The 121,896-nt window shown below is 42.9% G+C and overlaps 1 protein-coding gene across 2 annotated transcripts; it reads right to left on the bottom strand.

Annotated features, from left to right (window-relative positions):
- Positions 1-2,028: 2,028 nt before the first annotated feature.
- Positions 2,029-75,133, bottom strand: LOC137374648 (interferon gamma receptor 2-like). Of its 2 annotated transcripts, none has more exons than XM_068041099.1 (9): positions 74,952-75,133; positions 49,839-49,956; positions 38,018-38,175; positions 31,090-31,201; positions 21,812-21,999; positions 20,388-20,551; positions 15,577-15,724; positions 9,804-9,961; positions 2,029-7,619 (listed from the first exon to the last, which is right to left on the bottom strand). In XM_068041099.1, the coding sequence occupies exons 1-9, from the start codon at positions 75,001-75,003 to the stop codon at positions 7,314-7,316; spliced, it is 1,404 nt and encodes a 467-aa protein (XP_067897200.1). In that variant the 5' UTR covers positions 75,004-75,133; the 3' UTR covers positions 2,029-7,313. The 2 variants fall into 2 exon arrangements, with proteins under 2 accessions (XP_067897200.1, XP_067897201.1); XM_068041100.1 differs by lacking the exon at positions 74,952-75,133 and adding an exon at positions 69,793-69,939.
- Positions 75,134-121,896: the final 46,763 nt, after the last annotated feature.

Genomic DNA, 121,896 nt, shown 5'->3' with positions numbered 1-121,896 from the left:
GGAACAGATTTAAGGTTTTGGGCAATAGATACAGTGGTGGGGGAAATGTGAGGAAGAACTTTTTCATGCAGCAAATGGTAATGACCTGGAACTTGCTGCCTCAGAGGGTTGTGGAAGCGGAGATGATCAATGGTTTCAAAGGAAATTAGATAGGCACTCGAGGGAAATAAATTTGCAGGGCTAAGTGGATAGAGCAGAGGAATGGGACTGACTGGATTGCTCTACAGAGAGCTGGCAGGGACTCGATGAGCTGCATGGTCTCCTTCTGTGCCATAATAACTATGACTGAACTGAATAGGATTACTAACCATTATCTTTTTGTGCTATAGTTAATGGCTTTCTACATAGGAGCACTGACTACAAAAACAACAAAGTAATGCTAAAATAAAAGCAAATTACTACAGATGCTGGAAATCAAATAAAAACACAAAATGCTAGGAATACTCAGCAGGTCTGGCAGCATCTGTACAGAAAGAAAGAGTTAACCTTTCAGGTTTGTGACCTTTCATCAGAATTCATTATTATTGAAGTAATGCTAAACTGTTACAATTCGCTGGTTAGGCCTCAGCTAGAGTATTGTGTTCAGTTCTGGCACCACACTTTTGGAAGACCTTGGGGAGGGTAGAGAGGAGGCTCATCAAGGTGTTGTGACTTTAGTTATGTGGAGAGTTTGGAGAAACTGGGATCGTATTCCCTGGAGCAGAGAAGGTTAAGGGGAGACCTAATAGAGGTATTAAAAACTATGAGGGGTTTCGATATAGCAAGTAGTGAGAAATTGTTTCCTCTGGCAAGGGACCAATGACCAGAGGTCATAGATTTCAAATAATTGGCAAAACAAAGTAGAGAGGAACTGAGGAAAAGGTATTTCAGAGGGTTATGATGATCTGGAAAGCAATACCTGAAAGGGTGGTGGTTCCATAGGAACGTTCAGAAACCAATTGGACATGTGTTTGAAGAGAATTAATTTGCAGGATTATGGGGAGAAAGCCGAATGTGGGATTAATTGGACATCTCTTTCAAAGGGCCGACACAGGAATGTTCAGCTGAATGGCCCCCTTCTGTGCTGTAAGACTCGATGATTCCTCTGCCTATGCTTATTAGAGTTGCCTCTAAAGTTATACTTTAATCTCGAATGATTGATTCCATATTTCCTTGCACAAGCATTTCTGTTAGATAATACCCAGACATCAAAAACACAAGGCAAGTTATGCTTTCTTCTCATGGCACCCCAGAGCTATTTTGGTTATATTGGAAAGTCTGTTCCTAGATACAAGGAATTTTGATTATTAACCCTTAAATCTCCAAGATGTCTAACAGTAGCCAAAGCACAAGTTCTTTCAATCTGTGACTTCTCCAGGGTAAATTTAGTGACCCTGCATTCAGATTGGAACACAGGCTGGAGATAAGTCTACAATATTGTCGCTCCAATTCTTTGACCTGCAATCCCTTTGAGTGTAGCTCCCCATTGGGAAGGTGGGACTATTAAATTGAGCCCATGGTCTCTACCTAAGAGGAAACCACAGTGTTTGGAAACTTTCTGAATACGTTTTAATATATTACATATAAAGGAACAGATGGTCAGGGAAAAATTAGGGATATATATGTTCAAAGTTTTCAGGGCACACATGTCTTAAAAATCTGTATACATCTGCAATAAATACTACTGCACAATGGACATCTAATACCAGAAAAGAAAGTCACAGAAATGGTGCAGCTCAAATATTCTGGCTCGCTATTGGGCAGGTGATGCTGGTCCCCAACCATGTAGGTGACCCCATACCCTGCAAGTTGACAAAGGATCTGTGGCTACTATTCTGGGTAGATGGGGTTCTGCTCATCCATACTTGCATTGGTGAAGCAGTCCCCCAGGTTTTTCACAGCCAATGACTATTTCTGGGCAGTAGTAAACCTGCCTGCCGATACCAACTGGAAAATTATTTGCATCACATTTAGCAAATGGCACAGTTGCTGTCTGCCTCCCAATGTGCCTAACTGAAGGCCCAATCAAAATCTAAGCACACTACAACAATGAGTTAAAAGTTCTTTATTTTCAATTGCAAAGCTAATTTCACATTCATAAAAATAAGTGAAAGATACGTCGAGCAAGAGATTACTTTTTTTTTTATAGCTCATACATCAGGATAAAAACAGGAAGACAAAAACGTTTGTGCTACTGATTGATATTTACAAAGTTATTTGCACATTAGATGATCATTGAAATATTGGGGGAGCATTGTCTGTAGAAAAAATGCTTTAACCATTGTCACAGTGAATGCATTATCCACAGTAACAGAATGTGACCTAGTCCCCTGTAAATTGCTGAACAGTTTACCAAGAGTTATTTAGTTTTACTTTTAGTTGTACCTTTTACTAGTTTTTAAAACACCAGATAATAAATAGACTTTGAAAACTGCCATTTTATCAATGTTAAGATATCTGTATACAACCAAGTTACATATGCAGTTCAGCTGACCATAAACTGCTAATCTTCACTCTCCTGGTGTCTGACATTATGTGAATCATTTTATTATAGATTACACATAAACTTGTGCGATTCCATTATCCTTTATTTGTTCCACAAAGGAAAAACATTTTAGGGCCTGCTTTCTGCTGTAAAAACCTACCCCCAGCAGAGTCAGGCTGGGTTTATGCCATGACTAATTTCTACTCAACAGTACAGCCCATTCATTGAAATTTTTTAATTTTCTGTTGTTAAAAATTAAGTGTTTTACACCTAAACTAACTGCTCTCAATAAAAGTGAAAGCTGTAATACATATCAAGGCCCAGGAAACAATTATCAGCTGAATACTTTTTGCCCCAAAACAAAAACATATGAGTGAACCCTTGCCTTATTTGTGACAAGACACAAGCAACTCAAGTAAAAGAAAAATACTGCAGATGCTGGAAATCTGAAATAAAACAAGAAATGCTCAGCAGCTCTGGCAGCATCTGTGGTGAGAGAAGCAGAGTTAACGTTTCAGGTCAGTGACTCTTTAACTCTGCTTCTCTTTCCACAGATGCTGCTAGACCTGCTGAGTATCTCCAGCATTTCTTGTTTTTATTACAAGTCTCTTAAGAATTGGCGTAGTATTATGCAACTGTGAAATTTAATTATCATTTTTAGACAGAGATTTTGAAAATCACTGCATCACTGAAAATGTCCCATTTGCCATGATCTGTATCAGTGGACTAATTAGACTACTAACTGCTGTGCAATTAACTACCAATAATGTCAGTCTTCATGAATATACAGATCCTTAATCCCATATAAAAACATTAAAACATCATTTTATTTCATACAATTTTCTCAATTACTGCCCATTGCTGCTACACTTCCCACTTTAGTTGGGAAGCTGAGACAATCGGGCTCACAGACACAGAATTATACAATGCTGCTTCACAATTCACAGCTATGAGGAGCTACAAATTACTGTATACCTTTTTAAAGTTTCCATGCAGTGTTCCATGAACGGCGAATTGGTAAAAATCCCACTCAGTAATAGTAAACAACCCAAAATGATGCCTGAGGCCGAGGTCCAAGCTCACATCTGTGGTTGAGAGTTTTGTGGCTACTAGACCAAATAGGCCACCTAATACTGAAAATATTTGTGCTAATATACAATTATCTTCCAGTTTAACTGTGTTTCACAATAGCACTGTTGCAAGAATGTTTTTGTCTGAATTAATTTGTCTCTTTGATTTAGAAAACTTGTTTGATTTAGAAAACACAATAAAAGTAACTTCCACAGCCATTAAAGATTGATTTCGTGTAAATCAACCCAAAACTACATTATTCCTTTTTGGAATTTTACTAAATATAAACTATATGGTCAGACTGTAAAATCCACTCACCTGAGTACATCTAGAACATGGCTTCATAATGAACATTCAGTGCCAGTGTCACCAACAATAATAATACTTACAATTCTCTATTTCAGCCAAATGAAACTGGAGCATGTTCGAAAAACACAGAATAAAAGTGCTCCTTATTGAATGGTTCTGACTAACCTGGGTCGAACCGTAGCCAAATTTAGCATTAATTTAAAATGCAAAAAGGGCAGAAGCAAATGAAGCTAGTTAACTGGTGCGTTTTGTAAATATATCACAGACTACATAAAGTATAACAGCAGTAAAATATCTCTCCACAAATACTTTACTTAATTCAAAATATTCTACTAGATAACTTGATTTGTTTTTGTCCAGCTATATAATTATAAGATTGACACAAATAGATTAAAGTCAGACTTTTTTTTATTCATTTATGGGATATGGGCATAGCCAGCATTTACTGCACATAATTCAGGGGCTTACTCAGCCATATCAGAGGGCAGCTAAGAGTTAACCACATTGCTGTAGGTCTGGACTTTCTTCCCTAAAGGGCATGAATGAACCAGGTGGGTTTTTACAACATCCAATGGTTACATAGTCTCCATTATTGAGACTAGTTTTTTTTTAAAATTCCAGATCTATTTATTAACTGAATTCAAATTCCCCAGCTGCCGTGGTGAGATGTGACTTCATTTCAGATTACCAGTCCAGTAACATAACCATTCCATAACATAACATAACCAATATCATTCCCTTAATGATGTTGTGCAACATGTGAGTCACATGACACCTGTTCCCCTTATGGCAAGTTCACAGTATTAACAGTTGCTCTGGGTAGACTAAGTGCAGACCAGGTTCTTACCCCACATAGAACAGGGAAAATCAGAGCAGAGTTATCCAAGTTTTTCTTGCTTACTACTAGCTGTTAGAAATACATCAACTATGGCAGAGGGCTGGGAGGTGCAGGTTAACCTCTCCACCCAGAATATGGGAAGACTGTGGGGTTGGGGGGGACTGTGGAAAGGAGGATAATGTGAAGAAAAATTGGCTGAGTCTGTTCACAATAAATAAAACACACCCTTGTTTTATCATCTTGAAAATCTTGATCTTGCCAACCTGTACTGTTGTTATTGAAAGTAAAACAATTTGGTGGGAATTGCCTTAGGAGATCTCCTGCTTGGACACTTCCTTGGATAGATGTTGAAATGTGGTTTCAGCTCACCTTCTACTAAAGATACTGTGGCCAATTGGGAAAACTCCCAAGGAAATTCTTGACAATTATGTTCCCTTCAATATAAATTCAATGACACCATCACGAACAAACACATGAATGTATAAAATAACACCACCCTCTTGCTGTGGCAACTCATTCTTGCCTGAAGTGATAATTTTCATTATCTTTACAATAAAAAAACTTTACTTTGCCACCTAATGATGGAAGTGCTCAATATCTAGACCACCTATCCACAATTGCCAACAAATTAATTTATTTTGTCATAGATTGGAGCTCAATGTATGATTATTATGCAATAAAAATCAAATGAATCCATTCTCTTCCTCTAGCTTTCAAACCATTCACATGTATCAGCTAAGTTGACTTCAAACTGTACCAGGACAATCTCAAAGTGACCTTTAGTCACAAAAAGAGATTTAATGCTAGCACAACCACCTCAAGATAAAGGGTGATAAATCCTGCTGTGCTCTTTATGGTTAATCCAACCTGTACAGGTAAGTTTGTTCAGCTTCAAGTGGAACACACTATTGCAAGTAACTGCACTAAAATTGGGTTGACTTGAGAATCATATACTTGTTCAAATGCTTATGCTGTCTGTCCCTGGTGACAGACTGCAGTAATTTCTCTGATGTTAAACTGACAGGCCTGCAGGTTCCTGGTTTCTTCCTCCCTCCTGTCTTAAATAATGGAGTGACATTTCCAATTTTCTAATCCAAGGATAGAATTCTCAAATTTGTGGCTTCAACTTGTCCTCATCTTTTTTCAGTATAGTTAACTCTGAATAAATACCATCAATAATCCAAACAGAATTTCAAATGCATGTTCAATTCACTCCCAGTATAATGAGTTCCCACACACCAAACAACATCTCCTTTACTCCCATTGTCAAATCCAAATGCACTGTACAACGTGGTATTCTTATTATAGAGTTCCAATGCACCAGATCATACTCTCCCATATTATACTGAATTCACTGTACAAAACCACACTTCATGGACTTTTACTTTGCAATGTTCCAATGTATCAAACCATGTTCCACGCTCACTCATTCAGAAAATCCACGAAACAGGACTGATTACCACATTAACAGGGAAGGTGTTTTTATCTTAACATATACTGTTTAGCAGTCCCTGTTTGAAAGAGAATATCTTGGAGGGAGATCTTCTGTTAAGTATTCCTCTACAGTACAAAATACATATTAAGTTCAAGTATTTCAATATTCCAATTATTTTGAGATTTACAATTAGTCCGTGGCATGGCTGTGTACTTCCTTCACTAGTCCTATAATTCAACATGTTAGCAGCCTGAAGGCATTTACATTTTCTGATTAATTCCTAAATGCTCTTTGTTGGGCAGTGAAAATAATGTAGATAGATACTCAGTTTAATCTCCTTTAATGAAAGTGAGGGCATCAGGGGAAGTGATGGTATAGTGGTATCTAACCATCTCACCTTGACATTCAACGGCATTACAATCGTTGAATCCCTCACTATCAACATCCTAGGGGTTACCATTGACCAGAAACTGAACTGGAGTAGCCATATAAATACCATGGCTACAAGAGCAGGTCAGAGGCTAGGAATCCTGCGGTGAATAACTCACCTCCTGACTCCCCAATGCCTGTCCATCATCTACAAGGCACAAGTCAGGAGTGTGATGGAATACTCTCCACTTGCCTGGATGAGTGCAGCTCCAACAACACTCAAGAAGCTTGACACCATCCAGGACAAAGCAGCCCATTTGTTTGGCACCCCATTCACCACCTTCAACATTCACTCCCTTGACAATCAAAGTACAGTGGCAGCAGTGTGTACCATCTACAAGATGCACTGCAGCAACTCACCAAGGCTCCTTAGACAACATCTTCCAAAACCATGACCTCTACCACCTAGAAGGACAAGGGCAGCAAATGCATGGGAACACCACCACCTGCAAGTTCCCCTCCAAGCCACACACCAGCCTGACTTGGAACTATATCGCCGTTCCTTCACTGTCTCTAGGTCAAATTCCTGGAACTCCCTTCCCAACAGCGCTGTTGGTGTACCTAGCCCACATGGACTGCAGCAGTTCAAGAAGGCAGCTCACCACCACCTTCTCAAGGGCAATTAGGGATGGGCAATAAATGCTGGCCTAGCCAGCAATGCCCATGAATGAATAAAAAAAACTGTACTTAATATACCCACAAAGTCAATTTCAGGAGGCAGAGGGAATGTAATGTTAATCCACCAAATCCATTTTGCCTTTTAATTCCTATGTCTTAGATGTATCTTCTAGACTCTGTGGATTTTTATGGGAAGAATTTACTGTACTATTGGAATAATGTCCAGAATCTACACTTGATTGACTGCTTTGCAGATCATTCTCTTCATTAAGGATCTTCCCATTAGGCATGGTTGTGTCTTTGTCTGACTTTGACCCATCAGTTTTAGTCGAATCTTTCAATACTGATGTAATTTCTGATTGAGACACAATGGAGAGTTTGTCCCAGTGATCCTCATGCAGGTCTTCTTTATTCAGTGTTGCAAATACTGGCTGTTGGGATGGTTCAGTCAAGTACTGAAAAATGTAAAACAGAACGATTAACATTTGTTCAGACTAACCCATCAGCAATTTTAACTGAAAATACTAAATTAAAATAAAGCCATACAGTCATGTTATTTTGGTTATCAAATTCAACAGAACCCCCCACCCCCAAACAAAAAATGAAGCTTCCCCACTAAAGAATTTATTTGTCACTTCACCCTGACCCACCCAGTCTACACACCCATAATTTTATCCCCCCCATTTGCTTCCCACTGCCCATCATTCCTCAGCTAAAAACCTGAGCAGAAAATCTTTTCCTAAGTCATGGATGATGCTAGGAGCTTCAGAAGAGCAGTGCATTTCAAAGATAATAGCAGATGAGGATGGCTATTTACTGAGATCCTGCTTCCAAGGGACATGTTCCAGACAAACACAAGAACAACAACAACTTATATTTATATCGCACCTTTAACATAATAAAACATCCTAAGGAACTTCACTGGAGCAAAATAAAACAAAATAATAACACTGAGCCAAATAAGGAGATATTAGGTTAGATGATCAAAAGATTGGTCAAAGAAGTACACACAAACATACGAATTAGGAGCAGGAGTAGGCCACTCGGCCCTTTGAGCCTGCTCCGCCAATCAATAAGTTCATGGCTGAACTGATTACTCCACATTTCCACCAACCCCCAATAATCTTCCACCTTCAGGTTTTAAGGAGTGTCTTAAAGGAGGAAAACGAGGTAGAGAGGCAGAGGAGGTTTTGGGAGGAAATTCCAGAGCTTAGGGTCTAGGCAGCTGAAGGAACCAAATGATGGAGTGATTAAAATCAGGGATGCTCAAGAGGCTGGAATTAGAGGAGTGCCGAGATCTCAGAGGAGATTACAGAGAAAGGGAGGGGCCAGGCTATTGAGGGATTTGAAAACAAGGATGAGAATTTTAAAATCAAGGCTTCGTTTAATTGGGTGTCAGTGTCATAGACACATTTACCGCACAGGAGGTGACCATTCAGCCCATTAAGTCCATGCTGACTCTCCGCAGAGCTATGCAGTCAGTCCCACTCACCAGCTCGATCCCCATAACCCTGCAAGTCTATTTCTCTCAAGTAGCCATCCAACTTCCTCTCGAAGTCATTGATCGTCTCCGCTTCCACCATCCGTGAATGATGGGTGAACGACATTTGGTGTGAGTTAGGATATGGGCAGCAGAGTTTTGGATGACCTCAAGTTTATGGAGGATAGAATGTGGGAGGCCAGCCAGGAGTGCATTAGAATAGTCAAGTCTGAAGGTACCCAAGATTTTCCACATAGGAAGCCATGAACAAAAATAATTCTAATCCCATGTTTTTGCATGAATTGCTACATATTCGCTCTCCCATTCACACTTCCATGTGAGCACATTACAGCATGAACACACATGATTGGATGATGCTTATTACATATCGAAACTAGATTTTGTTTTATAACTACCAACTTACTAACTGTTGTAATGGCCTGTTCCACTCAGTCCCTACTTCCATAACCTTTGTATAGCATGAATAAAAACAAAATTATTTTGTGTGAATCCAATTGTAAAAGTGACAAATTATAATAATGCTAATCCCCCCAAAATATGATTTCACTGCCTGGATTACCAATTACACATTAATGTTGCTGAACAACAGGAAAAGGAACTGAAGGATATGGTGAATGCACAGTGATTGTAAGCCTGTTCTGTTTTATTAATAACTAACATACTTACTGTTAATTGCAACTGCCTTTGGAAGTTTGAAACCTCTGGAGCATTTTCAATTCAGGGCCTGGATTTCAGCAAATAGTGCCCCATAAACAAAGTCAATATCAAATACAATTTCTATTTATCAGAATTTCCAGATTCCTTTAAGGAGAGAAGGTGAAGCCTCCTATTTCTTATTTACTTTTCTCCTCTTTAGATTCCCCTGTGCCACACCACCTTTCCCTGTCTATGTTAGCAGGTAGTTACGAGGTGTGCAAGATTGGTTCAAGATGATTCTCCATTTTCTGTTTTCTTGTTGGAAAATGCTTCACATCAGGTCTACAGCTTGTCCTGATGACATGGCCAAGACCATGAGTTTCCAATCAGGAAAATCTTGGGCACTTTTCTGTAACACTACATGTCAAATAGCAATCACTCAACATTATGATCTTCTAGCTGCACTGAAGTATAAACCACTGAGATAAAAGGTTAGTCATACCTCTCTTATATGTACAGGGAGACTGTAGGAAGGATACATTAGGTACTTGATGGCTCTGCGTGCATAGATCACAAAGAAGAAGCATCCCAATGTTACCACCAAAACAGCAACCAATGTTATGAAAAGGACCTGGGCTGCTGCTATAACTCTTCTCTTAGCTGCAGATAAAAAAAAAATGACAACACTGACTGTTGTTACGAGGACTGGCAACATATGATCCAACACAAGACATCAGCACTGCACAATACTTCAATATGTCACCTGAAGCTGGACTTCCAACTGTAATATTCATGCAATTCCCTATAATTTGAGTTGTGACTGTAGAGATAACTATATGAAATCAGGATTCCCTCAGAGTTGCTCCCATATCCAAAACAGATTTCCGCCATCAGCCCGGTTATCACAGGTTCATTTCTAATTGGTGACATCACTAGTTCGTGTTCCAGCACAGGGGTTCAATACAGACCAAACAGTTGTGTGTTGGGTCTGTGCAAGTATCTATATAGGTGCTGGGGTGAAGCCATTGCACTGACTACATTAGGACAGACAGGAGTGGAACTCTAAGGGCAGTCCCACTCAGGTGAGATGGTGAAGGAGAATGGCATGATCAACCATATCCAATGCTGCCAAGACGTCAAACAGGACGAGAAGTAAAAAACCATTACAGTCACAATCACAGTGGCGCAGTGGTTAGCACCGCAGCCTCACAGCTCCAGTGACCCGGGTTCAATTCTGGGTACTGCCTGTGTGGAGTTTGCAAGTTCTCCCTGTGTCTGTGTGGGTTTTCACCGGGTGCTCCGGTTTCCTCCCACAGCCAAAGACTTGCAGGTTGATAGGTAAATTGGCCATTGTAAATTGCCCCTAGTATAGGTAGGTGGTAGGGGAATATAGGGACAGGTGGGGATGTGGTAGGAATGTAGGATTAGTATAAATGGGTGGTTGATGGTCGACACAGACTGGGTGGGCCGAAGAGCCTGTTTCAGTGCTGTACCTCTCTAAAAAATAAAAAATATTGTTGTTGACTTTCACTAAAGTAATCTCAGTAGGTCAGGGAAAACCCAGGCTGAAAGTTTCAAATAGGGAGTAATGGGTGAGGTGAGTTAGGAGTTGAAGACACATTTGCGGACCTTGGACAAGGAGAAGTGAAAGACTGGTTAGTCTTGAAGAGGATTAATTTGTCGGATTATATGGAAAAATCTGGGGTGTGGGACTAAATTGGATAGCTCTTTAGAAGAGCTGGCACAGGCATGATGGGCCGAATAGCGTCCTGCTGTGCTGTAAGATCCTATGATTCTGAACAATTGCACTATTGGTATCTGTACCTAAGCATGCAATACCTTCACCATTCTCCGAATACAGCAAGGAAGGTAATAAAGGGCAGTGGATAAACAAGGAACAAAATTAAGCAGGAGGAGTACATCAGAAAGTTTGCCAGAGCACTTTGGTATACCAATGCAGTTGTGGATTTACAACTGAAGCATCTCCCAGCCCCCCATCACATCCCCCACCCCAGAGATTCAGTTTAATCTTAATCAGACCACATAGGGAAGGCATCAAAGGCACGGCACATCTGCATGGAAAGGAATAAAATTGAGGGGACAAGCCTATGTGCAGTGGAGACATTTTACCAACATTTTCTACATTCAGAAGTGAAACTAGAGACAGTCACTCTCAACATTTTTACAAGGTCTTCAAATCTACAATTACATTTATTTAATGGTAATATTATAGAGGAAGGTGGTAATGGTCCCTCAATATACCAGTATAATGTAGCTATTATCTATTCTTGCATTTTCAGAACCAAATATATATATAATAATCAAATCAATAGACTACAATTCAATGATGCTAAGACAGTACAGTTTCCAGTTAGACTGGAACAATCCAGTAATATACACAATAAAATTACCTGCTACAGTATAAATTATGAATAATAAATAACTGGTGAATGGAAGTGTAATAATTTTTATAAACAGGTTAAAAAACTATAGTTGATCCCTTTAAACATAAATAATAAAAAGTCCGCTTATATAAATCGTAAAATAACTTATTTAATTTCATACTAGACAAAACACAGCAAAAAAATCCTATTTGCAGTTAAAGTACAATAAAAATCCTTAAAGAGACAGTCAACACTGGAAATTGTGCAGATAGCAATCATGAAAGAAAAAAGCCTTGTACTTATACAGCAGCTTTCATGATCCCAAAGGACATCCCAAAACATTTTACAGACAACGAATTACTTTTGAAACTTAGTCATTGTTATAAAATAGGAAATGCAGCAGCCAATTGCACACAAGGTCCCACAAACAGCAAATGAGAGAATGACAAAATACTCTGTTTTTAGTGATGTAAGTTGAGGGATAAATATTGGCCAGAACACTTGGAAAAAATTCCCTCACTCTTCAAAATAGTGCTACAGGATCTTTTACGCCTGCCTGAGAGGGCAGACAGCACCTCAGTTTAGCATCTCATCCAAAAGACAACACCTCTGAAGGTACAGCGCTCCCGCTATACTGTACTGAAATGGTAATCACGAAGTTAATCCCTCGTGCCAGAGATCTGCATTATGAAGGAAGACAGGAGAAACTTGGGGTGGAATTGTCAATCTCCACCGATGTCAGGAGCAGAGGCTGACTGGCCCGAAAATTACAAAATGAAAAGCCTTGTTAAAGGTTAAGCTTAGGAGACTAACTGGGATTTTCCAGTTGGCTCCAGTTTGCCAAAGCGACAGGTGGGGTGGGGGCAGATCAACTGGCTGGAGGTGGTCATCCAGCGGCAGACCGGAGGGCCAGCACTCCAGGCAGGACTACAAACCCTTTGTGGGGGTACAGCCAAAGGCCGCCCTGTAGAGGTGCTCCCCCCCACCTTCCCCACCACAGTGGTGGCCTGACTGATTTTTGTTTATTTTAATTAAAGGTTTTTAAAAAGTGACCTCCTTATTGAAGCACCCTCTCCACTTAGTTACCTGGTTCTGCGGCCGGGTGCTCCTCTGAAGCTGGAAGGCCTCTGATTGGCCCTCCAGCTTCAAGAGCCTGCCCACTGCCCTTATTTGGACAGGGAACCTGTCTCCATGCCGGTTAAGGGGGCGACCCCATTCAAATTCCAGGTTAGTGACTGCATCACCCCCCCTCTGCCCCCATCACTCCCGGGGTGGTTTTGGGACCCAGAAACAGTCCCGGCTCCTGTTTACCAACACCAAGGTGAAAATTCAGCCCATGGTCTTTTCAGTCTTGAAATACATCTGATTTAGAGGGAATGTCATAGAGGCTTATTGAAAAGCTAAACCTGCAACATGTCATTCAGGCCCCCACCTGCCAAAAATGAGGCACATGAATTTTGTCATATGAACATTGATTTTAAACTGTTATGGTGTGACTGGATGTGTTAAAAAATAAAATCACCAGACACTTGGCTGGAAAAATATTTTTGCATACTAACAGACAGAGCTTGGAGGGACAAAGGGGCTATTCCCTGCTCCAACCCACAATGGACTTTGAGCACCAGGTATCGTGTGCAAGAAGAGACATTCCAGGGTCGGCTAAGACAAGAGAATCCACAAACAGACGTGGTCACACTGACTAGTCACATGACTAACCTGCTTGACAACCTGGATTTTTCTGAATTGTACAAAGAGTTTGAACTGAGAGAAAGACTGCTCCCGGAGTGAGAAGACCTCTCCTGTCTGCTCCCATCTCTTTCTCACAAGCCTCTGGACCCAATGAGGCCACATGAACCTCAAGAGAGAAAAGTCTCCTGCATCGAACAAGGTTTAAGAATAACACTGGACCCCAATGAAAAGCAAGACCTACCTACAATCAAGGACTCTACAGTGAACTTGAAGAACAGTAACCAAAACCATCTTCAGATATTGCCTCAAACTTTTCCACTTTAATTCTTCTGCTCTTTTCTGTCTCTGTGTGCATGTGCATGTGTATCGCGTATGCATGCTAGCGTGGGTGCGTCGCATCTCCGTAGGCATTAACTAAATTAGAGTTTAAGTTTAATAAAGTTCAATCTTTTTTATTTAAACTTAAGAAAATCTGTTTGGCAAGTTTCTTTGCCTTATAATTGGAGATTAGTGAACAAGGATTCACTAAGGGGGGAGCTAAAAAAACAGTGTGTTTAAAATGAAACCCTGTTATGGTAAAACTAGGTGAAGGCTGAAAGGGAACCCTAGACCCCTTTATCACCTGGTAGCAATAAACACTACTTCAAGTTGTTAGGTTCCACATGTACGCTGATGGCACGTAGCTCTATCTCATCACCCCCATTCTTGATCTTGCCACTGTCTCTCAATTGCTAGACTGCTTGTCCAATATTCAGTACTGCTGAAATGAGCATAAGTTTCCTCTAACTAAACATTGGGAAAACAGAAGCCATTGCCTTCGGTCCCTGCCAAAAACTCCATTCCCTAACCACTGACTCAATTCCTCTCCCTGGCAACTGTTTGCAGCCTTGGTGTTGTATTGACCCCCAAGGTGAGCTTCTGATCGCATATCGTGCCATCACTAAGTTCGCCGACTTCCACCTCTGAAACATCGTCTGATTCTGCCTCTGGCTCAGCTCATTTGCTGCTGAAACCTTCATTCATGCCTTTGTTACCTCTAGACTTGACTACTCCAATGCATGCCTGGCCAGCCACCCTCCTTCAACCATCAGTAAACTTAAGTTAATCAAATCTCACCTTTTTAAAAAAAATTCTTTCATTAGGGATATGGGCGTTTCTGACAAGGTCAGTATTTGTTGCTCAGGCCCAAATTGCCCTTGAACTAACAGACTTGCTAGGCCATTTCAGAGGGCAGTTAAAAGTCAACCACATTGCAGTGGGTCTGGAGTCACATATAGACCAGACCAGGTAAGAACGGCAGATTTCCTTCTGTAAAAGGACATTAGTAAACCAAATGGGTTTTTACAACAATCAACAGTTTCATGGTACTGAGACTAGTTTTCAATTCCAGATTTTTATTAATTAATTGCATTTAAATTCCACCAGCTGCCATGGTGGGATCTGAACCTGTGTACCCAGGGCAATGGCCTGGACCTCAGGTTTACTAGTTCAGTGACATTACCACTGCCTTCCCCATATTCTAACTGGTACCAAGTCCTCTTCACTCATCACCCCTGTCTTCGCTGACCTACACTGGCTCCCAGTTAAGCCTCAAATTTGAAATTCTCATCCTTTTTCAAATTCTCCATGACCTTTTCCTTTCTATCTCTGTAACCTCCTCCAGTCCTAGATATCTGCGTTTCTCCAATCCTGGCCTCTTGCGCATACCCAAGTTTAATTGGTCTACCTTTGGCGACCATGCCTTCAACTGCCAAGGACCCAAGAACTGGAATTCCCTCTTCAAACCCCCCCACATCACTTTCCTCCTTAAAATCTGTGTCTCTTCTGAAGCTTTACGTCAACTGCCCTAACATTCCCCATGCTGTTCGGTGTCAAAATTTGACAGATAATGCTGTGAAGCAACTTAGGATGTTTTACATAAACGGTGCTATATAAATACAAGCTGTTGTTGTTGTTGTACATTATAACATGATTAGGAGGCAGCAACAACACTGCCGCCAAAGCATAGCTGAGATACGTATAATTTTATGATTTGCCTATTCACTATGTCACCAAATAGGATTTGAAGTTGTGTGGTCAATGGAGCACAGTATCACTAACAGCAGGACTACAATTCTGCCAAGAACATCAACAACAAAAACAACTTGCATTTTTATATTAAAATTATTAAGATATAACAAAGAATGAATGTAAAAATCTTACTATCAGCAGTGACAGAATTACAAAACACTGGGCTGAGCTGTCCTTGCTTTACACTCTCCTTGCTATAAGCCTGAACTTTCAAGCAATAGATGGTCCATGGTTGGAGATCAAGCAAAACAGTTGATGTAGTAACAGATTTATTATACACCTGAAATAAAATAGGGACAAGTCAATTGGTTAGCATTTCTTTAACTTGAGTTTGCGTAATGGAAAATAGTCGCTACGTTGATAGCATGACATTGCTTCATGAAATCAAAAACCATTCAACATTCCTTCATCGGAATCATTCCATTCTAATATGTAAGTGGCAGACTAGTAGCAATAGAATTTGATATGGGTATGGGATAAAATACTAAAACATGAACCTTGTAGTCCATGAGCCTTGTCAAAGTTGCTATGGGTGAAGTTGACAAAGATCTAGAGATATTGGAAGACTTAGCATGTCCAGTCACTGAAGAGCAGTACTCAAAAAAAGTAAATGGAATGTAATTGTGCTGAACTACATAGTCAAATCAGTAGCGTACAAATTAATACAAGAGAGAATATGAGAATGGAATGGCAGTTAACATAAAAGGGAACCTAAAAGTCTTCTTCTGGCACGTAAATAGTAAACAGATAGTAAGAGGCAGGGTGGGTCCTGTTAAAGACAAAGAGGGTACTAAATGCTTAGAGGTCAAGGTCTTTACTAAGGAAGAATAAGCTGACAAAATATCGGTAGAAACGGAGATGAAAGAAGTAATGGGTGGCCATGATTAGAATGGATAAGTCGCCTGGTCCGGATGGCTTGCCTCCCAGGTTGCTGAAGGAAGTGGCAGTAGAGATAGTGGAAGGGATTGCCATAATCTTCCAATCTTACCTAGATACGAGGAAGGTGCCAGAGGATCAGAAAGTGACAAATTTGACACGCATATTCAAGAAAGGGTGTAAGGACATTCCTAGGAACTACAGGCCAGTCAGTTTAACATCTGTAGTGGGTATGGTTTTAGAAACAATAATCAGGGTAAAAAAAAAACAGGCACTTGGAGAGGTTTGAGTTAATTAAACAGAGACAACACGGATTTGTAAAAGGTAGATCATGCTTGACTAATGTAATTGAATTTTCTGATGAAATAGAAGCTTGATGAAGGAATATTTGTTCATATTCTACAAATGGATTTTAAGAAGCATATGACAAAGTATCACATAAAAATGCTGATTACCAAAATTGAGGCACATGGAATAGAGGGTCAGTTTCAGGTGGGATAAAAAATTGGCTGAAGGACAGAAAACAGCAAGTTGCGGTAAATTAGTGTTTTTCAGACTGAAGGATGGTAGACAGTGGTATTCTCCAAGGGTCAGTGTTAGGACTATTGCTTTTTTGATATATGCAAGTGACTTGGATATTGGAATACGGAATAACTTTTCTAAATTTGCCTATGATACTAAACTTGGAGGTGTGGCAGACAGCGAGAATGAGACTAATTGACTACATCAGGACATAGATAGGCTAGCAGAATGGGCAGACAAGTGGCAGATGGAATTTTATACAGAGAAATGGGAGGTAATGCCTTTTGGAAGAAAGGATAGGGAGAGGCAATACAGATTTAATGGCACAGTTCTAAAGAGTGTGCAGGAACAGAGGGACCTGGGAGTACATATGCATAGATCTGTGAAAGTGGCTGTACATACTGAGTAGGCAGCAAAGCATATGGGATCTTGGGTTTCATAAATAGAAGTATTGAGTAAAAAAAACAGGGAGGTTATGCTGAACCTTTATAAAGCTCTGGTTAGCCCACAACTAGAATATCACATCCAGTTCTGGTCACTACACTTCAGGAAGGATGTGAGGGTCCTTGAGAGGGTGCAGAGGAGATTTATCAGAATGGTGCCAGGGTGAGGGACTTTAGCTACAAGGTTAGGTTGGAGAAGCTGGGGTTGTTCTCCGTGCAGCAAAGGAGATTGAGGAGAGATTTGATAGAGATGTACAAGATTATGATAGCTTTAGATAAGATAGACAAGGAAAAGCTGTTCCCATTAGTACAAGGACTAGGGGACAAAGATTTAAGGTTTTGAGCAAGAGATGCAAGGGGGATGTGAGGAAGAACTTTTGTTATGCAGTGAGCGGTAATGACCTGGAACTCACTGCCTATGAGGGTGGTGGAAGCAGAGACAATGAATGATTTCCAAAGGAAATTGGACAGGCACTTGAAGGAAATAAACTTGCAGGGCTACGAGAATAGAGTGGGGAAGTGGGACTGACTGGATTGTGCTACAGAGAGCCCACATGAACTCAATGGGCCTAAAGGCCTCCTCCTGTGCTGTAATGACACTATGACTCTAAATTAGAGGAAATCTTGCTAAAACAGTATTGCTCTGAAGAGACTGCACATCAAATATTGTGTCCAGTATTGGTCACCAACACTAAAGGAGACATTTCAGAGAAAAGCCGTGAGGGCAATCTCTAGTGTGAGAGGATTGCATTATTAGGAAAGACTGAAGAAACCTGGGCTTTTGGGTCTTGAAAAGCTTTTGACTTAGAGGGAGTATCATAGAAGTATATGATAAGCCATCTGAGAAAGGTAAATCTGACAGAAGTTAAACTAGACAGGAAGACAAGGAAACTTTGAAACTGGCAAAGTTTAAACTGATGTCAGGAAATTTTTCACACAAAGCGTGATCAACATATGGAATATCGGGTAGTGAGGCAAAAACCCTGGAATAATTTAAGAAACAATTAGATTCTGTGGCAGGTTAGATTAGATTTGTTCTAGAGGGGTAAACTAACATAGATCAAATTGTCTTCCTGACCTTTATATAACTTGTGATCTTCTGCAATCACGATAACATTAAATAAAATTATTGTTCATTTTTCTGATATGGATGATGCTGGTAAGACCACATTTCTTGCCCATCCCCAGTTGGTGAGAAGGTTGTGGTGATTCATCTCCTTGAACTGCCATAACCCTTTTGAGTATGGTGCTCCCATGAGGGTATCAGAATCCCTGGTTATTCACCCAGTGATAAGGAAGGAAAAACAATACATGTCCAAGTCAGGATAGTGTGTGTCTTTAAGGGAAACTTGGAGATCATGGTGTCTCATGGGTATCACTGCTCTTGTCCTCCTTGGTAGAAGAGGGAGGGTAAAAGGGGAGGGAGATGCTGTCAAAGATGAATGCATTTGTTTACTGCACAGGTGCAAATGCAGCATCATTGACTGAGAAATCACGTTCAGCGAGGTCTCAGGCAGCTGCCTGTAATAGAAATGGAGCTGGCACATGCACCTGATAGGAGGTTAGAGTTTTCTAATATAAATCAGGTCAATCCAATTAGAAATATAGCCAGCATTTATTGTCCATCCCTAAATGCTCTTGAAAAGGTGATGGTAAGCTACCTTCCTGAACTGCTGTGGTCTGTATGGTATAGGTACTCCCACAGTGCTTTTTCCTGTAGCAATTTGATACAACCGAGTGGCTTGCTCAGCCATTTCAGAAGGCAGTTATGAGTCAACCACAGTCCTGTGGATCTGGAGTCACATGTGGGTAAGGATTTTCTCCCGAGTCATTAGTTCTTCCAGTAGTTTCAAGATCATTATTAATAGAGACCAGCACTTTATTCCATATTTATTAAGTGAATGTAAATGCCATGGTAGGATTTGAACTCTTGTTACTGCAGCATTAGTCCAGGCCTCTGGATTACTAGCCCAGTAACGTTACCATGGTTGAGGCAAACAGCAGAGATGCATTTAAGGAGAACATAAAAAAATAAGAAAAACAGAAGATATAGAAGCAGGAATAGGCAATATGGCCTCTTGAGCTGCTCTGCTTTTCAATACGATCATGATTATTCTTCTACATCAACTCCACTTTCATGCCCTGTTCCCATATCCCTTGATTCCCTTAATGTCCAAAAATTTATCGATCTCAGTCCTGAATATACTCAACAAGTGAGCATCCAAAGCTCTTTGACGCAATTTGACACAAAAAGAAGTGAATTGAACCCAAGCCCCTTCACCCCTCAATGGCCGTGATCACCGCCTCCATCCCCCCGCCCCCAAATAGTACCCCGTCCCTCCCGCCGCCTCAATCGCCACTTTCTCTTCCTCACTCACCAGTTCAATTGCCACATTCAGTTTCCTGCCCCCTCCCACGATTGCTGCTTCTCTTTGCCACTCCCACCCACACCTGTCAGCTCACTGCTCACTCCCAGCCTCGCTGCCCCACCCCACCCACCCCCGCTTTTTATCTGGGCAGTGAGCAAGTGGCAAGCAGTCAGGAGCAGCTGGAAGGAAAGGTGAGCAGATGGCGCGGGGGGGGGGAGTGGCGAGGAGAAAGTGGCAATTGAGGCGGCAGGTGGGAGCTGGGTACTGTTGTGGAAGGGGAAATGGAGGTGGTGATCAAGGCCACTGAGGGGTGAGACAATGCTCGGACGTCATTACGTGGTGATGTTGGCGCGTGCATGCATGGATTCTTACTGGCAAGCTGGTAAATGTTCAGACGCACTGATGATCACTCTGCACTACCAGGAGACACTTCGAATTTTTTGATCTAATTTCCCAATGTACCTCAGTCAATTTGCCCCTTATACCTATGTCATTGGCTTTGTCTAAATTTAAGAACCTAATTTCAGAAGCTAGATATGTACATGAAGGAAAAAGTATGAGAAGGATCTGTAGATAGGATGAGATGAAGTAAGGTGGGAGGCGGCTCGTGTGGGGAATAAACACTGGCATAGAAGTGTTGGGTCAAACGACCTGTTTCTATGTAAAATTCTATGTAATTCTATGAATTGATATCTCTCCCCCATCTCAAAGAAACACTCTAAAAATAACTTACCTTTATATTTTCTTCATCATTCTTTTCCCAATAGAATACGTGGTAAGCAAGATCCTCGTAATTGCTATGCAGGGAGACTCCATCTTTACGGACTGGATCTAAAATGTTGATATGTAGTACACCTTCCTCTGACAATACTGTAACTGATGGAGGCCCAATCACTGCTGTAGTTTAAAAAGAGACAAAATTGTTAGAGATCCTGTGTTTAAGGTTCAGAAACATTCAATGTATAATGTCTATTTTGTTACAAACTGTTCAATTTTCTTTTTAAAGATTCTAGCTTAAAGTTTCATCTTTTCCTCTTCCCCTTTGTCCCACAGTTTGCCACTCCTCGCCTGAAGGTACTGACATATTTGAGGGTATGGTTCTAAGGGAATAGTCAGTCCTCCAATGCCCCAGTAAAGTGGCTAATCTAAGCTCATGTGAGGTTAGACAATGCGTTTCAGCAGAGAACATGTTTCTTGAGAACATCTCACTCTGCATACTCTCCAGCTGAAGCTACTGGACGGAGATCTAGAGCCTGAATCCAGGCCTTCAAGGCTAATGGTAGCACCTCTACTGTTGTCCTGGCAGAGGTCAGCTAACTCAGCAAAGAGAATCTTCATACTGGCAGCCATGTGGAGACCAGGTAATGTAGATAGCAGGCAATGTCAGGTTTTCAGTGTCCAGACACCACTCACTTTGAACAGTTAGCCCTCCAACAATGTCAGGGAAAATGGACATGTGCTAAATCAGGCCATTTGGAATTGGACCAGGAGTAAAAATGCTGCTGTGGTTGCAATAATCGAAATGAGCACTTCTACCATTGTTGCGAAATGGATGGGACAAACAGGTTCAGTCAGTCACTTCAGCTTTCGTGGTTCAGTGGGTTGTGTGTTCAACTCCCACTTCAGACATCTGAGCACAAAACTTAAGCTGACAATCCAGTGTAGTACTGAGGGAATGCTACAATCTTGTATGCACCACCTTACAGATGATATGTTGAGTCCCTTTCTGCGCTGTTGGGTAATTGTAAAAGATCCCATGGTGCTTTTCGAAGAGGAGCAGAGAGGTCTCCCTAGTGTCTTGGCCAATATGCATCTCACAATGAAAACTAAATCAGGTTATCTGGTCATTATCACATGACCTTGTGGGATCTTGCTATGTGAAAAGTGGTTGCCGCATTTCCTACATTACTACACTGACTAAAGTTTAAAAATACTTAATTTGCTCTAAAGTGCTTCTGAACATCCTGAGCTAATGAAAGGTGCTACATATATGCATGTCTTCCTTTTTTAAAAAATAAATGATTATCACAGTCTTGTGGGTCCAATCAAATACCTGTTAGAACGAAACAGACAAACATTTGGACATGTTATGCAGCTTAAGGGCATGAAAAGTTGAAGTACTCAAGAAAACATCCCCAAAATGTACAAATTTCTTACTGTCTTTATATGGATAAAAGGGCTTTGTTTCAACCCAGCGTGATGTTGCGCATCCAAGTTCTGTTCTCACTCTTAGATAGTATTTTGCGAAGAAAGCGAGACTGTCCAACAAATCACATTCCGTCTCAGTGATGAGTGTACAGTTCGTCACTTCTGACCAACTTTCATTGGTGAGTCTTTCGAAACTTCTGGAGAAAGTAAAAGATTGCAATAAGAAGACTGGCTAACCAAGTAAATCTGTGCTAAAGAGAAACCTAATCTTCTGAAGAAAGCAGCTACATCAGAAGTTGCATTTTCACTGCTGCCTGGCACAGGAACACATTGGGTTGGATATTGCAGTCAGCGGCGCAGCGAAGGCACTTGCCACTGACATCAAATCAATCTACGCACCTACCTACCGCAATCCCCACACTGAGAATTTCAGTTTGAAGGAACGAGGATTCCCTCCTGGCATCAGGTTCAGTGAGGTCCAGAAGCGCTGTGCTGCACAGGTGAAAACGGCAGTGTGGCTTATGTTACTGGACCACAAAAACTGTACAAACCAGGCTGCTCCAGCGAAGAGGCGTTGGAAAATCAGATTTTTTTTTGACATGATTCATTTTACAAAATTAAAAATGTAAACACATTTGCACAAAAGTAAATATTTTAACATTTTTAGAAAGTACGATAATTTGGATCAGAATCATTTTCATACATATTTTGAGAAAGACAGATAAACCATTTAAAAAAAAAAGTCTAATAAATCACACTAAAAAGTCATAGATTTAATGTTTTAACAAGATTTATCTGATTTGTTTAAAAAGAGATTTACACACAGGCAAATTAAAAAGTATGATGAATCTTAAAAAGTTTTCAAAAATCAGATTATACTAATATTCTTTAAAAATCAATCCATTCTAATATTTAAAAGATCCTTTCTGGTGTGGGTTTTCTCATTAAGTATTTGCAAAATGAGGGGGCCTCTCAACTCCTGGAAATAGCAGGTCTAAAATTGTTAAGTGTAAATAACTTGTAATTAGTGGGCAATTAACCCAAATTTAAGCTGGTTCCATACTGTCGTTAAAAGTAGCGAACCCACAGGAGCAGTATTTCACAGAATTGTTACAGTGCAGAAGGAGGAAAATCGGCCCAGTGTCCGCACTGGCTCTCTGAAAGAGGAATTCCCTCAGTTCCATTCCCCCATCTTCTCACCGTAACCCTGCGCATTCTTCCTTTTCATATAACTAATTCCCTTTTGAATGCTTCCATTGAATCTGCCTCTGCCACGTTCTCAGGCAGCGCATGCCAGACCTTAACCACTCGCTGCATTAAAAAGCTTTTCCACATGTCACTTTTGCTTCTCTTACCAAATACTTTAAATCTGTGCCCTCTCGTTCTTGATCCTTTCATGAGTGGAAACAGATTCTCTCTATCTACTCTGTTCAGATCCCTCATGATTTTGAATACCTCTATCAAATCACCTCTCAGCCTTCTCTTTTCCAAGGAAAGCAGTCCTAACTTTTTTTTAAAGATTTTTAGATATACAGCACTGAAACAGGCCCTTCGGCCTACCGAGTCTGTGCCGACCATTAACCACCCATTTATACTAATCCTACATTAATCCCATATTCCTACCAGATCCTCACCTGTCCCTATATTTCCCTACCACCTACCTACACTAGGGCAATTTATAATGGCCAATTTACCTATCAACCTGCAAGTCTTTTGGCTGTGGGAGGAAACCGGAGCACCCGGAGGAAACCCACGCAGACACAGGGAGAACTTGCAAACTCCACACAGGCAGTACCCAGAATTGAACCCGGGTCGCTGGAGCTGTGAGGCTGCGGTGCTAACCACTGCGCCACTGTGCCGCTCCAAACTTCTCCAATCTATCTTCATAACTGAAATTTCTCATCCCTGGAGCTGTTCTCGTGAATCTTTTCTGTACTCTCTCCAATGCCCTCACGTCTTTCCTAAAGTGCGGCACCCAGAACTGGACGCAATACTACAGCTGAGGCCGAACTAGTGTCTTATACAAGTTCAACATAACTTCCTTGTTCTTGTACTCTATGCCCCTATTAACAAAGCCCAGGATACTGTATGCTTTATTAACCGTACTCTCAACCTGTCCTGCCACCCTCAATGACTTATGCACATTGTCAGCCAGACCCCCTACCTGCCAAGACAGAGGCACACATTATTTCGCCACATGAACAAAAACTTAAAATTGCAAGCACTGACTGGAAGGATATTTGCATAGTACCAGGCAATGTTGAAACAATGGGGACCCAGTAGTTGCTTCCCCGATACACAGAAGTGGTCAAACCAGTTTCAGTCACATGACTATCTGGCTGTTGCAGAGTTTTGAATTGAGAGTTTTAAATTGGAGAAAACAGGATTTGACCTGAGACAAAGCCGTGTGCTCATGGAGTAAAGACCTCTCCTGGAACTGAAGCAAGAAGACTCCTCTCCTGCCTGCTTCCAATTCCTTCCCACAGAACTGAATCTTGTGAGAACAAGTGAAACTTAAAGAGAGAAAAGTTTCCTACGTAAACAAGGTTTTAAGAAGACTACTGGGCCCCAACGAAAAGCAAGACCATATCTTCAATCAAGGACTACAGCGAGCTTGAGAAACAGTAGCAAGATATTGCCTCAAACTGTTCTACTTATCTTTTCTTCTGTTCTTTTCTGTCCCTATTTGCATGTGTATTGGTTGCCCCACCGCAACTTCTGGATTTAATCACTACAGTGCGTGTACACAGAAGTTGCCAGGCCTCCCCAACGTCCAATAGCTTTATTGGTACTGCAAAATCCCGGCCTTTTAATTCAGATCAGGATGATCCCTCCTGGTTTAGTTTGCATGTTATTTGGTATTGTACCCTGGAACGTACTGTGAAAGATGTTATTGTATTAATGCTGACGCATTTAAGCAATAACATTCCTTAACATAAAAGAAAATAAGTTAATACCTATATTCAGTCAATAGAGAGCAGAATTTCAGATGAACAAGGTGGTGAACTGTACAATAATATCTGACAGGCATTTCCAGGTCTGTCTGTTTATAAAAAAATACTTTTTCCCTCTCCCTTTGCTTAACCCCAACAATTTAATGTTAGTCTGGGCCTGGAGTGAAGGCCTTTCAGATAACATATAGACATTAGCAAAACATGCACACCAATCAATAATCTGGCTAGCACAGATGTACAAAATGATCTAAGAGGAATGCACACCAATCATTATCTGTGCTGAGATAAATTATTATAAAGGGAATGACTTGTTCAGTTAGTAGGTCACATGATAGCTACTGTGCATATTTCATGCATTGTGCTTAATATTAGAATTATGACAGCTTTTATGCAGTGAATCTCCCAGTCGATGGGTACAATAAACTGCTTTTAAAAGTTCAACATTACTTGGGTATATAAATATATTCTGCTAATAATGTTATAAACACTTCTTAAATTTATAGCCACCCTGGTTCCAGGACTGTTTTAAAGGTATGGAGTGGTGGGGAAGAGATATAATCACAAGTTATCCTGTTAAGGAACCAGCATATAACTCAAAAAAATACACAGAATGTAAACCATAATTTTACAAAGTATACCTATTTTAAAGCAATGAAAAGTGTATTCAAAGAAGGATAATTGCATTGAATACAAATGTAAACTGAGGATTGCAAGTATAGAGAAGCAATTGCGAATAAAGACAGCAACAAAGGTGTAACATAATAGGTTTGTTTACTATTATGTATAATAATGCATACACACAAGAAATCAAGTAGGATAACAAAGAGCAATGTGTGACTGTAAGGCAGTCAATCAGACTGGGGAAAGCCACTCAAAGTAGGACTTATGATAATTCCTAGAATTTTGTGACTGTGAAAAAGTTCTTCCACTGGCACAAAAAGACATGACAAGGTTGCTGATCACATGAAAAATTGCACACTCCAGGCACTTGTGAATCACATAAGAAATGGTTAAAGCTTTTGCTGCCCGGAAGTGTTGATGGCAATAATTCAAGAAGCAGGCAACAATGAATGTAACTAGATAATGTGATGGAACAGGCAGGTATAATGTCAAAGGCTAATGCAAGCTACTAGTGCAGAGAATGCTATACACTAGCAAATAACGTGCGTAAAACAACCACCCTGCTGCTACCATTTCTGCCAAAAAAAACCTGAAAACAAATCTATAATCTTCATAATTCTGACCAAATGTCATTGTCCTGAAACGTTAACTCTCCCTCTCTCTCCACAGATGCTGCCAGACCCGCTAAGGATTTCCAGCATTTTCTGTTTTTATTTCAGATTTGCAGCATCCATAGTATTTTGCTTTTCTATAATCTGAGTGTAAGGCAAGAAGCAACTTTATTGCAGTACCTGACTCCTGGACTACTGTTTCTTTAGAAACATAGAAACAGAAAAGTTACAGCACTTAAGGAGGCCATTCAGCCCATTGCATCTGTGCCAACTGAAAAAGAGCTATCCATAACCTTGTAGGTTACAGCACTTCAAGTGTATATCCAAGCATTTTTTAAATGCAATAAGGCTTTCTGCCTCTACCAACCTTCAGGCAGTGAATTCCAGACCTTCACCAACCTCTGGGAGAAAAAATTTCTCAACTCCCCTCTAATCCTTCTGTCAATTACTTTAAATCTATGCCACTCGGTTATTGACCTCCCTGTTAAGAGAAATAGGTCCTTCCACCCACTCTATCTCGGCCCATTATAATTTTATACACCTCAATTAAATCTCCCTTCAGCCTCCTCTGTTCCAAAGAAAACAACCCCAGTCTATCCAATCTTTCCTCATAGTTAAAATTCTTCATTCCTGGCAACATCCTCATAAATCTCCTCTCTATCCTCTCCAGTGCAATTACATCCTTCCTGTAATGCTGTACACCTTACTATAGTTGTGACCTATCTAGTGTTTTATACAGTTTAAGCATAATCCCCTTGTTCTTATATTCTATGCTTTGGCTCATAAAGGAAAGTGTCCCAGATGCCTTCTTAATCATCGTAGCTACCTGACCTGCTACCTTCAGGGTTCTGTGCACATGCACTCCAAGATCCCTCTATTCCTCTACCATTTATTGTGTATTCCCTTGCTTTGTTTGCCCTCCCCAAATGCCCTCCCTCAAACTTCTCTGGATGGGACTTGGGTATATAGGGCATAATTTCAAAGTTTGCAAATGACACGAAACTTGGAAACATAGCAATAAGGAGGATAGTAACAAATTTCTGGAGGACATAGACTGGTGAAATGAGCAGACACAGGGCAGGAGAAATTTACCCAGAGAAGTGTGGCGTGATCCATTTTGATAAGAATGTGGAGAGGCAAACAAATGAAATGGTACAATTTTAAAGAGGGTGCAGGAGCATAAAGTCCTGGTGGTGTATGTACACAAATCTTTCAAGGTGGCAGGACAAGTTGAGAAGGGTGCTTAAAAAGTTATCGGATCCCTAGCTTTATTACTAGAGGAATAGAATGCAAAAGTAAGGAAGTTATGCCAAACCTTTATAAAACATTGGTTAGGCCTCAGCTGGAATATTGTGTTCATCTGGGCACCATACTTTAGGAAGGATGTCAAAACCTTAGAGAGGGTGCAAAATAGATTTACTAGAATGGTACCAGGGATGAGGGACTTCAGTTATGTGGAGAGACTGGAGAAGCTGGGATTGTTCTTGAGGCAGAGAAGGTTAAAAGGTGATTTGACAGAAGCATTCAAAATCATGAATGGTTTTGATAGTTTCTCTTTTACTATGTTTCGAGTGGCAGAAGGGTCAGTAACCAGAGGACACAGATTAAGGTGATTGGCAAAAGACCCAGAAGCAACTTGAGGAAAATTTTTCTTTTACAGAGTGTTGTTGTGATTCAGAATCCTCTGCCCAAAAGAGTGGTGGAAGAAGCTTCAATAGTAACACTCATGAGAGAATTAGATAAATATTTGAAGGGAACAATCTTACAGGGCTATGGGGAAAGAGCAGGTGAGTGGGACGAATTGAATAGCTCTAACAAAGAGCCAGCACAGACACAATGGACCAAATGGCCTCCTTCTGTGCTGTATCATTCTATGGTTAAAAAGGGGCTGGAAATTGACTGCTCAAACTGCTGTGCCTGAAACTATGGCGATTTAAGCTCTGGATGTAGTACTGCACTCCAGAACTAGCTATGCCTCTAGCCAAGCTGTTCCAGTACAGTTACAACACTGGCATATAACCGACAAAGCAAAAATTTGCCAGGTGTGTCTGCTCACAAAAAGCAGGACATATTCAACCCAGACAATTACCGCCATATCAATCAACTCTCAATCATCAGCAAAGTGATGGAAGTTGTCTTCGACAGTGCTCTCATGTGGTTAATTGAGCTTTTTCACCAATAATCTGCTAATCAATGTTCAGCTGCATTTCACTAGAACTATTCGGCTCCAGACCAAACATGGACAAAAGAGCTGAAGCAGTGAGGTGAGAGTGACTGCCTTTGATATCAAGGCTGCATTTGACTGAGTGTGGCATCAAGAAGCCCTGGTGAAATTGAAGTCAATGGGAATCAGTGAAAGCACTCTCCACTAACTGGTGTCATACCTAGCACAAGGAAGATGGTTGCAGTTGTTAGGAAGGCAATCATCTCAGCCCCAAGGACATCACTTCAGGGGTTCATCAGGGCTGAGTCCTGAACCCAACCATCTCCAGCTGCTTCATCAATGATCTTTCCTCCATCATAAGATCAGAAGTGGAGACATTCGCTGATGATCCCACAGTGTTCAGTTCCATGACCTCTACCACATAGATGGACAAGGGCAGTAGGTGCATGGGAACACCACCAGCTCCAAGTTTCCCTCTAAGTCGCACACCATCCCGAGTTGGAAATATATCTTTCATTAATGCCAGGTCAAAATCCTAGAACCCCTTACATAACAGCAGCGTGGGAGTACTTTCACCACATGGAATGCAGCGGTTCAAGAAAGCAGTTCATCACCACCTTCTCAAGGACAATTAGGGATGGGCAATAAATGCTGACCTTGCCAGGGATGCTACATCCTGTGATTAAATTTTAACAATTGAACTGGCAAAACTGTGGCAAATAGATTTCAATGTAGGCAAGTATGAGGTCATCACTTTGAACCAAAAAAGGATAAATCCGAGTACTTTCTAAATGGTAAAAAGCTAGAAACAGGTAGAGAATATAATCTAGAAGGCCAATAGAACATTGGGCTTTATATCTACAGGACTAGAATATAAGAGGTAGGCATTATGCTGTAGCTATACAAAGTCCTGGTTAGATTGCACCTGGAGTTCTGAGAGCAGTTTTGGCGACCGCACATTAGGAAGGATACTTTGGCTTTGGAGTGAATGCAGTGTAGATTTACTAGAATGATACCAGCACTCCAAAGCTTAAATTATAAAGGAAAGATTGCAAAAAGAGTATTCCCTGGAACTTAGAAGGTCAAGGGATGATTTGATTGACATTTTCTAGATATGAAGGGGAACTGATTTCGCTGGTTGGGGAGTCTAGGACTAAGGGACATAGCCTAACAATTAGATCTGGATTTTTAAGGATTGAAGTTAGGAAACAGATCTACACGTAAAGGGTGGTAGAAATTTGGAACTCTCTTCCGCAAATGGCGACTGATGCTAGGTCAATTGTTAATTTAAACTGGAGATGGATAATTTTTGTTAACCAAAAGTATTAAGGGATATGGGACAAAGGCAGGTATATAGAGTTGGGTCACAGATCAGCCATGATCTCATTGAATGGCAGAGCAGGCTCAACAGGCTAAATGGCCTCCTCCCTGTTTCTATGAAATATGATTTCTGGGACTTACTGTCTCCCCATAGTGTCCGGTGTAAAAGGCATGGGAGGAGGTGGCTGAAAGCAAGCAGCATTAGTTTTTTTCTTAATTCTTTCATAGGATATAGGCATCGCTGGCTAGGACAGCATTTATTGCCCATCCCTAATTGCCCTTGAGAAGGTGGTGGTGAGCCGCCTTCTTGAACCACTGCAGTCCATGTGGGGTAGGTACACCAACAACTGTTAGGAAGGGGAGTTCCAGGATTTTGACCCAGACACAGTGAAGGAACGGCGATATAGTTCCAAGTCAGGATGGTGTGTGGCTTGGAGGGGAACTTGCAGGTGGTGGTGTTCCCATGCATCTGCTGCCTTTGTCCTTCTAGGTGGTAGAGGCCGTGGCTTTGGAAGGTGCTGTAGGAGGAAACTTGGTGCGTTGCTACAGTACATCTTGTAGAATGGTACACACTGCTGCCACTGTACGTCGGTGGAGGAGGGAGTGAATGTTTGTGGATGGGATGCCAGTCAAGCGGGTTGCTTTGTCCTGGATGGTGTCTAGCTTCTTGAGTGTTGTTAGAGCTCCACTCATCCAGGCAAGTGGAGAGTATTCCATCACACTCCTGACGTGCCTTGTAGATGGTGGACAGGCATTGGGGAGACAGGAGGTGAGTTACTCACCGCAGGATTCCTCGCCTCTGACCTGCTCTTGTAGCTGTGGTATTCATATGGCTACTCCAGTTCAGTTTCTGGTCAATGGTAACCCCCAGGATATTGATAGTGGGGGATTCAGCGATCATAATGCCATTGAATGTCAAGGAGAGATGGTTAGATTCTCTCTTGTTTGAGATAGTCATTGCCTAGTACTTGTGTGGCGTGAATTGTCCAGGTCTTGCTGCATTTCTACACGGACTGATTCAATACTTGAGGAGTTATGAATGGTGCTGAACATTGTGCAATCATCAGAAAACATCCCCACTTCTGACCTTATGATTGAAGGAATGTCATTGATGAAGCAGCTGAAGCTGGTTGGGCCTAGGACACTACCCTGAGGAACTCCTGCAGTGATGTCCTGGAGCTGAGATGATTGACATCCAACAACCACAACCATCTTCCTTTGCACTAGGTATGATTCCAACAAGCAGAGAGTTTTCCCCTGATTCCTATTGACTCCAGTTTTGCTAGGGCTCCTTTATGCCATACTTGGTCAAATGCTGCCTTGATGTCAAGGGTAGTCACTCTCACCTCACCTCTTGAGTTCAGTTCTTTTGTCCATGTTTGAACCAAGGCTGTAATGAGGTCAGGAGCTAAATGGCCCTGGCAGAACCCAAACTGAGCATCACTGAGCACTTATCCAACTCAGTAGTATTTGGTGGCTAGGAAATGGATATAAATGATTGCTATACTGCACTCTCAATATTAATGACCACTACTGCTCATTTTCCATCAGTGTGAAGCATAACTTTAACAGCAATATCCAGATTATAATTCTTTAAGCTGAAGTCCATTCTCTTACCCTTGGAACTGGACTGAATAGGTCACTGGTCCAAGTTGAAGATGATCTGAATCCCATTTGACGACATGATTTACATTGAAAGAATCAACTGTCACATTTTTTGGTTCGGACACTACACAAACAGAAAGGGCAAACATAAGGAGTTATTGGTATGAGAAAGTAAAAATAATTTTAATACTTAAAAATATCTACAGTTGAGTTGCATAAAATGTTATGGTGCAATGCAGAATAAATGTGTGTCTGTAGGTAGCAGGTCCAAACGTCCCAGGGCTTTCCCAAATCTAGATCCAGCCTGTCTATTACTTGCACAGATTGACAAACATCATACATATGGCTGTAGTAAAGGGTGTAGGATTGTACCACAGTTAAGAAATGCAACTTTTCACTTTTAAGGTCAAGAGATTTCTTCCACTGCTGGAAGTAAGCATGGGATTAGATCTGTGGGACAGTAAAATCAATTACGGCTCTATGAAAAACTAATTTAGGTATTGATGGTAGAAAGCATTAGTAACCCCATTTAGAATCATAGAATGCTTACACCACAGAAGTAGGGCATTTGGCTCACTGAACCTATGCCAGGTGTCTGCAAGAACAATTTAGCTGGTCCCACTCCCCTGCCCTTTCCCTTTAACCCTGCAAATTTTTTCCCTTCAGATGCTTATCCAATTCCACTTTGAAAGCAATGATTGAATCTGCCTCCACCACACTCTTCGGCAGTGCATTCCAGATCCTAAACACTTGCTGCAAGAAAAAAAGAGAGGAGCCTTTGGTTCTTTTGCCAATCACCTTAAATCGGTGTCCTCTAGTTCTCGACTCTTTTGTCAATGGGAACAGTTTCTCCCTATCTACTCTGTCCAGATCCTTCATGATTTTGATATTAAATCCCCTCTCAACCTTCTCTTTTCTAAAGTTAACACCCCAGCTTCTCCAATTCACCCATGTAGCTGAAGTCCTTCATCCCTGGAATCATTCTCCTAAGTCTTTTTTGAACCAAGATTCCACTTCATACTTCCTCTGAAGGAGGGAGGGAAGTCAATATAGTACATCTCTGAGCAACCATTTACAGGGCCACATTAGTGGAAGTCTAAAGATGATACAATCAGTTTGGAACATTCTGCACTATACTCTGTAATTCAGCTTCTAGTAACAACAGCATCTTCAGCAGCAACTTCATTTATGTGGTCTATTGGCAATGTAGAAGCATCCCTTCCACTCCTGTCAATGAATGCTGCATTTGATGATAGTAGTATGAAGGGTATGTAGGTAGTTTGATCCTAGAGTAGGTTAAAGGTTCGGCACAACATCATGGGCCGAAGGGCCTGTACTGTGCTGTACTGTTCTATGTTCTAAATGACATGGCTGCTGCCATAGACAGCGATGGACCCACAGTAAATAACAGTCCTTGCATTGAGACAGGTTCATCAAAGTTAGAAACAGATACAGAGTGTAGGTTTTCTACATCCACTGTTGCACCTATCCACCAGAGCTGCTGCCTCAGCTAGAGCAGCACTTAATAGTCGGGCACATCTACAGACAACACAGAGAGGTCATGACATACAAGGTACAAAGCTACCAGCTAAACATATTCACAACTAGCACTGAGAACCTTAATAAAATCATTTTTTAAAAATATAGCTTGATGGAAATTGCTCAGATATTCAAAGACACGTGATGCTCCCTGTGAGAACTTCTGAAGTCCCTGCAATTTAAAAATGAGGGCAGTTGTGATCTAAAATAAAAATATAAAGTACTGGAAATACTCAGCAGGTCTGGCAGCACCTGTGGAGTGAGAAGCAGAGTTAACGTTTCAGGTCTGTGACCTTTCCTCATAACTTATTTATTTTATTGCAGTTGTGACCTACATTGATACTGGTAGAGTGTGGCATTTGGTTGATTGTTTTTGGATCTGACTGTGCAGCTGCTGAATGCCAAGTTCATCATTAATGACCGTAACAAGGAGAATTGACTTCTTCCTTCCTTTTTTAATCTCTGCTCCTTTTCTGGCAGAAAATCTGTAGTGCTTTCTACCGCTTCTGACTACCATCTGCTATGTGATACATATTTAATATTTAGTAATTCATTTAAAAAGGTTGGAGTGCCAGAAGACTGGTGGAAAGCTGAAGATGCACCTATATGTAAATGGGAGATGGTACATGTCCAGGGAACCGTAGACTCGTCAGCTTAACTCGATGGTAGGAAAAATAATGGAAGCCCTACTAAAGAAGAAAATAGAACAACATCCAGAAAGCAAGAATATTCAGCATGGATTTCAAAAGGGAAAGTTTTGCTTGACCAACCTTATTGAATTATTTGATGAGGTAACAGCAAGAGCAGACAAGGGTAATGCTATAGATGTAATTTATCTAGATTTCCAAAAGGCCTTCTAGAAGATGCCACATAATAGCCTGATATACAAGGTCAGAGCAGGCAGCGTTAAAGGACAAGTAGCAGAATGGCTAGCTGGCTGCAAAACTGAAGGCAGAGAGTGGGGATAAAGGTTGGCTAGCAGAGTGGCAGAAGGGAGAAAGTGAGGTCCCACAAGATTGTTCACCATTTAAATTAATGATTTAGATTTTGGAATCAAAAATATAACTTTTAAATTTGTGTATGACACCAGACTGGGTGGAATAGTTAATACTGAAAGGTTTTAATGAAGCAGACACAGAGAGTATTTCCACTTGGGGGAACAGCAAACAAAACTGGAGGCCATCAATCTAAGATAGTCACCAAGAAATTAAATAGGGAATTCAGAAGAAGCTTCTTTATCCAAAGAGTAGTGAGAATATAAAACAGGGAGTAGTTGAAGCAAATGGCATAGATGCATTTAAGGGGAAGCTGGACAAGCATATGAGGGAGAACGGAATGGAGGATTATGCTGATAGAATTCTATGAGGAAGGATGGAAGGATGCTAGAGTGGAGTGTCAAGCTCACAAGAAGTGCAGCGATGAAAATACAGAACAAAACTGAAGAGTGTTACGGCCACGTGGTGAGATTTGGGTGGCTCCTACTGTTCAACTCCCGCCTGACTGCAGCAAGTATGTCTTGTTATTAAGGTTTAACATCTTGGTGTTTTATCTGTCAAATAAACAGACAGCAGCAGGTTTTCTTGTAGGTTTAAAACAGAAAATCAAATTTATTGATCAATATGCCTTAACCCAAAATTGTTGCAACTGCATCCACTCACGCATTTGCTTACACACACAGACACACACACAAGAGACAGATAGAAGGGAAAAGGGGGTAAGAGATTATAAATGGGGGGTAGGTTTTGGGGTGCGGGGGTGCGTTTACAGTAACCTGTTGAGTTCTCTTGGAAGTCAAGTTCTTCTTGTTGGTTGCAGGCCTGAGGTGTTTGTAGATTGCTCTCTTAGATGAAAGTTCAGTTGAAGACAGTGGATCACTTCTAATTCACTGCTGTATAAAGTGTAGATATATAATTCTGCAGAAGAGCGTGTCCCTTCTGGTTTTCTGGAAACAAGCTTCTTTGACGCTGCATTCTGAGTGGGTGGGTGTGTTTCTCTCTCTCTAGGTTGCTTTTACGGTAAAGATGTGTTACATCTCGCCTCTGCTGGAAAGACGGGTATTTTCTTCTCTATAGTGATCGACAATGGCCTAGGATATGGCTACTTCACACCTTCTTTGTTTCAGATAAACCCATTCAATTTGGGAATATTTCAAGTGGGATGTAGGATAGATGCAAATTGACACCTCTTAGCTTTGAAGATTTTTCTTTGTCCCTATAGACAGTTTGAATATACAAAGTCCTTTTCCTTCGGTGGCCATTTTGGAGCACATTGTTCTCTTTGTAAAAGAAAGATCCAATTTTTAAAAGACAAAGTCAGTTTTTATAACTCTTCAGTTTTTGTCTATAATTTTTCATCATCGTACTTCTTGTATGCATGACAAGTGTATAAAAAACTGGAACAATTTTAAAGAGACTGATGCATGTGCTGTCAACAAAAAGGAGGACAAGACACCTGGCCCTCAGCATCTCTTGCACTTAAATCCACATCCGTGTCTACTATGACTGAAAACCAATCAAGCCCCGTCCCAATGGAAATGTGACAGATAATCACACCTGGACGTCAGCTATACTAAAAACAAAGACAACACCTTTCTCAGACTTCTCATCTCTGAATTTTTTTTTTATTCATTCATGGGAAGTGGGCATCACTGGCTATGCCAGCATTTATTTCCCATGAGAGGGTGGTGGTGAGCTGTCTTCTTGAACCGCTGCAGTCAATGTGGGGTAGGTATACCCACAGTGCTGTTAGGAAGGGAGTTCCAGGATTTTGACCCAGCAACAGTTAAGGACTGGCGAGATAGTTCCAAGTCAGGATGGTGTGCGACTTGGAGGGGAACTTGCAGGTGGTGATGTTCCCATGCATCTGCTGCTCTTGTCCTTCGAGGTGGTAGAGGTTGCGGGTTTGGAAGGTGCTGTCTAAGGAGCCTTGGAGCGTTGCTGCAGTGCATCTAGTAGATGGTACACACTGCTGCCACTGTGCGTCGGTGGTGGAGGGAGTGAATGTTTGTGGATGGTGTACCAATCAAGCGGGCTGCTTTGTCCTGGATGGTGTCGAGCTTCTTGAGTGTTGTTGGAGCTGCACCCATCCAGGCAAGTGGAGAGTATTCCATCACACTCCTAACTTGTGCCTTGTAGATGGTGGACAGGCTTTGGGGAGTCAGGAGGTGAGTTACTCGCTGCAGGATTCCAAGCCTCTGACCTGCTCTTGTAGCCACAGTATTTATATGGCTCCTCCAGTTCAGTTTCTGGTCAATGGTAGCCCCTAGGATGTTGATAGTGGGGGATTCAGCGATGGTAATGCCATTGAATGTCAAGGGGAGATGGTTAGATTCTCTCTTGTCGGAGATGGTCATTGCCTGGCAGTTATGTGGTGTAAATGTTATTTGCCACTTATTAGCCCAAGCTTCGATGATGTCCAGGTCTCTCCTCACCTCCATTATAATGGAGTGAGAACTACCCTCATCTCCTCAGAATGGGGCTATTATCAAGGCCATTATACAGCCCAGCTAGGACTGAAACCTGAAGTCACATGGGCGAAGCCAACCCTTGTGAAAATATTCACCCTTAAAGGTCATCGTTTTGAGGAAAAAGGGGGAGTCTTTTCAAGGCAGGACTAGAGACATCATCAGTCTGGTCTGTCCTCAGCCACACAGTGCAACAAAAAGCCAACTTCAATTCCAGCAAGACTGAGACAGAGAGAGAGAGAGAGAGTGGTACAACCAGGTGAAGAAGGGGTCTTGGGCTCCCCTCTCAGCCTTTTCATGGTGTGGCCATAAAAGATTTTAACTTTTAAAACAGCGTGTTTTTAGCTTCCCCTTGGTGTGTCCTTGTTCATTGCTCTCTAATTGTAAATGCAAAGAAATCAACCTGACAGGTTTTCTCAGATTTAAACAGAAAAGATGTAAGTTTATTAATCTTAAAACTCTAACTCAGTTAAAACTCAGAATACGCGACGCAACCACACTAGCATGCATACATGATAAACACACATGCAAATAGACACACAGGAGGAGAAAGAACTAAAGTTGGGGTGGGTGGGGGTGGTGGGGGAGGTTTGAAGTAGTAGATGGAAATTCTGTTAGTGGTTTTGAGTTGGATGTAAAGTCTTTGATTGAAGTTAAGTTTTGCAGTGCACACTTTTACTTGTTTAGCTGGTACCAGAAGGCTGCAGGAGTCTTCCCTCTTGAGGCTGGAGTTACTTCCGTGGGTCTCTGGAACTTTGAGAGACAGAGAGTTGCTCTCTTCTTGAAGTTCACTTCCAGTCTCTTCCAAAAATGTTTCTGTGAGCACAATTCAATTAACTCCAGCAGATTAGTCATGTGACTAGCTTTTTTCTTGAGACTGCGAGGTTTGTGGATTCCTCACAGCATACCATACACTCTCAGCGGGGGAGAGATCAGTTCCAGCCAATGCAGTTGAACCCTGTTGAGAGAAGTTGGAAGCCAGCTACGGCAGAAACAAGAAAGTGCCTTTGATAAAAAGACCCTTCCACCAGTGAGAATTGACCCAAGACATCAGAACCATCTTCAACCCAAAGGGAACTGCCAGGAGACTGCAACAGTGCAACAATTACCACACAACCAGCCAACAGGCCTGCAACTTTAAAATTAACCTCCTGAGGGGATACCTCAGGTTATTCCTGAAACAACAGACTTTTACAACCAGAACTCTGAACACCTCTTACCCTATACTTTTCTATCTATCGTCTCTTGAGTGTATGTGAGAGCGAATGCATGCGTGGGTGGTGTTGCGAACATTTTCAGGGAATGAGTATTTTTTAATAAATATTTACTCTGTTGCTTTAAATCTACAAGAAATCCTCTCACTGTCTGTTTATTTGGCAAATAAAACACAAGGGGTTAAAATGCTTGTAACATAAAACACGTGCTGTGATCAGTGGGAGGTGAACAGTGGAAACCAGCCACGCGATCACCCACCTGTCCATAACAGGAGCATGAATATCAGCATGGACTGGTTGGGCTATATATTCGATGTAATTTTACAAACGACTTGCTGGTGTGCATTTCTTTGGAGGTTGACACACTTCTGGCATTTTGTCCATTGGCTATTTTCATGTGTGATTTTAGATAGTAAGCTATTAAACCATAGAAGACATCACAACTGAGTCTGATTCTGTCCACACACAGGCATTCTTTAGCAGAAGAAATCTGGCTGAATGTTTCTCTTCTCTATCAAGGCCCACCCAGCTCAAGTTAGTTGAGATTGAGAACTGAACCTGGGGCTTTTATAATCTGTATGACACATTAACACAGATCTAATCAAATACTGGGATGATTGAGCAATAGGAATTTCTCCACTCTACATTAAGTTTCATTATCTGAAAAGCAGAACAATTAAAGAAACAGCTTAGAAAACATTGTTGATGTAAGTATATCTCTTACCTGCTTCAACCCAGTTTGATGTTTCACTTCCATGTTCTGCTCTCACTCTCAGGTTGTAAGTTGCATTGAAACTATCCGACAGTTCACATTTTGTTTCAATGATGTGCATACAGTTCTGTGCATCGGTCCAACTCCGGTTGCCTTTACTTTCGAAAGTTCTGGACAAAGTAAAGATTGCGACAAGAACATTTAACCAAGTGATGACCTAGAAAAAGCATGCCAATCTGTGCTAAAGAGAAAGTTAATCTCCTGAAGGAAAAAAAATCAATTCAGAAGCTGCATTTACACTCCCGCCCTGCACAAGATCGCATTTAGTTAGGGTGCAATTAGAATACGGTGTTCGTTTTGGGTGCCCTACTTTAGGTAGGATTTCAAGGCCATGTAGAAGGTGCAGAAAAGATTCACTGAAACAATACCAGGGATCAGAAGCTTTAATTATAAAGACAACCTAGCAAAGCTAGTGAGGTTAACAGAAGATCTGATGATACAAGTGTTCAAAGTTATTAGCTGTTTTGATAAACTAAGTAGAGAAAAACTATTTCCAATGGCCAGTGAGTTGATAAAAAGCAGGCATAACTTTAATGATTTCACTATAAGGAAGAGATTCCGAGTTTTTGTTGGGGCAAAGAATCCCGGCCCTTAAATACTGGTGAAAGCCGAATCCAAAATAGCTTTTGAAAGGAAAATGGATACATATTTGTAAAATGGGTAATTAAAAGGGTATAGGGAAAGGGCAGCGGAAAGGAATTATGTGACTATCTCTGTCAGAGTTGGTGAAGGTACATTGAGCCGAGGTACCTTTAAAGCTGTAAAATTCTATAAACCTGGTTTAGTTCATGTGTCAGTACTATTTTTCTTAAATGATTCCTCCTCCCGGCATCATTTCACGGCTGAGAAAGCTGGGCAGTGAAAGCTTCTCCTGCCACTGCTTCTTTGATGAAGCACAAACTTCCCCAGAACATCAGCAACGTGGGCAGAAAATTTGCAGGGCTGCCAACAAGGGAGTGGTGCCAGATATGAGATTTATAGTCAGAAGTTATAAACCTGCTGTCTGCTCTCATCCTAGTGGGAAGAGGCAAAAGAAATTCTGGGAATTTACTGCACAAGCCACATACATGAAAGATACACAAACTTTGGGCATGAGATCAGAAAATCTCACATGAGACTCCCACTAAGCGTAGGGAAGTCAGCAAACCTATATAACTGCAGCCTAATGCAGTTCCAACCAACATTTAACATGAACTGTCTAATCAATTTTCTGCCCATTTCTAAGTCTCATTCCTAATTCTTTGTTTTGTCTGAAAGCACCACTCCTTTCTCTGTTTTCCTTGTAAACACCACTTGCTGTTCATTTTAAAAGACCTATTTTCCATGAATCAATGTTTTGCAATTTGTGAAAGACCCACTCCACATTCACTGAGACTCACACCTCATTCTCTCCAAGAACCCTGTTCCATTCTCTATAGCCACATTCTCATTCTCTGATTAAGCTCTCTCCATGCTCTCAGCAAGAGCCCTGCTCTCCATTCTCTCTGAGGACCACAATCCCTAGTTTATTTGAAAGCTCAGGTCCATAGTCCCACTGAAAGCCTCACTTCTTGTTCTCTACCTCACATTCTGCTGTCTTGCTCTCCCAACTCCCACACAGATTAAAGTCCTGTTCCCTGGCTAATTGAAGAAGCCACTGGCTTCTTCCTCTTCCCTGTGCTATTCCACTGCTGTAAATAGAGCAAATGGAAAACTTTTGCAGAGACGTTATAGGAGAACCATCACCACAAGTATCGAAGCAGTTGAAGGAGAAGACCCAGCATCACCTTCTCAGGGCAACTATGGATGAGTAACAAATGCAGTCTTGCCATCCTGAGAACACATGAAAAAGGAGAAAGTAAAAAGGCAATTTGGAAGTCTTCCAGGTCATTATCCTAGTTTGGAGACCCCAATATACCACTTCTGCCCCTAAAATGACCTGGACACTGGTTTCTTATCAGCTTCTAGATTGCTGACTGGAAAGGAGGCAGGAGCCACAGGAATGGGGAAGTTTTTGCCCGCCCTGTCTCCGTGTTCTAGTGGCAATGTCTGAGACATACGTATGTTCATCCTGCCTCGGGCCCCATCAGGAACTGGTTGTAGATTCCCTTCTGGGCAGAGATCCAACATTTCCAGGGCCCATCTGATCTGACTCTACTGCTGGACTTCTTGCACTTGTTTCATCCCTCTCTATTATGCCTCAAGTGCCAAGGAAATTCGGGACCAAACCATATAATTATGCAATGAATTTGTACATTCAAAGAGTACCATATATAACGAAAAGTAGTATCTGCCAGGATTTCTTGAGTTCTAATTCATACTTCATATTAGAACAGTACAGGAAAATAACTGTCCGACACATTAAAGCTTTCAAAATAAATGAGCAACACCTCCCCATCAGCTGATTCCATAAAGCAACTACATAAAAGATTCAACGTCACTGGCGCTACTTGCACTCTTTCTGCACTAATAACTTACACAAATACTTTGCAGCCCTACGTGGGAACAATTATCACCTTTGAGTCACACGCCTGATTTCCCAATAACTCTGAGATGTTACTTCATAATCCCACAGTATTTATTTCACAATGAATTACTTCCTGAACTTTACTGATTATGTAAGCAACATTTCCATAGAACAGAGTAATGCATTATTTTTCATGGAATCAGTCAAATATTAATTAATTTAATATACACACATTCTCAATATTCAGCAGATGCTTGCTTACAATGTTGCAAAAAATAGTAGCAAGTCTGAGGATTGGGAGTGTTTTAGAAACCAGCAAAGGGCCACCAAAAAGTTGATAAAAAGGGTGGGGGGGGGGGGAAATCGAACACGAGAGTAAACTAGCCAGCAACATAAAAACAGATTGTAAGAGCTTTTATAAGTACATAAAAAGGAAGAGAGTAGCTAAAGTAGTCGTTGGTCCCTTAGAGGCAGAGACAGAAGAAATCATCATGGGGAATGAGGAAATGGCAGAGGCATTGAACAAATATTTTGTGCTGTCTGTACCGTAGAAGACACAAGTTCCATACCAGAAATAGGCAGTAACCTAGGGGCTAAAAAAAGTAAGGAAATTAAGGATATTGATATCAGCTAAGAAAAAGTATTAGAGAAACTTGAGGGACTAAAATCTGACAAGTCCCCGGGACCAGATGGCCTACAGCCTAGGGGTCTAAAAGAGATAGTTGCAGAGATAGTGGATGCGCTGGCTATGATTTTCCAGAATTCCTTAGATTCAGGAATGGGCCCGTCAGATTGGAAGTTGGCAAATGTTACACCGCTTTTCAAGAAAGGAGGTAGAGAGAAAACAGGGAACTACAGGCCAGTTGGCCTAACATCAGTTGTTGGAAAGATGCTGGAAACTATTATTAGGGAAGTCTTAACATTGCACTTGGAAAAGCACAATGTGATTAGAACAAGTCAGCATGGTTTTACTAAAGGGAGATCCTGTTTGACTAATTTAGAGTTTTTTGAGGATGTAACGAGTAGGGTAGATAAATGGGAAACAGTAGATGTAGCATACCTGGATTTTCAAAAGGCATTCAATAAAGGTGCCACACAAAAGATTAATAGGCAAGATAAGAGCTCATGGTGTAGGGGGTAATATATTAGCATGGATAGAGGATTGGTTAACAGACAGGAAGCAGAGAGTGAATAGCGGAGTGCTACAAGGATCAGTGCTGGGGCCTCAGCTATTTACACTCTATATTAATGACTTGGATGAAAAGACAGAGAGTAATGTATCAAAATTTGCTGATGATACAAAGCTCGGTGGAAAGGTAAGCTGCGGGGAGGATGTAGAGAGACTGAAAAGAGATATAGACAGGTTAGGTGAGTGGGAAATAAGATGGCAAATGGAGTATAATGTAGGGACATTTTGGTCGTAAAAATAGAAAAGCAGAATTTTTTTTTTTAAAAGGTGTGAAACTGGTAAGTTTTGTTGTTCAGACAGACTTGGTGGTACTCGTACAAGGAATGCACAAAGTTAACATGCCGGTGCAGCGGGCTATTCGGAAGGCAAATGGCATGTTGGCCTTTATTGCAAGGGGATTGGAGTATAGGAATAAAGAAGTCTTACTAAAATTATACAGGGCTTTGGTGAGACTGCACCTGGAATACTGTGTGCAGTTTTGGTCTCCACATTTAAGAAAGGATATACTTGCACTGGAGGCAGTGCAGCGAAGATTTACTAAATTGGTTCCTGGGATGAGGGGGTTGTCCTATGATGAGAGGCTGAGTGAATTGGGCCGATATTCTCTGGAGTTTAAAAGAATGAGGGGCAATCTAATTGAGACATACAAGATTCTGAAAGGGCTTGATAGGGTAGAAGCTGAGAGATTGTTCCCACAGGTTAACTTGGAATGCGAGTTCCTCCACCCTCAACATCTGGTAATCAAAAGTCCATTGTGGATTAAACTGTAGCAGGCAGTAGCCCCTTGGTCCTAAGTACTGTCTGTTAATATGCAAAAAATATCTTGCCAGCCAAGGATCCATTGTGTTTTTTTTAAACCAGTTCTTTCTTCACTCCAGTGACAGTTTAAAGTTAATGTTTATGTGGCGAAATTAATATTCCTCATTCTTGGCAGGTGGGGGCCTGCATTGTACCTCTACACCCAGGGGAATGAAATACGATTTGGGAAAAAACGGCGCATTTCATTAAAAGGTTTGTGAGAAATATAAGATACAGAAAGAAAAACTATGTATTTCTCTCATCCATTTCCATTCATTTATGAATCCTAAAGCTTATTCAAATTGTCTTTTCTGGGTGCCAGTGCTGCTTTAATTTCCCCTTCTGGCATCCCAGTAACTATGTGGTTCTTTGGGGAAGCTTTTCTTCAGTTTACCCATTGCCATGACTGCCTAGGGTTTTGGTTCCTGCTGAGGTTTTTTTTTCAGGAGAGTTAGCAGTGGGTGGGTCTATCCTAAACTCTCTTTCAGTGTTTTGCTGAGTCATGCAAAGGCTTTTGACTTCAGGGGATGGGTGGTTCCCTTTTTCTCTGACTGTGGGGGAGGATTCTTTGTTAATCTCCCCTTTGTTTTCTGGGACACTCCTACCTGTAGGTATTTGTGCAGACTTGACTGCACGCTCCTCTGGCACTTCGACTAGGTGAGGCATCACTCACACGATTTCTCTGCCCCCTAGAAGTTTCTCTTTGTCTCTGCAGGCTCCTGTAAATGCTGTCAGCAACTCTGGTGGGGTGCTTCTAGTGTCTGCATTTATGTAAGAGGATGTGGTCTAACTTTACAATTTTTTCTGGGTTGGCCGACCGGAGAGTCGGGGTTTTCATCCGAGATTCCTCCCAGATTTCCTTTAAACTGCCCTCTTGGCCACTTTTTCCCCTTCCCTGTCTAACCTTTGGCCAGCCTTGAGCCTGCCGGTCCCCTTTTGTTCTCGGCGGGATCCCTTACAGTTCACCAGCCCTCTGCTGGAGGATCCTCCTAACACCGGTATAGGACTTACGGGTGCAGGTTTCACTGTAGGTTAGGGTTTTCCCTAAACCTGGCACATGTGGCAACTCCTGCAGTACTCCACCACATCTTTGTGGAGTTTTGGCCAGTCAAACTGCTGTCTTATGCGGGCTTTGGCCTTTCGTATACCGGCATGAAAAGCTACTGTAGTCTTGTGGGCCCTTCTTAATATTTCTCCCCAGTACCTCTGTGGCACCACTAACTGGTGAATTACTGCCCACTCCTTGCTCTCAGATCTGTGAGGAGAACTCCATTTGCTCATCAGTACCTCATTCTTTATATAACAGCAATCAGGGACTCCCTCTGCTTCACTTTCAGACTTGGCAGCCTGTGCTAACTTTCATAATACTGGGTTGGCTCACTGAGCCACAGCTAGGGAAAATCCATTTAATTCATTCCCTGGGTCTCCTAACTTTCCAAAGAAAGTCGTGGAAAGGCAGACCTCATGGTCATCTGCCTGCAGTGCCAATGCAGTCTCCCCTGGGGAAGCTGGTTGATCATGGCCTGATCTACACATTCAGGGGACTGTCTCCTGCCACTGCCCTGTCTCTCTGACCCCCTACGGTCTTTCTTTCACTATTGGAGGGAGGGGGCTACCACCTTTACCCCCGTCAGATCATTATCTAGGAGCAGGTCAACCCCGTCCACAGGCAAACTAGGGACAATCCCTATGATCACCGATCCCGATACTAGGTTGCACGCCAAGTGCATCCAGTGCACAGGTACAAGCATACACTGCCTTCCAATATCATTCACCATCATTTTGGTGTTCACTGCATTCTCTGGGGGAAAGGTCAGGCCTTTTCCCAGTAAAAGGGATCTTGTCAACCCTGTGTCCCTGAGAATCACTATAGGCTTGCTTGCCCCACTCGAGGGGTATGGGGTTACGTTTCCTTCAGACACAAAACCGTGATAGCCTTCAGGAAACCTATTAACTTTTCCTGCACTGACTGGAGTAAGCTTCCTAGGTTGCACTCTTACTACAGTTAAAACCACAGCTTGTTCTGTGTTTTCCATCAGGGTCCCGTCTTCACTGAGCGGGTGTGCCCTGATTAACCCGACTGGATTTCCCTTTAGTTTCCAGCAGTCAGCTTTTAAATTCCCTGCCTTATTACAATGGAAGCACACAGGTCTCCAGGTCTCATTCTTGCTCACAACACCTTCCTTTTTGACTGGAGGAGGGCCCACTGTGTTTCCTGCTTTCCTTTCTCTTCTAGGACTGCCTGGGTGGACATCACCTTCCCACCCTTTGTCCTTTTCGGATTTTTGGGGGTGATTAGGAAAGGGTCTGCCCTGAGAAACTGACTTGCAAATTGAAGCAAACTCATCGGCCAGAACGGCTGCTTCCCGGGCTCCCTGAACCTGCTGCTCCTCTACATGGGTCTGTATTGAGAGTGGGAGAGAGTTTTTAAAATTCCTTTAACAGAACTACTTCCCTGCGATTTTCATAGCTGAGCTGTATTTTTAAAGCCGTCAGCCACTGGTCAAGAGCCAGCTGCTTACTTCTTTCAAACACCAGATAAGTCTGATTAGCTTGCTTTTTGAGGGTTCTAAACTTTTGGCGTTAGGCTTCGGGTACTAATTCAAATGCCCCAAGGATAGCATTTTTGGTCAGTTCATAATTTGATGAACTCTCATCTGGCAACAAGGAATAAACCTCATGGGCTTTTCCAGTTAGCTGTATTTGCAGTAAAAGAGGCCAGGTCTCAGCTGGTTATTTTAGCTGCCTTACCAGTTTCTCAAAAGACGTTTCCACAGCTTCCTCATTGAATTTTGGTATTAGATGAGCTAGTTTTAACAATTCTGTACCCAGCCCTGAATTACACTCCTACATATTGGCCATGGTTTCATTGGGGTTACTCTGTTGCCCCTTAGTTAACTCAAGCCCCCTCAGCTCTTTTTCTTCAGATTCATTCTGGAATATTCTCTCTCGCTCTCCTGTCTCTCTCTTTCTCTCTCCTGTCTTTGTTTCTTCACGCTCCTTCTGGAAGACTCTCTCTTTCTCCCTCTCCTGTCTCTCTCTTTTTCCGGTCTCTCCATTTCTCTGTCTTCTAATTCAAATTTCTTTTGTTCCAATTGTATCTTTGCTAGCAATACCCTGTCTGGGTCTACTTCTAACACTGCTTCTGCTTCTTCAGATTCAAGGGAAAAATGGTTGGCCACTAGCCTTATGAGTTCAAACTTCCTAGCCTTGCCACGTACAGTGATCCCACACTACTCAGCCATTTTTCTCAACTCCTCCATAGACAGTGCTTTTAACTTATCCCAAGTTACTTCACCCTGGCTTGGAGAGCTACTCGCTTCAGTTGCAGACATGTTAGTATTCAATTACACACAACCTCAAGACAACTGTATTAACCTTGCTCTTTTTTGATTGGGAAGCCAAGTTGTTCCCACTTCCAATTTCTTTTGTTTGCCTGTGGGTAAATTCCAGACACTAGCACCCAAATTTCTGTTACGACCAGATGAGAAAGAGGTCCAGGGGTTCCCTTTCAGCCTTCACCTGGTCTTACAGCAACAGGGTTTTATTTTTAAACACACAGTGTCTTGAGCTCCCCCTTGGTGAGCCCTTGTTCACCACTTTCCAATTATAAGGCAAAGAAATTAGCACAAACGGGCTTTCTTAGTTTTAAAGAAAAGTGAAATTTATTCAAACTTAAACCCTACTTCAGTTAACGCCTACAGATACATGCCACGCCCCAGGCTAGCATGCATATGTGATACGCACATACAAATAGACAGAAAAGAGAAGAAAAGATAAAGTGGAGAGGTTTGAGGCAATTTCAGAGAAGGGTTTTTCTGTTACTGTGCTTCGAAATTGCTGAAGAGTCCTCGTGTGTAGGTAATTCTTGCTTTTCGTTGGGGCCCTGTATTCTTCTTAAACCTTGTTCACTGCAGGAGACTTTTCTCTCTTGAAGTTCACGTATGTTCAGTGAGTTTCAGTTCCGCGAGATGGAAGCAGACAGGAGAGGCTACAGCGAGCCAGCCACAAGAGGTCTTTTCAGTCCACCAGCAAACAGCTTTCTGCCAGTTCAAAACTCTGTGGCAAGTTCAAATTCAAAAAAAACTCAGGTGGCCCAGCAGGTTAGTCATATGACTAGTTGGTGTGACCTCGTCCATTTGTGTGTTCGGCCATCTTAGCAGTTAACCTGGAATGCAAGCTCCTCCACCCTCAACATCTGGTAATCAAAAGTCCATTGTGGATTAAATTGGAGCAGGAAGTAACCCTTTGTCCTTTCCAAGTATTGTCTGTTAATATGCAAAAAATGTCTCGCCAGCCAAGGATCCATTGTAGTTTTTTTTTAAACCAGTTCTTTCTTCACTCTAGTGACAGTTTAAAATTAATGTTCATGTGGCAAAATTAATATTCCTCATTCTTGGAAGGTGGGGGCCTGCATGACATAGGGTAGAAGCTGAGAGATTGTTCCCACAGGTCAGAGAATCTAGAACACGGGGACACAGTCTCAGGATAAGACGTCATTCATCCAGGACTGAGATGAGGAGAAATTACTTCACCCAAAGGGCTGTGAATCTTTGGAATTCTCTACCCCAGAGGGTTGTGAATGTTCCATCATTGAATACATTTAAGGCTGGGTTTCGTAGGGAATCAAGGGATATGGGAAGTGGGCAGGAAAGTGGATTTGAAGGCGAAGATCAGCCATGATCATATTGAATGGTGGAGCAGGCTCGATGAGCCATATGATTTATTTCTGCTCCTATTTCTTGTGTTCTTGTGGCAACTGTTTAACACTTGTGCTTTATGACGTTAGCTGAATACCTTACTTGAAATATTCCTGGAAGTCATTCCTTACTAATGTGCTATTGCACATTTATATACACAATGGTCCGATATCTCACTACCACAATACCCTTCTGCCCGTTACGTCAGAGTTAGTAGTTATGAATACATATTAGAGGGAGATGCAATTTTATTTAAGAAAGTCTTCTCAAAAGAAAATCTAGTTACAAAGTCAGTACATATATGAGCCAATATATTAGCCAAGCAACAACACTGGCTAAAGGCCTGCTCAGGTCGGGAAAAAGAACCCGACCAATCCACAGCAGACCCGAGCCTGACCTGGCCCGAGTCCCTCCAATTTCGCCCCAAGCCAGACCCGACCCCGACCCAACGATCCCTTTACTTACCTTCCGACTGGGAAGTTGCACGAAACTGCAGCGCATGCATGATGTCATAGTGACGTCACTCGCTCACTGTGCAGACTCAGTTTCGTCCCGGACTCCCAGCTCAGGTAAGTTTTTTATTTTTAATACTTACCAGCAGAACACTTACCGTGTGTGTCCGGCCCGAACCGAGCCCGAAAATCGGACCCGAAAGACACATGTCATCAGGTCCCATCGGGTCAGGTAGCAGGCTTTTAACACTGGCATCTAGCTGACAATGTGAAAATTGCCCAGGTATGTACTGTACATAAAAAGCAAGACAAATCCAACCAGGCCAATTACCACCCTTTCATTCTACTCTCGATCATCATCAAAGTGTTGGAAGGGTCGTCAACAGTGCTATCAAGTAGCACTGGCTCAGCAATAACCTGCTCACTGATGCTCAGTTTCTGTTCTGCTAGAAACACTCAGCTCTGGCCTCACTACAGCCTTGGTTCAAACATGGACAAAAGAGCTGAACTCAAGAGGTGAGGTGAGAGTGACTGTCCTTGACATCAAGGCAGCATTTGACCGATAATGGCATCAAGGAGCCCTAGCAAAATTGGAGTCAATGGGAATCGGGGGGAAAACTCTCCGTTGGTTGGAGTCATAGCTAGCACAAAGGAAGATAGTTGTGGTTGTTGGAGGTCAATCACCTCAGTCCCAGGACATCACTGCAGGAGTTCCTCAGGATAGTGCCCTAGGCCCAACCATTTTCAGCTGCTTCATCAATAACTTTCCCTCCATCATACGGTCAGAAGTGGGGATGTTTGCAGATCATTGCACCATGTTCAGCATCATTCACAACTCCTCAGATACTGAAGCAGCCAGTGTCCAGCTGCAGCAAGACCTGGACAACATCCAGGCTTGGGCTGATAAGTGGCAAGTAACATTCGTGCCACACAAGTGCCAGGCAATGATTACCCCCGACAAGAGAGAATTTAACCATCTCCGCTCGACATTCAATGGCATTACCATCGCTGAATCCTCCACTATCAACATCCTAAGGGTTACCAGTCACCAGAAACTGAACTGGACCAGCCACATAAATACCGTGGCTACACGAGCAGGTCAGAGGCTAGGAATCCTGCGGCGAGTAACTCACCTCCTGTCTCCCCAAAGCCTGTCCACCATCGACAAGGCACAAGTCAGGAGTGTGATGGAACACTTGCCTGGATGGGTGCAGCTCCAACAACACTCAAGAAGCTTGACACCATCCAGGACAAAGCAGCCCACTTGACTGGCACCCCATCCACCACCTTCAACATTCGTTCCCTTGACTATCGATGTACAGTGGCAGCAGTGTGTACCATCTATAAGATGCACTGCAGCAACTCACCAAGGCTCCACGGACAGCATCTTCCAAACCCGCGACCTCTACCACCTAGAAGGATAAGGGCAGCAGATACATGGGAACACCACCACCTGCAAGTTCCCCTCCAAGCCACACACCATCCTGACTTGGAACTATATCTCCATTCCTTCACTGTCACTGGATCAAAATCCTGGAACTCCCTTCCTAACAGCACTGTTGTTGTGCCAAAACCTCAAGAACTGCAGCAGTTCAAGAAGGCAGCTCACCACCACCTTCGCAAGGGCAATTTGGGATGGTCAATAAATGCTGGCCTAGCCAGTGATGCCCACATCCCATCAACGAATAAAAAAGATATAAAACAACAGCAAATAATTCTAAGACAATAACTGAGGCTGAGCATGCAGGACACAATAAAAATCACCGTAGGGAGCGATCTATGAAAATTACTTAAATAACTTTATTGTGAAATTGTATTGCATCGTCTTTTATTGCTATACAGTTTTACAGTGGAATCTCCATTACCAACTATAACTGCTCTGAACCCCTGGTGGATAATGGAAAATGGATGATCAAGAGTCTGCAAATGAAGAACTTGCACTTAGGGATCATCAATACCTTAAGCTTAGGAATAAAAACAGTAATTTAGTTTTTTTGGGGGCTGAGATATTAATTTATATCAGAAAAGATGACACTAATGGCATTAATGGGCTGAGCTATATGACACCATCTCACACAAAGCCTTGTTCTGTGAGAATTATTCCTGGATAATTGGGAAGGTGAATAATGGGGACATGGACAATGTAGGTTCCGCTGTAGCTGATCTACGTTAAAAATCAATCTCTTACCTTTGAACAGAGTATGTCACTGGAACACCTTGGAAAGAAACAGGATCCCATTTGAGGACACGCTTCCATCTGACAGAATTAATACTCAGGTTTCCTGGTTCTGGGATCCTGCCAAACACTGTATAAGCAGAAAGAAGGATGTTAAAAGAGGTTTTAATCCAGAGAAAATGAAATTTATTTCTTTAAAAAAAACAGAAAGAAAGCTAGCCATGGTTTCAGTTGACTTGGAAGCAGAAATTCTTAAGCTGGTACAATTGCCTGTGTTTAGATCCAGTGGTAATTTTACAGCCAGTAGGGAGTCTCACCAACAACAAAGACTTAAAATTACTCCTCACCTCCTCAAAGGGGACAGTCGAGCATTGGCCTTGGAGGTACCGACTCAGTTAAACACAGCTCCACTTAGCATCTAAACATTAAAACCATGCTTCAGAGCAGAGTATATTGGGGAGGAAACTCACGGGTGGTCCATTCATATTTCACCTAAAGAGGATCCTAATGTTTAAGCTTTTATTCAATTATGTGAAGTATATACACTTTGTGGATTAAATGCATTGCAGGCTCTTAGATGGATTACATTTGAAATGCACTACTCGTTGATAGGGTGAAGAGTGTTCCTTGGGTAGAGGACTAAGTTGAGATAAGCTGGGTGGAGATATCCACTCTGCACTGTTTGTGGGTTAACGTATTCCTGTGGTTAAGTATTAGGAGGTCCCTGAGTTGAATTCCTTCACTATCAAGATGTCCCTACATGAATAAATCCCTTGAATAAGAAACTCATCTTATGCGGATTCCAGTTTATGCTGCTGGTAAAAGACACCAGCACTGCAATACCTGAAACTCCAAGCTCCTGGGCTTTAAGCAATGAAAAAATAATGGGAACTCCCTCTAAAGGGTTGGCTGTGAAGAACTTGATGGCTATGGAAGCTGTTTACATATGGTAATTAGGTTGGTCATGGCGCTTTTTGCTTCCAGAATTTCCTTCCAGTTGGATGGGGAGTGGGGACCATTCCTTTTTAAAGAGAAACTATGCCAGCTGTTGGGTGAATGTTACGACTGAGGCGGGAGGAGTGCACTGTTTGTTCTAGTTCCACTTCTCCACAGGTCACACATACATTTAAATTTTTTCCCATTTACCGATTCGGTCAATCACAGACTATTTTATTCCAAGAATAAAATACAATAACCAGGTTTCTTTAATAAACAACAAAATTATCAGTGTATTATAAAATAAGTCTTAACCAGTAATGAAGTAAAGCATAAACACAAGCAATGAAATATTAAATTTCCCTTTTTACCTTAGCCACTCACACACACACAACCGGAAAAAATAAAAGGAACTGTTATTTAGAACTCTGTTATTAAAAAAAAGACAATAAAAAACACTTAGGCTGAATACTTGCTCATTCTTGAAGAAAAAAAACAGATGAGATATGTTGTGTTCCAAAACTGGTATACAGTCTAGCTTCCAAGTACACATAGACAGGTCACTGAGACCTTTTAGAACAGTTCTTTTCAGACAGTGTTGAGAATTAATTTAACAGACTTTTCTTCAAAGACAGAGGACAAGATGATTTGACACAGTGGACTTCTCAGGGTCTTTGAGAAAGGTGCTAGAAAGCTTAGCAGGGTTGTGGTCTTCTCTTCTGCCCTTACAAGTTCTCGTCACTCCTTGGAAGTTCCCTGCCTTTTTTGTACAGTTCAACACCAACTCAAAACAATTCAAAAGCGACAATAGGAGGTCAACCCTTTGACCTCTATCAATCTTGACCTGTCACTTCTTTGTAAAACATTTCTCCAGGTGTCCAAAGTTCTCTGTTGTTTATTGAGCTGGAAGTCAGGTGGTTTCCCGGAAAGGCTTGTTGTTGTTGCTGGAAGTGGTTTCCTGGAAAGGCTTGTTTTCCTCACAAGACCTCTCAGTGCCCCTTTAAAAAAACATTTCCAGAGACTGTTTTTCAAAGTCAAGTGGCCTTTACATGACCCCCTTTGCAAACCCCAAAGTTTAACATTTCTTCAATCTTTCAAAAATGAATCCTTAAAAAATATATTTAACAAAACACAGAGGCACCTTCATAACACGATGTAATGGTATCACATTTACTTCGGTACTTTCGCTGTAGTTTGAACTGATCTGTTTCTTCAGTAGGCGGATGGAAAATTTAGAGGATGCCCTCCCACCACAGAATATCATAAGAACCACTGGTTGACGTCAGCCTTGAATCAGTGGTAGTACTCTCACCGCTGAGTCAGAAGGTTGTATGTTCAAGCCCCACTCTGAGTACATAATCCAGGCTGACACTTCAGTGCAATACAGAGGGAGTGCTACATTGTCAGAGGAAAGCTTTTTGGATGAGATAGCAAACCAATGCCCTGCCTTCCCACTCAGGTAGATGTAAAGGATTTCATGGCACTATTCGAAGAACGGGAGTTCTCCCGATGTCCTGGCCAATATTTACCCTTCAAGCAACTTCACTTAAAACAACTCATCTGGTCATGTATCTCACAACTGCATGTGGAACTTTGCTGAACACAAATTAGCTGCCGAGTTTCTCTACATTACAACACTGACTACACTTCAAAAATACTTAATTGGCTGTAAAATGCTTTGAGCCAACCCAAGTTTGTGAAAGGCACTACATGAATGCCAGTTTTTTATTACCTAGATGTAGGCGATGGCAATAGAGTGTCCCCCGAAGACTTGGAGGAGCAGTCGGATCTCTTGCATTGATGACTGTACATTGAAGATTGTTAATCTCCATGTTCAGGTTCAAAGTGCCTTCGCGCACACAAGAATTGCGAACAATTAACTGTTAAGGTGAGTGAACAGTTGTGGCACATGGGGGTCAATGCACACATTAATCCTCAAAGAGGAGATCAGCTGCCCTCCTCCCCACTTTTAAAACAAAAGTCAGTTGATCTCTCAATTGGCTCTGAAGTGGAAAATCCAATTTCGGAGATGGCTGCCCAATAATTTTGACAATTAGAAAAACAATAAGTAAATATCTATTTTTCAAATTGTGAAATTTGAACTGCTGCTATGTGTATGTAACAGCAAACCCATTCACACATGTGCAAAACTTCTTAAAGAAGGGGCGGCACAGTGGCGCAGTGGTTAGCACCGCAGCCTCACAGCTCCAGGGACCCGGGTTCGATTCTGGGTACTGCCTGTGTGGAGTTTGCAAGTTCTCCATGTGTCTGCGTGGGTTTTCTCCGGGTGCTCCGGTTTCCTCCCACAAGCCAAAAGACTTGCAGGTTGATAGGTAAATTGGCCATTATAAATTGTCACTAGTATAGGTAGGTGGTAGGGAAATATAGGGACAGGTGGGGATGTTTGGTAGGAATATGGGATTAGTGTAGGATTAGTATAAATGGGTGGTTGATGTTCGGCACAGACTCGGTGGGCCGAAGGGCCTGTTTCAGTGCTGTATCTCTAATCTCTAATCTAATCTAATCTAAATGCCCTTTCCCCTCCAATTCTGGACTGGGCAACAGGGGATTCCAAGACTCCACAGTTACAATCGATGGAGAAGTGCACAAGGGTTAAAATAAGTACAATCTGGCCTTTAGGAAGACTCCTGCAAAATGTTTCTAATACATTTATTTCACAATGCTATGTTCTCCTGTGTACAGTATAATCATTAATGTTCTTCATTATACACACATTAGAATTTGATCAAGCACCAGATGGACACAAGCCCCATCAAAAACAGCCAATGACTGTGGGTATGAGGCTAAAGCTGGGCCTGAGGAGACACTGCAGTTAGCAGTGATCGATTCTGATAGCCTGCTGACACTTACTATCATAGCTCACACCCGAATAATGAGCACCTGGCTGAGATTAGGAAACTGACCTATATCCTTGGGGCATATTCTAGTTAGGAAAGGATGGTAGAGAATAGGGATTTAAGAAAAGTGAACAAATTACTGCCATTAACTATGAAACATTATTGTAAATATAGGATTTTTACACTACAGTATGACAGTCACATTGGTTGCGGACAGCATTTCTTATGACCAGATTCATTTTCATTAATTCCTCTTTCAAATTTACTCCCAGTCTCTGGTCTGTAGGCTGCTGAGATGGCTCCAACTTTTTTTAGTACATTTGTACCTAGAAATCGTGCTGTGCAATATTGGTAAGACAGGCGTTAATGCATTTGTATTAAACTCCTTTCATGCTATTTTAAATAGGGGTGACTGAATTGTTAAAAGAGCAGACAGAAGAATTTCCTCCTTGACGCACAGTGTCTTCTCATAGACCTGAACTCGACTTCACACGGTTGAATAAGGTTGCAGAAAATGATTATTTAAAGGCTGCAGGTAATATTTGTTATGAAGAACTTAACTGTTTCTGAGTTCAGATGGCATGGTCACGCACTAGCTGCATCTGCTCCTACATGTTGTAATAGTTTTGACTGAAAAACTAAAATCAAAATTTTAACCGCATTTCAAACATTTTCTCTGTCATGTCGTGTCCGCAAAGGTGGGGGGACCAGAAAGAGCAAGAATATATTAGAGAAGAACTCATTTCAGAACCAACAGCACAGAAGCAGGTCTTGTGGCCCATCATCCATGTAGCTGTGCTAGAGATATCTACTCTAATCCTTGATGAGAACATAAATGCATTTAAGGGGAAGTCAGGTGAAGGAGAAAGGCACAGAAGAATCTGTCGATGGGATTAAATGAAGAAAGGTGGGAGAAGCAGCATAAACATCTGCACAGACTTAGTGGGCTGCATGGCCTGTTTCTGTGTTGTAAATATTATGTAACAAACCCATCTCCCTCTATCGTCACATCCTCTCATACATTTCCTTTTCAAAAACGTACATAATTACACTTTAAAATGACATAATGGTCTCTGCCTCACTAGTCACAATGTCCTCAATATCATTCCATGTTTTAATAACTAGTGATGCAAAAAAATTCTTCTAACTGCCACTTTTTGATCTTCTAGTTATACACCTCATCTACACTCCCGTGTAGCAATTCACCAACCAGTTAAACGAAAGACGTGCATTTATATATCACCTCAGGGCATCCCAAAGAGATTTACAGCCAATTAAGTGCTTTTGAAGTGCAGCCGCTGTTGTAATGTAGGAAACGTGACAGCCAATTTGCGCACAGCAAGCTCCTACAAACAGCAATGAGATAATGACCAGATAATCGGTTCTATAATTTGTTTATTAAGATAACATTTCAGTTATTTGCATTAATTTGTACACTTTTCTTAAATCCCCGTTCTCATTTTTTACCATCCTTTCCGAACTAGAACTTCACAGCCAATTAATTATTTTTTGAAGTATAGTCACTGCAGTTATGTAGGCAATCACAACAGCCAATTCTTGGAGAGGCACGAGTAGAGAGAGAAAAAGATATAAGAGAGACAGACACCGATACAAAGAAAACACTTCAACAAATTCAATAAGCAGTCTGCTTAAAATGTTAACCAAATGTGTGTTTAAGTAGAGATGTAAAAAAAGTAACAAAGTTGGAAATTTTGAAAGCTAGAAAATACTGGAGGTACAAAACAGGTACGATAGTATCTGGAAATAGAGACAAGATAGATTAGCATTTTAGGTATAACCCTTCACCAGAACTGGAAACTAGAGGGTAAGTTAGCTGCTGTAAAGCAGAGAGGCAGAGCAGAACAATAGATTGAAGTCAAGCCTCGGGTATATTGACAACAGCTACAGAGGCATTTAATACTCCGGAAAGAGGTTAAAAGTTGCCAGCTGATATATAAACAACAACTCGATCTCCCCCTCATCCTGGTTGTCCTGTGGCTCTTCATTTGAACCTTCCCCCATTCCCCATCTGATTTTCTCATCTTTCGTCTCTTGCATTGTTCCATCTCATACAACACAGACGTCAGGAACACTAGAGCAAATTCAGCGAGGTTGTGATCCTGCCACGAAATCTCACAGGGTGAAATCGCAGGTTAGAGAATTGGGGGAATGTAGAGTAATAGCCTGGTCTCTGAGCTGCACTTTCATTTAATGAGGCTATGTGCAAGGATTGTAGCCTTATAGAACTTAGCCCAGTGGTGCTTCTTACTATTGAAAAACCTGAACCCTGCAATCCTTATATCTGAACATTGACTTGAGCAATTTCAATCCATTTTCTCTATCCTCCTTATTCCTCTCCATTTTAGAAGATTCTTTTTTGTTTTCCCCTCATTTTTGCATCACCCATATACAGCTATTTTATTTTTGTTCCTTTAATGCTTGCCCGCTGGGATGGTTGAACAAGCGTTCAATACCTGAAATTTGAAGTTGTTTTTTCATATTACAGATACTGACAAACATGGTATGTGACCTTAGCTAAAACATAGAAATGTTACAAGGATTCCCCTCAGCAAAGCAGTCAACAGACAGAGTAACATTGCCGCATCAGTCGTCCAAAAAGCTGAACATTTCTGGAATATAGAAACAGAAAAATAGGAGCAGGAGTAGGCCATTTGGCCCATCAATATGATCATGGCTGATCATCCAAACGCAGTAACCTGTTCCTGCTTTCTCCCCGTATCCCTTGACAGACACACAAACAGAATTGTAAGGCAAAGCTTCAACTTCAACTGAAAAGAATGCAGGTTGCATTTTCACACAGAAAATAGAGCTATGTTGCAGGCAGAGCCCTGACAGATCGGAAAAGTTTCTGTCCCCAGCAGCAGAATTAACTCACCTAATCCAGAATTTCAGCACACTTTTGTTCCATTTGTTCATGGGACATTGGCGTCACTGGCTAGGCCAGAATTTATTGCCCATCCCTAAATGCCCTTCAGAAGGTTGTGGCGGTGAGCTGCCTTCTTGAACAGCTGCAGTCCAGCGTTTATTGGTACGCCCACAGTGCTGTTCAGGAGGGAGCTCTAGGATTTTGACCCAGCGACAGTGGATGAAAGACAATATATTTCCAAGTCAGGATGGTGTGTGACTTTGAGGGGAACTTGCAGGTATTGGTACTCCCATGTGCCTGTTGCCCTGCTCCTTCTAAGCGGTAGAGACCGCACATGTCGAGGATGCCTTGGCAAATTGCTGCAGTGCATTTTGTAAATTGTACCCATCGGCCTGGATTTTGTGGTGGCAATGACAGTGAAACTATCACCAGCCACCACTGAATCTGACAGCAACTTCGTGAGCTCAAATATGCACAAAGTAACGTGAAAGTCCAGAACATCGAGGGCCAAAGGGCCTGTACCGCGCTGTAATGTTCTATGTTCTATGTAAACTGCTGTCAGTGATTCTATGCTCCTCTGGCAGGTGTGCTGTTGAGGACCCCCAAGACTGCAATCCCTAAGCAATCAGTGAATTGACAAAACTTCCACTTTTAGTCTCACTGTAAAAACCCTTGAAAAATTTACAACTTGTTGAATGAAGTGTAACTGGGTTTTTAAACAGTGCAGTAAGTTCATAATTACTGTTAAACACACACAGTGGCCTTGAAAAGCTAATTTAACATGTGAAATATCAACTTTCCCATTATGATAAAAAAATCCACAAAATTCTTTTTTCGAAGTTTGTGACATTTTACCATCTGAATCCAATCATAATCATTTATTTCGTTATCAGAAAATTGAAATTAAAAGTGATAGCTAATCAATGCTTTTGACTTCCTAGTTTACGGTCTGTGAGAATACTGCAATATGATTGGCTTCCTACCCTGCTTGCTGACATCACTGCTGTGGAAGCTCGGTGATCTCCTCGGCCTGGCACCAGATTTAAATTGCCATCTGGAAAGGGGAAGTCCATGCCACAGAGATTGCTAAATCTTTATGAACAGCTTTCTTCAAGGTCGGCGCCAAGGACCGTCACTTCCTCAATGACTGCAAAATCTAGCCCATGACAATACACGGCCAAACGATGGAACCTGTAGAGGGTCAGGGACCCAATTGGTGAAAGAGCGGGCTTTGCCAAGGCTCTTTAACTGAGCCACAGCATTAGCCCAGCCTCTGGGTTCCCTGGCCACTCAAGGAGGGCGGACGGGATTATATGCTGGATCTGTCAAAGGAAGGAAGTCCAATTAAACCCACGCCATGGGTTACAAGGGCTAACCAGCACTTGGATTTTTGAGGTAGCAGCAACCAGAGAAATGGAGAGGAGACTTGGGAAGGCTGCTCCCTAGGTCTCTCACTCTTACCTGGAGGTCCTGCTGTGGGATCTGAGGGCCTGCTGTGAGGTGAATCCTCCCAAGGACAGGAGGAAGAGAACAACCTCTACTACCAAGCAGGCATAGATGAAAATGGTTGAGGAAATCAGCAGATGAAGTGTGATCCCTCCAACCTAGAGACTGTGCACCAAGAGGATCCAGGGCCTCAGGAGGGCAGGAAAGGTGAATGGCATAACACTTTCAGGTGCCAACTTTCACACACTGACTTTCCCAGCATTCTCCTGCAAAGCACTCCTTAGGACAACACATCTTGCAGCTCCACTCATTCCTCTCTCTCCAGGCACATCACTTCCCCATCTGAACAGCCAACACTCACACATCTTACTGCCCTCTTGCAACCATGCCTCACAGTCACCCTGCACAATGTTGCCCTCCCCTGCTTTCCACACAAGCCATTACAAACACTCATCACTCTCTGCTTTCTCTCCTTGCAGAAGACAGCATACAACCTTGGTGAGAGGCAGAGACCCAGGGTGGGGTGAGGGGGAGGTGGGGTGAGGGGGAGGTGGGCCTCCAATATAGCAGGCAATGTGTGCCCACCTGCTCACTGGGAGGGAAGTCTTGTTCTCGGAGACTGTAGATGTCAGCAGCGACCTGCTGCGAGAGCCTGAGCCTCCTAAGGCACTGGTGCTCAGACATATGGAGAGTTGATCCTTTACCTGTAGACCTTGTGATAGAGGTCTCACCTGCTTCCAGCTGAATCTCTGTGTCCATTCCCTCTGCTGTACGGAAGGACATGTGGCTGAGGAGAAGGCAACTGGTGTTGTTCCTGCTGCTGCTTCTCTTGTCCCTCATCTGAGGTGCAAGGTGCTGCTCCTGTGCTGGGGTGAAGGCTGGCTGCAGGGAAGTGCAGCTGAAGTTGAGTGAAGTGCTGGACAGGTGAAGTACCTTCCAAGAAATTGGTAATCCCTTCTCAAGCAGTGATAGTACTCTGAGAGAGTAAGTGCTTTGAGCAGCAGTCTCTCACCTGGACAGGGCTGCAGCTCTTCCATGTAACTGACTAAAGCCTTCACAGTTTGTCGGTTTCACTGAAGAACTCCCAGATGTACACGCGCCTCTGTGACCCTGGTGAGTTGCTGAACGGTCAGGAAACTGGTGATCTAGCTGGTAAAGCTAGAATTGAGTGTTTCAACAGCACTTAATTACCAATTATAATATTTAAATACCTTACCTGACAGCTGCATGGGGGTTCCTGCTTACCTTCAATCTCCCCTTCCCAGTGAAACCCAGAAGTAGCCAGGCTGATGTTGGGATCTTGCCGAATGTCATTTTTAGGGGATTTAACTCCCTGCACGCACCCGAACCGGCCTCTCCTTGCCTTGGAAAATCCCCTCCCCCGCAACATTTTTGCTTGGGAGATTTGCCTCCATTTTTCCCATTTCCCTCCTCAGTCTGTGGCTCCATCACTCTAATACCAATCTTTATTTACCTCGGCTATCAAACTCCACCCCCACCCTCTTCAAAACTAGCCACTGTCTGTACCACAAATTCACACAAATGAAAACTAAAACTAATGAACGCTCTCTGAGGTGAATTATGCACAAAGTAAGCACAGAGTTCCCAAATTTCTCAGCACAGAAAGTCAGAAAAGAAACAGTACCAAAAGTTTCCAAAAAAGGGCAAATTTGCAGAACAGATATTTCACTTCTTCCACAGCAACAGAAACTCCCCATCTTGATAAAAAAAACAAGCATTTTGAAGTACATGTTAGAGTTTATGTACCAGGAAATTTGTTATTCAGCCAAAATGGAGAGAAATCAACAACTTGAAAAAGAGTTAGTGTCCATTTTCCCACAATTTTAAATTTGTTGGGGACCAACCAGATGATACAAGCTGTCCCTTCTCCCACTCTAGCCTGTTCTAAGCTTCAGAGATCCTACTCCACCTGTCTATGTAGTATATTTTCTAATGAACATTCTTCCTATACAAGCACTTAATTGGGGGAGAAATCCATTCACGTAGTGCTGCTATACAGACTGACATTGAGCCCCTGGCAGTGTTGTGGGCCACTAACTGCACAGTGTTCTCCAATTAGATCAATGAAGAATGCCCTGCTGTGCTGTCTGCCCCCAGGGAACTGACGTTCTGCTAATACACAAAGGAATTTCTCTCCCGATATTCTCATCTTAAATTTATCTGTGCATTTATTTCAAAGCAGCTGTCAACCTTGGGTTAATGCCTGAATTTAAAAAGTTCACAGAAAAATCTAGTACAAGAACATTAGGTTCTTATTTAGGGACAGGGCTGGTCAGGAAATACACTATGGGCCTGAATTTCTATGTGATTCTCCTGATCTCCCATTGTATCTTCGGCACAAACCCTGGAGAGAACGACGTTACTGGCCATTTTTTGCCATTTAGACTGCTTTTCTGGGGGTTCCACCAATCCCCCACTGGACAATTTTCCAGAAATTCCAGACACAAGTATAAAAAAAATTCCCTGAGCACAGATTCCTCCTGTTTCCTAGACTCAGCTTGCCTCCCCAAGATCCATCCTCCCCAGTTTCTGTAATTTTCATGATCTTCTTACCCTATGTCTCTTTGTGACAAGCTCTCCATCCTCCCTATATTTCCAAGACTTCCCTCTCCTTATAAGAAAATTAAACAGATGAGAAAATGTTATTAAATCCTCTGAGGCACAGCTGTCGCATTTAATTGCATTTTGAGTGTCCCTACTGTGTTTGCCTCCACTACTTTACCTGGCACCTTTTAAATAAAGAATTCAAATCTTTGAGTAAAGAAGTGACTCACATTGCTGAAATCACTCTTCCATCCATTAAAAGTCCCTCTGCATTCCCTTGAAGTTTCTCCTCCTCCATATTCAAAGAGCAATCTGCACTCTATCATGACATACTAAACACCTCTCTTACTTGCCAATACAAGACATTACACAATAAATGGTTACCATTCCTTTTTCATTCATTTGCCAAGCCTAAAATGTAATGCCACAACAATACCTTGCATTTATATAGTATGTTTAATGTAGAAAAGCAGCCCAAAATGCTTCACAGAGGCATAAAGGGAAAAACTGAATGCCATGCTAAATAATGAAATGTTGTTGAAGGTGAGGTTGGAAAAGAGGTTTATGGTTGACAGCAGAAAAAAGGATAATCCTGAAGTGATGAGTGGTTTTGGTAGAGGAGACTGAGGCATGATAGTGCATGGTGCGGCCCAGCCAGATCAGATGTTGCATGGTCAAACTAATAACGCACCAGATATGCTCATGTCTGACACCTAGAAATGGAAGAAGCAAAGATTGGCTGGACCATACTAAGGGAAACAGTCACAATGGGAAAGAATAAAGGTTTTGCTGCAGAATAGGGTTTCAAAAGTGGACATAAAGGAACAGTTGAGTTAATCAATAGCTAATGACATATAGTAGCGAATGGAGTGCCAGTGCAGGCAGTTGGGAGTTTTAAAATGCAGTTGTCAGTGACCGGATTGAGAGTTTATTCCAACGGCAGTCGCAGAAGGAAGTGAGGTTGCACAGGATTAAGGAGCGATGGGCGGTGAGGGATACAACGAAGTGGTCAGAGATGACCTTGTTAGTGATCAAGACCAAGGAAGTAAGGGAGCTACAGGACACGACAAGGTCAAGGTGGGTGACCGAATATTAGACGGGTTACAGGAAAATATTACATAGTATTTTACGGCAAAGAAACAGGCCATTTGGCCCAAGAGGTTTATGCCACTGTTTATCCCGCACATGAGCCTCCTCCCGCCTTACTTCATCTCACACTATCAACTTATCCTTTTATTCCTTTCTCCCTCATGTACTTGTCTAACTTTCTTTTTGAATACATCTATGTTATGCCCCAACAACTCCACGTGGTAGCGCGTTCCACATTTCCACCCCTCTCAAATTCATTATTGGATTTATTAGTGATTAACTTATATTCATGGTTCCTAGATTGGGCTCCCCCACCAATGAAAACATCTCTATTTCTACTTCATCGAACCCCTGCACAATTTTCAAAAATACGATCAGGTCACCTCTCAGCCATTACAGTCTCACTTGATTGCTGTACCCTTCAGTTCTGGTGCCATCCTTTCTTCAGTGTTTTTTGTAATATGGAGACCAGAACTGTATCAGTACTCCACATATGGTCTATCTAAGACCCGGGATATCCTTGAGAATAAAAACAGAAAATGCTGGAAACACTCAGCACCTGTTGCAAGAATAAATAAGTTAACATTTCAAGTGTGCAATAGTTTGCTTTAGGAACATATTGGAGAAGGTTCTTCCTCCAGATTGTTGGCCAGAGGCTGCAAGAAGTACTGAATCTGTTACAAACTGCTGAATAGCTTGTGAACTGAAGTAACCTGAGGTCAGACACTGGCCTGTGCTGATAAAAACCAGTTTGAACTAATTAATTTATGTGAAAGACAAGGGAGAGATCACAAGAATAGAGCCTTATTTGGACACGGAGTGATACCGGGGGCTTTGGGCCTAGGCCAATAAGGAGAAGATACGATCGAGGTGAGCAGGCCTAAACCAACAGGAAAGAGACAGCACAGCGCGAAGAGATAAGAAAGAGAATAAGTATGGAGAATCTCGGGCATAGAGCCAGCAAGCAACTCTGGAGACCAACCATCGTGGAAGTGGAAGACCCTGCGTGAGCAACGCGGCGACGACGTAAAAGAGAGAGAGAACGTAACGCCTGGCCAGCGTCAGCTCTCCCCTTTTTCGGGTATTATCCTTTGTTTTCTGTGACTAGGTCAGGGAAGGTCAGAGGAATCTAGTGGGTATGCGTATCGATTCTAGCTAGCTTTGTCATTAACTGTATAACCCAGTTTGAGTTGCATGCTTTTGTCTAACCAAGTGTATAAGCCTCATTCTTACATTGTACAACAATGTGAATAAAGTAAATTGTTAGTTAAAGAAAGGACTGAGTTTCCTCCTCTTTGTACTAAGCCATTAACCGTAGCCGGTGGATTAGGTGGAGAGTGGCTCTCCTGTAACCCCGATATCCCAAACACCCAGCCTGAGCCTGAATTAAGAGGACTTAGTCCCACGTGATGTCCAGGATCAAGTGGGCGAAGGGAATAAAGGGGCCAAAGGGGAGTTGACTCCGCGCTACGGTTTACAAGATAAAGCTTTACTTGGTATCTAAAACTTTAAATCAATCAAATCTAACTTTGACTTGATTGTGTAAATGTTGATCTATAACAATTCCTGTTTCCATTCCTTCAGAGCAAATACAGCAGTTAAGATTTAACATATTCATAAATTAGGATGACTTTTGTCTTTCATCCAAATACAGAAATTTCTGAAAATTAATTGAGCACCAGAACTTCCCCAGTGTCATTCTGGGAAACAGCTAGAACTGTCCAGAAAATACAATAACTGGTAATAATTTGGACAGGAAGTGAAAGGGCCACAAGTTGCCAAGTTAACTGATAGGGCAAATGCAAATAAAAGAGATTGGTCAGATCATCCATCATGACGGAAGTCGTTGCCATTGGCAAAGTTTAGCTGTACTCTGAGTGGATTTAACAATATCACATGCAAGGCAATAGCTGTTCCCCAAGATATAACATTCTATTGATAATAAAATGCATCGTCAAGCTTCTTTTCACTCATTACAAATACTTACACAGTGTTACGACCAGTTAAGAAAAGTGTCTAGGGGTCGTTTACTGTCTTCACCTGGTCACAGGGTTTAATTTTTAAACACACTGCTTTGAGCTCCCCCTTGGTGAATCCTTGTTCACCACGTTCCAATTATAAGGCAAAGAAATGAGCACAACCAGGTTTTCTTAGAGTTTAAGTTTTAATAAATAACCACAACCCACGCTAGCATGCATACACGATATGCACATGCAAATAGAGACAGAAAAGAGAAGAAAAATAAAGTAGAGAAGTTTGAGGCAATCTCTGAAGAGGGATTTTTACTGTGCTTCGAGCTCTCTGTAGTCCTTGATTTTAGGTAGTCTAGCTTTTCGTTGGGGTCCAGTATTCTTCTTAAACCTTGTTTACTGGAGGAGACTTTTCTCTCTTGTGGTTCATGTGTCTTCAATGGGTCGTCTGATTCGTGAGAAAGAGATGGGAGCAGACAGGAGAGAGATCTTTTCAGTCCAAGAGCAAACAGCTTTCTGAGTTCAAACTCTCTGTGGCAAGTTCAAATTCTGCAACAGCCAGTTAGTCATGTGACTTAACTGGTCTGACCAGGTCTTCTGTGTATTGGAGAAGCACAGACTGGGTCCTTTGTTCCAACATTGTCTGCTAGTGTGCAAAAAAGGTCTTTCTGGCGAGGGCCCTGGCAATTCCTTGCGATAGGCCCTCTTTTCTTCCCAGCAAAATTTTTAAGTTTTTAATGTTCATGTGGCGAAATAATGTGTCTCTCATTCTTGGCAGGTGGGGGCCTACATGGCAACAAATTAATTAATGATTTGGTACATATTGTTGAAGGCTGGTATTTTATAACATAAGGTATGTCCATATCCTGGAGGCTCCCAACCTCCAAAGTCAGTCAGTAACCATTAGGATCAAATAACCGAAATCCTGGACACTTTGGCCCCAATATTGAGAGGGGAATGGGGTGTTGGGGGGTGGTGCAGGCTAACACAGGCAGGGGTGTGTGCGCAGTGTTAGATGGGAAACCTGGAAGTCTGGGTTTCCCTGCATGCTGCAGAGTTTTAACTTTCCTGCTTTCACCTTGGTAGGTCCAAGCCTGACTGACAGGCTTGGCTTCCAGTTGGGTGGAGAGCACTCTGGAGTAGGCTGTAGCCTCAGCCTCAGGTAGAAGTGTGGTGGAGGAGGCGGGGGGAGGGTTAAAAAAAGTCCTCTTTTTCCTAGAGGAAAGAGCTCAGATTGTTCAATTTTTTCTGATAAGTATAACCTCTCAGTTCTGGTGTCATTCTAGCAAGTCTTTATCACATCTTCTCCAGTGCCTCTATATCATTTTTGCAATATAGAGACCAGAACTGTTCACAGTACTTCAGATGTGGTCTAACCAAGTTTCTACACAAGTTTAACATAACCTCTCTGCTTTTCAATTTTATCCCTCTAGAAATGAACCCCAGTCTTCTGTTTGCTTTTTTAATGGCCTTACTAACCCACGTTCCTACTTTTAGTGAGATGCACCAGAGGAGAACAAAAGAATTGCTTCAAGGATGTGCCGAAAGCCAACATGAAGAAATCCAACATTGACATCAACTCCTGGGAGACCATTGCCCTGGACCGAACCAGATGGAGGCAGAGTCTGTGGGAAGGATCCCAACGACGACAAAATAAAGAGGAAAAGCGAGAACGGCGGAAAGAACAAGCCATGACCTGAACTAATAATAAATGACCAGACATCCCACATGACAACAAATGCCCTATGGGCCACAAAGTCTGTGAATCCCAAACAGGCTCATCAGCCATCTTCGGACTCAAGTAAGACAATCATCCTTGCCTGCGAGGGAGAGCCAATTATAATACCCCGATATCACTTTCCCCTACCACATTTAGAAACTTATTTTCCTTATTCTTCCTACCAAAATGATTACCTCACATTTATCCATACTGGAATTAATTTGCCAGTTACACTCCCATTCTGCAAGTTTATTAATGTCCTCCTGTATTTTGTTGTGGTTCTCCTCTGTACTAACTATACCACACACCCACACCCTGCCCAGCAATTTGGTGGCATCTGCAAATTTTGAAATTGTACTTCTGATTCCCGAGTCCAGATCATTTATGTAAATGCAGAACACTGGTTTTAGCATCAATTCTTGCAGAAAACCACTTCCCATCATTTGCCAATCTGAGTAACTACCTTTAACCCCTAAACTCTGTTTTCTGTTTTGTAGCTAGCTTGCTATCCATTCTGCTACTTGGCCCAACTCCACATGTTCTGACCTTAGTCATGCATCTACAATGCGGTACTTTACTGAAGGCTTATTGGAAATCCAAATATATTACTTCTACTGCAACTACATGGGTCGTGGTCTTTATTTTTATTACCCTTTGGAAAACTTATCAGCCCACTCCTGCCACATAGATTATTTAAAAAATATTCTTTCATGGGATGTGGGCATCGCTGGCAAAGCCAGCATTTGTTGCCCATCCCTAATTGCCCTTGACACCTGAATGGCTTGCTCGGCCATTTCAGAGGGCATTAAGAGTCAACCACATTGCTGTGGGTCTGGAGTCACATGTAGGCCAGACCAGGTAAGGCCAGCAGATTGCCTTCCCTAAAGGATATTAGTGAACCAGATGAGTTTTTACAACAATCGATGATAGTTTCATGGCACCATTACTGAGGCTAGCTTTTAATTCCAGACTTTTTATTAATTAATTGAATTTAAATTCCATCAACTGCTGTGGGGGGATCTGAAACCATGTGCCCAGTGTATTAGATTACTAGTCTAGTGACATTACTACTATGCCACCGTCTCCCCCGTGACGATATACAACAAATTAAGAAGGCAGCCAAGTCAACTGCTTATTGTTTAGAGTCTTCAGAGAAAGAATTTCAAAGTTTAGCTCCTTGGCATTTTAATCACCTTTGTCTCATGGACCTTTCTGAAACTTGTACAAATACACTTTGTTTTCAAAAACTACCATTTAAAAGTAACTCTTTTCCCAAATTCTCTCTATGAAAGTATAATTTAAAAGAATGCCAAAATATAACAAGTGGCAAGTTTTGGAAGGATTTTTACCATCATTAAAGTGTGGAAGGAGGTTCCGAATAAAGGTCCTGATTTATATGTCAGTATTTAAAGAAAACATTTCAGGTACATTAGCCACTGTTGCAAGTTACCTATAAAGAAAAACACCATTTTAATCTTTTAAGTTTTATATTTTTTTCCTCATTTGATATCCACACTCTAAACTGTAAGTGACGAGCCACGTTCCCCATACTACATGCAGATTTATTTATCTGAATTGTGTCAAGAAAACACTATTTATCTTCCAGAAATAATTAAAAAATGCTGGGTAGACAAAATTCTTTCCAAATGTTTTCACTGGAAATGCACACTTCCTTCCATCTCTATATCGCAGCATTCACTCTCGCACAAATGTATCCTCTAACTCACCATAAGCAAATCCCCAGCAGATTTGCTAATACTTGACTTATCAGCACACATTAGATACCACAGTCCAATGTATCAAAATAGTCATTTCCCCCGGTTTCCTTTGGTTGGAAACACAGATTTGAGAAACTCTGCCAATTTACAGAGAAACCTCCCCAGCAATTGATCACTATTTGATCTCAGGCCATGCCTACTTGCAGGAAATAAAATTAAGATTTTTACAAACATATGAATTAGCAGTAGGAGTAGGCCATTCAGCCCCTTGAGATTGCGCTGCCATTTAATAAGATCATGGCTGTTCTGATAGTGGCCTCAACTTTACTTTCCTGTCTACCCCCTCAACCCTTTGACTCGCTTGTCAATAAAAGTCTAACTCAGCCTTAAAAATATTCAATGATCCTGTCTCCAATGCTCTCTGGGGAAGAAAATTCCACAGACTAACAATCCTCTGACAGAAAAAAACTTCTCATCACTGTCTTAAATGGGAGACCCCTTATTTTTAAACTGTGTCCCCCCCCAGTTCTAGTCTCTCCCGTAAGGGGAAACGTCCTCTCAGCAATTGCCCAGTCAAGTTCCCTCAGGATCTTATATGTTTCATAAGATCGCTTCTCATTCTTCTAAACTCTACTGGATAGGGGGTGCCCAACCTGTCCAACATTTCCTCATAAGATAACCCCATCATCCCAGGAATCAGTCGAGGGAACCTTCTCTGAACTGCTTCTAATGCAATTATATCCTTTCTTAAGTAAAGAGACCAAAACTGTACACAGCACTCCGTGCCGTAAATGACTCTTATGAGGTCTCACCAATGCCCTGTACAACTGCAGCAAAACTTCCCTACTTTATAATCAATTCCCCTTGCAATAAACAACAACATTCAATTTGCCTTCCTAAGGAACAAAGCAGGATATACACAGTGCCCCCTTAGCAGCACAATAATACATTACACACTACATTGGATAATGCCCCTGTTCTAATAAAAATGTATCATCCAAGTTATTATGAGCAATGTTATGGGGGGATCTACTCAAATGAGAATCTTTTATGCCACCATAGTTATTTGTTTTCCAAACCTTACACCTGTTCAGATTGATTTTGCCAACTTACTGCCAATTACAGTTCAGCTATTTGTACTGTAGGTCCATGACAATCAGGAGGTTGAATTCACACTGCTTAAGATTATTTCACCTAGGACTGATACAGGTCATCAGGAAAATAAGATCATGTTTAAATCTAACCGAGATTGATGACAAAAGTCTCAGAAGTTGAAAGGTCAATCTTTTAAACGCTGCACCACCCAGTCCCCAGTGCCTGCAGACATTCCGCATGCTTGACATCTTTGACAGATGTATAATACTACATTGGATCTATAGTATATCTATAAATCTTATATCTATAGTACCCATGGTGAAAGAGGAAGTCTCACTCTTATGCAAAATCAGGTAATGTGCATCAAAGGCTTATTAAGTCCACCACATTAGGTTTATTAATAATATTACTCACTGTAGAAAAATGTTATTCAAGAATACCCACAATAAAGAAAAAAACTGGTATTTATATAGCATTTTTCATGACCACCGGATGTCTCAAAGCGCTTTACAGCTAATGAAGTGTAATCACTGTTCTAACATAGAAAACATGGCAGCTAAGTCACACACAGCAAACTCCTACAAACAGCGATGTGATAATGACCAGATAATCTGTTCTTGTGATGTTGGTTGAGGGATAAATATTGGCCAGGACACTGGGGGTAACTCCCCTGCTCTACTTCAAATAATGCCATGAGATCTTTTACATCCACCCAAGCAGGCAGATGGGCCTCATTTTTTAAAATTCTTTCTTGGGACGTGGGCATTGCTGGTTTTCCCATCCCTAATTTCCCTTGAACTGAGTGGCTTGCTCGACCATTTCAGAGAGCAGTTAAGCATCAACCACATTGCTGTGGGTCTGGCGTCACATGTAGACCAGACCAGATAAGGACGGCAGATTTCTTTCCCTAAAGGATGTTAGTGAACCAGATAGGCTTTTACAACAATCGATGATAGTTTCAGGGCATCATTGCTGAGACTAGCTTTTTAATTCCAGATTTAGTTAATTGAATTTAAATTCCACCAGCTGCCGAGGTGGGATTTAGCCCGTGTCCCCAGCGCATTCGCCCAGGCCTACGGATTACTAGTCCGACAACATTACCACTACGCCACTGTCTCATCTGAAAGACTGCACCTCTGACAGTGCAGTACTCCCTAAGTTCTGCACTGGATTGTCAGCCTTGATTTTTGAGCTCAAGCTTTGAAGTGGGACTTGAACCCACTGAACAATAAGTTCAACAAAAACTACAAAGGTATAAATGACCAAAACCAGATATGCAAACAACATGCCCTCTTTAACTGAGTGACATTAATCAAAGGAGAAACCCAACATCTTGTTCCACAAAAGAAAACACAAGTCAAGTTTTTAAACAGAATTTTACCCTGTAACAATATAACATGTGATGACTTTGCCTTGCACCAAATAATGAGTAAATAAATATGCAGACAACCTAAACACAATGCCTGATACACCAACACTATACTTTATTGACATACTAAGCTGTGTCCAACTCCATGACAAACTATACATCCTCAGCTTCATGTCAAATTCCACATCTTAAAAAGAGTACAGGGCAAATATTTCCAAAAAAATATTCCTTATAACTATACTGTCACACAACATCATACCACACAAGTGCCGGGCAATGACCAACTCGAACAAGAAAAGACTCAACCACTTACTTTGACCTGCAACTGCACCACCAAATCTCCCACCGTGAACATTCAGAAGGTCACCACTGATCAAAACATTACATGCACGGAAGTCGTGTGCTGTATAAGTGGTTCACCTCCAGATCCCTCGATGCTTCTCTATTATCAACAAGGTTCTAATCAAGAGTGGGATGGAATAGTCACCACTCACAATCTCCAAGATGCAACTCACCAAGGTACTTTGACAGCACCTCCCAGCTATTTGACCTCTACCAATAAGAACAGCAAGATCACAGGAAGACTGTAACTACCTACTTCCCCTGCAAGTCACACACCATCCTGACTGGGGCATATACTGCCATTCCTGATCACTGTGCTACAATCCTGTAATTCACTGCCTAACACCCCCATTGGGTGTACTATCACCAATAGGACCACAGCATTTCAAGGAGACATCCCACCACCCTCTCAGGCCTAGTAGGGATGGACGACAAATGCAGCTTTGCCAGTATCACACAATTTTTTTTTAAAAAGGTAAAGGTACCAGACTCTATTCCTTCCTATACATGAGGCAGGACTAATAAAAGAAAAATTTTGATGGCCATAGGCTATTCAGGGTTTTTTTTAAACATATAATTTCTCCTCTTTTAAAGGTACGGTGGGGAGACAGAGAATGAAATTGGTTTTCGGTGGTGTTGCAAAATAAACGACAACAAATCAGCAACCCATTTTACACCCATTTATTTTTCACCGAAGCCCAATGGAAAAGCAGATCAGACAATGTAAAACAGACTGCTGATTCGCTATTGCATGTTTTGTACCATCATCCAAGATCAATTTGACTCCCACCAACTCTTGCTACACTAATCTCCCTGAGTCCTACAGCCCTCTGATACTTGAACAATGATTATTGGCAGGGTAATCAATTTTGGGGAGATCAAGGCTAAACTCAATCCCATCCTCCCCCAAAGTCCACAGCACACCCTTTCCAGTGGAGTCATTCAATTGTGTTCAGGAAGGGGATTCCTGGCTTTTTTTTCCCTCTTTGGCTCATGGGTGTTAAATCCAATTGTAACTTCATTGTGGCTAAGAGTCGGGTAACAGGGATATGCATTTGTCTTACTGAAGTAATTCTGATACTCAAAACTATTTCCAACATACTTCCAGGGACCCAATTTTGTTTATAATTAAACAGTAGGGGATGGGAAAAGAGTGCAAGAATCCAAAGGATCTGGGAGACCAAGGGGGTGATTAACAAACTACAAGAAAGATCTGTTTGGAACTATGTTTGAAGGCTGGTCACAGGAAGAGGGACTAAAATGTAAAACAGGCATCAGGATAAAGCATAGGGTGGGGGACAGGAGAGCAAAAACCATGGCATTTTATTTTGTGCTGTTGTTGCAACTATTGGTTCTTTCTGTGCACAAATGCTAAGATGGACTAAATGGCCTTCCTCATCTATTTTGGTCTTATGACCTTATGAACATGTGATGCATTTTAAGATAGTGGAAGCAAAAGAGAAAGTACTGGTTTCAAACATAATCTAGCTCCATGAAAATACCTATACAATTCTTAAAAAGTTTATAAAATTACCCATTCTTGACCTCGTGTAAAGATTCTTATGAATCAAAATCAATTATTTAGGGACCATACACATGGGGGTGGGGATGTGAAGAGAGGAGAGGAGAGTGGGGGGGGCGAGAGGAAAGGAGAGTGGGGGGGGGGAAAGGGAGAGTTGGGGGGGGAAAGGGAGAGTTGGGGGGGGGAAAGGGAGAGTTGGGGGGGGGAAAGGGAGAGTTGGGGGGGGGGAAAGGGAGAGTTGGGGGGGGGGAAAGGGAGAGTTGGGGGGGGGGAAAGGGAGAGTTGGGGGGGGGGAAAGGGAGAGTTGGGGGGGGGGAGGGAGAGTTGGGGGGGGGGAGGGAGAGTTGGGGGGGGGGAAAGGGAGAGTTGGGGGGGGGGAAGGGAGAGTTGGGGGGGAGGAAAGGAGAGTGGGGGGGGGAGGAAAGGAGAGTGGGGGGGGGAGGAAAGGAGAGTGGGGGGGGGAGGAAAGGAGAGTGGGGGGGGGAGGAAAGGAGAGTGGGGGGGGGAGGAAAGGAGAGTGGGGGGGGGAGGAAAGGAGAGTGGGGGGGGGGAGGAAAGGAGAGTGGGGGGGGGGAGGAAAGGAGAGTGGGGGGGGGAGGAAAGGAGAGTGGGGGGGGGAGGAAAGGAGAGTGGGGGGGGGAGGAAAGGAGAGTGGGGGGGGGAGGAAAGGAGAGTGGGGGGGGGAGGAAAGGAGAGTGGGGGGGGGAGGAAAGGAGAGTGGGGGGGGGAGGAAAGGAGAGTGGGGGGGGGAGGAAAGGAGAGTGGGGGGGGGAGGAAAGGAGAGTGGGGGGGGGAGGAAAGGAGAGTGGGGGGGGGAGGAAAGGAGAGTGGGGGGGGGAGGAAAGGAGAGTGGGGGGGGGAGGAAAGGAGAGTGGGGGGGGGAGGAAAGGAGAGTGGGGGGGGGAGGAAAGGAGAGTGGGGGGGGGAGGAAAGGAGAGTGGGGGGGGGAGGAAAGGAGAGTGGGGGGGGGAGGAAAGGAGAGTGGGGGGGGGAGGAAAGGAGAGTGGGGGGGGGAGGAAAGGAGAGTGGGGGGGGGAGGAAAGGAGAGTGGGGGGGGGAGGAAAGGAGAGTGGGGGGGGAGGAAAGGAGAGTGGGGGGGGGAGGAAAGGAGAGTGGGGGGGGGAGGAAAGGAGAGTGGGGGGGGGAGGAAAGGAGAGTGGGGGGGGGAGGAAAGGAGAGTGGGGGGGGGAGGAAAGGAGAGTGGGGGGGGGAGGAAAGGAGAGTGGGGGGGGGAGGAAAGGAGAGTGGGGGGGGGAGGAAAGGAGAGTGGGGGGGGGAGGAAAGGAGAGTGGGGGGGGGAGGAAAGGAGAGTGGGGGGGGGAGGAAAGGAGAGTGGGGGGGGGAGGAAAGGAGAGTGGGGGGGGGGAGGAAAGGAGAGTGGGGGGGGGGGAGGAAAGGAGAGTGGGGGGGGGGGAGGAAAGGAGAGTGGGGGGGGGGAGGAAAGGAGAGTGGGGGGGGGGAGGAAAGGAGAGTGGGGGGGGGGAGGAAAGGAGAGTGGGGGGGGGAGGAAAGGAGAGTGGGGGGGGGAGGAAAGGAGAGTGGGGGGGGGAGGAAAGGAGAGTGGGGGGGGGAGGAAAGGAGAGTGGGGGGGGGAGGAAAGGAGAGTGGGGGGGGGAGGAAAGGAGAATGGGGGGGGGAGGAAAGGAGAATGGGGGGGGGAGGAAAGGAGAATGGGGGGGGGAGGAAAGGAGAATGGGGGGGGAGGAAAGGAGAATGGGGGGGGGAGGAAAGGAGAATGGGGGGGGGAGGAAAGGAGAATGGGGGGGGGAGGAAAGGAGAATGGGGGGGGGAGGAAAGGAGAATGGGGGGGGGAGGAAAGGAGAATGGGGGGGGGAGGAAAGGAGAATGGGGGGGGGAGGAAAGGAGAATGGGGGGGGGAGGAAAGGAGAATGGGGGGGGGAGGAAAGGAGAATGGGGGGGGGAGGAAAGGAGAATGGGGGGGGGAGGAAAGGAGAATGGGGGGGGGAGGAAAGGAGAATGGGGGGGGGAGGAAAGGAGAATGGGGGGGGGAGGAAAGGAGAATGGGGGGGGGAGGAAAGGAGAATGGGGGGGGGAGGAAAGGAGAATGGGGGGGGGAGGAAAGGAGAATGGGGGGGGGAGGAAAGGAGAATGGGGGGGGGAGGAAAGGAGAATGGGGGGGGGAGGAAAGGAGAATGGGGGGGGGAGGAAAGGAGAATGGGGGGGGGAGGAAAGGAGAATGGGGGGGGGAGGAAAGGAGAATGGGGGGGGGAGGAAAGGAGAATGGGGGGGGGAGGAAAGGAGAATGGGGGGGGGAGGAAAGGAGAATGGGGGGGGGAGGAAAGGAGAATGGGGGGGGGAGGAAAGGAGAATGGGGGGGGGAGGAAAGGAGAATGGGGGGGGGAGGAAAGGAGAATGGGGGGGGGGGGAGGAAAGGAGAATGGGGGGGGGGGGGGAGGAAAGGAGAATGGGGGGAGGGGGGAGGAAAGGAGAATGGGGGGGGGGGGGAGGAAAGGAGAATGGGGGGGGGGGGAGGAAAGGAGAATGGGGGGGGGGGGGAGGAAAGGAGAATGGGGGGGGAGGAAAGGAGAATGGGGGGGGGGGAGGAAAGGAGAATGGGGGGGGGGGGGAGGGAGGAAAGGAGAATGGGGGGGGGGGAGGAAAGGAGAATGGGGGGGGGGAGAGGAAAGGAGGGAGTTGGGGGGGGAGAGGAAAGGAGGGAGTTGGGGGGGGAGAGGAAAGGAGGGAGTTGGGGGGGGGAGAGGAAAGGAGGGAGTTGGGGGGGGGAGAGGAAAGGAGGGAGTTGGGGGGGGTGGGGAGAGGAAAGGAGGGAGTTGGGGGGGGGTGGGGAGAGGAAAGGAGGGAGTTGGGGGGGGGTGGGGAGAGGAAAGGAGGGAGTTGGGGGGGGGAGAGGAAAGGAGGGAGTTGGGGGGGGGAGAGGAAAGGAGGGAGTTGGGGGGGGGGGAGAGGAAAGGAGGGAGTTGGGGGGGGGGAGAGGAAAGGAGGGAGTTGGGGGGGGGGAGAGGAAAGGAGGGAGTTGGGGGGGGGAGAGAGGAAAGGAGGGAGTTGAGGGGGGGAGAGGAAAGGAGGGAGTTGAGGGGGGGGGGGAGAGGAAAGGAGGGAGTTGGGGGGGGGGAGAGGAAAGGAGGGAGTTGGGGGGGGGGGGAGAGGAAAGGAGGGAGTTGGGGGTAAGACGGGGACTGTGAATCTTGCCTGAGTTGATCTAATTTTCAGTGAAGAGGAGACTGGGAGAGGGAAGGGAAGGATTTGAAACGAAAGCCGGGCCCTGCTCTCATTGCCTCAGATCGATCTGAAGTCCTGCTGCAGGATTTGCGAAATCTCGAGCCTGAGAATGACAGCAGAGAAACTGCACCGGCCGGCCGAGCGGCCTCTCTCCCACACAGTGAACAAGCAGCTCCGGCTCTGTGACGGCAGATCAGCGGCGCAACTCGAGCGCTCCCCGGCTCCGGCGGAGAGCCGGGGTCACAGTCACTCCGAGCCGAGCCGCTCTGTCCGCCCCTCGCTCTGGACTGGGCTGCACCCGGTCTCATTGGAACCAGGCAGCCCACCCCAAAAGGCGGATTAAAGCAGGAAAAGGTCCGATCCCTGCTTCAAATGGAGCGAAATACAAAATATCAAACTCTGCTTACCGATAGCCCACAAGAAGCCGAAGAAGGAGATTCTGCATTGGAGAGCGAACATGTTGTCAGCTATCGGTGGGTCTGCTCCACTTCCTCCTGGGTAGCTGTCCTTTAGCCAGCCAGCCAGCTGCTGGGGAGTGTCACTCGGCCGAGCCAGGCTTCACTCGCCTCTCGCAGCTTCCCCTAAAGTGACGCGAAGCGCAACTGGGACCGCAGCCAAACAAAGCTTCAACAAAAACAACACCCACTTGAGAGATCCCCTGAGTTTCTGTCGCAAACAAAAAAGCTTCAGTTAGTTGATATGCCAACCAAAGAGAAACACCGCTTTTCAACCTGGAACTGTAAATAGATTTATAATAAAAAGGATGTAGAAACACTGGAGGGAGTGCAAACAGGATTTACAAGGATGAAACTAGAAATGTGTGGTTATACCTATCAGGAGAGAATGAACAGGCTGGAGCTCCTTTCTCTTGAGAAGACTGAGGTGTGACCTAGTAGAGTTATTTTAAAATTCTGAAGGATTTTAACAGAGTAGACACAGAGAGTTTTCACTTGTGGGGAAGAGCAAATCTCTAGACTATCAATATAGGGTAGTCACCAAGAAACCAAATAGAGAATTCAGAAGAAAATTGTGCACTGAGAGAGTGGTGAGAATGCGGAACTCGCTACTGCATGAAGTAGTTATTTATTCACGGTGTGAGTGTTAGCTGACAAGGTAAGATTTATTGCACTTGAGAAGGTGGTGGTGAGCTGCCTTTGCGATGGTACATCCTTCTTTCTTCTTTGGCCTCCTTGTCTCGGGAGGCAATGGGTAAGCACCCGCCTGGAGGTGGTCAGTGGTTTGTGAAGCAGCGCCTGGAGTGGCTATAAAGGCCAATTCTAGAGTGACAGACTCTTCCACAGGCGCTGCAGATAAAATTGGTTGTCAGGACTGTTACACAGTTGGCTCGCTCCTTGCCCTTCTGTCTTTTTTCCTGCCAACTGCTAAGTCTCTTCGACTCGCCACTCTTTAGCCCCGCCTTTATGGCTGTCCGCCAGCTCTGGCAATCACTGGCAACTGACTCCCACGACTTGTGGACTTGATGGTACACCCAGTGCTGTTAAATAGGGAGTTCTCGGATTTTCAAACAGCAATGATGAAGGGATAGCGATACACTTCCAAGTAAGAATGGTGTGTGACTTGGGATGGAACTTGGAGGTGGTTGTGTTCCCTATGCCTGCTGCCCTTGTCTTTCTAGGTGGCAGAGGTCACGGATTTGGAAGATGCTATCCAGGAAGCCTTGGTGAGTTGCTGCAATGCATCTTGTAGATAGTACACACTGCTACCACTGTGCATCGGTGTTGGAGGGAATGAATGTTTAAGGTGGTAGATGGGATGACAATTAAGTGGGCTGCTTTGTCCTGGATAGTGTCAAGCTTGAGTGTTGTTGGAACTGCACTCATCCAGGCAAGTGGATAATGTTCTATTACACTCCAGACTTCAAGAGCATATCCCATGTACTTTTTAAATGCAATGAGGGTTTCTGGCTCTACCATCTACTTAGGCAGTGAGTTCAAGACCCCCATCACCCTCTGGATGAAGACAATTCTCAACTTCCCTCTAATCCTTCTACTAATAACTTTAAACCTATTCCCCTGGTATTGACCTCTCTGCTAATGGAAATAGGTTCTTACTAGCATTCTATCTAGGCCCTTCATAGTTATACACCTCAATTAAATCTCCCCTCAGCTTCCTCTGTTCCAAAGAAAACAACCCCAGCCTATCCACTCTTTCCTCATAACTAAAATTCTTCAATTCTGACAACATCCACATAAATCTTCTCTAGTGCGATCACATCGTTCCTGTAATGTGGTGACCAGAACTGTACACAGTACTCTAGCTGTACTCTAACTAGTGCTTTTAACAGATCTAATATAACCTTCCTACTGTATGCCTCACCTAATAAAGGAGAGTATCCCATATGCCTTTTTAAACATCTTATCTTCCTATCCTCCTAGTTTCAGAGATCTATGAACATGCACTCCAAGGTCTTGTCATTCCTCTACACTACTTGGTATCCTACCATTTATTGTGTATTCCCTTGCCTTGTTTTCCCTCCCTAAATACATTACCTCACACTTCTTCAGATTGAATTCCATTTGCCACTTTTCTGCCCACCCTACCAGGCCACTGATATCTTCCTCACTATCAATTGAACAACAATTTTTTGTATCCCCTGCAAACTTCTTAATCATACCCCTTACATTTAAGTTTAAATCATTGATATATACCATGAAAAGCAAGAGATGTAGGAATGAGCCCTGCGAATCCCACTGGAAACAGCCTCCCGGTCAGAAAAACACCTATTGACTATTACCCTTTGCTTCTTGCGACTAAGCCAATTTTGGATCCAACTTGCCACTTTCCCCTGGATCCAATGGGCTTTTACTTTTATGACCAGTCTACCATATGGGACCTTGTCAAAAACCTTTCTAAAATCCATGTAGATATCATCAAATGCACTGCCCTCATAGAGAGATACAGCACTGAAACAGGCCCTTCGGCCCACCAAGTCTGTGCCGACCAACAACCACCCATTTATACTAATCCTATATTAATCCCATATTCCCTACCACATCCCCACCATTCGCCTACCACCTACCTACACTAGGGGCAATTTATAATGGCCAATTTACCTATCAACCTGCAAGTCTTTGGCTGTGGGAGGAAACCGGAGCACCCGGCGGAAATTCACACAGTCACAGGGAAACTTGCAAACTCTGCACAGGCAGTACCCAGAACCAGGTCCCGGGTCGCTGGAGCTGTGAGGCTGAAGTGCTAACCACTGCGCCACTGTGCCGCCCTACCACTGTGCCGCCTCAATGACCTTTCTCATTACATTATTAAAAAATTCAATCCTGTTTGATGCAACTTTCCATTAACAAATCCACACTGACTATCCTTGGTTAATCTGTGACTTTGTAAGTGATGATTTATATTGTCCCTCAGAATTTTTTCCAATAATTTGCCCAGCAACAACGTTCGGCTGACTGGCTTATAATTACTCAGTCTATCCCTTTCTTTTTTTAAACTACCGGATGTGGCAGGACTGCAGAGCTTTGATCTGATCCATTGGTTGAGGGATCACTTAGCTCTGTTTCTAGCATTCTGCTTCCACTGTAAGCATGCATGTAGTCCTGTGTTGTAGCTTCACCAGGTTGGCACCTCATTTTTCAGTATGCCTGATGCTACTCCTGGCATGCCCTTCTACACTCCTCGTTGAACCAGGGTTGGTCCCCTGGCTTCATGGTATGGTAGACTGAGGGATAGGCAGGTTACAGATTGTGGTAGAATGCAATTCTGTTGCTGCTGCCCCACAGAGCCTCATGGATACCCAGTTGTGAGCTGCAGGATCTTTCTGAAGCTATCCCATTTATCACAGTGGTAGTGCCACACAACACAATAGAAGGTGTTTTCAGTGTGAAGCTGGGACTTTGTCTCCATAAGGATTGTGCAGTGGTCACTTCTACCAATGCTTTCATGGGCACCGTCAGCAACAAGTAGATTGGCGAGGATGAGGTCAACTAGGTTTTTCCCTCTTGTTTGTTCTCTCATCACCTGCCACAGGCCCAGTCTGGCAGCTATGTCTTCAAGACTCAGCCACATTGGTCAGTAGTGGTGCTACCAAACCACTGTTGGTAATGGACATTGCAGTTGTCAAAACCTGAATAACATGGGAGTGACGTATAGAACACTGAATTCAAGTCTTTAGTTGCTTATTAGCTTTTATTTGCAGAGATGTATATGCTGTGCACATCCAACAGCACATGCTCTTTCAGCCTGCTTCTGATATTTATATATATACCTTATATATATACCTGAATACAATTAACACCCAATTAAAATACAATTAACAGCAGTCCCGAGCCAGGGTACATTCTGGGTCCTTGCTGGCCTCAGTGCTTCTTCCATTCTTCTATTCAAGATGGAGAAATACTGATTCATCAGCTGAGGGAGGGCAGTAGGTGGTAATTAGTGGAAGGTTTCCTTGTTCATGTTTGACCTGGTGCCATGAGACACCATGAAGTTCAGAGTCAATGCCGAAGACTCCCAGGGCTACTCCCTCCTGATAGTATACCATTGTGCAGCCAGCTCTGCTGGGTCTGTCCTGCCGGTGGGATAGGATATATTGAGGGATGATGATGGAGGAGTCTAGGATATTAGCTGAAAGGAATGATTCAGTGAGTATGACAATGTCAGGCTGGTTCTTGACTAGTCTGTGGGACAGCTGTCCCAATTTTGGCACAAGTTCCCAGATGTTATTGGGAAGGACTCTGTAGGGTCTACTGGGCTGAGTGTGCCTTTTTCATGTCTGAATCCAATGCTGAGGTCACATCCAGGTTTATTCTTGTTAAACTTAATTGTAGTGGTTTGGTACAACTGAGTGACTTGCTAAGCCATTTCAGAAGGCAGTTCAGAGTTAAGCACATTTGCTGTGGGTCTGGAGTCACATGTAGGCCAGACAAGGTAAGGACGCCAGATTTCCTTCTCTAAAGGACATTCGTGAAACAGATGAGATTTTACCATAATCCATTAATTTCATGATCATCATTACTAAAAGAAGTTTTTTTTGTATTCCAGATATATTTTATTAACTGCATTTAAATTCCCCAGCTGTCATGGTGGGATTTGTACTCATGTCTCTAGATCATTCGTTCAGGCCTCCGGATTACTAATCCAGTTGTATAACCACAATGGAATCTGAGTCTAGTTAAGTCAACTCCTGTCTCACTGGAACATCAACGCAAGCTCGAGGAACAGCATCTCATCTACCGATTAGGCACACTACAGCCTGCCGGACTGAACATTGAGTTCAATAATTTCAGAGCATGACAGCCCCCTATTTTACTTTCATTTTTAGTTATTTTTTTCTTCCTTTTTTTTACATTCTTTTTTACATTTTTTACAATTTTTTTTTTGCATTTAGTTCATTTCATATTAGTTTGTTCAGTTTGCTTACCCACTGTTTTTTTTTTCAGGTTTGCACTTGCTGCTGTTCAATATTCAGTGTATTAACACCTAATCTGTACTAATGCTTTGTCTTTCAACACAACATTAACATATTGTTTGCCTTTGCTCCGTGACCTTTTGGTCAGCTATGTGGCCTGGTCCAATCTAGACCTCCTTTGTTATCTCTTGCCCCACCCCCACCTCACTTGCTTATAACCTGTGACTTTTCTAATGTTTGTCAGTTCCGAAGAAGGGTCACTGACCCGAAACGTTAACTCTGCTTCTCTTTTCACAGATGCTGCCAGACCTGCTGAGTGGTTCCAGCATTTCTTGTTTTTATTCCTGTCTCACCGGACTGTTTCTGTTGAAATAAAAATAGAAAATGCTAGAAACACAAAGCAGTTTACCCACCATCCAGAAAGATACTTTGGTGTAAGCTCCTTCTTCAGAATTGAAAAATGAAAGATCAGAGTTCTTTACATTTACAAGTCCTTTGTCTTATGCCTGTCGTTGCAGGAAATCAGTTGAGCAGTACAGTTTCTGATGAATTGTGAAAGGTACTTCCTTTTATCTTCCATTGTGCCAGCTTGGACATAAAGACTTGCATTTATATAGTTCCCTTTATAACCATGGCATCCCAAAGTGCTTTACAGCCAAAAATGTACTTTTGAAGTGCAGTCACTGTTGTTATGTAGGAAACAAGGCAGCCAATTTAGCTAGATTCCACAAACAGCAATATGATAATGATGAGATAATGTTTTATTGATGTTGGTTGAAGGATATGTATTGACCAGGGCCTCGGGAAGAATCCTAGAATGGTTACAGCACAGAAGGAGGCCATTCGGCCTGTCATGTCCATGCCAGCATACTGTAAGAGCAACTCAGTTAGTCCCGCACCCCTGCCTTTTCCCCTTAGCCCTGCAAATTTTTTCTCTTCAGCTAATTATCCAGTTCTCTTTTGAAAGCGATAATTGAATCTGCCCCCATTACATTCTCAGGCAGTGCATTCCAGATCCTAAATACTTACTACATAAAAAAGATTTTCCTCATGGTGCCTTTGGTTCTTTTGCTATTCACCTTAAACCAGTGTCCTCCGGTTCTCGACCCTTCTGCCAATGGGAACAGTTTCTCCCTATCCATCATGATTTTGAACACCTCTATCAAATCTCCTCTCAAATCTCTCTAAAGAGAATTGCCCCAGCTTCTCCAATTTATCCACATAGCTGAAGTCTCTGATCACTGGAAACATTTGCATAAATCTTTTCTGCACCCTCCCTAATACCTTCACATCCCTCCTAAAATGTGGTGCTCAGAATTGGACACAATATTCCAGTTGAGGCCGAACCAATGTTTTATACAGATTCATCGTAACGTCCTTGCTTTTGTATTCTATGGGCTGACTTTTGCCGATTACTGGCAAGTCCTGCCACCCTGAAAATGTCTGGGGGCACACCCTTCCCCCCACCCTTTCAGTAGACAATGGGATCCCAGGTGGCATATTGCCAAAGGCGGCAAATTATTAGGCCACCGCCGGTGCTACCATCCACTTGAGGACGGCAACCATTCTCAAGAGCTAGCAGTGGCCATTGTTGAGGCTTCAGCTCCAGGGAGAAGGTGTCTCAATGGCGAAGGGAATTCTGGAAGGTTGGGGGAGCATCCACCATGAAGCACTGGCAGTGCAATGACCGCCAGGGCGGCCATTGCCAGGGTCCCCTCTGTGGGCCATGGAGTGCCCCTAAAGGAGGGCCCCCAGAGCCTGCTGTAAGGCCCCCAGGTTTCAATGGGTGGTCTCCCCACACACCGGTAGGCCTTCCCGATGCAGACAAACATATGCAGAGGTGGGAAGTGGCCCTGAAGTGGCTTAGTTAGCTATCCAGTGGGTGGCCAAGTCACCATCTTTCCTGCCACTGGCAATATGGCATGTCAATGGGAAGACGTCGGGCTCCCTTCCCGACGCCTTGCTCCGCCATTTTGCCAGCCCTCCCCCCTCCCAGCCTGTTGCCAATGGGCAGGTAAAATTTAGCCCTGTGCCTCTATAAAGTCCAGTATCCTGCATGCCTTATTAACCCCTTTTGCAACCTGCCCTGCCACCTTCAATGACTTGTGGACACGTACTCCAGGTCCTGCTGCTCCTGCAGCCCCTTTAAAATTGTATCCTTTATTTTACATTGCCTGTCCTCGTTCTTCCTGCAGAAATGTATCACTTCATACTTCTCTTTATTAAATTTCATCTGCCATCTGTCTGCCTATACCACCAACCTATGTTCTCTTGAATCTATCACTATCCTCCTCACAGTTCACAATACTTCCAAGTTTTGTGTCATATGCATATTTTGAAATTGTGCCCTATACACCCAAGTCTCGGTCATTAATATATATCAGGAAAAGCAGTGATCCTAGTACCAACACCTGGGGAACCCCATTGTATACCTTCCTCCATTCCAAAAACAACCATTGACCACTATCTTCTGTTTCCTGTCATTCACCCAACTTCATTTCCAAGCTGCCACTGTCCCTTTTATTTCATGGGCTTTAACATTGCTGACAAGCCTGTCATGTGGCACTTTATCAAATGTCTTTTGGAGGTCCATATACATCACATCAACCACATTACCCTCATCAACATCGATTGCTGCCTCATCAAAAAACACAAGCAAGTTAGTTAAACATTTCCTTTAACAAGTCCATACTGGCTTTCTTTAATTAATGCACATTTGTCCAAGTGGCTATTCATTTTGTGACGGATTATTATTTCTAAAAGCTTTCCCACAAATGAGATTAATCTGACTGGCCTGTAGTTGCTGGGCTTATCCTTACACCCTTTTTTGAACAAGGGTGCAACATTTGCAATTCTCCAGTCCTTTGGCACCACCCCTGTATCTAAGGAGGATTGGAAGATTATAGCTAGTGCCTCTGCAATTTCTACCCTTACTTCCCTTGCTTAGATGCATCTGATCTGGTCCTGGTGACTTATCAACTTTAAGTTGAGCCAGCCTTTCTACTACCTCCTCTTTATCAATTTCTAGCCTATCCAGTGTCTGAATTACCTACTCTTTCACTATTTGGCAGCATCTTCTTCCTTGATAAAGACATATGCAAAATACTCAATTAGTACCTCAGCCATGCCCTCTGTCTCCCTCTGCCTCCAAGGGAAATCCCCTTTTTGGTCCCTAATTGACCCCACTCCTCCATTTACCACAGTTTTACTATTTATAGAAGACTTTTGGATTCCCTTTTATGTTCGCTACCAGTCTCTTCTCATACTCCCTCTTTGCTTCTCTTATTTCTATTTTCACTTCCCCTCTAAACTTACTATATTCAGCTTGGTTCTCACTTATATTATCAACCTGACATTTGTCATACACATCCTTTTTCAGCTTCATCTTAGTCTCTATCTCTTTCATCATCCAGGGAGCTCTAACTTTGTTTGTCTTATCTTCCCCCCTCGTGGGAATGTATCTTGACTGTATTCAAACTCTTTAAAGGCATCCCATTGTTTCATTAAAATGTTGCCTGTCAATCAATTTATCTGGGCCAATGCTGTTCTTTGAAATAGTGCCCTGTGATATTTTACATCCACCTGAGAGAGCAGATGGGGCCTCGGTTTAATGCCTCTTCTAAAAGATAGCACCTCTGACAGTGTAGCACTCCCTCAGTACTGCACTGGCATCAGCATAGATTTTGTACTCAAGTCTTTGGAGTGGGACTTGAACTCACAATTTTCTGACTCAGAAGTGAGACTGCCATCCCTGAATCACAAAAGAAAAAGATACAGTCAGTCTGTTGCCCCTATGTGCCAACATTTTTGATTTCTCTTTGCTGCTATATAAATTATAGGCTTAACAGGGATCCAGAAAGTCCATTCTACACTTAAATTTATTAATTGTGAGTCGTTCAAGAGTTGGTGAAGAGAGCTGTAGACTTTGGAACTTTTATTGTGTTGGACAGATGGAGTTAAGGGAAATACTATTCTTCTTTGGCCTCCTTGTCTCAAGAGACAATGGGTAAGCGCCTGGAGGTGGTCAGTGGTTTGTGCAGCAGCGCCTGGAGTGGCTATAAAGGCCAATATAAGTCTCTAATCTGCAGCTTTAATTTTGATTCTGTATAAATTACTAATACAAAGGAAGATGGTTGCGTTGTTGGAGGCCAATCATCTCCGCCCCAGGACATTTCTGCATGTGTTCTTCAGGGTAGTGTCCTAGGCGCAATCGTCTTCAGCTGCTTCATCAATGACCTTCCCTCTATCATAAGGTCAAAAGTGGGGATGCTTGCTGATGATTGCACAGTGTTCAATACCAGTCACGACTCCTCATACTGAAGCAGTACATGCCCGCATGCAGCAAGACCTGGACAACATTCAGACTTTGACTGATAAGTGGCAAGTAACATTCACACCATGCGAGTACCAGGCAATGACTATCTCCAATAAGACAGAATCTAACCATCTCCCCTTCACATTACTATTGCTGAATACCCCACCATCAACATCCTGGCGGTTACCATTGACCAGAAAGTTGACTGAACCAGACACATAAATACTGTGGCTACAAGAACGGGTTGGAAGTTGGGAATTCTGTGGTGAGTAACTCACCTCCTGACTCCCCAAAGCCTGTCCACCATCTACAAGGCATAAGTCAGGACTGTGGTGGAATACTCTCCACTTGGCTGGATAAGTGCAGCTTGACCAACACTCAAGAAGCTCGACACCACCCAGGATAAAGCAGCCAGCTTGATTGGCACCCCAACCTTATGCATTAACCCTGTCTACCACCAGTGCACATTGGCAGCAGTTTGTACCGTCTACAAGATGCACTGCAACAACTTGCCAAAGCTCCTTCAGCAGCAATTTTCAAACCTTCAACCTGTACCACCTAAAAGAACAAGGGCAGCAGATGCATGGGAACACTGCCACCTGCAAGTTCCTCTCCAAGCCACACGTCATCCTGACTTGGAACTATATTGCCATTCCTTCACCGTCGCTGGGTCAAATTCCTGGAACTCTCTTCCTAACAGCACTGTGTGTACTCACACCACATGGACTGCAATGTTTCAAGAAGGCAGCTCACCACCACCTTCTCAAGGGCAATTAGGGATGGGCAATAAATGCTGGCCCGGCCTGCAATGCCCACATCCCATGAATGAATAAAAACTGGGGGACCAGTGTCCATACTGCAACAAGGAGTCAACACCTCTAACTAGATGAGAGGAGAGGGAAGGGAAGAAATATTTTCCAAAGAAGGAAGGTGAAAAACTGGGGATAAAGAGTTGAACTGGTAGAGACCTGCACGTTGATTATTACAGGAGGTGGGAGGGAGCAGGGAAAGCTGAAAACAGCTGAAGAAGGTGGCTAGGCCAGAAATGTAAAGGTCCGACCAATTTGACAGCTGAACCTCATTATCATTTTTAAAAATTCCATTTCACACCTGACAGTCAACCAAAAACCAGTGGCAGGAGGTCACAGTTGGAGACACTTTGAGGACAGTCCTTGAAATTTGGGAGGTGGCAGACTGCAGTTTGGGGCTTGGTGGTGCAGGTGGAGGAGGGTGCTGTCAGTTGTGATTACAGGAGAGGCTAGAGAGAGGCCACTATTGGCAGAAGGGAGACCGAAGGCTTCTTTGAGATGCCCAGGGGAGCACACCTGTTTCTCCTGGTTCATGAGGGGTGCTGTAAAAGGCAATTAACTTCTGGAACCAGCAGGAGTTAAATTTAAATCAGACTTCTAATTGCACTGTGGGTGCCTGATTTAAATATATTAATAAAGTGTTCTGCCTCACCAAGGTGGAACATTCACACCCTAAGCTATCCACCTGGGTAGAAACAGCAACCTTTGTGTGTGTGTGTGTCTGTGCGTGAACGCACGCATTGGCTTGGTTTGCCTTGCCCTCTCCAGCCTCCTCTCACCCACTGTGAAGGGGTTACTATCGAGGTCCTGAAGTTCAGTTATCCTCCTACATCTGTTTTAAAGAAAGGCTGTAAGGAACCAAAACACATTTAGAATGGGACAAAAAATATTTTCTTTTACCAGCGTTATATATAGCAAAATATAAAGTAACGATACTAATCGATTTATGTGCAATTGAAATATTTTCTATTTTTATTTCAGATTCCCCTTAGATGGTAACTTTATCTCAAGTATTTGAATTGTGACAAATCTTTGAATTGTAGCATATGCTAAGGAAATCAATAAGGGAAGTGTTTGTCACCAGGCAGCTATTTTTGTTCTCTGTATTTTTGTTGGTTTCGCAGAAGAGTTTTCACTGCTTGGCTGCCACCTGTGATGAATGATTGACAGCTGCACTTGAACTCATCTTTTGCCTACAACAACAACTGGCATTCATATATTGCCTTTAACATTATAAAACGTCCCAGGATCATAATCAGGTAAAAAAAATTGGCACCATGCCAAAGCAGGAGGCATGAGAACATGTGACCAACTGCACGGTCAAATAGGTCGGTTTTAAAGAGAAACAGAGTTTTAGATGAGCTCAAGTTTATGGAAGGTGGAAAATAAGAGGCCGCGTTTGTTAAATTTTTCCACTTGTTCTTTCTCTTACTTATAATGGTTTGCACAGATTTTGTTAATTCCCTGTGAGACTTTGTCACCCAGTTATGTAAATAATTTGAACTGAATTTAAACAGTGTGCTCTTAATATATTCATATGTTCACATACATCTTTTTGGTTTTAGAATTTTTTTTAGAAATAAATCAGATTGTGTTTCTATATTTCCCTTTCCTTTACTAAAGGTATTGATTTCTTGCTGGGATTTGCCTCCTCGGATGCTTGCAGCCCCAAATGCCTCAGCCAGATGGCCATCCTTCATGTGTGAGGTTAGACAGTGAGCATTAAGACCCTTGCAGTCAGACTTGGTAGTATCTTTGCCTAACATTTTCTCTCTCACATAAGCAATGCGGACGCACAACCTTACAGCACAAGACATTTTTTATGTCTTTAGCCCAGGAATACTGAATTCAACTGTAGTGCCCCTGGGAAACCAGAGACCAAACCTGAATCCTAACTGGGCAGTGCATTTACCAACTGATCTATTAGGGCAATACTTCTAGATATATTCAATCCCTGTTGATGTCAGTTTTATTTTAATAATAATGGTGATTTATTTTGCACAGGGTGTGAGCCATCCAGTCCCTTGAGCCTTCTCTGCAATTCAGATAGATCATGGCTGATCTGTACCTCACTTCCATTCACTTGCCTTAGCTCGACATCCCTTGATAGGCTTACATAACAAAAATGTATTGAACTCAGTCTTGGAAGCTCCAGTTCTCCTAATATCGACAGCCTTTTGGGAGAGAGTTCCAGATTACATGTGCAAACAGTCTCAAAGTGCAATAGGGGTGCTCTTCGAAGGCTGGCTTATGGCACATTATTAGACTAGAAGAGTTTTACTTTGCATCTGGCCTATGCAATACCTGACCAAGATTGAGACAGAGACTCAAAAAGGAAGAACTATTCTGTTCTCCAGCACTGACACCCCTCACCTTAACAAGCACCAAAATATAAAGTAACTTCTGATGATGATGAGTTGATTAGTGCACTGACGAGTATAGAACTGGACCATAAATCCAGGAAAGTCCTAGGTTTAATTCCCAGTTTGTATGGAAATACCAGCTCACAGCTGGGGCAACACCATACAACTGATTTCTATTTAGTTAGGGAAGGGCAAATAATTAGCCATAATTCTCACTTCTGACTGTTTTCCAATGATATGTGAACTTTGTAAGGATAAAATAGTATCTGCCGGTGAATCCAGCCTGTCAATACCCACTGCTCAGGCCCACAAATATAGAATAGATAATTGGGTGAGGTAAGGGATCAAGGACCTTTGATAATGTAACTATATGATATAGCTAGGAGATGGGAGAAAACATTCAAGTTTAAAAAAAAGGCTTTTACAAGAAATCACTGGATTTATAATTAGGGAACCAGCTATTGGCACATGCAGCATGTGAATATGCACCGGGAAGTGTCATAGGAAGTTGCAGTTCTCGATGCTTGAGTTTTGATTTACACACAAACAGATCACACAGAATCACAGAATTGTTACAGCACAGAAGGAGGCCATTCGGCCCGTCGTATTTGCACTGGCTCTCCGTAACAGCAGTTTACCTAGTGCCACTCCCCAGCCTTCTGCCCGAAGCCCTGCACTTTCTTCCTTTTCGGATAACAATACAATTCCCTCTTGAATTCCTCAATTGAATCTGCCTCCACCACACGCTCAGGCAGTGCATTCCAGATGCCAACCACTATCTGCATGAAAAGTTTTTCCTCATGCCGCCATTGCTTCTTTTGCCAATTACCTTAAATTTGTGCCCTTTTGTTCTTGATCCCTCCGCCAATAGGTACAGCTTTTCCCCATCTACCCTGTCCAGTCCTCTCATGATTTTGAATACTTCTATCAAATCTCCGCTCAACCTTCTCTTCTGCAAGAAAAACAGTCCCAATTTCTCCAATCTATCCATGTAACTGAAGGTCCTCTTCCCTGGAACCATTCTCATGAACCTTTTCTGCACTCTCTCCAATGCCTTCGCATCTTTCTAAAGTCTGGTGCCCAAAATTGTACACAATACTCCAGTTGAGGCCGAACTAGTATCTTATACAAGTTCAACATAATTTCCTTGCTTTTGTACTCTATGCCCCTATAAATGAAGCCTAGGATGCTGTATGGTCTATTAACCATGCTCTCAACCAGTCCTGCCACCTTCAATGGTTTATGCACATACACACCCAGGTCCCTCTGCTCCTGCACCCCCTTTAGAATTGTACCCTTTTTTATTGTCTCACTGGGTTCTTCCTGCTAAAATGAATCACATCACACTTCTCTGCATTAAATTTTATCTGCCACTTGCGTGCCCATTCCACACGTCCTTTTGAAGTTCTACACTATCCTCCTCACAGTTCACAATGTTTCCAAATTTTGTATGATCTGCAAATTTTGAAATTGTGCCCTGTATATATATGATTAATATATATCAGGAGCAGCAAGGGTCCTAACATTGACCCTTGAGGAACTCAACTACAAACCTTCCTCCATTCTGAAAAACATCCATTAACTGCTACTCTTGTTTCCTGTCACTCAACCAATTTTGTATCCATGTTTCTACTGTCCCTATAACTTTGCTCACATGTCTGTTGTGTGGCATTTTATCAAAAGCTTTTTGGAAGTCCAAATAAGTCCACTGGATGATGGTAATTGTACTCTCCTGCATTTCCCTTTTCTATCTGAAATGTCCAACAGTTTTGCGTTCCTTCAACACTAGAGAGCATTTTCAACTGGGAGTGGGTTTAAGATGGGCAAGGAATGGATGAGTGACAATGGCTCTCTCCTTCCCCCCAACTCCATGGCACCAATTTGAGGCCTGGACTATTTTAACTCCAGGGCCTCATTTACAACCTGCTTACTGGCTGCACAAACCAAATGGGTGATAAGAAGCAGTTGGTTAGCAGCTGGCTGGATAAAATCATGGGACCCATTAGCTACCTGCTGGCATGATGGAATGTTACAGGGTGGGGCAGGTGGGATCATGGTGTTAGGAGGACGAAGAAACTGATAAAGAATAAGGGAGAATAAAATGTGAATGTAAGCTAGCAAAAAATATAAAAACGGACTGTAAAAGCTTCTACAAGTACATAAAAAGGAAACGTTTGGCCAAGACAACTGTGGGTCCATTACAGGCAGAGTCAGGAGAATTTATAGTGGGGAATAGAGAAATGGCAGAGAAGCTAAATGATTACTTTGTGTCTGTCTTCACTGAGGAAAATACAAGAATTCTCCCAGAATTAGAGATCCAAGGGATTAGGGGGAATGAGGAATTGAAAGAAATTAGTATTAGTAAGGTGGTTGTATTGGAGAAACTAATGGGGCTGGAGGTTGATAAGTCCCCAGGACCTGATATTCTACATCCCAGAGTGTTGTAAGAGGTAGCTATGGAGATAATGGATGCATTCACAGAATCACAGAATAATACAGTGCAGAAGAGGCCCTTCGGCCCATCGAGTCTGCACCGATGCATTCAAACACCCGATCTGTCTACCTAATCCCATTTGCCAGCACTTGGCCCATAGCCTTGAATGTTATGACATGCCAAGTGCTCATCCAGGTACTTTTAAAAGGATGTGAGGCAACCTGCCTCTACCACCCTCCCAGGCAGGGCATTCCAGACCGTCACCACCCTCTGGGTAAAAAAGTTCTTCCTCAAATTCCCCTTAAACCTCCCGCCCCTCACCTTAAACTTGTGACCCCTCGTAACTGACCCTTCAACTAAGGGGAACAGATGCTCCCTATCCACCCTGTCCATGCCCCTCAATCTTGTACACCTCGATCAGTTCACCCCTCAGTCTTCTCTGCTCCAGTGAAAACAACCCAAGCCTATCCAACCTCTCTTCATAGCTTAAATGTTCCATCCCAGGCAACATCCTGGTGAATCGCCTCTGCACCCCCTCCAATGCAATCACATCCTTCCCATCATGTGGCGACCAGAATTACACACAGTACTCCAGCTGTGGCCTTACCAAAGTTCTGTACAACTCCAACATGACCGCCCTGCTTTTGTAATCTATGCCTCAATTGATAAAGGCAAGTGTCCCATATGCCTTTTTCACCACCCTATTAACCTGCCCCTCTGCCTTCAGAGACCTATGGACAAACATGCCAAGGTCCCTTTGTTCCTCGGAACTTCCCAGTGTCAGGCCATTCATTGAATACTTGCGTGTCACATTACTCCTTCCAAAGTGTATCACCTCACACTTTTCAGCATTAAATTCCATCTGCCACTTTTCTGCCCATTTGACCATCCCGTCTATATCTTCCTGTAACCTAAGACACTCCACCTCACTGTTAACCACTCAGCCAATCTTTGTCATCCGCGAACTTACTGATCCTACCCCCCACATAGTCATCTATGTCGTTTATATAAATGACAAACAATAGGGGACCCAGCACAGATCCCTGTGGCACGCCACTGGACACTGGCTTCCAGTCACTAAAACAGCCGTCTGTCATCACTCTCTGTCTCCTACAACTAAGCCAATTTTGAATCCACCTTATCAAGTTACGTTGTATCCCATGTGCATTTGCTTTCTTGATAAGTCTCCCACGTGGGACCTTGTCAAAGGCTTTGCAGAAATCCATGTAAACTACATCAACTGCACTAACCTCATCTACACACCTGGTTACATGCTCAAAAAATTCAATCAAATTTGTTAGGCATGACCTCCCTCTGACAAAGCCATGCTGACTATTCCTAATCAAATTTTGCCTCTCCAAGTGAAGATAGATTCTCTCCTTCAGAATTTTATCCAATAGTTTCCCTACCACTGACGTGAGACTCACTGGTCTGTAGTTCCCTGGCTTATCTCTACAACCTTTCTTAAATAGTAGGACCACATTAGCTGTTCTCCAGTCCTCTGGCACCTCCCCCGTGGCCAGAGAGGAATTAAAAATGAGGGTCAGAGCCCCTGAAACCTCCACCCTCGCCTCCCACAGCATCCTGGGACACAAATCATCCGGACCTGGAGATTTGTCCACTTTTAAACCTTCCAAAACCTCCAATACCTTGTCACTCCCGATGACAATTTGCTCAAGAACCTCACAGTCTCTGTCTCAGAGTTCCATATCTACTTCCTCATTCTCTTGGGTGAAGACAAATGTGAAGTATTCATTCAACGCCCTACCAATGTCCTCTGGCTCCACCCACAAATTTCCCCCTTGGTCCCTAATGGGTCCTACTCGTTCCCTGGTTATCCTCTTCCCATTGATATACTTATAGAATATCTTGGGATTTTCCCTACTTTTATCAGCCAGAGCTTTCTCATATCCCCTCTTTGCTCTCCTAATTGCTTTCTTAAACTCCATCCTACACTTTCTGTACTCCACTAATGCTTCCATTGATTTGCTCTCCTTGTATTTGCTAAAAGCCTCTCTTTTCCTTCTCATCGTACCCTGAATGTTTCTGGTCATCCATGGTTCTCTGGGCTTGTTGCTCCTACCTATTACCCTGGAGGGAACATGTTGGGCCTGTACCCTGCCCATTTCCTTTTTGAATGCCCCCCACTGCTCTTCTGTAGATTTCCCAACAAGTAACTCTTTCCAGTCTACCTTGGCTAGATCCTGCCTTATTTTACTAAAATTCGCTCTCCCCCAATCCAAAACCTTTTTTTGCAACTTGTCTATTTCTTTCTCCATAACAAGCTTAAATTGTACCATGTTGTGGTCGCTATCACCAAAATGCTCCCCCACCAACACATCAACCATCTGTCCGGCTTCATTCCCCAGAATTAGGTCCAGCACTGCACCCTCCCTTGTTGGATTCTCTACATATTGAGCTAAAAAGTTCTCCTGTATACGTTTTAAGAACTCCACTCCATCTAAGACCTTAACACGATGACTATCCCAATTAATGTTGGGAAAGTTGAAATCACCTAATATAATTACCCTATTATTTTTACACACCTCTGCAAATTGCGCACATATTTGCTCCTCAATTTCCCGCTGACTATCTGGGGGTCTATACTAAACACCAAGCAATGTGGCTGTCCCTTTTTTATTCCTAAACTTTACCCATAAAGCTTCATTTGATGCTCCCTCCAAGAAATCATCTCTCCTTACTGCAGTAACTGACTCCTTAACTAATATTGCAATGCCCCCTCCTCTTTTACCCCCTCCTCTGTCTCACCTGAAGATTCTATATCCTGGGATATTGAGCTGCCAATCCTGCCCCTCCCTCAACCATGTCTCCGTGATGGCTACTATATCACAATTGGTGATCATCTTCAAAAATCCTATAGATTCTGGAGCAGTTCCGGCAGATTGGAAGGTCGCAAATGTCACCCCACTATTTAAGAAGGGAGGGAGAGAGAAAACAGGGAAATACAAGCATGTTAGCCTTACATCAGTCATAGGGAAAATGCTGGAATCTATTCTAAAGGATGTGATAAATGGACACTTGGATAATAATGATCAGATTGGGCATAGTCAACATGGATTTCTGAATGGGAAATCATGTTTGACGAACCTGTTAGAGTTTTTTGAGGATGTTACTAACTGAATTGATAAAGGAGTTGGTGGACATGGTATCCTTGGATTTTCAGAAGGCTTTTGATAAAGTCCCCCACAGGACGATGGTTAGCAAAATTAAAGCATGTGGAGAGGAGATAACATACTGGCATGGATTAAGGATTAGTTAACAGGCAGAAAGCAGAGAGTAGGAATAAACGGTCATTCTCACTTTGGCAGGCTGTAACTAGTGGGTACCATAGGGATTAGTGCTTGGGCCCCAGCTGTTCACAATATATATCAATGATTTGGATGTGGGGTCTAAATGTAGTATTTCCAAGTTTGCACATGGCACAAAATTAGGTGGGAATATGTGTTGTGAGAAAGTTGCCAAGCGGCTTCAAGGGGATTTGGACAGACTTAGTGAATGGGCAAAAACGTAGTGGCTGGAATATAATGTGGAAAAATATGAGGTTATCCACTTTGGTAGGAGGAATAGATGTGCAGAGTGTTTCTTAAATGGTCAGCGATTAGAAAGTGTAGATGTACAAAGGGACCTGGGTGTCCTTGTCAATAAGTCACTGAAAGCTAACATGCAGATACAGCAAGCAATTAGGAAGGCTAATGATAAATATTAGCCTTTATCGCAAGAGGAATTGAGTATAGGAGTAGTGAAGTCTTGCTTCAATTGTATAGAACCTTGGTTAGACTGCACTTGGAGTATTGTGTGCAGTTTTGATCCCCTTACCTGAGGAAGGATATTATTGCCATAGAGGGAGTGTAACGAAGGTTCACCAGACATGTGCCCAGGATGGCAGGACTGTCCTATGAAGAGAGATTGGGGAAACTGGGCCTGTATTCTCTAGAGTTTCAAAGAATGAGAGGTGATCTCACTGAAACCTACAAAATAATTAAAGGGATAGACAGGGTAGATGCAGGTAAGATGTTTCCCCTGGTTGGGGAGTCCAGAACCAGGGGACACAATTTCAAAATAAGGGGGAAGCCACATGGACAGAAATGAGGAGAAATTTATTTACTCAGTGAGTTGTGAATCTCAGAGATTGACAGATTTCTAAATACAAATAAGGAGATATGAGGATAGTGTGGGGAAAAGGCATTGAAGTGGATGATCAGCCAGGATCATATTGAATGGCGGGGCAGGCTCGATGGGCTAAATGGCCTACTCCTGCTCCTATGTTCTTATGTTCCTATGTTAGCAGGGTGTCGTGACTGGGAAGGTGAGGGGAACCAGGGGAAGCAGAGGCCAAGACCTTCCTGCTGCTCCTGGCCCCACCAAGGCAAGTTTAACACTTACCTTTTGTGGTCTCTTCAGTCTTCAGAGCAGCTTTCGCTGAGTAGGGTCCTATGGACCTCCATTTGACTACATGTGTGATACACCTGCCTGATTTAGGCACCTGATGCTAAATTAGCAGTGGTATAATTCTCCTGTATGGCATGAACAGAGCAGATAATTGACCCACTCCTTTTACAATGCCCTCCTGCCTGGTTTCTGCTTAACCTTGCTGGGCCTCTGCTGGTCTCCCAATGAAGTGCTGTGGCAGACTAATGGATCCCCCAAGGAGTTTCACCCCCATTTTTTTCCCCTATTGCTCCTCAAAATAAGTCTATTTAGAAAACAATGACCTGCATCCTGAATAACCATGGCTTTCACTTGACCTCACGGAAGAGCTTCTCTGAATGCAAACTGAAGATTGAGTTATAGGGCAAAATGGAATGAACTGAACTGCAGTGGCTCATTGACATCTTGTTCAAATTAGATGCACATATGCGAAGCATAATTGATGATGTCAGTAATACAAATATAAATTATCAGCCACAAGGTAAACATATTCTTTCTGAGGTACACCACTGGTCACAGGCTTCCAATCGCTAAAACAACCCTCGACCATTACCCTCTGCCTCCTGCCACTAAGCCAATTTTGGGTACAATTTGCCAAATTGCCCTGGATCCCATGGGCTCTTACCTTCTTAACCAATCTCCCATGCGGGACCTTATCAAAAGCCTGACTGAAGTCCATGTAGACTACATCAACTGCTTTACCCTCATCTACACATCTAGTTACCTCCTTGAAAAATTCAATCAAGTTTGTTAAACATGATCGCCCTCTGACAAAGCCATGCTGACTATCATTGATTAATCCCTGACTCTCCAAGTGAAGATTAATCCTGTCCCTCAGAATTTTTTCCAATAGTTTCCCTACCACTGATATTAGACTCACCAGCCTGTAATTACCTGGATTATCCCTGCTATCCTTCTTGAATAATGGTACCACACTCGTTGTCCTCCAGTCCTCTGGCACCTCTTCTGTGGCCAGAGAGGATTTGAAAATTTGTGTCAGAGCCCCTGATATCTCCTCCCTTGCCTCACATAACAGCCTGGGATACATCTCATCTGGGCCTGAGGATTCATCCACTTTTAAGCCCGCTATAACCGCTAATACCTCCTCCCTTTCAATGTTAATTTGTTCAAGTATATCACAATCCCCCTCCCGGATCCCTACACCTACATCGTCCTTCTCCATAGTGAACACAGATGAAAACTAATCATTTAAAACCTCACCTACGTCCTCCTGCTCCACACACAGATTGCCACTTTGGTCCCTAATGGGCCCTACTCTTTCCCTGTTTATCCTCTTGCCCTTCTTCTTCTTTTTTTCTTTTGGGCCTCCTTATCTCGAGAGACAATGACAATGGATACGCGCCTGGAGGTGGTCAGTGATTATGGAGTGACCTCTCCATGGCGCATGCCTGGGCAAATTTATGGAGGTTGAGAGTTGCCCAGTCGTCAAAACCCCCCTCTCGGCCTTTCTGGTGGGGTCCCTTAATATACTTATAAAACGCCTTGGGATTTACCTTTATCTTGCCCGCCAGTGTTTTTTCATGCCCCCTCTTCGCTCTCCTAATTACTTTTTTAAGTACTCCCCTACACTTTCTATAATCCTTAGGGCCTCCAATGTTTTCAGCACTCTGAATCAGCCATAAGCCTCCTTTTTTTCCCTTATCCAATCCTCTATATCCCTTGACATCTAGGGTTCCCTGGACTTGTTTGTAATTGTTTAATTTTGGCCAATCGAATGAAAAAAATTCATGGCTCTATGTTCTGCTCATAGTTTATCTTCCCTTACACCTCTTTTAAACAGTTATTTTCTTAATTTCATATGTCCTTCTCCGAATGGAAAACATAGGCTGTATAATGCTTGTAGCTGCATCCTGGTGGAATGCAACAGATGGTATGCTACTAACTAAAGGAATCTATCAGTCCCCATGGGGGAGAAAGAATTTCTTTGATTATAACAACTTCAGTCCTTATTTTAAAGTTAAGCCATTTGCATTCAGGCCGAAGGGCCTATTTCTGTGCTGTATAACTCTATGACTCTATGATATGAAAGACACTTTCAGTCTTCAGGGAAATCGCCTTTAGATTGGTGACTTTTTGTCACTGGTTTGACACATTAACTCTGTTTCTTTCTCCACAGATGCTTCCTGGTTTGCTGAGTATTCCGAGCACTTTCTGTTTGTATTTCAGATTTCTAGCATTCGCAGTATTTTGCCTCTGAGATCAGTTTGTTCTGTATTGGCCCTCAATGTAGTAGCGGTTTTGATTTTCTGTCAGAAGGTTGTGGGACACAGGGTCCCAGCTGTGGTCCTAATGAGTCACGAATATTACAAAAAAACCCAGAACATGCTGGCAATGTTCAGGTCTGTACGCATTTGAAAATGGAAAGAACAGTTTAATATTTTGGGTAGGGAACAGTTCTGATGAAGGATCTCCTCTTGAAAAATTGACCTTTTCTCAGTCCAAATGCTAACAGACCCGCTAAGCATTTCCTTCATTTTCTACCTTTTTCCATTTTTATTTAAGATTTCTAGAAATTAGAGGAATTCTTTTCATTTTGTGACTGCATTGTTTTTATTTCACTCCATTTGTCTTCACACACCCATACCGTCTGTCAGTGGTAACACTCTCACCTCTGAATTAGAAGATTGTGGGTTCAAGGTCCACTCCAGAGACTTGAGTACAAAATCTAGACTGACACTCCAGTGCAGTACTGAGGCATGGTTTTCCTCCCTCTTGCAATCTTTTGAAACACAAGCTTGGCATCACCTAACTGATTTTGATTTATCTGGCATTCTGCTCTTTGCCTTTGGCCCTTTACCTATTTTTCTCAATTTAAAAATGTCTCTTTTTCAATTTCAGGATCAGTAGTTTTTCCTTTCAGCTTTTTGCAATTCCCAAACTGGCCAGTAGTGGTTACTGTAGTGTACCTTCAGCTGAAGTCACGTCTGTCACTACTGCACCCTGCCTGTGAAATAGAATTAGACTGCAAATAATTGTTCTTGAGTCACCGAAGACCAGCCACACTGAAACTGGTGACTTTGGCAGGGTCGTAAATGTTCTCCTGCTGGAAGTTTATTATAAAAAATAATTTTTAATTGTTAAATAGCAATTTTTTTAATTTGACAGATTGGTAACAGCAGAATTGCAGAAAAGGAATTGTAATAGCAAATACTCCTTTAAGTAATAAGTCATGAAATAAAACATTCCTTTGCCTTTTGTCATAGAAAATATTTGGTTGAAAATGTATTTGGTTCAATTCAAGGCCAAAATATTGTTTTTCTGTATTAGAAACAATTATCCAGAAATCACCAGTGCAAGAAAACAAAATCAGAAAAATGATTGACTAGGGTAATGGTGTCCGCCACAATTGAATAAGAAATTACAATTATTAAAACCAACAAAGAGCTAAGGGCTCAGACATATGTGGTGCATCCACCACTTTGGTGGCGATGCTAAGAGGCTATGGTTGGAGGAACACAGAATTCTCAGAAGGTTGTCCGACTGGAAGAGGTTTGAACACATGGAAAAGAATTTTCACATATATGCTTTGGTGGACTGGGAGCTAATGTAGGTCAGCGAGGACAGGAGTGATGGGTGAGTTTCTTCCTAAACCCCTCTCCCTTGTCTCCCCCACCCTCACCTCCAACAAGTGCAAAGAGCTCATGAACTTCTTTGTTACTAAGATTGAGACCAACCAATCAACTGCCCCTGCCACTTCCCTCCCTTCCTTCCTCTAGCCCACCTGGCCAAACTTCCTCTAAGTTTCCTCTTAGTCCTAGCTCGCAGCTTTCCCGTCATGTTCATCTTGAGCATGACACTTGCCTCCTGCTACCTTGACCCCATTTCCACTAAACTGTTGACCATCCAATTTCCCTTCCTGGCTCCCATGTTATATGATATTGTTAACCATTGTCTCTCCTCAGGTACTGCTCCCCACTCCTTCAAATCATTTGTCAACACCCAAAACAAAAACCCTTGACCCCTACATCCTTGCAAAATACCACCCCCATCTCCAATCTCCCTTTCCAATCCAAAGTCCTCAAAGGTGCTGTCACCTCTCAAAGTTGTGCCCATCTTACCATTCAACTAGGTGTCCACCCCCGCCACAATACAGAAATGGACCTTATCAAAGTTCTACCCTTTGTAAACTTGAGGCTATCCAAAACTCTGCTGTTCATGTCCTAACTTGTACCAAGTCCTGTTCACTCATCACCCCTTGTGCTCACTGGCCCACATTGGCTTCCTGATTAAGTAATGCCTTGATCTTAAAATTCTCATCCTTGATTTCAAATCCCTCCGTGGCCTTGCCCCCTCCCTATCTCAACTCCTCCAGCTCTACATCCCTCCAAGCTATCTGCGCACCTCCAGTTCTGGCCTCTTAAACATAAGTTTAAAAGTGAATTCCCTTTTGTTTTCGGAGGACCAGGGGACTGCTGTGTAAGGAAAAAGGTATATATTTGTGTGGTTTAGAATCTCTTTCTTTTAGTTTCGGTGACTGCAGCGTGGATAGCAACGGAGGTGCGTGAACGGGCTTACAGCTGTGAAGTCAATTTCAGCGTAAGTTTAAAAGTGAATTCCCTTTTGTTTTCGGAGGACCAGGGGACTGCTGGGTAAGGAAAAATGTATATATTTGTGTGGTTTAGAATCTCTTTCTTTTAGTTTCGGTGACTGCAGCGTGGATAGCAACGGAGGTGCGTGAACGGGCTTACAGCTGTGAAGTCAATTTCAGCGTAAGTTTAAAAGTGAATTCCCTTTTGTTTTCGGAGGACCAGGGGACTGCTGGGTAAGGAAAAATGTATATATTTGTGTGGTGGCTGTACCCGAGACACTACACATGTAGTGTCTCCCACCCACCCTCCTCCTCTAACCATAAAAAAAGGACTCTGGTGTGTTGATAAGGTAAGCTTTTTATTTAGGAAGTTCTGTCCGTTGGATTGCTAACCTAACAAGTTTTGACTTTTTGTTTTTTTTGGATTTTCAGTAGATTTGTTGGGAATTTGGAATAGTGGGAATGGAGGTTAAGGCAGTTGCATGTTCCTCCTGCAGAATGTGGGAGGTAAGGGTCGCCAAGAGTGTCCCTGCTGACTGCATCTGTGGGAAGTGCACCCAACTCCAGCTCCTCGAGAACCGCGTTAGGGAACTGGAGCTGGAGCTGGATGAACTTCGGATCATTCGGGAGGCGGAGGAGGTTATTGAGAGGAGTTATGGGGAGGTAGTCACACCTCAGGTAAAAGAAGTAGGTAGATGGGTTACCGTCAGGGGAAGGAGAGGGAACCAGCAGGCAGTGCAGGGATCCCCTGTGGCCGTTTCCCTCAACAACAGGTATACCGTTTTGGATACTGTTGCGGGGGACGACTTACCAGGGGTAAGCAATGGGGTACAGATATCTGGCACAGAGTCTGTCCCTGTTGCTCAGAAGGGAAGGGGGAAGAGGAGCAGAACATTAGTCATTGGGGACTCCATAGTTAGGGGAACAGATAGGAGGTTCTGTGGGAACGAGAGAGACTCACGGTTGGTATGTTGCCTCCCAGGTGCCAGGGTTCGTGATGTCTCGGATCGTGTTTTTGGGATCCTTAATGGGGAGGGGGAGCAGCCCCAAGTCGTGGTCCACATAGGCACCAACGACATAGGTAGGAAGAGAGATGGGGATTTAAGACAGAAATTTAGGGAGCTAGGGTGGAGGCTTAGAGCGAGAACAAACAGAGTTGTTATCTCTGGGTTGTTGCCCGTGCCACGTGATAACGAAGCGAGGAATAGGGAGAGAGAGGAGTTGAACACGTGGCTGCAGGGATGGTGCAGGAGGGAGGGTTTTGGTTTCCTGGATAATTGGGGCTCTTTCTGGGGTAGGTGGGACCTCTACAAACAGGACGGTCTTCACCTGAACCAGAGGGGTACCAATATCCTGGGGGGGAGGTTTGCTAGTGCTCTTCGGGGGGGTTTAAACTAATTCAGCAGGGGAATGGGAACCTAAATTGTAGTGCCAGTGTACAGGATGTTGAGAGTAGTGAGGTCAGGGATATGGTTACAAGGACGCAAGAGGGCACTGGCAAGCAAGAACCTGGTTTAAAGTGTGTCTATTTCAATGTCAGGAGCATCCGGAATAAGGTGGGTGAGCTTGCAGCATGGGTTGGTACCTGGGATCTCGATGTAGTGGCCATTTCGGAGACATGGGTAGAGCAGGGGCAGGAATGGATGTTGCAGATTCCGGGATTTAGATGTTTCAGTAAGAACAGAGAAGATGGTAAAAGAGGGGGGGGTGTGGCATTGTTAATCAAGGAGAGTATTACAGCGACAGAAAGGACGTTTGAGGACTCGGCTACTGAGGTAGTATGGGCTGAGGTTAGAAACAGGAGAGGTGAGGTTACCCTGTTGGGAGTCTTTTATAGACCTCCGAATAGTTCCAGAGATGTAGAGGAAAGGATAGCGAAGATGATTCTCGACAGGGGTGAGAGTAACAGGGTAGTTGTTATGGGGGACTTTAACTTTCCAAATATCGACTGGAAATACTATAGTTCGAGTACTTTAGATGGGTCAGTTTTTGTCCAGTGTGTGCAGGAGGGTTTTCTGACACAGTATGTAGACAGGCCAACCAGGGGCGATGCCACATTGGATTTGGTACTGGGAAATGAACCCGGCCAGGTGTTAGATTTAGATGTAGGTGAGCACTTTGGTGATAGTGATCACAATTCGGTTAGGTTTACCTTAGCGATGGGCAGGGACAGGTATATACCGCAGGGCAAGAATTATAACTGGGGGAAAGGAAATTATGATGCGATTAGGCAAGATTTAGGATGTGTAGGATGGGGAAGGAAACTGCAGGGGATGGGAACAATCGAAATGTGGAGCTTATTCAAGGAGCAGCTACTGCGTGTCCTTGATAAGTATGTACCTGTGAGGCAGGGAGGAAGTTGTCGTGCGAGGGAGCCGTGGTTTACTAAAGAAGTTGAAGTGCTTGTCAAGAGGAAGAAGAAGGCTTATGTTAGGATGAGACGTGAAGGCTCAGTTAGGGCGCTTGAGAGCTACAAGCTAGCCAGGAAGGATCTAAAGGGAGAGCTAAGAAGAGCAAGGAGAGGACACGAGAAGTCATTGGTGGATCGGATCAGGGAAAACCCTAAGGCTTTCTATAGGTATATCAGGAATAAAAGAATGACTAGAGTTAGATTAGGGCCAATCAAGGATAGTAGTGGGAAGTTGTGTGTGGAATCAGAGGAGATAGGGGAAGTGTTAAATGAATATTTTGCGTCAGTATTTACAGCAGAGAAAGAAAATGTTGTTGAGAATACTGAGATTCAGGCTACGAGGCTAGATGGGATTGAGGTTCACAAGGAGGAGGTGTTAGCAATTTTGGAAAGTGTGAAAATAGATAAGTCCCCTGGGCCAGATGGGATTTATCCTAGGATTCTCTGGGAAGCTAGGGAGGAGATTGCAGAGCCTTTGTCCTTGATCTTTATGTCGTCATTGTCGACAGGAATAGTGCCGGAAGACTGGAGGATTGCAAATGTTGTCCCCTTGTTCAAGAAGGGGAGTAGAGACAGCCCTGGTAATTATAGACCTGTGAGCCTTACTTCGGTTGTGGGTAAAATGTTGGAAAAGGTTATAAGAGACAGGATTTATAATCATCTTGAAAAGAATAAGTACATTAGAGATAGTCAGCACGGTTTTGTGACGGGTAGGTCGTGCCTCACAAACCTTATTGAGTTTTTCGAGAAGGTGACCAAACAGGTGGATGAGGGTAAAGCAGTGGATGTGGTGTATATGGATTTCAGTAAGGCGTTTGATAAGGTTCCCCACGGTAGGCTATTGCAGAAAATACGCAAGTATGGGGTTGAAGGTGATTTAGAGCTTTGGATCAGAAATTGGCTAGCTGAAAGAAGACAGAGGGTGGTGGTTGATGGCAAATGTTCATCCTGGAGTTTAGTTACTAGTGGTGTACCGCAAGGATCTGTTTTGGGGCCACTGCTGTTTGTCATTTTTATAAATGACCTGGAAGAGGGTGTAGAAGGGTGGGTTAGTAAATTTGCAGATGACACTAAGGTCGGTGGAGTTGTGGATAGTGCCGAAGGATGTTGTCGGGTACAGAGAGACATAGATAGGCTGCAGAGCTGGGCTGAGAGATGGCAAATGGAGTTTAATGCGGAAAAGTGTGAGGTGATTCACTTTGGAAGGAGTAACAGGAATGCAGAGTACTGGGCTAATGGGAGGATTCTTGGTACTGTAGATGAATAGAGAGATCTTGGTGTCCAGGTGCATAAATCCCTGAAGGTTGCTAACTAGGTTAATAGGGCTGTTAAGAAGGCATATGGTGTGTTAGCTTTTATTAGTAGGGGGGTCGAGTTTCGGAGCCACGAGGTCATGCTGCAGCTGTACAAAACTCTGGTGAGACCGCACCTGGAGTATTGCGTGCAGTTCTGGTCACCGCATTATAGGAAGGATGTGGAAGCTATGGAAAGGGTGCAGAGGAGATTTACTAGGATGTTGCCTGGTATGGAGGGAAGGTCTTACGAGGAAAGGCTGAGGGACTTGAGGTTGTTTTCGTTGGAGAGAAGGAGGAGGAGAGGTGACTTAATAGAGACATATAAGATAATCAGAGGGTTAGATAGGGTGGATAGTGAGCGTCTTTTTCCTCGGATGGTGATGGCAAACACGAGGGGACATAGCTTCAAGTTGAGGGGTGATAGATATCGGACAGATGTGAGAGGTAGTTTCTTTACTCAGAGAGTAGTAAGGGCGTGGAACGCCCTGCCTGCAGCAGTAGTAGATTCGCCAACTTTAAGGGCATTTAAGTGGACATTGGATAGACACATGGATGAAAATGGAATAGTGTAGGTCAGATGGTTTCACAGGTCGGCGCAACATCGAGGGCCGAAGGGCCTGTACTGCGCTGTAATGTTCTAAAAAAAAAAATTTCCAACTTTAATTGCTCCACTATTGGTAGCTATTTCTTCAGCTGCCATGGCCATAAGCTTTGGAATTTTCTCCCTAAAACTCTCTGCTTCTCTTTTCTCCTTTAAAGGCTCCTTAAAACCTGTTAAATGAATCCAAGCTAAACAGTGAAGAATGAAACTAGACACAGATGCTTTTCTTGATAGTCAGTTTATTCAGACTGCAGCTTTACATATCTCTACCTTCTGTTTCCACCCCTGTGTCCCAGCGGACTCTCTTTATATTGGCTCTAAGTCCTTAAACAATGCCCTTTACCTGTGTATCTTTAACATAATTAACTTATCATTAACAAATTCCCCTTTCTTTGAAACAAAAACGTTATATTATACTTAAACAATTACAAAGCAAAGAGGATTTTTTTCCCCATATTTCTTACAACTTCGAATCAAAGGTGTCGCTCTAGGATCTACAAAAATTTCTTGAAGCAAGCATTCCTCTTTGTAAAACACGGTCATAATTGGTGACATGCGTCGACCCATTTTATCTTAGAGACCTCTTTACTCTCCAATATTTCCTTTATACTAGTAAGGTCAATCCTTAACCTTTTCTCAGTGGCACTTTGTCGAATGAACATGATCCCACAGAGAACAATTATCCACATAGCATTCAATGGGCAAACTTTTCTCCGATTTCCCCTTGCACAAGATTTCATTCAAAATGTTGGATAAGTAAAATCCCATATCTAAAATAGCTTCTACTAACGCCAGTGTTTCTGCAGCTAGGGTGCTTTTAACTATCCTTTTTATTTTCCTTGGCTTCCCAGGCCAAAGGACAACACTTCCCATTTTCCTACCAAGAATATGATAAACCTGGCTGCGCTTGAATATCCATCCAGAAGATTGGCATGAGAAGCATCACTAAAAAGGACTAATTTCATGTCTTTCAGATCACCCATTGCTGGAAACTTGAGTATGCATTTCTCCAAATTTAATTCCTTTAATGTTTTATTTGCCCTCAAAATCTCAATTTTAGCATGTTTCATTATAGTACTGAGTTCCAATACGTCATAACTGGTGTTAGGACTTGTCTGAGTACATAACCAGTTTAACTGTCCAATCAAGCTTCTTAACTGTTCTGTTTCTTCTTTGGATGCAATATCATCTTTCTGTAACCTGGCCTGACTTATCGGCATCCGATTAACACTTCCTAGATATGATTGTTGATTCAAGGTGATTCCTGACCTGTTCTGATTTAGGTCTAACCCTATATATTTAAAGGCTACCAAAGCCTGACTTCCAATCTTAAATTCCCCTTTTAACTTATCTATAACCAATTGCTCAAATTCCACAGAACCTCCACACAGAAAATCATCGACATGCATCATAAAGATGCCTGCAGGTTTCTCTTAGTGATGCCAGTAGAACATGGCTGAATCTGCTTTCAGCAAGACAGACCTAACTGAGAAATACCATACTCCCAGTGCATCATTCAATCCATAAACACATTTGATTAATTTCCACAGCTTCTCTTCTACATCACTTGCTTCTTTAGGTGGTTTCAAAAACACTTCTTTCAAATTTTTCACCCTGAAAAAATATAGCTTTTATAATCAATTAACCTACATTCCCACAAAATGTGGCTATAAGAGCTAAGAAAATTTTTGAGATCACTTTTCCTACTGTGGGGGAGTCCACTCTTAACATCTTGATTACCAAGTCTCTCTTTGAAACCCCGAGCAACTAGTCTCGCTTTAGCCTTATAACTCTCATCTGGGAGTACTTTTCCCTGTACATATCAATCTGTGTGTCCCCTATCTTGCACTTCTGAATAGAAACCAAATTCCTTCCAACTTTCCAACTTTGTTTTGCCTTTCAATTTTTCTTCTAATTTATTTGCAATCACCATAACTTCTTGATCACAAGGGCTTCTGCTTCTGGTAGTGTTCCTGGATTGTTCTGTAGTCCTTGTTCTAGTCAAGACTTTTACTTGCCTTCTTATCTCTTTCTGGATTACTGCTATAGGAATTCTCCCTCCTACAATCAAAGGTTCTGTCGCCAGTACATGATCATTTCATAGTGCCAGAGTCACATCCAGATGCACTATGGCAACTCGCACTGCATTTTTTTGATTTCCACCGTTTCACCTCATTTTGCCAGTCCATAGATCTTATTTCTTGTCCTTCATCTTGGACGTTTAGCCAAGGTTTGAACTTGCCTGTGGCTTTCCCTGTTCTCCCTACAGTGGTTGCATCCCTCCATTCAGTGGATCCTTCTGACATATATGTTATCTTAGCACCGACTTTAGGTAGTTGTCCTTTGTGTAAAATAGCTCTATCCTGTGCACCGGTATCACTTTGTTTATCATTTAACCCCTTATCTACTGTATTCTCTTCCTCATAACTGTTAAACATATGAGTATGTGAGGTACAGGGTGCCTCATCACCTTCTAATTGTTCAGATTCTGCAAGTTTATTATCAATCCCTATTAACCTAGATGAAGGGACCCTAATAATTTGAATGCTATGTTGGAGAATCAGTCTTCCCATCACACAGTATCACATTACCCAGACCTTTCCACTCTAACAGCATACTAAATCCTCAGGATTAAAGTTTATCTGACAGTCTTAAGCGATGCAGTAAGGCTTGCTGAATTTTCTCTGAGACTTCTGCCTTGATGAATGCACTTCTCCCTGCATTTAGGGCATTCAAGTGCTTGGCAAACATGGAATTAATTGTCCCTTCTAAGGCTGGGGCATGATCACATTGTACAGAAGGTATTTTGGGATTCCTCCCAAAGACCAATTGGTATGGACTGCCCATGCCAGGGCAAATGTTAGCTTACAATTTGGTTGGTCAGCCAAGATCTTATGGAGCATCTCAATCACTGTGTGATTTCTCTCAAAGTCCATTACTGAAAGGACTTTCAGCTGTGGTGTTCATCGTTACAATGTTCATATTTTCACATGTCTCTAAACTCATCACTGGAAAATTCCCTCCCATTGTCAGTCAGGAAGTTCACCAGTGCCCCAGTCCCTATCCATTTTTCCATGTCTTTATCTACAATCACTCTTTTGTCTTTACCATCTATTCCTGTAGAAAGACTGAATCTTCTTGCCATGTCGATGAAGTGCAAAGTGAAAATGTTTCTGTCCTTGACCCACACCTTTAAATACATAGCTATACTTCATTAAAGTCTCTTGATAATGGGAGATTTACAATAGACTCTGATGGTGTCCTCCAATACTTTTTGCATACATCACATTTTTCACTAATCTCTTCAATAAGCTTTGTGTACTCATCATTAACCATCCCTGCATCTTATAGTAGAATTTTTAATCTGTGACAAGAGAGCTGAGCAAACTGTCAATGTAACTTTAAGACAATTTGCTTTTTTCTCTGAAACTCCTATCACTTGAAGCTTTAAAGCTTCATTAACATTATTATTAGAGATGCTAGGTTTTGTTAAAGGGATGCTGTTACAAGGATTTTGTTTTTGTATTAAAAACAGGATTTTGTGTATTTTAACAAACTGAAAAAGGATTTCAGTGGAATTGAGACACTTGAACTTTATGGATGTTTTGAAAGGAAGTTCAGCAGGAGCTGAATTTGTAAACAAGGACAGGGGAGCAGGTAATTTCAAGGAAAACAGTAAGGGGTTTACCTCAGAGCTACTCTTTGAGTGACGAGAGAGAGAAGTTTAGTTTAGTTTAGAGATACAGCACTGAAACAGGCCCTTCGGCCCACCGAGTCTGTGCCGACCATCAACCACCCATTTATACTAATCCTACACTAATTCCATATTCCTACCACATCCCCACCTGTCCCTATATTTCCCTACCACCTACCTATACTAGGGGCAATTTATAATGGCCAATTTACCTGTCAACCTGCAAGTCTTTGGCATGTGGGAGGAAACCGGAGCACCCGGAGGAAACCCACGCAGACACAGGGAGAACTTGCAAACTCCACACAGGCAGTACCCAGAATTGAACCCGGGTCGCTGGAGCTGTGAGACTGCGGTGCTAACCACTGCGCCGCCAAAAAAAAGTTCAGTTTCAGTTTTGAACTTTAAAAAGCCAGTGAGTTTGGACAAAAAGGCAAGCATTTGAAATTTGATTCTGACCTGCCTGGAGATCGAAAGACAACCCAGAAAAAGTATTACTTCTCTGTAAAGGAATCCTGTAGCTCGAGAAGAAACCCTGTATCTCAAATGTGGCAGATTCCTATTACCTCCTGTTTCTGAAGAATCCCTGCATCAAGCTGTTCTGTTGCCTCCTGCATTTTTAAGAAACCCTGAATGCTTGCAGAAATCTTGTCTCTTTAAAAAGGACTTTTGCATCGAATGTGTAGGAGAGAACTGACACCAGTTGTTACACTCTTGATGGAAGACCTATGTGAAGCCTGCTGCAGTTGAATTTCCTTGAATGCCTACCCGTCACAGACTGTTCATCAACTTAAGTGGCATTCAACTATTCGATTTTGGGACACCTCGCCTAACCAAAGATCTTCCTTCCAGATACGAATGTACGAATTAGGAGCAGAAGTAGGCCATTTGGCCCTTCTAGCCTGCTCCTCCATTCAATAAGGCCATGGCTGATCTGTTTGTGTCTCGGATTCCGCACTCCCATCTACCTCTGATAACGTTTGATTCCCTTGTCTAACAAGAATCCATCTACCCCTGCCTTAAAATTATTCAATGACTCCATCACCTTCTGAGGCAGAGATACAAAGCCACACAACCCTCAGAGAAAAAACTTCTTGTCATCTCTGTCCTAAAAGGGTGACCCCTAATTTGAAAACAGTGCCCCCTAGTTCTGGACTCCCCCACAACAGGAAACATCCTTTCCACATCCACCTTGTGAAGATAGTTCAGGATCTTATATATTTCATCAAATCTCCCCTCGCTCTTCTAAACTCCAGTGAAAACAAGCCCAGTCTGTCCAACCTTTCCTCATAAGACAACCCACTCATTTCAGGTATCAATCTAGTAAACCTCCTCTGAACTGCCTCCAATGCATTTACATCCTTCCTTAAATAAGGAGACAAAAACTGCACACAGTATTCGAAATGTGGTCTCACCAATGCCCCGTATAACTGAAGGATAACATCCTCACTTTTATCTTTAATTCCTCTCGTAATAAAGGATAGCATTCCATTAGCCTTCTTTATTACTTGCTGTACCTGCATACTAACCTTTTGTGACTCATGCACTCGAACACCAGATCCCTCTGTACCTCAGAATTCTGCAGTCGTTCTCCATTTAAGTAATACCCTGCTTTATTATTCTTCCTGCCAAAGTGAACAACTTCACATTTTCCCACATTATATTCCATCTGCCAGATTTTTGCCCACTCACTCAACCTATCTATATCAGACTGTAAGCTCCTTATGTCCTCTTCACAACATACTTTCTTACCTATTTTTGTGTCATCTGCAAATTTAGCTAGCATACCATCACTCTCTTCATCTAAGTCATTGATATAAGATGTAAAAGTTGAGGTCCCAGCACAGACCTCTGTGGGACTCCACTCGTCACATTCTGCCCATCAGAAAAGTACCCATTTATGCATACTCTTTGTTTTCTGCCAGCCAGGCAATCTTCTATCCATGCTAATATGTTACCTACTACACCATGAGCTCCTAATTTGCGCAATAACCTTTTATGTGGCACCTTGGCAAATGCCTTCTGGAAATCCAAATACAGTACATCAACAGTTCCCCTTTATCCACGGCACACGTTACTCCTTCAAAGAACTCCAATAAATTGGTTAAACATGATCTCCCTTTCACAAAGCCATGCCGACTATTCCCGATTACCTTGAGTTTTTCTAAGTGCCCAGCTGTAGCCTCCTTAATGATCGACTCTAACACCTTCCCCACGACAGACGTCAAGCTAACTGGCCTATAGTTACCTGTTTTCTGCCTCCCCCCTTCTTGAATAGATGGGTTATATTTGCTATTTTCCAGTCTGATGGAACCTTTCCAGAATCTAGCGAATTTTGAAAAATTAACACCAACACATCTGTCACCTCATTAGCCACCTCTTTTAAGACCCTAGGATGAAGCCCATCAAGACCCGAGCACTTGTCAGCCCACAGCTCCTTCAGCTTGCTCAGTACCTTTTCCCTAGTTCCTCTCTTCCTTCTCCCTCTTGATTTACAGCTATTACTGGAATTTTTTTGTATCCTCTATATTGAAGACAGAAGCAAAATATTTGTTAATTTCATCCGCCATTTCCTTATTACCTACTATTAATTCCCCATTTCTACACTCTAGAGGACCAACACTCATTTTACTTACTCTTTTCCTTTTTAAATACCTGTAGAAATTCTCGCCATCTGTTTTTACATTTCTAGCGAGCTACCTCTCATACTCTAATTTCTTTCTCCTGATTAACCTTTTAGTCATTCTTTATATTCTGAACAATCATCTGACCTGCCACTCATCTTTGCGCAATTATATGGCTTTTCCTTAAGTTTGATGCTTTCTTTAACTTCTTTAGTTAACCACCGATGGTGGGTCCTCCTCTTAGATTTTTCCTTTATAGTAGGAATATACTTATCCTGACTATTCTGAAATATCCCCTTGAATGTCAGCCTGCTTCTCTAGTGATAGATCTCCTAGCCTAGTAACCCAGTTCACTTCAGCTAGCTCAGCTTTCACACCCACATAGTTGCCCTTATTTTAAGTTTAAAATACTAGCCTTAGACTCACTCTTCTCTCATTCAAACTGGACGTAAAATTCAATCATATTGTGGTCGCTGCTACCTAGAGGTGCCTTTGCTCTGAGGTCATTAATTAATCCTGTCACTTTACACAATACCAAGTCTAATATAATCTGCTCTCTGGTTGGTTCCAAAACGTGCTGCTCTAAGAAACTATCTCGAAAGCATCCAGGCTACTATTGCCAATCTGAGTTTTCCAGTTTATATGTAGATTAAAATCACCCATGATTACTGCCGTCCCTTTATCACAAGCACCCAATATTTCTTCTTGTATATTCCATCCTACATTATGGTTAGTTAGGAGGCCTGTAGACCACTTCCACTAGTGACTTTCCCCTACTATTCCTGATCTCCGCCCAAACCGATTCTACATCCAGAATTCCTGAACCAAGGTCATCTCTAACTATTGCACCAATGCCATCCTCGATTAACAGTGCTATCCCTCCACCTTTACCTAGCTTCCTATTCTTCTTGAAGGTCATATACCCCTCAATATTCAGGACCCAATCCTTGTCATCCTGCAGCCACATCTCCATAATGGCTATCAGATCATATTTATTTACTTCAATGATCATGACAGACTAAGTTATTTTATTATTCCTTTCATTCCTATGAAGCAGCTGGAAATCAAAATCCTTTCTTTTGCCCCAGTTAACCTTTTTTTGGAAGTATGTGCATGTGGGCTAGGGAAAATAAGGAGCTTTAACATCTCAATTCATATATCAATTTACTTCATTATTGGTTAAGACTTAGTTTTATAATAAATAGTTAATTTTGTTGTTGATTAAAGAAACCTGGTTGATGTGCTTTATTCTGGGGACAAATAGAGTATCTGTTTTTGGTAAGTGGGAAAATTTATTGATATGCTGTGACCTATGGAGAAGTGGGACTGAATTAAGAGTGCAGTCCTCCTGCCTCAGTTGTAACAATGCAATCATGTCTTGATTGGTAAAAAAAAAGATTTTCAATTTACCCAAAGACAATTGCTTTATTATGTTCTATGTCCAATTTCATTTGTGCCTTTTTCATGGAAGGCTAGCTCAGCAGCAAGGATACCTTACAAGATACCACATCTTTGCTAATAAAGTGGCTTACTCCAGCTATTCTGCATGGAATTACCACCCTTTTCAGTGACCTTTGTGTTGTCATCGTCAAATCTGAAGCAAGTAGAACTTGCATGTTCCCTGACCTCACTTCAATCCTCATGGCTGAGTGAATCTAAATAACATTTCACCCAATCTGTTTCACACACCATGAATGTGCAACCACTGTCCAATATGGCACAATTAAATGAATCCATGACTAGAACACACATTACCAGACTGAAGGTTCTTGTAACCAGTACAATTCCCTCAGACTGATCAATATCATCTTCTACTTCCAAACCTTCCGTGTCATGCATTGCCTCAAAAACCCTGTTGTTCAGTTTCAGACAATTTACTGCATAATGATATTTCAAATCACATCTGAAACACATTGATAATTCCCCAGGCATTCCTGGGAATCAGTCATCTGTTGTTGTTACTTCATTCCGGTCACATCTGGCAAAAACGGCTCCATCCTCATTTGTTTTGTCTGTGCTTCTCCTGCTGTACTGATGCCCGAGCCCCATATTTGAACAATCTCAAAATGCTACTACCATCGAGTCCTCCATCTATTGTGACACTGCCATTTCTACCATGAAGGCTGCTGAAAATGACTGCTTTTCCAGGAATTTTTTTTAAAGCATCAGCCACTCTCAGTCTTTTTCCAACAATCTCACTCCAGTTAAGACCAGGACACTCTAGCACAACCCAACAATTGGAAAGTGAATACTGAACAAGGACTTTCCAAATAGAATTTCTGCAGTCTGTTATATAGTATTAAATTCCATAATATATTCCTCTATGGTATGATTAGTCATCTTTCTAAATTTATCAGAGGCAAACCATGCTGATATGCTTTGAATAGTTCATCTTTCTTATAAATGTTATCTATAAAGCTTAATAGAAGCGTCAAACTTTCCTTGGTGTCCTATAGACAGGCCTCTAGCTCACAAAATACTTTGCACTTGATCTTGCTTTTGTTAGGAAGCAACAGTGCCAAGGCCATACCTTGTTTTCTCTTCAGTAAGGACATAACCCATGTCCATGCATCTACCTCATTTTTCCATTGGTCATAAGGTTCAGATTCAGAGACCATCAGTGGGAATTCATATCCTGACACTTTACACTTGGTTTCAGCCATCCTTCTCAAAGGTAACTCCAAGTACAACCTTCTGTCCAGAAAAAAAATTCTTAGTTTTCACTTTAGGCAACAATCCTCTGTTACTGTATTAAATGGATAGACGCCAAACAGTGAAGCATGAAACTCAATGCTGTCAGTTTATTCACAGACTGCAGCATTACCTTTCGCTACCTTCTGTTTCCACCCTGTATCCCAGCAGGCTCTCTTTATATTGGCTCTAATTCCTTAATTAAACAATGCCCTTCATCTGTGGATCTTTAACATAATTAACCTACCATTAACAAACCAACGTTTTGGACCAAGCTTTTGGTCATCTCCCCTAATATCTTCTCATGTGGGTAGGTATCAAATTTCTTTTTATAACACTCCTGTGAAGTGTCTGAGATGTTTCACTATATTAAAGGTACTATATAAATCAGGGGGCAGGTTGTTCAACCTTGCCCGTCTAAGAGCGAAGTCCAAAGTACGGAAAGTCCTCATCAGAGAACTCCTCTTTGCTGACAATGCTGCTTTAACATCTCACACTGAAGAGTGCCTGCAGAGTCTCATCGACAGGTTTGCGTCTGCCTGCAATGAATTTGGCCTAACCATCAGCCTCAAGAAAACGAACATCATGGGGCAGGACGTCAGAAATGCTCCATCCATCAATATTGGCGACCACGCTCTGGAAGTGGTTCAAGAATTCACCTACCTAGGCTCAACTATCACCAGTAAACTGTCTCTAGATGCAGAAATCAACAAGCGCATGGGTAAGGCTTCCACTGCTATGTCCAGACTGGCCAAGAGAGTGTGGGAAAATGGCGCACTGACACGGAACACAAAAGTCCGAGTGTATCAGGCCTGTGTCCTCAGTACCTTGCTCTACGGCAGCGAGGCCTGGACAACGTATGCCAGCCAAGAGCGACGTCTCAATTCATTCCATCTTCGCTGCCTTCGGAGAATACTTGGCGTCAGGTGGCAGGACTATATCTCCAACACAGAAGTCCTTGAAGCGGCCAACACCCCCAGCTTATACACACTACTGAGTCAGCGGCGCTTGAGATGGCTTGGCCATGTGAGCCGCATGGAAGATGGCAGGATCCCCAAAGACACATTGTACAGCGAGCTCGCCACTGGTATCAGACCCACCGGCCGTCCATGTCTCCGCTATAAAGACGTCTGCAAACGCGACATGAAATCGTGTGACATTGATCACAAGTCGTGGGAGTCAGTTGCCAGCATTCGCCAGAGCTGGCGGGCAGCCATAAAGACAGGGCTAAATTGTGGCGAGTCGAAGAGACTTAGTAGTTGGCAGGAAAAAAGACAGAGGCGCAAGGGGAGAGCCAACTGTGCAACAGCCCCGACAAACAAATTTCTCTGCAGCACCTGTGGAAGAGCCTGTCACTCCAGAATTGGCCTTTATAGCCACTCCAGGCGCTGCTTCACAAACCACTGACCACCTCCAGGCGCGTATCCATTGTCTCTCGAGATAAGGAGGCCCAAAGAAATAAATGTTGTTTGCTGAGATTTGTTGTGGGTTAGGATATGGGCAGCAGAGTTTTAGATGAGCTTAAGTTTATAGAGGGTGAAAGATGGGAGACTATAAATACCTCCTCATACAGAACATAACACTAAAATGGAGATAAGAGTGGTTTCTATTCTGTATTTTCTTTGTTGTTATTCTGTTCTAATTTTATCCTTCCTCTCATTTTCACAGATTGTTCTTTTGCAAGCAGAATGAGCAAATTGTTAACGTCCTGTGTTGTGACATCTGATGCAGTAGCGCATGCTTCTTGCAAGGTGAAAATTAAATAATGGCTAAAGGGATTGATAGTAACCTCTTGGGGAACTGTGATTTGGTGTCCGATTAGGGGTCTCACACCTCAGGGTTTTATGGCTCCTGACAATGTTGTGAGTTACACTGGCATTTCATTGGTCATTATATACCCAACACCAATGTGTACAACACAAAAACACAAAACATAACCTCTTTCTGTTAATGCACAAGTTCCAATAAAAAAATTGCAAATCGTGCAGTAAAATGAATCTTTGACCATAAGAACATAAGAAATAGGAGCAGGAGTAGGCCAGTCGGCCCCTCAAGTCATTCAAAAAGATCATGGCTGATCTGCCCCAGATCTCAACTCCTCTTTCGTGCCAGCTCCTCATAGCCCTCAACTCCCCGATATTTCAAAAATCTATCTACCTCCTCTTTAAATACTTGTAGTGATCAAACCTCCAACAACTCTCTGGGTTAGAGAATTCCAGACATTCACTACCCTCAGAGAGAAGAAAGTTCTTCCCATCTCAGTTTTAAATGAGTGTTCCCTTATTCTGTAACTGTGTCCCCTAGTTCAAGATTCCCCCACTAGTGGAAATATCTTCTCAACATCTACCCTGTCAAGCCCCCTCAGAATCTTGTATGTTTCAATAAGATCACCCCTCATTCTTCTAAACTCCAATGAATAAAGGCCTAACCTGTTTAGCCGTTCTTGATAAGTCAACCCCTTCATCCCAGGAATCAGTCTACTGAATCTCTTTTGAACTGCCTCCAATGCCAGTATATCCTTTCTTAAATACGAGGACCAAAACTGTACACAGTACTCCAGGTGCAGCCTCACCAACACCCTGTACAGTTGTAACAAGACTTCCCAATTTTTAAGCTCCAACCCCCTAGCAATAAAGGCCAAAATTCCATTTGTCTTCTTAATTACTTGCTGCATCTGCATGCTAACTTTTTGTGTTTCATGCACAAGAACATCCAGATCCCTCTGTGCTGCACTTTTTTGGAGTCTCTCTCCATTTAAATAATAGCCTGCCTTTTGATTCTTCCTACCAAAGTGCATGACCTTACACTTTCCTACATTAACCTCCATCTGCTAAGTTTTTGCCCACTCACTCAACCTATCTATATTCCCTTGCAGATTCCTTATGTCCTCATCACAACATACCCTCCCACCTATTTTTGTATCTCAGCAAATTTGGATATATTACACTCTGTCCCTTCCTCCAAGTCATTAATATAGATAGTAAACAATTGAGGCCCTAGGACTGATCCTTGTGGCACTCCACTGGTTATGTCTTTCAAACCTGAAAAAGACCCATTAATCCTAACTTTCTGTCTTCTGTGAGTTAATCAATCCTCAATCCACGCTAATACATTACCCCCAACACCGTGAACTCCTATCTTGTGCAATAATCTTTTATGTGGCACCTCATCGAATGCCTTCTGGAAATCCAAATACGCTACATTTACCAGTTCCCCTTTATCAACTCTGCTTGTTATATCCTCAAAGAACCCTAGCAAATTTGTCAAACATGATTTCCCTTTCACAAAATCATGTTGACTCTGTTTGATTGTGTTAAGCTTTTCTAAATGTCCCACTATTTCCTCCTTAATAATGGACTCCAGCATTTTCCAGTCTTTTTGAGGAAACCAGAAGTTAGTTCTAGAAAGTCCAACAGCAGCAGCAATATGTCACAAAAGGAAATATTGTTAAGTGTGATAACTGTTTTAATGGGCAACCTAAAATATAGCACAAGTAAACTGTGTTTTATAATAGTCACTGGATCACTCCTCACCCCCACCTACAACAGTATAAATATATTCTGCTTTAGAAATGGTTTATAAAGTCAGATCTGGATTTTGTAATGAAAATTCATTCATGGGAATTTGTGGCCTAGTGAGTTAAAACACCTTGTTACTAGGTAATGCAGAATGATAGATGCAAGTCTTCTCTCTCTGACACCTATTGTATAGGTCAATTTAAAAGTACCTGAAAGTTCTCCAGATTGAATAACGGCATTATTGCGTCTGGTGCTAAGGTTCTAGATTCAGTTCCTAGTTTGTGCTGAATTAGAAGTGAAATCAGGAAGCACTTTTTCCCACCGATAATTGTGGAAATGTAGAACATACCAACGCCCCTCCCCAACACTGCCCCCACCCACCTCTCCTCCCACCCACTCCAACCACCACAGAAATGCTGCAGTTACTGGTTTCAATTGAAATTTTCAAGATTGAGTTCAAAAGATTTCTGTTAGGTAAAGTATATCAAGGTATATGGAGCAAACGTGGGTAAATGAAATTGAGGTTCAGATCAGCACTAATCGAATTGAATGGTGGTACAGGCTTGAGGGGCTCAATGGTCTACTTCTGCTCCTATGTTCCTCACAATGATCAAAAAGTGACCAAAAACAATACTATTTGTCTTAACCATTTTACCAACAAAAGTATACATGCCTAAACTGTGCCAATGTGTGTATTCAAATCACAAATCCATAGTGTCCATTACTCATTTTTTAATTTACTAATCAGAAATGCAATGATCCACAAACCACGATGGATTCCCAATTACCACATGAGGATAATGGCTAATATATTGAACTGTACTGTGTTTCGGGGGGAGAAATTCATTCGTCTTGATTTCCCGGGGACAGACATGCCCTTCTTCAATTGTAGCATTTTTTAATGATTCCATTAGTGACCAGTAACTTTTTTTAAAAGAAATTCAAACTCCCAGTTATTACTGAAAGAATTGCACCATAAGATTTCACATCTTAAACAAAACAACTTTACTGAACAAGAGTTAAACTAAGCAAGCATGACTAACTTAACACTACAATTTATAATCACTTATATTTTAATCCCAAAATCTCAACTGAATGTAAAGTATGATACTGTAAACTTAAAATCTCAACAGAACACTCCCCGTTTGACGTTTACTTTCACCCAAGAGTTCCCCTATACTTTACAGGATCTTGAAGGTTCATTCACTTCTCTTGGGATCAATCCAAAGCTTACCACAGCTCTTAGGAATTCACTTTGGTTTTCCTTCATTACCCAGCTATCCTCTGAGGTGAGATTTCTTGGGGGTTCTCCCTCTAGCATACAGCTAGATGAATCCTCCAACTCTTTTTCAACACCTCACAAATTTGGATAACTCTAACCTGAGCATGGGCCTCACTCCAATCAGAAAAACCCTTGGTTCCTGATGTCCTCTCTGCTCCTTCCCAGCTTCTGGCTGTTTCTCTATCCACCTGGTTCAAGCTGCTTCCAAACATCAACTGACTTCCTGTGAGCCAAACACAGAGATAAAAACATCTGACCAAAAGGCATCTCCCTGCATAATCTATCTCCATAGCAGTGTCGTACATCTGGGATGTCCCAGATAGAAATTTAAGCTAATTAGCTCCAGCTCCAAAACGTCTTTTTGATTCTGGATAACCGCATGAATAATTTATAATAATGACAGGGGAATTCTTACTAACTTCAGTTCCCCAGCTAAATGAGTCCACCTGCTGTTTTATGGCTCTCACCTCTCTAACCCTGACACTGTAAGTACATATTTGAAATGTAAATCTCTTGGGTGGCCGAAAAAAATTTTCAATCTAGAATTTCAATTATCTTACATCTATCAATTTAATTTCACCAAAACTAAAAGTGACCTCTAAAAAATATTAATACAAACCATGAACTAGATGATTGTAACACATCGCGAAATACCATGCGGGCCACACAGGTGATGACCCGCGTCGCTGCCTGCCTCCGAGAAAGCAGCACCATGTGAATTAATTCCTTAACCTACTTTTTAATGGACACACATGTAACAATAATTCAGCACTAAATGTAAGGTCTGGATTGGACCATGTTACCATAGCTAACATGGGTTTTCTCATTGCTAACACTAGAGAATAGAATTTCAGGAGAGTTCTCCTAATCTCCCACCATAACTTTGGTGGAAACTCTACGGAAGAGCAAAAACAGCCATTGACTCTGTTTGTCCTGGGTTTCCACTGATCTTAGAACATAGAGAACATAGAACATTACAGCGCAGTACAGGCCCTTCAGCCCTCGATGTTGCGCCGACCTGTGAAACCATCTGACCTACACTATTCCATTTTCATCCATATGTCTATCCAATGACCACTTAAATGCCCTTAAAGTTGGCGAGTCTACTACTGTTGCAGGCAGTAGTCCCCTCATGTTTGCCATCACCATCCAAGGAAAAAGGCTCTCACTATCCACCCTGTCCAACCCTCTGATTATCTTATATGTCTCTATTAAGTCACCTCTTCTCCTCCTTCTCTCTAACGAAAACAACCTCAGGTCCCTCAGCCTTTCCTCGTAAGACCTTCCCTCCATACCAGGCAAGATACTAGTAAATCTCCTCTGCACCTTTTTCAAAGCTTCCACATCCTTCCTATAATGCGGTGACCAGAACTGCACGCAATACTCCAGGTGCGGCCGCACCAGAGTTCTGTACAGCTGCAGCATGACCTCATGGCTCCTAAACTCGATCCCCCTACTAATAAAAGCTAACACACCATATGCCTTCTTAACAGCCCTATTAACCTGGGTGGCAACCTTCAGGGATTTATGTACCTGGACACCAAGATCTCTCTGCTCATCTACACTACCAAGGATCTTCCCATTAGCCCAGTATTCTGCAATCCTGTTACTCCTTCTGAAGTGAATCACCTCACACTTTTCCGCATTAAACTCCATTTGCCATCTCTCAGCCCAGCTCTGCAGCCTATCTATGTCCCTCTGAAACCTACCACATCCTTCGGCACTATCCACAACTCCACCGACCTTCGTGTCATCCGCAAATTTACTAACCCACCCTTCTACACCCTCATCCAGGTCATTTATAAAAATGACAAACAGCAGTGGCCCCAAAACAGATCCTTGCGGTACACCACTAGAAACTATACTCCAGGATGAACATTTACCATCAACCACCACCCTCTGTCTTCTTTCAGCTAGCCAATTTCTGATCCAAAGCACTAATTCACCTTCAATCCCATACTTCTGTATTTTCTGCAATAGCCTACCGTGGGGAACTTTATCAAACGCCTTACTGAAATCCATATAGACCACATCCACGGCTTTACCCTCATCCACCTGTTTGGTCACCTTGTCAAAAAACTCAATAAGGTTTGTAAGGCACGACCTACCCGTCACAAAACCGTGCTATCTCTAATGAACTTATTCTTTTCAAGATGATTATAAATCCTATCTCTTATAACCTTTTCCAACATTTTACCCACAACCGAAGTAAGGCTCACAGGTCTATAATTACCAGGGCTGTCTCTACTCCCCTTCTTGAACAAGGGGACAACATTTGCTATCCTCCAGTCTTCCGGCACTATTCCTGTCGACAATGACGACATAAAAATCAAGGACAAAGGCTCTGCAATTTCCTCCCTGGCTTCCCAGAGAATCCTAGGATAAATCCCATCTGGCCCAGGGGACTTATCTATTTTCACACTTTCCAAAATTGCTAACACCTCCTCCTTGTGAACCTCAATCCCATCTAGCCTAGTAGTCTGTATCTCAGTATTCTCCTCGACAACATTTTCTTTCTCCACTGTAAATACTGACGAAAAATATTCATTTAACACTTCCCCTATCTCCTCCGATTCCACACACAACTTCCCACTACTATCCTTGATTGGCCCTAACCTATCTCTAGTCATTCTTCTGTCAAAGTTACAGCTGGAGATCAGGAGAATCCCTGAAGAAATTCTGACATAGGTGTATAAATTATGAAGCTCTGTCCATAAACTATGAGTAACCTCAATGAGTTCAAAAGTCTGTCAACATTTAAGTACCACAAAAAAGTTCACACACCTTTTGGAACTAATAGAGAATTCAAGGTTTATGCTCTCAAATTGTGCTGTGAGCACGTGGAAATAATATTGAGCCATAATTGACTGTGGCAGGGCATCTCAGTGCATCTGTCGTTATTTCAAAGTCCCCTTGCACGTTTAGCATTTTTAGATTTTTTGTGTGGAAAGTTGCTGAAAGCTGATGACATCACAGTGAGGGAAACAGGACATCTCGGACCTGAGTGAACAGGGCAAGCAGCTGTGTATCTCCTTATGCAATGAGATTTAAGGATTGAGAAACTATTGGTGCAAGGACTGAGAAAAAAATGTGACTTAGTGTGAGTGAATTCAATGTCAAATCAAGTCCAAAAAGAAAAATAAAGAGAGGGAACAAAGATTGGATTAAGAGAGAGAGAAAAGAAGAGACATAAAGGAAATGTTGAAAAAAAATTAAACACCTTATAATTAAAACTGGAAGGAATGAAACTCCACACATTAATAGTTTATTTTCAGTGCCAGAGAGGTTGACTAGAAGTAATTGAAAATTATCTCACTGCTAAAAGGATAATTGCATTTTTCTCTAATAATAATGGTGAGGTGACCAGCACTTGCTGCTATGACAGGGCAAATCAGACAGAAACTTTTAGTGTAAAATAAAAGCAAAATACTGCGGATGCTGGAAATCTGGAATAAAAACAAGAAATGCTGGAACCACTCAGCAGGTCTGGCAGCATCTGTGGAAAGAGAAGCAGAGTTAACGTTTCGGGTCAGTGACCCTTCATCGGAACTTTTAGTGTCTGCACTTGCACAGTTAAATGTGGAAATCCTGGGGCTGAATTTTACTGGCCCCTCGATGCCGCTGGTCATGGTGCAGGGGCCATTAGAATTCTGTGGGGAGACGCCATCGAGAAGGGCCTGCCACATATTACCGGTGGTGTGGGGACCCCGGTGCGCCACCCCCCACCCCCCCCCCACCGCCGCCTAGCGTCGGGCCCTGCGTCTCCATATGCAAATTAGCAAATTAATAAGATGTAAATACACTTACTCGCAGGCGTGAATCTGGTGGGAAGGGGGGAGGAATAAAATTTTCAGGGCGGGAGGGATGGGGGAGCGGCGAAAATAAATGTTATTGGTCGTGTGAATGGTGGGAAGGCGTTAGAGGCCAAACGTTAGAAGGTTGGGAGGGAAAGTTCGGGAAGGGAATAAGCTTTTTTCTGACATTGTGCCGCTTAAATGACCATTGTGGGGTGGTGGGGAAGGGCCTCCACATCTTTATTAAATGTTAATAAAAAATCTCAATTTATGGACCTGTATAAATAAAAAATAATTCTAAGGGCTTAAAGCCCTTTAAAAATGCCTGCGCGGTGGCGCCAGACGCCATCGCTGAGGATGTGGCGGCTGCCCCCTACACATCATCGGGGGCAGCTGCTCCACTCCCTCTATTTAAATGAGCCCCCATGTGTAATATCGCAGGGGCTCCTCGGCGGCACTTATGTGTCGGAAGGCCGCCGAGTTGAAAGCGTGCCACTGAGGAGCGCGGTGCGCGATTAAAATCCTGCCCTTGATGTTGCTGTCAAAGATATCCTGCTCTTCTACAAGGTGCGCTCTTGTGTTCCTTGCCAATAGACTTGGCATTGAAATGATTGCAACGTGTGAACCTCGGGTACTTGCCCATTAGTTCTGCACTAAAAATGGCTGAAAAAGTTAGGGCTAGTTCATTCGGGAGTTAGTAAGTTTTTAACAGTGTGATAAGTGATAAATACTGCTGAACACTCTCTCTGCCCCTGAAAAGATAATTTTACTAGTATGGAGTCTCATTCCCTCAGAAGAAGTGTTGGAGATGTTTTAAAAATTAAACTTATTTTTTACTTTTTCAGTCTGTCTCTTTTATCCCTCTCCCTTAATCCCTATATTTTCCAATCTTTATTTTGCTTTCTATATATCATTTGAATCTAATTTACATTTCCTACTTTATTTTTCCTGGTTTGGAATCTGCATGTCTCTGTGAGGATGCTTAAATCTGATTGGTTGAAAAGCCTTGCTATTGTTTACTCTGTTCACAGACACCACAGATTCCTGTAGAGGGCACTGTGCTGGACAAGATGCAGAATTAAAAGAAATCTCTGCTGGCAAGCCCACGAAAAGGCTGTGGGCAGTTGTCAGCGGGTGAACA

Source organism: Heterodontus francisci, chromosome 10 (assembly GCF_036365525.1).
Source record: "Heterodontus francisci isolate sHetFra1 chromosome 10, sHetFra1.hap1, whole genome shotgun sequence".
NCBI lineage: Eukaryota > Metazoa > Chordata > Chondrichthyes > Heterodontiformes > Heterodontidae > Heterodontus > Heterodontus francisci.
The sequence above is the reverse complement of the archived record's forward strand: the minus strand, read 5'-3'. Positions and strand labels throughout refer to the sequence as shown.

Coding starts and splice junctions, on each gene's coding strand:
- LOC137374648 (XM_068041099.1), bottom strand. CDS start 75,003: ATGTTCGCTCTCCAATGCAGAATCTCCTTCTTCGGCTTCTTGTGGGCT. Junction 20,552..21,811: donor CTTTTATCCATATAAAGACA/GTAAGAAATTTG, acceptor TTTAAACTACAG/CAGTGATTGGGCCTCCATCA. Junction 9,962..15,576: donor TAATTCTGTCACTGCTGATA/GTAAGATTTTTA, acceptor TTTTATCTGCAG/CTAAGAGAAGAGTTATAGCA.